Source organism: Bidens hawaiensis, unplaced genomic scaffold, assembly GCF_021521415.1.
Source record: "Bidens hawaiensis isolate Kalapana, Puna unplaced genomic scaffold, B.hawaiensis_p1.1 tig00016232_1, whole genome shotgun sequence".
In the NCBI taxonomy this organism is placed as follows: domain Eukaryota; kingdom Viridiplantae; phylum Streptophyta; class Magnoliopsida; order Asterales; family Asteraceae; genus Bidens; species Bidens hawaiensis.
Genome location: NW_027492481.1, coordinates 13,398 through 148,986, shown reverse-complemented (window position 1 = coordinate 148,986; position 135,589 = coordinate 13,398). Strand labels below are relative to the sequence as shown.

The 135,589-nt window shown below is 37.4% G+C and overlaps 14 protein-coding genes and 4 pseudogenes across 15 annotated transcripts; all 18 read left to right on the top strand.

Annotated features, from left to right (window-relative positions):
- Positions 1 to 639: 639 nt before the first annotated feature.
- Positions 640 to 2,629, top strand: LOC143551008 (2-alkenal reductase (NADP(+)-dependent)-like). The gene is made up of 4 exons (XM_077041548.1): positions 640 to 903; positions 1,222 to 1,399; positions 1,703 to 1,952; positions 2,238 to 2,629. Exons 1-4 carry the CDS (start codon positions 679 to 681, stop codon positions 2,614 to 2,616), a joined length of 1,032 nt encoding a protein of 343 aa, XP_076897663.1. The 5' UTR covers positions 640 to 678; the 3' UTR covers positions 2,617 to 2,629.
- A 1,780-nt stretch (positions 2,630 to 4,409) lies between these two features.
- Positions 4,410 to 12,143, top strand: LOC143551034 (putative UDP-N-acetylglucosamine--peptide N-acetylglucosaminyltransferase SEC). The gene is made up of 28 exons (XM_077041565.1): positions 4,410 to 4,939; positions 5,023 to 5,168; positions 5,246 to 5,344; positions 5,433 to 5,483; positions 5,998 to 6,114; positions 6,208 to 6,264; positions 6,648 to 6,767; positions 6,860 to 6,922; positions 7,007 to 7,085; positions 7,168 to 7,277; positions 7,350 to 7,403; positions 7,483 to 7,550; positions 7,661 to 7,763; positions 7,846 to 8,048; positions 8,131 to 8,227; positions 8,324 to 8,395; positions 9,121 to 9,197; positions 9,286 to 9,402; positions 9,488 to 9,572; positions 9,644 to 9,811; positions 9,886 to 9,996; positions 10,082 to 10,168; positions 10,250 to 10,377; positions 10,455 to 10,537; positions 10,643 to 10,748; positions 11,495 to 11,641; positions 11,741 to 11,861; positions 11,941 to 12,143. Exons 1-28 carry the CDS (start codon positions 4,774 to 4,776, stop codon positions 12,052 to 12,054), a joined length of 2,949 nt encoding a protein of 982 aa, XP_076897680.1. The 5' UTR covers positions 4,410 to 4,773; the 3' UTR covers positions 12,055 to 12,143.
- Positions 12,144 to 29,623: 17,480 nt separating this feature from the next.
- On the top strand, positions 29,624 to 35,862 carry LOC143551033 (kinesin-like protein KIN-12A; annotated as a pseudogene). The gene is made up of 15 exons (XR_013138430.1): positions 29,624 to 30,026; positions 30,277 to 30,411; positions 30,509 to 30,592; positions 30,698 to 30,823; positions 30,906 to 30,965; positions 31,048 to 31,194; positions 31,314 to 31,409; positions 31,489 to 31,631; positions 31,725 to 31,874; positions 32,193 to 32,322; positions 32,625 to 33,375; positions 33,469 to 33,567; positions 33,767 to 33,919; positions 34,665 to 35,402; positions 35,482 to 35,862. The product of XR_013138430.1 is annotated as a kinesin-like protein KIN-12A (transcript).
- Positions 35,863 to 37,609: 1,747 nt separating this feature from the next.
- On the top strand, positions 37,610 to 42,515 carry LOC143551022 (2-isopropylmalate synthase A-like). Its single transcript, XM_077041557.1, has 11 exons — positions 37,610 to 37,695; positions 38,507 to 38,568; positions 39,491 to 40,022; positions 40,413 to 40,626; positions 40,719 to 40,799; positions 41,049 to 41,138; positions 41,427 to 41,513; positions 41,611 to 41,711; positions 42,142 to 42,175; positions 42,271 to 42,345; positions 42,474 to 42,515. The coding sequence occupies exons 1-11, from the start codon at positions 37,610 to 37,612 to the stop codon at positions 42,513 to 42,515; spliced, it is 1,404 nt and encodes a 467-aa protein (XP_076897672.1).
- A 6,269-nt stretch (positions 42,516 to 48,784) lies between these two features.
- On the top strand, positions 48,785 to 50,475 carry LOC143551021 (kinesin-like protein KIN-12A; annotated as a pseudogene).
- Positions 50,476 to 50,861: 386 nt separating this feature from the next.
- LOC143551020 (F-box/kelch-repeat protein At1g57790-like) lies at positions 50,862 to 56,540 on the top strand. Its single transcript, XM_077041556.1, has 5 exons — positions 50,862 to 51,002; positions 51,101 to 51,177; positions 51,287 to 51,404; positions 55,184 to 55,353; positions 55,430 to 56,540. Exons 1-5 carry the CDS (start codon positions 50,862 to 50,864, stop codon positions 56,538 to 56,540), a joined length of 1,617 nt encoding a protein of 538 aa, XP_076897671.1.
- A 959-nt stretch (positions 56,541 to 57,499) lies between these two features.
- LOC143551032 (E3 ubiquitin-protein ligase RING1-like) lies at positions 57,500 to 58,477 on the top strand. Its single transcript, XM_077041563.1, has one exon. The coding sequence runs from the start codon at positions 57,515 to 57,517 to the stop codon at positions 58,343 to 58,345; it is 831 nt and encodes a 276-aa protein (XP_076897678.1). The 5' UTR covers positions 57,500 to 57,514; the 3' UTR covers positions 58,346 to 58,477.
- Positions 58,478 to 59,466: 989 nt separating this feature from the next.
- LOC143551019 (uncharacterized) lies at positions 59,467 to 60,596 on the top strand. Its single transcript, XM_077041555.1, has 4 exons — positions 59,467 to 59,631; positions 59,992 to 60,180; positions 60,268 to 60,429; positions 60,510 to 60,596. The coding sequence occupies exons 1-4, from the start codon at positions 59,506 to 59,508 to the stop codon at positions 60,594 to 60,596; spliced, it is 564 nt and encodes a 187-aa protein (XP_076897670.1). The 5' UTR covers positions 59,467 to 59,505.
- A 971-nt stretch (positions 60,597 to 61,567) lies between these two features.
- Positions 61,568 to 71,112, top strand: LOC143551031 (2-isopropylmalate synthase A-like). Its single transcript, XM_077041562.1, has 10 exons — positions 61,568 to 62,152; positions 65,360 to 65,378; positions 65,441 to 65,654; positions 65,730 to 65,810; positions 65,960 to 66,049; positions 69,886 to 69,972; positions 70,070 to 70,170; positions 70,601 to 70,634; positions 70,730 to 70,804; positions 70,933 to 71,112. Exons 1-10 carry the CDS (start codon positions 61,591 to 61,593, stop codon positions 70,972 to 70,974), a joined length of 1,305 nt encoding a protein of 434 aa, XP_076897677.1. The 5' UTR covers positions 61,568 to 61,590; the 3' UTR covers positions 70,975 to 71,112.
- A 6,127-nt stretch (positions 71,113 to 77,239) lies between these two features.
- On the top strand, positions 77,240 to 78,930 carry LOC143551018 (kinesin-like protein KIN-12A; annotated as a pseudogene).
- A 386-nt stretch (positions 78,931 to 79,316) lies between these two features.
- Positions 79,317 to 85,020, top strand: LOC143551017 (F-box/kelch-repeat protein At1g57790-like). Its single transcript, XM_077041554.1, has 5 exons — positions 79,317 to 79,457; positions 79,556 to 79,632; positions 79,742 to 79,859; positions 83,654 to 83,820; positions 83,897 to 85,020. The coding sequence occupies exons 1-5, from the start codon at positions 79,317 to 79,319 to the stop codon at positions 85,005 to 85,007; spliced, it is 1,614 nt and encodes a 537-aa protein (XP_076897669.1). The 3' UTR covers positions 85,008 to 85,020.
- Positions 85,021 to 85,966: 946 nt separating this feature from the next.
- LOC143551030 (E3 ubiquitin-protein ligase RING1-like) lies at positions 85,967 to 86,965 on the top strand. Its single transcript, XM_077041561.1, has one exon. The coding sequence runs from the start codon at positions 85,982 to 85,984 to the stop codon at positions 86,810 to 86,812; it is 831 nt and encodes a 276-aa protein (XP_076897676.1). The 5' UTR covers positions 85,967 to 85,981; the 3' UTR covers positions 86,813 to 86,965.
- Positions 86,966 to 87,933: 968 nt separating this feature from the next.
- On the top strand, positions 87,934 to 89,063 carry LOC143551016 (uncharacterized). The gene is made up of 4 exons (XM_077041552.1): positions 87,934 to 88,098; positions 88,459 to 88,647; positions 88,735 to 88,896; positions 88,977 to 89,063. Exons 1-4 carry the CDS (start codon positions 87,973 to 87,975, stop codon positions 89,061 to 89,063), a joined length of 564 nt encoding a protein of 187 aa, XP_076897667.1. The 5' UTR covers positions 87,934 to 87,972.
- Positions 89,064 to 90,082: 1,019 nt separating this feature from the next.
- On the top strand, positions 90,083 to 105,536 carry LOC143551028 (2-isopropylmalate synthase A-like). Its single transcript, XM_077041560.1, has 10 exons — positions 90,083 to 90,641; positions 90,706 to 90,859; positions 100,154 to 100,216; positions 100,292 to 100,372; positions 100,522 to 100,611; positions 104,448 to 104,534; positions 104,632 to 104,732; positions 105,163 to 105,196; positions 105,292 to 105,366; positions 105,495 to 105,536. Exons 1-10 carry the CDS (start codon positions 90,118 to 90,120, stop codon positions 105,534 to 105,536), a joined length of 1,251 nt encoding a protein of 416 aa, XP_076897675.1. The 5' UTR covers positions 90,083 to 90,117.
- Positions 105,537 to 111,801: 6,265 nt separating this feature from the next.
- LOC143551015 (kinesin-like protein KIN-12A) lies at positions 111,802 to 113,249 on the top strand (annotated as a pseudogene).
- A 629-nt stretch (positions 113,250 to 113,878) lies between these two features.
- On the top strand, positions 113,879 to 119,570 carry LOC143551044 (F-box/kelch-repeat protein At1g57790-like). Its single transcript, XM_077041573.1, has 5 exons — positions 113,879 to 114,019; positions 114,118 to 114,194; positions 114,304 to 114,421; positions 118,217 to 118,383; positions 118,460 to 119,570. Exons 1-5 carry the CDS (start codon positions 113,879 to 113,881, stop codon positions 119,568 to 119,570), a joined length of 1,614 nt encoding a protein of 537 aa, XP_076897688.1.
- Positions 119,571 to 120,529: 959 nt separating this feature from the next.
- Positions 120,530 to 121,518, top strand: LOC143551007 (E3 ubiquitin-protein ligase RING1-like). Its single transcript, XM_077041547.1, has one exon. It carries the CDS (start codon positions 120,545 to 120,547, stop codon positions 121,373 to 121,375), a length of 831 nt encoding a protein of 276 aa, XP_076897662.1. The 5' UTR covers positions 120,530 to 120,544; the 3' UTR covers positions 121,376 to 121,518.
- Positions 121,519 to 121,956: 438 nt separating this feature from the next.
- LOC143551006 (putative glucan 1,3-beta-glucosidase A) lies at positions 121,957 to 125,470 on the top strand. The gene is made up of 10 exons (XM_077041546.1): positions 121,957 to 122,209; positions 122,360 to 122,475; positions 122,542 to 122,661; positions 123,022 to 123,210; positions 123,298 to 123,459; positions 123,540 to 123,709; positions 123,856 to 124,002; positions 124,484 to 124,836; positions 124,909 to 125,088; positions 125,296 to 125,470. Exons 1-10 carry the CDS (start codon positions 122,134 to 122,136, stop codon positions 125,376 to 125,378), a joined length of 1,596 nt encoding a protein of 531 aa, XP_076897661.1. The 5' UTR covers positions 121,957 to 122,133; the 3' UTR covers positions 125,379 to 125,470.
- Positions 125,471 to 135,589: the final 10,119 nt, after the last annotated feature.

Genomic DNA, 135,589 nt, shown 5'->3' with positions numbered 1-135,589 from the left:
CGATATTCATTTTGTGGTTTCCAGTATCGGTATGCGTCGGTTTCGCTATTGATATCAACAGGTTTCCATTGTTTCATCAGTATTTTAGCATTTTATTATTTTTTTTTCGTTCAAAATTTTTTTATTTACATATGTTTACGTAGGACACCAAAAATAGTGCTGCTTGTGTGGCCACAACTAGTTACTGAATGATGAAACAATTGCTACCAAATTAATTTCAAATGTAAATGGTATTTACTCCGATATGGTACGTGAATATTGGAGAAGATTAAAGCTAGGTATTTAATTAAATATTAATTAGTTTTAATCAACGCAAAGTAGCTTTGACTTATGACGCCTAAGGTTAGTATGTTTGGTGAATGTGCCTTTCAAAAAAAAAGTACAAAAATATATGTATGTTAGATGAATGTGCTTTCAAACAAAATATATATTAGATGAATGTACCTTTCAAAAAATTAAAATAGAAATACATGTTACAGGAATGAAGACTAATGAAGACGGGTTGTTGCACCTACAAAAGTTGATTATAAAATAATCCTTATTATAAAGTAATCATGTTTTAAGAAATGATTTAACATGTTACCGGCAAACTTTGGGTTTACATAACATTGCTATGTGCTCATTGTAGATACGTACATTACATTTGCCATTCATCTTCAACAACATTTTCGCACGCAAATGGAAGAAGTGAAGAACAAGCAGATTGTATTGAACAGTTACGTTAATGGCTTCCCGAAGGAATCCGACATGCTCCTCAATGCTTCCGCCACCATCAACCTCAAGCTTCCAGAAGGTTCGAATGCAGTTCTCGTGAAGAACCTTTATCTCTCTTGCGATCCTTACTTGCGAATTCAGATGACCAAAGCTCAAGACAGTTACTTTCCACCCTTTGCTCTTGGTTCGGTCGGTAACTTCATCTTCATCATGCATTTGCATCGTATATTTTCCTTTCGTAGTTCTTTTCTAGTTATTCGGCATCTCTATAATTTCAAGTTTTTAACAACTTCAAAATGTTGTATATATTTTTTTAATATTATATAGTATATTAACATATTCAATTTCAATGCGGGTATACATGTATGGATAACAATCCCATCCCAATCTCACGAAAATTTTTATAATTAAGCATATAACTGAATACACGCCCCAAATATTTCCGGTTTTTCTCTTGGGTTCGGGTTTTTCTGCTTGCGTTTTGATGTAATTTGTATCATCTTGCAGCCTATAGTGGGACTTGGAGTAGCTAAAGTTATTGATTTCGGGCATTCAAACTTCAAGAAAGGTGACATTGTTTCGGGATTGACTGGATGGGAGGAATATAGCATTATCACGTCGACTGACTTTTTACGCAAGATTGAAGATATTGATGTGCCTCTTTCTTATTATACAGGAATTCTTGGTATGTTATCATGTTCAATTTGATTTTGGTTGTACTATACCCTTATGAATTAGACTATGTACAACCAAATAAACTTCATGTACAACCATAAGTTGTTTCTCTCTCATTGATCATTTCATATTAAACCTTTCTTATCAAGGAAATCTTCAATAATTTCTTCATCATATGAATTTCTTTACATATGAGCCACCAAAAAATCTAGTTTCGGAGAATCCTGACTCGTTTTTCATTCAGGTATCGGATGATTGTATTATAGTGTTTAATTTATTTTCCGATTTTATTTTCCTTTCGGGGTGTTATTAGGGATTGCTGGTATCACTGCTTATGTTGGCTTCTATGAGATTTGTGCTCCCAAGAAAGGCGAGTATGTCTTTGTTTCAGCAGCTGCGGGTGCAGTTGGTCAGCTCGTTGGGCAGTTTGCAAAGTTGTCGGGATGTTATGTCGTTGGGAGTGCGGGTACAAAAGAAAAGGTCGATTTGTTGAAGAATAAATATGGATTTGATGAAGCTTTTAATTACAAAGAAGAGCAAGATCTAAAAGCAACACTAAAGAGGTTAGCATGAGAATCCATAACTATATGTGGCAAAATAGTCGGGTCAAATTATTAATATTTGGTCAATTTATTTATTTGATATTTTGGAAAAAAAAAGTATCAGTTTTAAAGTATTATCTAGTTTTTTGTTTGGAAAGTGTTATTCCTTAAACTTATGTTTATATCGGCTAATTTGAAGAAACTTATTTGATATGGTTTTTTAGCTTACTTATGTAATGATATAAGTATAATGGGCCACTTTTAATCCGTTTGACCTACCAACATTCTTTTGTATAATAATGTCAGGTACTTTCCAAATGGCATTGATATTTACTTTGAGAACGTTGGGGGAAAGATATTGGAGGCGGTACTCTCAAATATGAGATTGAAAGGTCGGATTTCAGTTTGCGGGATGATTTCACAATACAATCTAGAGCAAGAGGAGGGAGTACGCAACATGTTTTTGCTGGTCACGAAAAGTCTACGCGTGCAAAGTTTCCTAGTGGGTGATTACTATCACATGTATCCAAAGTATATGGAAATGATCATGCCTTTGATCAAACAAGGAAATATATGTTACACTGAAGACATTGTAGAAGGGCTTGAGAGTGCACCAGCGGCTTTCATTGGAATGTTTTATGGCAAAAATGTTGGGAAGCAAGTGGTTGTTGTGGCTCACGAATGAGTTGGCTTTGGCTATAGTCATATCTATATGATATATGATTGGTGTTGTGCTGTTGTTTTTAATAATTAACAAGCATGATGTGTTGAATATTCATTGAACTTACACATTGAGTATGTTTTCAAATTCAAGCTAGTTTGGTTTATTTATTATCTATTAAATTTTTTGTTATATACATGCAACTATTTTTATAATGATTTATAACATACTGTATTATTTAGTTAATTTCATAATAATTATATATAATAATACTTAGTATGTAATTGTATATTTAATATATTAATTTAAATTTTTTTGTACTTGTGCAAATATTATTCTTGTTTAGGCTCGTAAACTTTATCAAGTTTAGTATATAAAACTTGGGAACATTTATTTATATGAACAATCTTACAATACAATAACATGAATAAGTAATTACATAAAGGACACAAACTATCTATTTAGGTTTAATATTACATATAGAAAAAAATTCAATAATACTACGATAATTGTGATAATGATAAACAAAACAAAACTATTATAGCAAAATAATGTATTTTAAACAGTTAAACGAATTGTGACTTTCCTAACATTGTTTGATTGCTCGATGGGCCTAGCATGATTCGAGGGTTTGGTGCAGTATCTATTTATCAAAAATGGAGAGAGAGAGTAATGGCATAAGAGGCGAATGCCTTTATACATGGAAGTACATAGGAGATTCCGCGACGTTTACTATGGGGAAATGGTTTGAGGTAAATCTTGGGTTTCAGTTATATTAAAGATAAATATCACACAAGTTCCTTTTAGGTCAACTAAAATTACAAATTATATCTTTTAATTTGATTTAAATTTTAAATAGTCTTAAGTAAAACATTTAGGTATTGATCATTACTAATAAAATTGAGTGTACACGTAACATGCTATGTTGTTGTGTTAGTCAACTGATTTTACAATTTTTGGTGTTGATATTATAATTTTTTTTATCTACGTACGGTAGGTTGAGTCTTACCGAGAGATGTTACCAAATTCATTGTATTATTAAGCAAGTAAGTATATAATTTATAATATCCTTAAGTAAATGAGTAATTTTTTTTATTCGACTCATTAGTCTTGACTTGTTTTGACCTTGTGTTATTTTCTCGTCCCAGTCATAACTTTATGAACACAACTACTTACTGTTCATGAGACACAATATTAGCATATTAAGAGATGAATTTGGATTCAGGACGATTCCAGGTCGAACACACCATTTGGGGCAAGAAATACCCAGATCGTTGGACTGAAAACGACAAGGGAGAAGCCCGCAGGCACATCCTCAACAGACCTACCCGAATACGTCACATGTATAAAAAGCACACATGAGGACAATCAATCGTGATAGTACCTAATAACTGTACATGGAAAGATAACCCAACCGTGAGATTCCGACTGTACAAACGGTACACACAGAGACCACCGTATCAAACACAAACAACTATGCAAATAGGAGACAACTAACCTGCACAACGGGTCCTGCCAAATCTACATCCACGTTCTCCACTACGCTAGTCATACATCTGACAACGACGTCTTGTCAAATTACATTCCATATATTCGACTATAAATATGAGACATCTCCAAAAGATTTAGATATTCTTCACTTTCATAATTACTCATCTAGACTCTTATTTGTTGGAGGCGTCGGGCGGCCCACATCCAAACTCTCCAAGATGGCCCGTGAGCGTTCCCGAGGCTTCACGGGCGTTTTAAATAGGAAAATCGTCCAATTACGAACGATCTTGTATGGAAATACTTATGGAATACAGTGGAATTATCCCGACTGAACAATCAAGATTGTTTACCAAACTCCACCGTAATCACAACCTTGACTTCCACCAGTTGAATAAACTACGTGTCACGTAACGACTGAATAACACACACCATCCATATGTCATTCCACCAAATCATCTAATCAATCAAACTTAATTTCATTCATCTTCATTCAATCACGCCTGTGACTCATAACCAAACCCTAACAATAAACACGCTCTCAAATTCATCATCTTCTTCTCTCTAATTATCAATCACCTCGCCGATAATTCTATGAGCCGTTATTTCCACCACCGTTCCGTCAAATTCCGCCGTTAATTAACGGAATCTCAACAACCGCCACACGACGGTTACCGTAATAATTCATCAGTTATGCTGTCGTTACAGACCGATCCACGTCAGCAGCATCAGTTGCAGGCTGCTGCTAGGGTTTCGTATAACAACGAGCGTGATTCTTCGTATTTACTGTCAACGGAGATCGTTCCGGCTTCGGAGAGTGGTAATTATAAGCTCTCACATGGATTGGACTCACGTGAAGGTTTGAATTCTGTTTTTGATATTTGTTGACTTGTTTCTACGTGATTTGAGCTTAATTAGGGTTTTGGTGGTGGTTTATCATAGGTACTGAAGAGATGCTGATGTCTGTGGCTCATCAGAGTTATAAGTCTGGGGATTTTAGACAGGCGTTGGATCATAGTAAGGCGGTTTATGATCGGAATCCTTTGAGATTGGATAATTTGCTTCTGCTAGGTGCTATTTATTATCAGGTTAGGTTATTGTTTGCTGCATAGTTTATTATTATTAGTTTCTGCATTTAGGGATTGACATAACTCGGTTTTTTCAGCTGCATGAGTTTGATTTATGCATTGCGAAAAACGAAGAAGCTTTGCGGATTGATCGGAAGTTTGCTGAGTGCTATGGGAATATGGCTAATGCGTGGAAGGTGATTTATATTATTAGGTTTTATGATGTGTTCATTGTTTATGTGGTTTGAGCGTGGTCAAACTTAGCGAGGTGTTTTGGTTTTACAGGAAAAGGGGAATATTGATGTTGCTATCCGTTACTATTTGGTTGCTATTGAGGTATGTTATGTTATAACTGTATTTGAATTTGTAAGTTTTACATGGGATTTAATGGCTACCAATATTACTTGCATTTCAAATGAATCCAGAAGGAACCTCTAATAATATACATGGGGAGAAGTAAATCATGAAAGTTTTACGTTATTTTAGTTATAATATGTGCCCTTAAAGAGGAATTTTAATAAATGATTCATAATGATATTTTAATCACTACCAAACGCTTACAAAATCAGAAGAATGAAGCATTTAAAGGAAAATGCGAAAAACAAGCACTTTGTATACAAAATCTTCGTGCATCAACCCATAATAGTTTTACATACTATGTATTGCTACTTGAAGTACAACGCACCGGTTATGAATCAGTGAACGGTGGCATGTATGGATATGATGATGTGTCATCATGCTCTTTAATTCATAACATTTGTTAAAACCACATTTCATTTTGTTTCTATGTGTTTTTTTTAACCTGTTTTGTTGCTTCAACTCACATCAATTATGATTGATGCATATGCAGCTTCGTCCAAATTTTGCGGATGCATGGTCGAACCTGGGAAGTGCATACATGAGGAAAGGAAGACTTACTGAAGCTGCTCAATGCTGTCGGCAGGCTCTTTCATTAAACCCTCATTTGGTAGATTTTTGGCCTTCGCTTTTCTATGTATGTATAAACACACAATTACTCGAAAGGGTATGTGAGGTTTCGTCTATTATTATGCTTCTGTAGGTTGATGCTCACAGCAACCTTGGGAACTTAATGAAAGCTCAAGGATTGGTGCAAGAAGTAAGAAATATTTAATTTCATTCCATTGGCTATTATATCACAAGTCATAACTTGGAGGAGTTAAAACACTTACTTGAAACCGTTCATGTCATCCATTTTCAGTCACCTATATTTATTCACCGACTCACAACCTGACAACATTCCACCATTTTTATTCATACCCTAGAAATGTTACATCATCATGTAGTGTCAACTGTTGTTTAGACTTTAGAGCTTCTAGAGAACTGAGCATTTTGTTCATAGCTGAGTTATAGGTTGTTGTGTTTGTCTATTCACAGCATCTTTGTGTGTAGAAATAAAGACCAATTGGGATTTTGTTATCATCATTATGGTGCGTTCCTTTGTTGCTCCGTGCAATATACCTAGAAGTATTTTTTGAACAGGCATTCAATTGCTATGTGGAGGCACTGCGTATACAACCAACTTTTGCCATTGCCTGGTCTAATCTTGCTGGCCTTTTCATGGAGTCTGGCGATCTTAGTAGGGCACTTCAGTATTACAAGGTTTGCACTTCTTTGTTTACCTACACATTTTATCATATGTAACTTTTTATAGTAATATTTGAATCTACTTTTAATGTTGTTGACCCTTTCAGGAGGCGGTCAAACTGAAACCAACATTTGCTGACGCCTATTTGAATTTGGGGAATGTATACAAGGTGAAGTTTCTGTGGTTTCCATTATAACATTTCCAGTTCTGAATTCTGATGAAGCTAAATTAACTGTCACATTGCACTTCACAGGCTTTGGGAATGGCTGCTGAAGCTATTGTCTGTTATCAACGAGCGCTTCAGTCCAAACCAGATTATGCTATGGCTTTTGGTGAGCACCGGTCTTCTATTTTGTCTCTACTTTCTATATTCACTAAATATTTATCTTTATTTGTATTTTCATGCTATTTCAGGGAATCTAGCAAGCATATATTATGAGCAAGGCAACTTGGACATAGCAATTAGCCACTACAGACAGGCAATCACTTGTGATACTGGATTTTTGGAGGCTTATAACAATCTGGTTAGTTTGTTTTCTTCTCCAACTTTTACTCATATTTATCTAAGAATGCAACATTTTTTTTTTGTTAAATAGGGTAATGCACTTAAGGATGCTGGCAAAGTTGAAGAAGCCATTCATTGCTATCGTGTAGGTTATGCTTTTCATTGGCTTCAAGTATCATACTTCTTTTTTCTTACACTGATTTGATTTTTTTTTTAAATTTCAGCAATGCCTCTCTCTGCAACCTAGCCATCCTCAGGCACTCACTAACCTTGGGAATATATACATGGAATGGTACATTGTGACTATTCATATCTGTTAGTTATATCATAGATGTGATTCTTAAGTAGAAATTTTATGAAAGTGGCGATAAGGGTTCACAAGAGTAATTATTTGGTATTCAGGAACATGATGAGTGCAGCTGCTCAATGTTACAAGGCAACTTTGTCTGTAACCACAGGGTTGTCTGCTCCCTTCAACAATCTTGCAATAATATACAAGCAGCAGGTAGTTTTAGATTATTGTCTGTTAATATGTGCATATAAAGTGTTACCTGAAACCTGATATGGCATATGGAATTGAGCAACAGGGTAATCATGCTGATGCCATATCTTGCTACAATGAAGTTCTCCGGATTGACCCGTTGGCAGCTGATGGTCTTGTTAACCGTGGAAACACTTACAAAGAGATAGGGAGAGTGAATGAAGCAATTCAAGATTATTCACATGCTATTGCTATCTGTCCAAACATGGCAGAAGCTCATGTGAATCTGGCTTCAGCTTACAAAGACAGGTATTTAGAATGTTGAGACATATATCAGCTAGGTTATGTTAATGTATGATCACATTTTAACCTGTGATTGTGGAAATTCTAGTGGGCTTGTGGAAGCAGCTATTAAAAGCTACAGGCAAGCATTGGCTATACGCCCTGATTTCCCTGAGGCCACTTGTAATCTGTTGCACACATTACAGGTACGGGCTTAAATTTTCCAATATTTTTTGACTCATGTCTCTACCGATGTATCTCATTCTATTCCATTTTCTGAATTTTCTGTTACATTTCCCTAGTGTGTGTGTGACTGGGATGACAGAAAGAGAATGTTTATTGAAGTAGACAGTATTCTTCGAAGGCAGATCAAGGTATGTTACAAAATTTTCTTGAAGTTATCATGTATACATAGTCTTGTAAACGAATCGGACGAACACTAACAGAGTATGTACGTGTTCATTCACTTTAACTGAAAAAATGATACATGAAGAATTAAACAAACATGGTTTTCTTGTTTATGTTCGCTCAGAAAATGTGCGTGTTCGTTTGTTAATCATATAAACAAACGGTTCACAAACGTAAACAAACACAAACAAAACATACTTGAACATAAAATATCGAACATAACCGAGCAAATATCAAGTAAAAGTAAATGTGCACATCAATATGTTGGGCCTAAATATTTACTAAAACTAGACTAAATTGTGAGAGGTGTTATTTTAATTTCATGAAATTATTAAAAATTTACTAAAACTAGAGTAAACTGTGAGAGGTGATATTTTTAATTTCATAAAACTAAACTAAGCTGTAATGGGCGTAAACAATTTAAATGAGTATATAAACGAACGAACTTGAACATACATAAACTAACGAACGTTAATGAATGTAAATGAATGTAAACGAACGCTCATGAACATTAGTGATTAATAAACGAGACATGTGCTTATGTCAGTTCTGTTAAATGAACGAAAAAAGTTTATGTTTCTTCGTTATTAAATAAATGAATTTTCTGCCAAACGGTTCACTGCACATTTATTCAGAAAGTTCACTGTTCTTTGCATGTTGGTGAATAAAAGTGATTGTTATTTTCTTTCAGACATCAGTTATTCCAAGTGTGCAACCTTTCCATGCAATCGCATACCCGCTTGATCCACTTCTTGCACTTGAAATCAGGTACATACTTGGTTTATATGGGCTAATATGTGTAACATTTCTGGTTCGAATTTATTGTTTTGATCATCATTTTATTTTTCCTTTGTAGCCGGAAGTATGCAGCACACTGTTCTGTTATAGCAAGTCGGTTTTCTCTTCCTGCTTTCAACCATCCTCCGCCTTTAAAAATAAAGAGTACAGGGGGTAACAAGCGCCTTAGAATCGGGTAAATGTATTGACATGAATAAATATCTTGTTATGCTAAGAACATGTTTGTTAACTAGAGCATTAATACATCAATTTTGTTGTAGATATGTGAGCAGCGATTTTGGAAACCACCCTCTGTCTCATCTAATGGGCTCAGTATTTGGCATGCACGACAGACAAAACATGGAGGTTTTTGTTGATTTCGATGTTATATTGATTAATGTTCTGGTTTGCCAGATGTTACAAACTATAGTATTTAGGTCTTTTGCTATGCTTTGAGTCCAAATGATGGTAGCGAATGGCGGATCCGTATCCAATCCGAAGCAGAGCACTTTATTGATGTGTCAGCAATGACGTCTGATATGATTGCTCGCCTAATAAATGAAGATCAGATACAGATCCTTATCAACCTTAATGGTTATACCAAGGTTTGCATACCATATTTAAAAAGATATTATTATGGACAATGTAAAAACCATGGTGTTCATATTTGTTGCTACAGGGGGCTAGAAATGAAATTTTTGCCATGCAACCTGCACCTATCCAGGTGTCATACATGGGATTTCCCGGGACAACTGGGGCCAACTATATACAGTATCTGGTCACTGATGAGGTCAGCAAGTTTCTCTTTTAGTACCATGTAATATGCATAGATCATCTTTTTGTTAATACTAAGATGTTGCAACATCTATTGACAGTTTGTCTCGCCACTCAAGTATGCCCATATTTACTCAGAGAAACTTGTGCATGTTCCTCATTGCTACTTTGTGAATGACTACAAGCAGGTAATTTGAATTTTACATTGACACATTGATTACTGCGAGACACTTGTCACCACTAATTTTGTGAACTTAAAAACTTTTTAGAAAAATCTTGATGTACTCGATCCAAACTGTCGGCCGAAGCGGTCTGCATACGGGTTGCCAGAAGATAAGTTCATATTTGGTTGTTTCAATCAGCTTTACAAGATGGACCCTGAAATCTTTACAACATGGTAACTTGTGTACCTTTTGTTTTTATTATTTAAGGAAGTTTGTTTTTCAAGCAACTTATAGAATATGTTTGTTTTAGGTGCAATATTCTGAAGCGTGTTCCAAATAGTGCACTTTGGCTGCTCAGATTCCCAGCTGCTGGCGAGATGAGACTTCGTGCTTGTATGTGTTATCTCGTACAATTCATTTCCTTCTATGAGGCTTCTAAATGGGTTTGGGTTTAAACCAGTAACATTCTTCTAACCTGTATCATGTTTGTCCATGTAGATGCTGCTGCACAAGGTGTTAAGCCAGACCAGATTATTTTCACAGATGTTGCTACGAAAAATGAACACATCAGACGCTGTGCTCTTGCCGATCTCTGTCTTGACACGTAAAGTCCTTCGCGCCTTTATATATATATAATCTTTCCTTTCCACACACACACACACACACCCCACACGACACACTTATGAACCACCAATATATGACACGTTTGTGTGGTCTCCAACTTCATTCTTGACAAGAATGCATATAGTTTTTTATATTTAAGATTTATCTTAGATTTATTCTAAAACGATAGAACAGTACAGGTGCATATAGATTGTATAAATATACATAGATTGTATGGAAATGTGAATTTCTATGTCTAAATATACATGTGCATATAGATTGTATGGGGCATGATATACCTAAAAAAAATATTTTGAAGGAGATAAATCAAAGAGTGGAAAAAGGAAATATACCATTTTTTTCAGTTTTACCACTTTTATTGAAGCGTTATGTATGCATGTTTATCTGGTTTTCACGGTTCTAAACATATATATGGAAGCGTTATGTATGTGTGTTCATTTTGGAGGAGACATTCAATGTAGAATAGTTGCAAAGTTATTAGACCAGCTTTAGAACTAGTTGTAATTTGTAAAGGACTTTGGAGCACATATAAGTTTTTATATGATTCCCGTCTTAATACAAGTGTTTATACGATTCTCACCTTACATGGTTCTCGTACGATTCTCACCTTACATGGTTCTCGTAGTCGTTTGCTTGCTAAAAGAAAATTTTTCTATTTTTTTTTGAGTGAACATTTTGTTATATACAACAGTTGGTGAGTTTATCTGTGTGTTTGTGGTGAAACAGGCCACTATGCAATGCACATACAACAGGAACAGATGTTCTCTGGGCTGGCCTGCCAATGGTGACTCTTCCCCTGGAGAAAATGGCTACTAGAGTTGCTGGTTCACTATGTCTGGCTACTGGACTTGGGGAGGAGATGATTGTCAACAGGTCAGCATTTCATCTATGTTATTAACTTATTATCATTACTGTCATTATTAAATTCTTTTTCAAATTTGATTAATTTTGACTTTGACTGTTGACATGAAGCATGCAAGAGTATGAAGACAGGGCGGTAAACTTAGCTTTAAATCCAGCCAAACTTCAAGATCTTACAAACAGACTCAAGAAGACTCGACTCACCTGCCCTCTATTTGATACATCACGATGGGTAAGTAAACTTAAGTTTCTCCATGGTCAACTCTTTGACATCTCATGGTCGTACTTAAATTTTGGTGATGAATGTACAGGTTAGAAATCTAGAACGAGCTTACCGTAAGATGTGGAATCTGTACTGTGGTGGTCAACAAGCACAGCACTTTAAAGTCAAAGAAAACAACTCCGAATACCCATATGATCATTAATGTATTTACTATTGAGACGTTGAAGTATTATGCCTGGTATGATAATTTTATATTATTATGGATCATTGATGTATGTTGGTTTTGTTTTCAAATATGTGATATGTTTATGTGCATGTTTGTTAAGCATTGTACTCCTTTCACATATCACATTCCCAAGGAACAAAATGAACGGATCCAAATGAATTATCCGACCGATGATCGAATTAAGGATGATACTGAGCTGATACTAAACAAAAAACCAAGGGGATTGTTAAATCATTGTTTATTGTTGAATCGTTGATTAATCCCCGCTTAAATCAGTTAATCCCGATTAAATGGGAGCTCCTTCCCTATCAGGCGACTAAGGATTACTACAGCCGACTAGCGATTACTACAGCACTACTACAGCCGACTAGCGATTACTACAGCACTGGAATTACTGCACCCGATTACTACAAAACTGGAATTACTGCACCCGACTAGCGATTACTACAACACGGTACATAACCGGCAAAACAGACCCGACTTCAAGTCATGCTAAATATATGTAGTAACAATTTATTTAGTGGTCAAAATTTTCTCAGAGACCCTACTTTACTTTCAGGTTCAGTAACATTATTTTCGGGGCATTTTACAGTCCCAAACATCTCAACACCTAATTACTACAACCGACTTAACCAAAAGTCAGATTATGATTATAGGCCAAAACCGACTCATGCACACTCCTACTGAACGCGCAGTGGCACACCATTCGTCGGTGTGAATTTCAGCAACTGTTTGGAGTGAAGCCACGGCTTCACTTCCACAACCGCCTGAAACACCTTCGGATCATCGCTATTACCCGAAATCGTTTCGACTTTCAAGTAATACTTCATCCCAGCCACCACTTGCTTCTCGGCCTCCACGACCCGAGAAAACTTCAAATCACCGTCAACATTACTCCTCGCCTCGCTCCGTCTCTGGCGATTATACTCCTCCACTGAATACCGCCCCATCGCTTGAATCTCCTTGTTCGTTTCGACATCGGGTATCTTCGTCCTCCCGCCTAACCTTCCGTTGAAATCGATACTAGAATCACAATTGAGAATATTGTAACCATTGAGAGGCTTGCCATAGTGATTGATATGTGAAGTGTTTTTCACTTTTTTGTGAAGTGAAGTGCATGGCTATATATATATGTACACATGTATAGATGAAGAATTAGGTGATGGACACGTGGCTTGTAATGAAGAAGTGGCAAGGTATATGGCTACCACGTTTTGAAGGCATTTTGGAGAACTCGACAAACAATGTCAGTAGGTTTTGTCAATTGTCATAGGAGTTTTATTGGGTTTATTTGTTCGATGGTTTATGTATATCCAATCGAATAGATCAAGCATGGGTGGTAATTACTGTCACTGCATGAAGAAACACTAATTGACCCCGGGCAGATTACGGATAATCTGGGGATTAAATAGATGTTTCTCACGAGGGGTTAGACCCGGCAAAGATGGTTCTTCTGATAACCTGCAAAACAGACACCGTGAGCTCGTCACTGAGAAGGGGGTACCTCCTTGTGACCACCCTCCGGCGTGAGAATCAGACTAGATTGCTCTTGAATATAAGTGTATATTAAGAGATTGCTAGAGCAGATATCAGGTATAAGATACAAGATATAAGATAAGATGAGATGATCATACCATTTGGGGTATTTATAGCCGAAGGTAGGCTTCCAAGAAGGTGTAGCCGGCTGAATAGTATTCCTGTTCTACCAACTGTGGCCTACGCACGTGCCATGCTGGTAGTTAGTGGGTAGGCAGCGGCTGACAGTGACCAGGCCTGCTGTGTACTATTCCTTTTCCACCAACTGCAGGCTATGCACGTGGTATGACAGGAGTTGGTGAGTAGGCAGCGGCTAATAGTGACATACAGTACAAGAGCATGCTGCTCGCCATACTGTTGTCAATGAGCTGTCGTATTTCTGGTCAGATCTTTTGCCCATACCTCGTCAGGTACAGTACAAAAGATCTTCCAGTATCGTACGGACTGGCTCATTTGGGCGGGAGTATTCCCCCTCCCGCCTTTGTGCGGGATTGTTCCCGGCTTTGCTCATTCCTTCAGGTGACTACTGAATTAATTTGAGAGCTAAGTGCCTTGTGCGTGTAGCCTTGCTGCGCGAGTGGCCTTCCCTGATGGCTTGTATCCGCAGCTGCGGGAACAGGCGGAGTACTTCGCCATTGGGAGGCATTTCCTGCGGGAACAGCTTGCGTACTGCGCGTAAGGACATCACGTCTCTGAGCATGGTGGGTCCTGCGGATCCAGTTGGTTTCTGCGCAGACGTCTCTCTTCAAGGTGAGTCCTGCGGGTCCAACTGGGCTCTGCTGGGACCTACCTTTTCACTACATAAGAATAAACACGTGTTGGATCGGTTAGACTCATTTATTTTTCCCAATAGTGTTTGGAATTACGGAATTATTCTTTTATTTTTTAAGATGGGATGTCGATCATCTATATTGAATTTAATGTTGCAGGCTGCACTCATCAAGAACATTATTAATGAGGAACCGTATAACTGTCAAAAACCCTACTGCGCCCAGTTTTGAATGTACCTTAAAGATTCCAAAATTTAACCATTACCCATTCAATTAGATTAGATAGTCAATTGCATTTATTTTTCTGTTAAAATGGTTAAAGGTGATAGAATGCATGGTTGTCTTTATCACAATCCGCATTCTTGGAACACTATAAAATGTTGGATGGTCTTCTAACCGCCAACCAACTAATTTCTTGAACAAAAGAATTTAAAAGCAACTTGGAATTTTCTTTTTAGGTTGATTTTGAGAAAGCATACAATACCGTATACATAATAAATTGGGATCTTATTTATCACGATATGAAACATATGGTTTTTCTGAAAATTCGGCCGACAGAATGTTTAAAATCCGTTTGTCCCATTTGTACTAACCTTGATCCATTCTTTAACACCAGATTTTTCTAGTGTTTCAAGTATTTATTGGATAAATGCTAAAAATCACAAAGTTTGAATTATTGTAAGGCTATTTTGTGCGATAGCTAGCAAGAGCTGGGCATCGTATCATGTCACTGTCACGTAAGATAACCAGCTATTTGTTAATTTAATCGTTTTAGGTTTTAACTAGGGGTATAAATATATTAAAAGAAAAGAAAAAACAAAAAATAATAATAATGATATGGTTGTTAGATTATTCACATGCTCATATAGTAGAAAAAATAAAGATAAAAATAAATATAAAATCGGTTAATATATACACCCCTTATACCAAAGATCCCTAAATATTTTATTATATAAGGAAGGAAAATGGAATTGTTTAAATTCTCTTGGTTTCCAAAACCATCCATGGCTTCAAACTTGAATAACACGTTTTAAAACCATCAATTCTTGTCGAAATATACGCACGATCATATAATTTTCTTACAAAAACACCTACGTACCATCCAGAAGCTTCTAATACCAAAAGACAACCTAACTTGGAGAAAAAGAATAACAGTTTATTTATAGTAACAAATAAAGCATGCAATACAACCAAACTTATTACCCCAACAATCAACCCTCATTCTATTTGAAGAGGTAGGTCCCAGCAGAGACCAGTTGGTCCCGCAAGACTCACCTTGAATAGGGACGTCTGCGCAAAAGCCTTCTGCTCCCACAGGACCCACCATGCTCATAGAATCTTACGCGCAGTACGCAAGCTGTACACGCATGGAAAGCCTCCCAATGGTGAAGTACCCCGCCTGTTCCCGCAGTTGCGGATACAAGCCATCAGGGAAGGCTACCCGCAGACAGCAGGGCTACACGCACAAGGCAATAGCTACTTCAGTAGTCACATGAAGGAATGAGCAAGGCGGGAACAATCCCGCCAAAATGAGCCAGTCCGTATGATTCTGAAAGATCTTTTGTACTATACCTACCAAGGTATGGATAGGACAGACGATCTGACCAGAACAACCCATGAGCCAATCACAGGGTGACAGCTCACCGACAACAGTACGAGGAGGAGCACCCTCTAGTACTGTTTGTCACTATTAGCCGCTGCCTACTCACCAACTCTTACTGAGGGGCGTGCGTAGCCTACAGTTGGTAGAATAGTGTTACTGTTGGCCGTAACCTATTCACCAACCAGCATGGCCTGCGTATAATCCACAGTAGGTGGGACGTGCATAACCTACAGTTGGTGGAATAGTGCAGCCGACTTTGTTACTGTTGGCCGTAACTTATCCACCAACTGTAGGTTATGCACGTCCCACCAACTGAAGAGGTAGGTCCCAGCAGAGACCAGTTGGTCCCGCAAGACTCACCTTGAATAGGGACGTCTGCGCAAAAGCCTTCTGCTCCCGCAGGACCCACCATGCTCATAGAATCTTACGCGCAGTACGCAAGCTGTACACGCATGGAAAGCCTCCCAATGGCCCTGTACCTCGCCCAGGCAAAAACCCTTATGCGTGATTTTAGTGATTGTAAAGTCATACACGTCAAGCGCAGCGAAAACAAATCTGCGGATGCGTTAAGCAAGCTTGCGTCACTAGCCTTCACCCACTTGGGAAAGGACATCCGCATTGAACTCCTCGAAGCACCATCAGTCCCGCACAAGGAAATTTGTGTCATCCAAACCGGTACAGAAACGTGGATGACACCAATAATAAATTACCTTGCAGCAGGGACACTACCAGAGTCAAAAACACAGGCAAGAAAACTACGCTGTAAAGCACTGAATTATCAGCTCGTCAACGACATCCTTTACAGACGTAACTTTCTTGGCCCACTCTTGAGATGCGTGGACAACCAAGATGCCGACTACCTCCTAAGGGAAGTACACGAAGGCATCTGTGGAGTACACGCAGGTCCTCGCGCTGTTGTAGCCAAGCTAAACAACGCGGGATACTTTTGGCCGGGGATGCATACGGATGCACTGGCATACATCAGAAAATGCAGGTCTTGCCAACTTTACGCACCCAACACGCACCGCCCGAAGAATGAACTGGTTCCAGTCACTTCTTCATGGCCATTTCAGAAGTGGGCCATCGATGTGACAGGCCCATTTCCTACAGCAGCAGGAAATGTTCAGTTCCTAGTGGTAGCCATCGACTACTTCACCAAGTAGATAGAAGCAAAACCTTTAGCCCAAACTACCGCGAAGCATATCAAAAAATTTATTTGGGAATTTATTATTTGTCGTTTTGGACTTCCACAGAATTTGGTGAGCGATAACGGCACCAACTTTGCTGACAAGAAGCTACAACAGTGGCTAAAAGAACTTCAAATTACCCATACCTTTACCTCAGTGGCACACCCGCAAGGTAATGGTGAGGTGGAAAGAGCAAACAAGAGCATCGTCGATGGCATAAAGAAAAGACTCTTGGAACACAGATCCGGCTGGGTGGACGAGCTTCCGCACGTCCTTTGGGCAAACAGAACGCTGAAGAAGGCCAGTACGGGAGAAACCCCGTTCAGCCTCACTTATGGCACTGAAGCCATGGTCCCGGTCGAAATTGGTCTACCCTCGCCAAGGGTCTTGATTCAGCCAGAAGACAATGATGCGGAAAGACGGTTGGATCTTATGCTAACCGAGGAACGCAGAGACTTAGCCGCAGTGCGTGAAGAGAACTACAAACGACAAATGCAAAAGTACTACAACACGCGGGTAAAACTCTGCAACTTCAAGATAGGAGACTACATACTGCGTAACAACGAGGCTTCAAACCAAGAGCGCCCGGGAAAGCTGGCCCCGGTTTGGGAAGGGCCATACATTATCAAAGAAGTCCTGGGAAAGGGCGCATACCGGCTCGAAAGGCTCGATGGCACCCCCATCCCAAGAACATGGAATGGAGCTCAATTACGCAAATGTTATATGTAGATCAATTCCAAAACTTGTAAAGGCCTAGAGCCACTTCTAATGGAAATGATTCTCCTTTCATAATGTGTTTACCTTTATCCTTATGAACTTCCCACTGGTGCCGGTATTTACCGCATAAACGGGGAGAAGTAAGTCGTTACGTGTGGAAGGCGGCAAAACCCGCATAAACACAACGTTAAAAATAAGGGAAACCTACACGCAGGTATGATGTAAGTAAAGTTTAGCCATCCTTGTAAGTGCAAGTGACGGTCTTACCCGCACAATCACAAACAACGAAGCAAAACTTCAACCTATCATCTACCACGTTCAAAGGTTATCCTAAAAAAAAAAAAAAAAAAAAAAAAAAAGATAAGGAAAACCTACACGCAGGTCAGATAAGGGTAAAGTTTTGCCATCCTACTAAGTGCAAGTGACGGTACTACCCGCACAATCACGAAAGAGGAAGCAAAACTTCACACCTATTATCAACCACGTTCAAAGGTTAACTTATCCTCAAAAGATGAGGAAAACCTACACGCAGGTCAGATGAAGGTTAAAGTTTAGCCATCCTACTAAGTGCAAGTGACGGTTCTACCCGCACAATCACGAAAGAGGAAGCAAAACTTTAACCCATTATCAACCACGTTCAACAGGTTAACTTATTCTAAACACTTGGAAAATTGCTAATTTAAACTAAGTATGCAAGTCATAAGTTTATAAAGCAAGGAACCCAAAGAAAGAAATAACAATCTTATACGCAAAAAGATTTATATTTCACAAATAAATTATTACAAGAATGGCCGGGTAACTACCCGCCTACGAAAAGAAAAATAAATACATCCGTACAAGACTATCCTAGCAATGGGAAGGGATCTTCGGGATCAAGCTTCAGGGCCGCTTCCACTTGGACCCGCTCCATCAGAGGAACGGGGCGGTTCAAGGAAAGCTTTAAGGATAGCTAACCCATCATCAGCAGCAGCTACTTGGTTCACCTTCTCCACCACCGGATGCGGGAAGGCGGCGTATTGATTTACTGCTTGGTCATATATGGCTTCGGTATCTACATTGTACAAAGGGAAGTTGGATGGCGGGACGCCTTTCTCAACAAACCCTAGACCAAGCAGGAAACCGACCCGTTCCCCATCCTCGTGAGAAGCGTTGAGGGCTGCGCTCATTGCATCATCGTAAGATGTCTCTGAGAAGACCCGATGCACAACCTACATAAGAAAATATATACAAGTGTCAACACCCTAATTACAAAGATAAGCGTGAAGACATGAAGATAGACATACCTGAGACAACGCTTCTCGAAGAAGCCATTCCTTGGCAACCAGAGCTTCTTTAAGGGCGGCTTGAGCTTGGGTGCAGGCGCGTTCGGCTTCGCTTTTGTTAAGTTTGGCAAGTAGCACTTCCTTTGCGGCAGCCTCTTCGACGCCCTTAAGCTTCCGCTCGGTGTGATCAAGCACGCCCCTCTGGTCCAGGATCTCTTGAAGTTTCTTGGCATCCTCCATCGCCAAGGCATCATGAGCACGTTGGAGAGCCTCCAATTTGGCCTTGAGCTCCTCGTTCTCCACGCGTAAAGGCTCAGCAACGGCTTCAGCCTTGGTGGCCCTCTCGGTTGCGTTCCTCGCAGTCTCCTTAGCCAGCCGAAGCTGTTCGTTAACAGCTTGGGCAGCCTTGGAGCGGGCCTCGAGTCGCGCTTGAACCTCAACCTCGAGGGCCTTGAAGGCCTTCTCCTTCTCCGCAGCAGCTGCGGCCAACTTTTGGTTCTCCTCCCGAAGAGCCCGCGCTTGAGATACTTCCTTGGCGCGAGCTGCTTTTAACTTGTCGTTTTCACGACAAAGCAGCTCGACGCGCGGCTGCATCCGGGCTTGGAGAACCCGAAGCTCATTGGTTAGCCTACCCTCCTGGTAGCTAGCCATGGCTTCCCCCAACGCACCATGGGGAGCAGCGTGGCGAGCCCATTCCACGCACTCCACAGGGGTACGAAGGGTTGTTCCTCGGCGTATGTTCCATCGCGGAACATACACTTCATTGGAATCCGAAACTGCAGAAAACAAAAAGCAGTTAGGAAAAGATGAAAAAATATATAAGTGAAAAAGGGCCAAAGGAACCCTACGCACCTGTAGGGTCAATTACAGGCCGATAGCCGCCGAACCCATCACCTGAACCCAATGGAAATCCATCCAAGAGGTCAGGCAGATGGGAAGGTGGCGGAAAGATGCGAGAAGCCCCACGCGTACCTGAGGGACCGGCCGTCGTTGCTGGGGGCATAGTAGCAGCCGCCGTGGTCGCCGCCGCGGTCGCTGCCGCAGAATCCGCGGCAAAAGTAACCGCCGGCTCTGTGAAGGATGCTGTAAAAATTGCACTCACAGCCGGCGGTGACGTCATCTCGGCTGGAACAGTCGGCTCAGAATGAGCAACTGAACCAGCGGAAGCAGGCGCAGGCGCCTGGGTCGACGCCTCAGGTAGGCTGACCAAGCCTACCGTCATTGGCGGAGAGGTAGTACTCGGCCCCTCACCCTGGAATGCGCCAACATCCACACCTGCGTAAAGAAGAAAAGTGTTAAAAGACTTGGAAGATTAAACTACGAAGATAAAAGCCAAGAGTTGTACTTACGGGTTTTCTTGAGCTTGAACGTACGGACGGGCGGGGACGAACCCGATGGAGCCGGTCTCTTGATGCCGGTCACCGTCGTCGTCATTGGTTCTCCGGAGGTAACAGTCGTAGCCTCCGGAACAGTGGTCTTCTCACCACCGGGGTTCCCCGCCACCTCTTCACTATCTGACTCAGTGTCAGATAGGAGCACCGGATCGGCTGTAGAGGCCGCCTTCTCCTTCCCTTTCCCGCCGGCAGCCCTCTTCTTCCGCACTAACGGAGGACCATCTGCGGATTCCTCAGAAGAAGACAGGATGTAAGGAATTCCAGCAGCGGGTACAGCACTGAGGGGTGGAGGAGAGAATAACGCCTTACCTGGCCGCCGGTGGCTCAGGATCTCGTGGCCCAGCGGGTAGACCTCCACAAACCGATCCGCTGTTTGCTCCAGGATGGGCAACTCGTTCTCGTCAAGAGCACGAGTACCCACCCGCACGGGACCGTCAGCTTCCCGCGGGTACAGGAGCGACTCCAAATTGTTCCCCTCTGAAAGAAAAGAAACAGTTAGAAGACAAACTCATATCAGCAAGAAAGACAAGACATACCATAAGGAGTAGAGTTCAAACCGTATTCGAGAAGGATGGGAACCTGAGACGCCTCCTTCCATACCCGGCTCATCCCCAGCATCACCATCCCGGACTCCGCAAACCGGTAAACCGGAGATTGGACCCGGGATATCTTTGCAAACCATTCCGCCTCCTGGTAGTTGGTGGCGTGGTGGCTCGGAATGGCTTGGCCATTTTTAAACTTCATGGCAATGGGGACGGCGCGGGCAGAAATGTAGAAGAACTCCCGCTTCCACGATCGGAGACTGCGCTCGGTCGCGCAAATCTTCAAACCCTTGATCCGGGTTGTCAGGGTGTACCACCCCTGGATGCACCTCCAAGTATAGAAGGTCATCAGGCGGTCCACATAGGGCTCAACACCCAATATCCGGCACACCCACTCGAAGTGGCGAATCTTCGCGATCGCCATTGGGTGCAGCTCGGTCAGATGAACACCGTGCCTTTCGAGGACACGGTAAACAAACTTTGTCAATGGGAACCTAAGGTTCCCATAAACAAAGAATGCAGCATATACCCCGATCTTGCCACTGGGGGCATCGTACACGGTCTGATGGGGTTCAGGAAACTCAGGCTCGAGAGGATCGAGCATGAACTTCCTAACAACATACCGGTACTGATCGCCGGGCAGAGCACACTGGCACTCGCCAGCAGTACTCCTGTCATCGGTGGTAGACTCGAGATCATGTGAAGACATCTTGCAGAAAGAAAGCGATTTTGGGAAAATGCTTGCCTGAAAAGGGGAGTATTTGCCGGAAATCGCTAAGAAGAAGAAGAGAAGGGTGAAGGTGTGAATTAAAAAGGACCCTCTCCCCCTTTATATATTAATCGCAATTAATGCGGTGAATTTAATGCGGAGGAGAGAGAAATCGAGGGTGCAATGAAACTATGACGCGTGGCAAAAAGCAAGCTGGCAACAGCTGTAAAAAGGACGCGTGCCAGTAATTTCGCGGCCACGCGCCCGAAAAAACGCGCCCACGCGCCTGAAAAAGCGTCTGGAATGACCATGTACTGTCACGTCACCATAACTTCCTGCACGTCCTGACACAGTCAGAAGAAACCGTCGCACGACGTTTCAGATGTTTGGACTGTTCTTATCCTCACCAACCTTTCGAATTTCAAAATTCAAAATTAAAAAAGATTCAAAAGTAAGCGGGAAAATACCCCTTACCTTGGCAACCAAGTAACCATAAGACGGATGCGGGTACAGTGTTAAGGCAAAACCCTTCACATACCTAGCACCCGCAGGGAATTGAAGCCAAGAATACCCCGGAAACAAAGAAACTATAAGACGGGTGCGGGTACAGTGTTAAGGCAAAACCCTTCACATACCTAGCACCCGCAGGGAATTGACGCCAGGGGTACCTTGAAAGTAAAGTAACCGTAAGACGAGCGCGGGTACAGTGTTAAGGCAAAACCCTTCACATACCTAGCGCTCCGCAGGGAATTGAAACCAAGAAGGATCTTCTGGGCAATGCTTGCGGAAACGGAAATAACATCCCCGTATAGCGGGAACGTCGAGAACTACATTGTTTGAGGCTCCATGATGGAATTGGTGGTTTAAACATAATTGATCACTATGTTCAAAACCACTAAAACCTCAAGGAGAATCCACACAAGTGAGACTCAACGCTCCTGACTTGCGAGAAGGTTACATACCTACCCGCATCATACCCAAAGATCAAGCAAAAAAATCGGGAATTTTTGCATGTGACATTAGGAAACCCGCGGGAAGAATCCCCACGGAGAACCTTAAAACTAAAAACCCTTTTCAAAACCCCTTGCTTAAAGTCCAAAAGTTCACCTCACTATTAAACATTCATGAGAAGAACATTGGACTGGGGGGACTTGAAGAGGTAGGTCCCAGCAGAGACCAGTTGGTCCCGCAAGACTCACCTTGAATAGGGACGTCTGCGCAAAAGCCTTCTGCTCCCGCAGGACCCACCATGCTCATAGAATCTTACGCGCAGTACGCAAGCTGTACACGCATGGAAAGCCTCCCAATGGTGAAGTACCCCGCCTGTTCCCGCAGTTGCGGATACAAGCCATCAGGGAAGGCTACCCGCAGACAGCAGGGCTACACGCACAAGGCAATAGCTACTTCAGTAGTCACATGAAGGAATGAGCAAGGCGGGAACAATCCCGCCAAAATGAGCCAGTCCGTATGATTCTGAAAGATCTTTTGTACTATACCTACCAAGGTATGGATAGGACAGACGATCTGACCAGAACAACCCATGAGCCAATCACAGGGTGACAGCTCACCGACAACAGTACGAGAAGGAGCACCCTCTAGTACTGTTTGTCACTATTAGCCGCTGCCTACTCACCAACTCTTACTGACGGGCGTGCGTAGCCTACAGTTGGTAGAATAGTGTTACTGTTGGCCGTAACCTATTCACCAACCAGCATGGCCTGCGTATAATCCACAGTAGGTGGGACGTGCATAACCTACAGTTGGTGGAATAGTGCAGCCGACTTTGTTACTGTTGGCCGTAACTTATCCACCAACCAGTATGGCCGGTGCATAATCCACTGTTGGTAGAACAGGAATACTATTCAGCCGGCTGTACCTGCTTGGAAACCTATCTTCGGCTATAAATACTCCAACATCTTGGAATGGTAAGATCATCTGCTATCCAGTTATCTAGCAATCTCTTAATATACACTTATATTCAGAGCAATCTAGTCTGATTCTCACGCCGGAGGGTGGTCACAAGGAGGAACCCCCCCTTCTCAGTGACGAGCTTACGGTGTTTGTTTTGCAGGTCTCCTGAAGAACAGTCTTCTCAGCTAGATCTCATCCGTGGGAAACATTACTTAACCCCCAGATTATCTATAATCTGTCCAGGGTTCACTTAGTGTTTCTTCACTATTATTCTCAAACAACCACCATCGTCCGTCCAATTGTTCATAATGAATCACATGAAACTTGATCTGAGCCTTGAAGTCTTCGGCACGAAGAAGCCTAACACGAAAATCGTGTGCACTTTGGGACCGGCTTCTCGCTCGGTTGAGATGGTTGAGAAGCTGTTGAAGGCTGGGATGAATGTGGCTTGGTTCAATTTCTCACATGGCTCATTCGAGTATCATCAAGAGACGCTTGATAATCTTCGAACTGCCATGCAGAATACTGGCATTCTCTGTGCCGTCATGCTCGACACCAAAGTAAGTTTATTATTATTATTATTAATTGGAATGCTAATTGTTTTAATTAATTACTTTAGGGTCCTGAGATTCGAACCGGGTTTCTAAAAGACAACAAACCGGTTCAACTAACACAAGGTCAAGAAATCACAATCTCAACCGACTACACTCTAAAAGGCGACAACAAGACAATATGTATGAGTTACAAAAAGTTAGCTCACGATGTAAAACCACAAAGTGTCATCCTATGCTCCGACGGGACCATCTCGTTCACCGTCCTGTCTTGTGACACTGAAAACGGGTTGAAGTATGCTAAAGAGAACGGGTTGTGTAAGGTTGGTGATTCGGTTGTGGCTTTGCATCGTGTTGGAATGTCGTCTATTATCAAGATTGTTATGGTTAATTAGTGATAATTGTTTATGGTTTTTTTCTAGAGTTTTGGTATTTGTTTCAAGGCATTTTTGTTTATGGATATTATTGTTAAAAGAGATATGTTAAGAGATGATAATTTGAAATGGATGTATTGTTGACGTAACACAATGAACCCGAATATAATTTTCGATAGTTTGGTTGCGGGTGCATGTTGTAATCACACAAACAAAAGTAACAAAATACGGTGACTTACCCGAATGCCAACACAAATTCGATCGGCAACGTGTTATGTAACCGGAACTAAGCAAATTATTATTAATTCGTCAACACCTAAATACATCAAATTAACATATTTAAAGAAAAAAATACGCATCGAGGCGGGGGACAACGTGAATATGATATACTAGCGGCCCTCGTATAGTTTATGATACGAAAAATAACATCCGTAAAACATGGACGCTGCGACAGCGAATTGACACGAATTCGATGAATATCGAATAAGTTCGTTACGGTACCAAAAATAAACAAAAAAAAAACAAATAAAATAATAATACTAAAAAACCAAAAAGATTTTCAAATAGAGTCTTTCACTGGCAAAAAAAAAAAATTGTGAAAAAAGCCTTTTATAATAGGGACTAGAACTTAGGCACTCATTTTCCAATTTCCTTTCAAGCTTTTATTAAACATATCAACAACCAACATCCCAAGTTATCACAATTGGTAAAGAGAATGGGTTGTGTAAGGCTGGTGATTCGGTTGTGGCTTTGCATCGTGTTGGGATGGCGTCTATTGTCAAGATTGCTACGGTTAATTAGTGATAACAGTTTATGGGTTTTTTCTAGAGTTTTGGTATTGTTTCAAGGCATTTTTGTTTATGAATATTATTACTGAGAGATATGTTGAGTTGATAATTTGATATGGATGTATTGTTGCCATTGAAGGCCCATTTTTCCGGTTCGGTGATGGTTGGTTTAGCCTTTTTCGGTTTGGGTTTAGATGAGACAGATGCGATGCATACCTGGGGAATGCCAGTGATCATCGCTACACCCTCAGCTGTTGGCCATCCCATCATGCCGTGGACTGAAGATACCACGGCGTTGAATCTTGCCATCCCGTCTCTTCCGAATAGGATGTCGTACGTGTGGTGTGGCTTTTTCATCACGACAAAATCCACGTCTTCTGTGCGTGAATGATTCCCATCAGTAAGAGTAACGGGGAAAGATAGGATACCCATGGGGGTTTCTGTACTGCCGTCAAACCCTTCCATTGAAGCGTAGACCGTTTCCAAGCGTTCTTTGTCTTCATCATCCAGCTTATCAAAGAACTGCCTGTACATCACTGTCGACGAAGCGCCGTTGTCAGCAAGAGTGCGGGAAGTGATGTAATGCCCCAGCTGGCTTCTGATGACGATGGGGCCTTCTTTGCTGGGGCCTCCTGGCACTCGCGGGAAGCGCACCTCAGCTTCCTTCCACACGCATGGTTCTGTCACTCGTCTTTTTCTTCCTCTGACCTTGCCATGAACCATGTTGATGCTGATGTCGACGGGCTTTCGTCCGTTACCTCTGTACCGGTTGTCATTCCTTCCTCCCTTCCTGATTGATGCCACGAGATGTGCAAGTCTTCCATCCTTGACAAATGTCTCAATAATATCCTTCAAGGATGTGCACTCTTCAGTACCATGACCCTTTGTCCCGTGGAAATCACAGGATTTGCTTTGATCCGCATTAGGTTTCTGCCGGATCAATGGGGCTTTTGGCCATGGCAATTTTTCCGTGGCAAATATCTCCGTGACGCTCTTCGTGAGTGGCGTCCACCGGTGTTTTCGGTTTGAAGGGTGTGTGTTGTCCCTTCCGCCAACAAGAGGGCGAGAGCTGGATGAGGTGTCAAAGTTTACCCTTGACTGCCAAATACCTAGCCTCCTCTTTTTGTTCTGCCGGGCGATCCGGACATTGTTTTCTCTTGTCCTCTGCGTGTAGAGGTGTGTACTCTGGGGAAGATCCCTTCCCAGTTGCTTTTCCGTCTCGGCAAAGCGCTTTGCCGCCGTCATGATGGCATCCCATGTTGATGGCATGCCATCCTTACCCGTCAATGTGCGGATAAGTTCTGGGTATTCGGCGCCTTGGATGAAGGCGGCGCGAACCAGGTCCTCACTTATGTTGCCGAGACTTAGCTTTTTGGAGTTGAAGCGAGTGATGAAGTCTAGTAAAGATTCATCCTCCTCTCTCACGCAGTTGAGGATCGTCCACTGCTCTTCAGTGTACTTCCTCTGTTGGCTGAAGTGCTGGCTGAACTTGTTCTGAAAGTCCGCCCAGTCATATATGTGGTGGATCGGTAAACGATCGAACCATGCCCTGGCCGCTCCGACCAGAGTCATCTGGAACATGTAGCACCACGTAGGTTCCGTCCAGTTGCTGACGGTAGCCCCCGCAATGAACCTGTTCAAATGGTCGTCTGGGTCGGATAGACCATCATAAGTGCCAATGTTGGACATTTGTTTGGCACTTCTCGGGGCGATTGCTTCCGCAATGTCCCTTGCGAATTTTGACTTTCCTGCATTTGTAGCAGTTGGTCTAAAGGTTTTGGAGAAGTCACGCGGGTTTCTCTCCGCGATTGGTTTAAAAGCTTCACCAAAATTCCTTTTTGGTTGGACGTCCGTTTCCTTACGCTTCCCTTTCGCCTTATGGCGAGGGTTTGCGTCGGTATCGGACTCCAACTCGTCGTCTGAGTACTCGCAGTCACTGCTCATATTGAGGTGTTGGCGAGTACTGGCGAATTCGTCAGCCTGTTGAACTGAACGCAAGCGTTCATCCAATTCGGCTTGGAATTCTCTTTGCCGTGCTTCGGCCCACGCCTTCACTTGATCTAGTGTTTGGCGAGGGACCTTCGTTCGTTTTTCCAGCTGGGTATCGGTGAACCCCAGTGGAATATTTACTGCACTTGCCCCGGCTTGGGTAGTCGGGGTAGTGTTCGTAAGGATTGTATAACCGCCGGTGTTCCCCCCAGTTGCTGGGGTTGTTACCGGGGTTTCTTGGTCGGTTACTGGCCTTTGGACCGGAGTAACGTTAACCATTTCTTCAGAAATTGTGAAAAAACTAAAATAGTTCTAGCTTTTATGCACGGATGGCGCCAATGAAGAAACACTAAGTGAACCCTGGACAGATTATAGATAATCTGGGGGTTAAGTAATGTTTCCCACGGATGAGATCTAGCTGAGAAGGCTGTTCTTCAGGAGACCTGCAAAACAAACACCGTAAGCTCGTCACTGAGAAGGGGGGGGGGGGTTCCTCCTTGTGACCACCCTCCGGCGTGAGAATCAGACTAGATTGCTCTGAATATAAGTGTATATTAAGAGATTGCTAGATAACTGGATAGCAGATGATCTTACCATTCCAAGATGTTGGAGTATTTATAGCCGAAGGTAGGTTTCCTAGAAGGTACAGCCGGCTGAATAGTATTCCTGTTCTACCAACAGTGGATTATGCACAGGCCATACTGGTTGGTGGATAGGTTACGGCCAACAGTAACAAAGTCGGCTGCACTATTCCACCAACTGTAGATTATGCACGTCCCACCTACTGTGGATTAAACGCAGGCCATGCTGGTTGGTGAATAGGTTACGGCCAACAGTAACACTATTCTACCAACTGTAGGCTACGCACGCCCCTCAGTAAGAGTTGGTGAGTAGGCAGCGGCTAATAGTGACAAACAGTACTAGAGGGTGCTCCTCCTCGTACTGTTGTCGGTGAGCTGTCACCCTGTGATTGGCTCATGGGTTGTTCTGGTCAGATCGTCTGTCCTATCCATACCTTGGTAGGTATAGTACAAAATATCTTTCAGAATCATACGGACTGGCTCATTTTGGCGGGATTGTTCCCGCCTTGCTCATTCCTTCATGTGACTACTGAAGTAGCTATTGCCTTGTGCGTGTAGCCCTGCTGTCTGCGGGTAGCCTTCCCTGATGGCTTGTATCCGCAACTGCGGGAACAGGCGGGGTACTTCACCATTGGGAGGCTTTCCCTGCGTGTACAGCTTGCGTACTGCGCGTAAGATTCTATGAGCATGGTGGGTCCTGCGGGAGCAGATGGCCTTTGCGCATACGTCCCTATTCAAGGTGAGTCTTGCGGGACCAACTGGTCTCTGCTGGGACCTACCTCTTCAGAATCCGAATATAATTTACTAAAGTTTGGTTGCGGGTGCATGTGTGTAGCGTGTGACATACAAACACATACAAGAAGTAACAAAATACGCAAGCTTGACAATAAAGGATACCACTTATCGAGCTTGGCTTTCATGCGTGGTTCACCAAAAATATCACAAACTAGTCATTGTAATTGAATAGATAAGAGGTTTAAACACCAAACATAACCAAAAAAAAAATGTTACAAACTTAAAACAAAACTTTCATAGAACATAGAACGCCCACATTCGATTAATGGCTCTAAGATCGTGTACAGTGGATGAAATATTTATAGAGGCGTTTTACGTCATGTGGCTCCAATCATTACCTCATTATTATTATGGAAGTCATTCGTAGGCGGAAGAAGACACAAAGCATACCGTTAGGCAAAATGCGCGTTAATAACCAAAATATTCTTGATAGAGACGTTCAGTTTACCTGCGCAAGGGGAGCACGTCAGAGCCTGACCGGTGAGAGGACGTCAGCGCGACGTTTTCTAACAGCCTCACACATGGCCACCGATTGCAGTGCCGATATTGAATGATCCAGACCGAGTTGACTGATTCTAAGGCCAGTGTTGCCCTATTCTGACCAAGTTAATCGAAGTATAAGTATGAGTTAACCAATTTTAACAAGCTGTAAATCCTTTTACTAAATTCTAAAAAATAACTCTAGAATCAAAAGCTTAAATACATTCTCATACCTATAGGGCTATAGATACACATAAAATTTGGTCAAACCCATAAACACCATCCATTTACTTTTTTTCACATATTATTTTAATATCTTCATATAAATTAATAACAATAATAATAATAATAATCTGAATTCAAAATAGAAATAACGTTAAAGAGCAAGCAAAGCAAGCTCCTTCCATTTCAAAACTCACTTCCAACGGCTACATTTCTAAACTCTCTCTCTGCACAATCATGAAGCATTTTATGCAACCCAGAACCGCCGGCATTCTGCGAGACCAACATTCACCCGATACGCACTCCCCGAACCCTCATTCAATGAAGCCCACCAGATCGGGCACTCGGAAACACAAACCCAGCAAAGAAAACGCTCCCCCGCCTTCCGATAACATTACCCCGGATTCAAAACCTTCTAGTTTCGGTAAACTTAAAGCCCCGCTCCCTCCGAGACCGCCGAACCCTCTCAAACGGAAGATTGGGACGGATTTTGGGTCTGAAAATGCCGGGTCTGGGTCCGCTGATTCGGGTGTTAAGGTACATTGTCTAAAAGATTTTAATTGAATTGAATTGATTTGGGGGGTTTTTGCTTAAATTGGGTTTTTACTCAAACCCTAACCCTAAAAACTGTTTTTTTTTTTAATTTGAATGTGGTGAGTTTAAAGTGGGTTTTTAGTTAAAATGCATATACTCAAACCCTAACTCTAAAAATTGTTTTTTTTATTTTCATTGTTTTATTTATTTATTTATTTTTTTAAGTTTAATTTGAATGTGGTAAGTTTATCAGGTTATAGTGAGGATGAGACCATTGAATAATAATGAAGAAGGAGGAACCATAATCCAGAAGACTACGGGTGATTCGTTGACGATGCTAGGGCACCAGTTTACCTTTGACCATGTTGCAGATGTGTCGTCGACTCAGGCAAGTTAATCTTTAATCATTGTTAGCTTTCATGTTACAGATTTTATGAAGTTTTCGTATAGTTTGTTAATGTTTGGTGTTCAAACGTGTGTTTCAGATTGATATATTCCAGCTTGTGGGAGCTCCTCTTGTTGAAAACTGTCTTGCGGGATTTAACAGCTCAATATTCGCGTATGGGCAGGTATAAATAAACGCACCTTTTAGTTTTACCGTCATTTTATATGGTTTTTGACTTCTTTTTGTTGCTATTTGTGTTTAATTAATATTTTTAATTTGATTTGTCTAGACTGGGAGTGGAAAGACCTACACAATATGGGGACCGGCGAATACAATGTTAGAAGAAACCTCAAATAGTAATGAACAAGGATTGACTTCCCGTGTATTTTCAAGATTATTTTCTCGCATGAATGAGGTGTCTTTTTAGTTTTTTAATATCTTTTTTGTTATTGTTTTAATTGTGAATTTGTCTCATGAGTTACTTATTTTTCTTGTAGGAGCAAAATAAACATGCTGACAAACAACTTACATATCACTGCCGGTGTTCTTTTCTTGAGGTAACAAGGATGGTCTTTTATAATCAATAACTGAACTTTATGCTGTCATTGTTGTATTGATACCAAAACGTATTATATACAGATCTATAATGAACAAATCACTGACTTGCTGAATCCATCTCAAAGAAATCTTCATCTAAGAGAGGATAATAAAACCGGGGTGTACGTTGAAAATTTGACTGAGGAAACTATTTGCAGTATGAAAGATGTGACTCAGCTCCTCAAAAAGGTATTGAATTGGTCAGCCAGATTCATATGTTTGACTATCACTTGCATTTGACTAATAGTCAAACAGAAGTATTGAACTCCGGTATAATATTTTTTTGATGATTCTTAACAAATATGCAGGGTTTATCAAACCGGAAGACTGGATCAACAAGTTTAAACTCTGAGAGTTCCCGCTCACATAGTGTGTTTACATGTGTTGTGGAGTCAAGTTGCAAGGTAATATATATTACAGAAGCTAATAAATATTATGGTTACCAAAATAATCTGACATTAGTTGAGTTTTCAATGCCATTAGAGTCTAGATGGTCTGAGATGCTTTAAAACGAGTAGAATGAATCTTGTTGACCTTGCGGGGTCAGAACGACAAAAGTCTACGGGTGCAGCAGGAGAGCGTTTGAAAGAAGCTGGTAATATTAACCGTTCACTTTCACAACTAGGGTAAGTCATTTTATTTTGTTACATATAAAAATGTTTTTTTTCCCTTTTTTTGTACATTTATAAAATATTTCTTTTTTGTTATTGGATTTGCAGAAACTTGATTAACATTTTAGCTGAAGTCTCGCAAACTGGAAAGCCAAGGCACATTCCTTACAGAGATTCCAAGTTGACATTTTTGTTGCAGGAATCCCTTGGTGGAAACGCCAAGCTGGCAATGATTTGTGCCATTTCTCCGGCTCAAAGGTAACTTTTTTTTGTAATGGGTTACATGGGTAAAAAAAGAACTAAAAAGGATCAAACGGTTTGACGAGCTAAAAGCTTAATACATAAAATCTCCTAAATCATTTTATTCATATATACAGATTGTTATTGTAATGTTATAATTTTTCATAATCATATATGGCATACTAAGTGTTTATAAACAGTTTAGGCGAAAACTTTTGGGGTCAAAGTCAAACCGGCCCCACCCGGCCTGTTCTAAAAGCTACCCATTTTGACCTGTTAACCTGCCCCTCCATTTTGCCCCACTTTTTTAACATGACTGTAAATTCTATGTTTCAGTTGTAAAAATGAGACGTTTAGCACGTTACGATTTGCCCAGAGAGCCAAGGCTATAAAAAACAAAGCAATCGTGAATGAGAAATTACAAAATGATGTCAACACATTGCGTGAAGTGATACGCCAACTAAAGGTACATTTTCTTAAATTTGAGATTTTCTTTTTTGCGCTTCAGCTACTAACTTTTGTGGACCAACTTTAGGCAATAAGATAGTAATTGATATTTTAAAGGTGAATATTATTGATTGTGAGGTTACAATATATACTAGAAATACAGGCAGAAATCAAGGATGTGATTTTGTACAATTAAATGAAATAATACTAATGCCTATAATAGAAACATGATTCTCTGCATAAGATATGCTTTAATATTAATTCAAATATTTAAATTAATAAATTTTTATCTTAAGTGTTAACACCAACAACATTTCACAGGATGAATTACAGCGAATGAAGTCAACTGGAAACCAAGTTGACCCGAACGCCGGGTGGAATGCCAGTAGAAGTATACATCTTTTGAAATTCAGTCTCAACCGTCCATTAATTCTACCTCATGTGGATGATGACGGGGATGCAGAAATGGAAATAGTTGAAGAAAGTGAACAAATTCAAGATGTGAATATGCAAGAAGATATATCAGATCAGAATCTTGAAAACAATGAAGATAATAAAGAATCTGTTAAGGAATGTGTTATTACTAATTTACCCCTGGAATCATCAGAACCATCCGCAGTCCTTAAGTCACCACCTTTAAGCGTTTCGCCTATACCTACTAACAGCAGCAGAAAAAGTTTAAAGACTTCTTCAATGTTAACCGCTTCTCAGAAGGACCATTTGGAGAAATCTCCTCCTAAATCGTTTAATGGCTGTTTGACTACCAGTCTTCAACGCGGTCTTGAAGTAATTAAAAAGAATAGAAAAAGTTCTGCTTTTACACAACCTTCATTCAGGTTTTCGTACAAGCCGTTAGACAGTAAGGCATTGGTGGTTAAAAAAAGATGTTGGTGTACAAGCTGTTAACGAGAATGAGTTAGAAGAAGAAAAGCATGTTGTGTATTTGTGTAGTAAATGCAACGGTTCGAGTTCTCAAGATGTGAAAGATGGAACCGATAGTTCAAACTTGCAGCTGGTTCCTGTTGGTGGCTCACAATTGGCTGATAATAATAATAAGCAATTGGTTCCCAAAGTATGTGTTTTTATTAACATAAAGTACTGGTTATGCTCGTTTGTTATATATGTTCGTTTTAACTAAAAGGTTAAAAATCTAATTATTCTGCAGGCAGTTGAGAAGGTGTTGACAGGAGCAATAAGGAGAGAGATGGCATTAGAAGAGCTCTGCACCCGACAAGACTCGGAAATAAACCAACTTAATCGCTTGGTATGTTTGTTTTCATATCCAAAAGGGGGTTGCGGCGCAGCTTGTTGCCCGCTTACCTGCCACTTCATTGTAAATCGTTTGGATGTTTCTATATGCTAATTATTCTAAAAAAAATAAAAAATTCATGTCTAAATACAAAAATAGTAATATATTTGAATTTTACTTTTCTGAATTCTAATCACACTAATTGTTACAACAGCTGCAACAATACAAACATGAACGAGAGTGCAATTTAATAATTGGGCAAATTCGGGATGATAAAATTGCTCGTCTTGAGAGCTTGATGGATGGTATTTTGACTGCCGAGGAGTTCAAAGATGATGAATTGGTTTCTTTGAAAAACGAGATTAAGGTACGGATTCCTTTTCTGTTTAGCTGTTTTGACAATGAACGTTGCATTAATGATCTGTAAAAGATGATTACAATAACAACTTAATTAATATAATAATAAAAACTCTTTTGTCGTGTAAATGAACTGAATGAATGTTGTTTATGTTCGTTTATATAAATGAATGAACATGAACTAAAAATTTGTTCATTTAGTAGAACGAACGAACAATAATAGCTGTTTTGACAATGAACGTTGCATTAATGATCTGTAAAAGATGATTACAATAACAACTTAATTAATATAATAATAAAAACTCTTTTGTCGTGTAAATGAACTGAATGAATGTTGTTTATGTTCGTTTATATAAATGAATGAACATGAACTAAAAATTTGTTCATTTAGTAGAACGAACGAACAATAATAACACATGTCTCATTCATTCATTTATGCCTGTGAATGTTCGTTTATGTTTGTTTATTTAAATTTGTTCGTTTACATTCATTTATGTTTGTTTAAGTTCGTTCGTTAATGTTCATTAAAGTTTCTTCACATTACTTTGAACTGGTTTTAGCTCGGTTATATGCTCAGTCATATTTGTAGTAAAATTCTTTTATGTACGGATATAACTAAACATGAACATGCTCGATTAATCATTTTCTTAAAGAACAATCACAAACATGCTCTGTTCATGTTTGTCAGTTTCGCTTACTTGTAAGTTTATGTGCCTTAAAAGTAAACTTTGGTTTGAAACTGTCTATTTTTACAGATTTTGAAGGAAAATTATGTGAACCATCCGGAAGTTTTAAGGACGGAAATAGAGTTTCAAAGATTTCAAGACGAATTAGAACGATACCAAAACTTCTTTGATTTAGGGGAAAGAGATGTGTTATTAGAAGAAATCCAAGATCTGAAAACTCAACTACAATTTTATATCGACTCTTCGTCCAAAAAAACCAATGTCTTGCAAATAACCTATCCATCTGACCCGAGCATGGGTCAACCTGAGTCAGCCGATCACAGATTTGAAGCCGAGAGCAAATGGGTCACTCTTGTACAAGATTTGGAACATCAACTACAAGAAAGTCAATATCTTATTGAAAAACAAAAACACGAACTTGAAACCGAGAGAAAATGTGCCAAAGAGTTAAAAGATGCAATGCAAATGGCCATGGAAGGACATGCAAAGATGCTTGAACAATATGCTGATTTGGAAGAAAAACATATTAATCTGCTTACAACGCAAAGGCGAATCGAAGACGGGATTATCGATGTTAAAAAAACAGCTGTTAAAGCTGGTGTTAAGGGGCCTGAATCTAAATTTATTAATGCACTTGCTGAAGAAATTTCGATTTTGAAGGCAGAAAATGAGAAAGAGAGACGTTATTATAGAGACGAGAGTAACGGGCTTAAAGCACAGTTAAAGGATACTGATGAAGCGGTTGTGGCTGCTGGTGAGCTACTTGTTAGACTTAAAGAAGCTGAAGACGCGGTTGCTGTTGCTGAGGTATTATAGTTATAGAAATTTTGAATTTATTTAAAAGATAGATCATTATTAAACTAACAATATACGCTTTAATATGTAGGCACGCGCAAGAGAAGCCGAACAAGAAAAGGAGAAAGCTTGCAAGGAGATAGAAATTTTGAAGAAAAAACACGAGAATCCGGTTTCTAACCAGTCACATGGTGACCTGCAATGGAAAAGTGGAAGTTACAATTTTTACAATGAAGATGGAGAGTTGAAAAAATTATCAGAACCATCTTCTTGGTTATCTGGCTATGATACATGCAACATATAATAAGGTGACAAGTTAGAGTTTTATGTGTTGTATTATTATTAATTGAATACTAGCAGTCTTGTATAGCCTTCAGGGTTGAGTCTTTTGGGGTGTTCTCACCATTTGTGAGGACAAAATCTATTGTGGTTAAGTTGTCCAACCTTTGTATTCCTAGTGAACTTTATGCATTAATCCAGTTCCTTTTCATTTGATCTCTTGCATGTTTATTGTATGCAAGAAATTAGACATCTTTTGACATATTACTTGCCCAAATTCTCTTTTACAAAGTATTACATGTGTCACACATATCCTTTTTTTATTTTAAAAAATGGATATATTGTCATCTTAAAAAACTAACCCACTTGAAAAATTTTGTTAATGTGAGTCAATCAAAATTAAACATGTTAATAATTATTTATGAGCATCTGCCCTACTTCTATTAATTACTGCTGATACCATCAAACCTGCACGCTACAAGATTCAAACTTTTTAAGTTAGGGGATTTCACAATTACCACCAAAATAGCCCATGGGGACATAGTAATAAATAAGTATATTACATAAACGGATAAACCATTCATGTAATTTACCTTCACATGTATATATGCAATTTACGTTTATGGCTTTTAGAACTCCTTTCATGTTAACATATAAAATCTAACAATGTGTTACTAAAACCTGTGCATTGTGATGGGGACGTAGTGGGAAGAACGTTGATACGTTATGATAGAAAACTCAAAATTAAAGTCATAATATTGTCAAAATAATATTTAAAAGAATCATGATTACTTTTTTTGTTCTTATAATAAAATAGAAAAAATCATATTTTTTTAAAAGAACCTTGGATAAAATTTTTTATTGGAATGATGCTAATTATTATTCTTATTAAAATATGTTATTATTAGTTTATTTAATAATCAAAGTTAATTATTCTTATTAAATACTTAATTCAACTTTTTAAATAATTTAACCAAATTGTATAATTTAGGGGACTTAATAAACGCGACGACATTAAAATGCAAACTTCAAAAATAAGTTGCATAGAACAAGAATTGAACTCATGTAGCTTTCTCTAAGGCTTTAACAACATCACACCTAACTTTTTCACCAACTTAATTTTAAGTTATTATTCAGTTTTCACATGTATATTATATGGTTGATTATGAGATTAATAAAAGCGCTGCTATTTAAATGTTATCAACTTATTTATAACAATGTGTCTAAACCAATTAAAACAGTGCACGTAACGCACACCAATGCATTAAGTTACGTATGTCTACGTATGAACGAATTGTGTAATTATAATGGTGCATCTCATATGAAGCTGAAAACTATTTTTATTTCACGAACGTATTTACACTAGCATTAAATTACATGTGTAGAAAAATGAATATGAATATTATCAGGAAAATCATTTTTTATGGCTTTTATTGTTATAAAATAACAACATATATATTATACTTCTATTTATAACTTTAGCAACATATTAAATGTGTCGTGTACTACCTGACTTTATGCTTGCGTAATTATATATATTTGGAGTACTACAATTTTCAACATATGCTTTGCTATACTTTTTTTAGCTGCGAATTTTATCATTCGGAAGATTTGAATTCAAGACCTCTTAATCATTTAGCATTTTAAATACTTTGTCATTGTCATAGGCCATCAACTTCATTGGTTGCTTTATCGTACTTAATCACACATATATGTTTTTCACCGAAAGTAATATATCAAGAGTGCTCAACTCAGACATAAATAAGATATAAATGGTCTATGAACTTGGATATAATTGAAAGTATTAAAAGGGCTACCTAATACCATTAGATGTCTGGATTTTAAGATTTATGAATACAATATGAACACAAGACTAACGCTCTCGTCTCAGTATTCCATCAATTAAGACATTATGACGGGATCAATATTTCTCAATTAGAATGGCATCATATTCTTCACCAAAGATTTCAATTCTTACAAGTATTCCTAGCTTAATTTCTAATTTTATGATTGTGATTGATTCTGTGTAATTAGAGTTTATGTAATTGTTTATTTTATAGATATAATGAACAAAAAGATATTAAATCTAAAAGACCCGTAATTTTCTCTCTCTATTCTTAAAATAAAAACTAAGGTTTGAATCCAATAACTCTATGTTTCATATTATGAACTCGAATGTTGGTACTTTTGAGGATAGTCGGGGAAATAGGTGGGCAAATAAACCGGTTAATTAAGCCGCCATGAAAATTTAACCGAAGCTAAACTGGTTTGAAATTGATTATGTAAATTCGGCTTGGAACCGACTAAAACCGTAGGTCCGGAACCGATTTGTAATTTTCTCCACAAAAACTGGTTAACCCGCTAAAAACAGGTCAAAACCCGAACCGAAACCGATCATAACCCAAACCGATCGTAACCTGGTCAAGAAATCGATTTCAACATAAACCGAAACCGATTATAAAATGGTTTTCGCTTTTGTTGACTAAACTGAACCGGTTTAAACCTAAACCGGTTTTAAGTTTTAAACCGGTTTGTACACCTTTATTCGGGTATGTAGTATGTTCTTTAGTTGGGGCCCACGCTTTCTATAAAATCAACCTACCTTCGGCTTTCCTCAAAGTCTTTCTTAATTCTTTTTCCTACTTTTTGCATTAAAGCCTCTTTTATATTTTTTAACTTTTTTTTCCACGTCATTAACGTTACTTTCCATCTATTTGCTTGTGTGTTGTCTTGACTCGTTTGGTTAAGTTATTTTCTTTTTTACGATAACTTCTTATAATTTTTGGCCTATTCAATTTTTACTGACTTATATTTTTCTAATGACGATGTATATGAAGTACAATATCGTGTTTTATATCTGGCCCAATCCAACTAAGGCAACACAAAAGTTCAAACTTTTGTTTGTTAGCGATCTAAGCACCGGAAAATAACCCATAATTAAGAAAAAAAAATCCTGGCTCCGACATGGTTACAAGAACGAAAGTAGATACATTAATTACATGAAGCGATCCTTTCAGTCACCTACATTTTAAAAGCCTTTTGAGAATTAAAGGTACGATAAAGGACAACGTAAATGTGATAAACATGATGAATAGAAGTTGTGGAGACGTTTTAAGATGTTATATGCATCATGTGGACTGAAATCATTGAGAGACTCTTAACAGAAATATATTGCTACTTTCGAAAATTAAAGTTCGATCCTTTATGACTCCTTCGAAGATTTATTTTATATCTATCTGGACTTAGATGTTTTCTTGGCAAACTGTTTCATGTTGGGACGGGGTGTTACACGTTATGCAGAGTCTCATTGTATGGTTTTACGCGTTGTGTTGTCATTTCATGTAACACTTAAAGTGTTTGTTTAAAGTTCTTGCTTTGCTTTTCCTCACTTGTCCTAGTCATGCAATCGTACGTTGTTTGTTTGGAAGTCATGAGCTTTTCCAAAGGACAAACGTAGCTAGGTTTAACGTGACATTAAGGTGTGTTAATGTGAGCAATGACGGATCTAGAAGAAAATTCAGTAGTATCCCAAAAAAATTATTTCTTTGAACATAGGGATCTCCTAATTTTTGCTCATGGAATACATAACATGGAAAAGAAAAAAAAATACACTAATATTGCACTTCGTAGTGAAAGTTGAGGGCTAGAGGATATCCTGAGTACCACATGGATATATACCCTCTAGATCCGTCTTGTGAGAAAATATAAAAGTGTTTGTATATATATAATCATGCCCCCTCTCATTAAACCTCATCCCTCTCCTAGAATCATGGCTAGTCATTGTGGCATGCCCCTAATCTCCTCACGTCGACCGCCACCACCGATTAATATGGTTTTCAATTCGGCTCGTCGTCCTAACTACATCCCTAACCGCATCTCTGACCCTAAATACATTCGCATTCTCGATACAACTCTTCGTGATGGGGAACAATCATCAGGGGTTGCATTAACACCAAAAGAAAAACTAGATATCGCTCGTCAACTTGCCAAATTGGGTGTAGATGTTATTGAAGCAGGGTTCCCCGTAGCATCCAAATCCGAGGCAGAAGCGGTTAAGTTGATAGCACAAGAAGTTGGAAATACGAGCATTACCGACAACAACTTCGGTGATCATGTGCCTGTGATTTACTGTGTAGCAAGGTGCACCAAGAAGGACATAGACATTGCATGGGGGGCTGTGAAATATGCAAAGTATCCAAGAATAATGATGTTTATAGCAACAAGTGAAATTCATATGAAGTATAAGCTCAATATGACCAAAGTTGAAGTGCTTGAAAAGGCTAAATGTATGGTGCAATATGCCAAGAGTTTAGGGTGTCATGACATTCAATTTTGCATTGAAGATGCTACAAGGTACGCACATTATTATTTTTAACTTCACTTATTTTTATTTTCATTTACTATAGTAATTCGTACTGAGATTCAATTAAATTTACTTAATAATTTAAATTGTGTTTCATTTATCAATAATAATTCATACTGACAATTTAATCAGTCACTCTTAGCTTTCAGTTTCGTTGAATTATACAACTCACGCAATAATCATAGATTTACACTTCATTTACGCAATAATCATAGATTTACACTTCACTTACACTTGATTTCAACACAATTTTGCTCATAAGAATGATTACAAACGAATCTAAGTGGGTTAGCCTTGACAACGAAAGTGAAAGTTTAGTGTGTCATTGGTTAGCTTATGCATGAGATTCATGAGATTCTTGGCTAAACTTTTATTGGCAGATCTGAAAAAGAATTTTTGTATGAGGTCCTTGGCGAGGTTATTAATGCAGGTGCAACAACTGTTGCCATTGGGGACACTGTCGGCTACAACTTGCCAGACGAGTTTGGGCAACTCATTGCTAACATAAGAGCCAATACCCCTAGGATTGAGGATGTTATTGTTTCTACTCACTGTCATAACGATCTTGGACTTGCTACCGCGAATACTTTACTCGTAATATATTGCTTGCGTGCATGCATCTGTGTTATTAATTTTCTAGCCATTAATTGTGTTCTAGTAACGTATGTGCCTCTTATCAATTCCAGGGGGCTTCTTGTGGTGCAAGGCAATTAGAAGTAACAATCAACGGAATCGGAGAGAGAGCCGGTAATGCTTCTTTGGAAGAGGTGGGTCGATCGGTCTAGCTAAGTAATATTCTTGTTCTTCATTGATAATTTAAAACTATTAGATATAATATATAAGCTAATGTTTATTTAACAATCTTTAGCCTAACTAGAAGATATGATTCAGTTAATTAGGTAAAACTATAATTATCCTCATTGTGATTAATTAAATAGTTAACAAATAATAAGCAATATTAAACCATACATTATTTTATAAAAACTATACTAACCTTGTTAAGTGTATATGTATAGGTAGTGATGGCTGTAAAATGTAAAAGAGAGTTATTGGATCACCTCTACACGGGAATAAACACAAAACACATCAACATAGCTAGCAAAATGGTATGTGTGTGGTGACGAATTTATAAGAAAAATTCAGGGGTATCCTAAAAGGTTTTTTGGACCTCAGGGTATCACAACATATTCTCATGAGGGTATATATCCGAATACATAAAATGAAGAAGAAAAAAATCTGCAACAATTTTACACTTAGTCATTAAAGTTGAGAGGTATCCGGACATACCCTGGGCACCCCCTAGATCCGCCCCAATGTGTATATATTGTCTAGTTGTGTATGTGTCAACATTAATAAACTATATCTTTGTGCCTTTGGTTATTATAATTACTTAGGTGGAAGAGTACACTGGGATGCAGGTGCAACCACATAAGGCTATTGTCGGTGCTAATGCTTTTGCTCATCAAAGTGGGATCCATCAGGTGTTTTTCTTTGGTCATTCACAATTCAAATAAGCCTCAAGCCCTCAATTATTTGTATAACTAATCACCCATGCATCATGATTTACAGTGTATATAGGATGGTGTCTTAAAGAACAAAAGCACCTATGAATTCATTTCTCCTGAAGATATTGGACTTCACCGGTCTAACGAGTTCGGACTTACACTCGGAAAACTTAGGTTATAATTTGAACATTGCATTTTAACATATTTATGTAGTTCCAAACTTTCTTAAACTGAAAAAACTAATATATATTTATTTCTTTTTTCTCTTTCACACTAAAACCTTCTCATTTGATGCCTCCCATAGGGTATACATGTATGAAATACATACACATAGGTGTTTGTTCATTGGCGAACCACAAACGAGTACAGAAAACCGGAAGCTTTACTTTACATAAAAAATCATAAAACTAAAATTATCTATACATGTACAAGACTCATTTTTACACGATTTTCTCAATGCTTCTGCATAAAGAAACATAGAAGCCATTTTGATACAACTAATATGAATTTGTATTATGATCCTATTCTTAATGCTAGCACTTGCCTTAATTTATTTAATATTCTAAATTTCTAATTTCACACATATATTGTTATATGCATGCAGTGGAAGCCATGCTTTAAAAATGAAACTCTTTGAGGTAGTATGCAATGCTCGACTCATTTTGATCCATCAGCTACACCTACATTAAGTTTTAATGTTTCTTTTATTTTATTTATTTGTTTTTGGCTGTAGCTTGGTTATAACTATGACGGGAAGGAACTTAGCGATATCTTTGTACGCTTTAAATTATTAGCCGAAACAAACAAGGTAATCACAATTTTTTTATAGTGGTCAATATTGCTTGTTTAACCATGTATAACTAACTACCTTTAACATCCATGCAAGAGTTTAAGGCATCCACTTATTGGGTCCTTAATTTATACATGTCTTTGCAGGTTATCACTGATGATGATCTAAAAGCGTTGGTGTCAAGCTAAGATAATCGGGGGTAAGAAATGTACGTCTCTCTAAGCCTAGAAGAATAGATGCCTAAGTAAGCCGGTCGAGTTCTTTGACATTTTTGTTCTTTTTTTATAAATTTGTATTTGATATTGAGACCACTAGCAAACCATCTTTATTTAACATTTTTATCTAATTGTCTTCATGGATCATAAAGGCCCGTTCAATCTCTCCTCCGGGTTAAGCATGCGACCACACTTCCTTATTAATTATATCGAATGTAATTAGTCGGCAACTTAATTAAGTTAACAAGGGCAAAATGGTTTTGTTGATGCTTCTGTTTACTCAAATGGTTTTTTTTCAGCCAATGAGCTTTAAGCTCTAACTAACGTTGGATGAAACATGAATATTTAGATTGGAGTCTGCAAAGTCTAAAGTTTGAATCTGATCCTAACATGATTTTACTATAGTGGGGCTTGAGTTGGGGTGGAAAAAAAGGGGGGGGGGGGGGGGAGGTCAAGAGATGGTGGGCTTACGCTAGTTACACCACACTAACTCCCTTCACGGACGTATGAGGTTGCTTTTTGTCATTAACATATAAAAAGGGTGGAGGTGTTCTCACCATTTGTGAGGACCAGTCTATAGTGGTTAACTTGTCCAACCTTTGTATTCCTAGTGAACTTTATGCATTATTCCCAATTCCTTTTTATATTTTCTCTCTTACATGGTTAATTGGTTATTGTATGTAATAAATCTTTTACAAATGTGTCACGTATATCCTTTTTTCTTTAAATAAATGTAAATATTGTCATCTTAAAAATTTATCCACTTGATAAGTTTTTTTCAACATGAGTTGATCAATCATGTCACTATTTTTTTATGAACGACATCCACTATACTCCTATTAAATACTGCTATTATCACCAAACCTGAACACTACAGGATTCGAACACTTGTTTAAGTCAGGAAGTTTTACCATTACCACTAAAATATCCCCATGGGACACAAGTATACAAAACGGACCATGCATATTAGAGAAATGATAATACTTAGTACTATAAGTATAGCGCTGACCACATTCATGTCATTCACCTTTACATTTATATGCAATTTGCTATGGCTTTTAGAACTCATAACATTTTAACATATTAATTATCTAACAAGGTGTTATTAAAAACCCGTGTTGTGGTCGGGAGGCGTTGAGAATTTGGCCGGTAATGGTTTGATTCGTTATGTATGATCGGTAGAGTACCTATGTACACAATAGCAACCGAAAAAGAAAGCTTAAAACATAAAGGCGTGATATATAATCAAAATGATATTAAAATAAATTGTGATATAAAACCTTGACAAACACTGTATTTATTTATTTTTTTGTCCTTTTTAATAAATAGAAAAGAAAATCATACATTTTTTTTAAAAGAATCACGGATAAAAATATTTTGAAGGCCTAAAGCAAAGTAAGCTCCACGGGCCCTTGTCAAAAAAGTGACTAGCATTGTCGCCTTTTATATCTGACATGATGGAACTTATAAACACCTAATAAATTATAAACTAGATGGTTGTTTCTAGTAAAAAAAATTGGTTCTCACATAAATCATGGCCATATTGTGTATGAACAAAATTTAAAAAATAGAGAAAAAAAGCGTAACTTGGCACCCAATAAAATCATCCAAAATATAATAACATCGCATTTATAATAGATGAAGAGTACGATAAAGTTGTGAATATTTATTTGCTCAATATTATCATGTACGAGGAAACTTGATATACAAGGACTTTTACTTTTCCTTATTTAAATCACCCAACCTAAATATGTCATAGTTCAAGATTTTATAATTGAGTGTGCTGTATGTGGGTATTCTCCAACGATAGATACATTTTATTACTTACTATTTTTCATAAAGACTGAGAATCGTAAAAATATTGACCGATAACAAACTTTAATACTTGAGTAAAATTTAATAACTATAATATGATATAATAATAAAATTATTATCTAGCGAGACCACTTAAAAAGGAAAAAAAGGATTGGAGTTCGGAACGACTAAGTTATTTGGTGTAGAGATTCATCGGGTGTATTTACGGTCCGGAACGCTAAAGATTATTGTAATATATATTAAAGGAAACCTATATGCTACAGTTTAATGTTAACTTTTATATTTTTCATCCCTTAGGATTTGAGCAATGCATTTTTTGTTCTTTCCAAAGCATAGAAAGAGAAATGATGTATTAGGTCCATGCAGTTTTAGGTAAGTTTTTTTTTTCTTTTTGCTTTACGATATGTTTGCTTTTTTAACAACTTTGGATAGAAATTTTTTTTTCCTTTGTAGTTAATAATTGCTAATTTGTTAAAAAATTAAGTTGTTTGATAATATATAATAAACAAAGCATTATCTACAAGTCATAATAAAGACGTTAAAATATCAGAATTATAATATAAGAAAATTATCATAAGCAGGGTGTCGCAAATGAGCTTTTAGAATACTTTCTTTTATTTTTTTTAAAATGTGCTTTTTATATATTTATTTTTTGGATTAAGTTTTGATATTATTACGAACCTTACCGACACCGATCAAATTGATGTTGACTAGGGACACAATGCCGGTGTTTTACCGATTTATATTGTTTTAAATATGTTCATATACGAATTTAACTTTTGACGTTAGTTATGCTACCGTAACAAACCTAATCGATACCTACATCAACTAACCATCGCAACGTTCAGATTTTACCAACGCATGTTAACCTAATCGATACCTACATCAACTACCATAACCAAGGGTTTTACACTTTTACCTAGTTATTATAATAAACAAAATTCATATTTTGCCAGGTGTCCTTTTATATACCTTCTTCCCGCCTAACCTATAGTCTTCTTCTTCTTCCAGTTGTAAACTTGTAATTGCTAACCCACTTCCTCTTCATATCACTCGCAACCACCACACACACCATCAATTAGGGTTTTGAGAGTTGTTTACCGTTCAACTGCTCAGGGTTTTCAAATCGCACAATCAACTTCTTTTATCTTGATTCTCAACGAGGTATATCTTTGATTTATCATCAATTAGGGTTTTAAATTGCGAATCAAGAAACTAAACAATGTGTTTGTCGATTCTTTGTTGTTGATTATTCACAATTCTTGTTCGATATTGAAGAGGTAGGTTCCTTAATCTGTCGGGGTCACTTAGTGTTTCTTCAGATATATTGTTCACCTGTCATGTGTTGATGATTATTTATTATAATTGCTTATTGTTTAGGATTCAATCAAAGATATTAATTCCAAAATTGAAATCTTGACTGGAATTAATCTTGATTTTGACTGTGTTTGACCATTGGTGTGGAATTACTGTTTATTGTTTAGGTCTATCAATTAAAGATATTAATTCCAAAATATGAAACTTTGACTGGAATTAATTTTGACTTTGACTGTATGATATGGTATTATAATCAAATTCTGAATTAACTATTCATTGTTTAAGATTTATCAATTACAGATCCTAATTCTAAAATATGAAAACTTGACTGGATTTTACTTTGACTGTGTTTGACTATTCCTAATTCCAAAATATGAAAATTTGACTGGAATTAACTTTGACTTTGACTGTGTTTGACTATTGGTGTGGAATGAATTGTTTATTGTGTAAGATTTATTAATCACAGATCCTAATTCCAAAAATGGGTTTGACTGCTTGATTATATGATTTATGCCTTAACTGTATTTGACTATTGGTGTGAAATTAACTGTTTATTATTTAAGTTTTAATCATAGATCATCCTGAACTACTGTTAGTTATATTTAGATCGAATTTTCTATTTCAATAGTTTCCTAAAATGTTGTAACTAGTTTCTATTTGACAGTATTGTGATCTGTAAATCATTTTGTTGCCTTTTCACACCTAAATTCAAAAATTAATTTGATTGGAATGCTTTGTTTTAGCAGATGGAAGAGGACCTACCAGATACGTATGAATCCATTCTCTTAAAAAATCAACAATCCCTTAGAGATCTCCAAATATACAGAAAACAACTTTGCGCGAAATTAATTCGGGGAAGCTTTTATGGATATATCATTCTTTCAAGTCATTTTAACAAGGAAAGATGGTATCTGTGGAATCCTAACACGTTACAGATGACTACTCTTCCTGAACAATATCACAAAGGAGAGTACAGCGACTGTTGTATGTCGGGTCCGCCTAATAAACCAGGAGCGGTTATTATGCTGTTTAGGCACGATTTTCCGGCCCTAGTATTTTGTAAGCTGGATAGGCAGGTAACATGGGTCGAGGTGAAGTATGGGGCACAACTTAGGCTACTTGGCTATGGAACAAATGCTATCCTAGAACGCCCCGCTTCCTGCAATGTTAACAAAGTATTTGCCTTGTGTGTTGATTCTGTTGTGGACGTTAATATTCGTGTTAGGGATGACAAGATTGAGATAAATATTCTACCTTTTGAGAAACTACCTCACCTAGTTGGTTATGATAGTCCAAGTTCAACATGGTACACCTTTCTAAAAGGATCTGGTATGGATCTTTTTTGTATTGGCGTGTGTTTTGTTAATCGCAACCCCCATATTAGAAAGCCAAGTTTGCACAAGCTTGATACAAGTTGGGGAGGTGGGGGGTGGGAGGAATTGGGAGATACTAACGATTCTCTGTTTTCTATTGAATTTGCTCCTGATCATCTCAAGCCTGAAGCGAACTGGGAGGATAGGGTAGATCTAGACTTAGTTCTTAAAGAATATACCCCAGATCCAATTCCTTTTACCGTGTTCCTCTACAAGGCCCCGGTTCCCAAACTCGAGGGTTCTGTGCATGTTATGCTTCAACAGCTGTGCCAGATGTTATATTCTTACAAGCTTGATGATAGATCCTTGTCTGGTAAGCGTTGTGATGTTTTAAGAAATTGGCAACAGTTGGCGGATGCATTATTTGAATGCAACTGTAGTGCAGAAAAGATTGCTGGTATATTTAAGATACACTTTCTTCATTTTAGCTGCAATTTTTTTACATATCATAATGCTTTGTGTATCGTGAAGGGAGACAGAGTGCTTTATCGTCGTCATCATCCGGAGGGGTGTTTTTGCTATAGACTGCTTACTGGTATTTATTTCTTTTTTTTTATTTTAGCTGCAATTTTTTTTACTTATTATAATATGCTTTGTGTAGGTTACCAGGAGGGAGGGGAGGCTGCTTAATTTTTACTGATGTGGAGAAATTGACCCCTCGTCAATTCTGTTTTGACTTTAACAAGTCTTTTCTGTTTGACCTACATATCATATAAAACTGCTGTATTCACTCTAGCCTACTATTTTGACCTACTACATTTTGGATTGTTGTGTTTTGACTTGGTTAAAACCAGTGTACTATATTTGACTGTAACTTTGAAGAATCATCTATGTGTGTTTTGACTTGGTTAAAGCTTGTACATGATGTAATCACTTACATAAATATCTTTTGCCATTTATCGCGTGCTTCAGAAATACTCAAAAATTACAAGAATGTAACAAGTTAGATGGGTGGATAGGTTATCTTGAATTTTATGATCACTTGAATGTGGTGAGTTTATTTATTATCCATTGAATAAGAATGAAGGAGGAGGAACAATAATCCAGAAGACTTCTGGTGATTATGCCAGGGCACCAATTAGCTTTGATCATGCAGCTCTGTAGCAGATGTAACATCAACTCAGGCAAGTTGATCATTGTTACCTTTCAGTTTCTGTCTCTGTAAAATGTTTCAGATTTTATGATTATTGCTCAAATTCGTGTTTCAGATTGATATATTCCAGCTTGTGGGAGCTCTTCTTGTTGAAAATTGTCTTGCTGGATTTTGCAGCTCATTATTCGCGTATGAGCGGGCAGGTATAAATAAATGCAATCTTATCGCCATTATTTTATATGGTTTTTGACTTTTTCTGTTAATTTAATACTTACTGGGAATGGAAAGACCTACAGGATATGGGGACAGGCCAATAAATTGTTAGAAATAGTAATTAACAAGGATTGATGTCTCGTGCTTTTGCAACATTATTTTCCCGCATAACGAGGTGTTTTTTTTTGTTTTCTATATCCTATGTCTCATAGTTTCAGTTGTGAACTTGTCTCATGAATTACTTGAGGTTTGCTTATTTTTTGTAGGAACAGAATGCGCATGCTGGTTGGCTGACAAACAACTCACATAGTTACATATGAGCGTCGATGTTCTTTTCTCGAGGTAACATCATGGGCTTTTATCATCAATAGCTGAACTTTAGGTTGTCCCTTTTTTTATTGATACCAAAACATATTACACACATTTTTCTAATGAACAAATCACCGAATCCATTTCAAAGAAATTTTCATTTAAGAGAGGATAGTAGTACCGGGGTGTATGTTGAAAGTTTGACTGAGGAGATTGTTTGCAGTAAGAAAAATGTGACTCAAAATGGTATTAAATTGGTCCCCAAGATTCTTTTGTATGATTATCTCTTGCACTTGACTAATAGTTAAACAGATGTATTAAACTCTGGGATTATATTATTTGATAGGTTTTTAACAAATATGCACGGTTCATCAAATCGGAGGACCGGATCTAGACGTTTAAACTTTGAGAGTTCCCGCTCGCACAACGTCTTTACATGTGTTGTGGAGTCAAGTTGTAAGGACACATATTTTTACAGAAGCTAATAAATATTATGGTTGAATTTACAATTCTATAAAGTGTTGACGGTCTGAGATGCTTTAAAAAAGGAGTCAAATGAATCTTGTTGACCTTGCGGGGTCAGAACGACAAGAGTCAACTGGTGCAGCTGGAGAGCGTTTGAAAGAAGCTGGTAATATTAACCTTTCACTTTAACAGCTAGGGTAAGCCATTTCATTTTATTATATATTTATTATTTGATCACATTTAAAAAATGTTACTTTTATTGTTATTGGATTTGCAGAAACTTGATTAACATTTTAGCTGAAGTCTTGCAAACCGGAAAGCCAAGGCATATTCCCTACAGAGATTCCAAATTGACATTTTGTTGAAGGAATCCCTTGGAGGAATCACTTGGTGGAAATGCCAAGCTGGCAATGATTTGTGCCATTTCTCCCTCTCAAAGGTATTGCCTTTTTATGTAACGGGTCAAATGGTTAAAAAAGAGCAAATAAAAAAGGAAATAAACGGTCCGACGAGTTAAAAGTTGGCTAAAGCGTATCTTCACTGCGTCATAGCTCCAAAATTATTTTATTCAAATACATGGATTATTATTGGACTATTATAACTTTCAAAATCATATATGGCATGCTAATTGTTTAATAAACAGTTTAGGCAAAAAACTTCTTGTGTCAAATTCAAACCGGCCCCACCAACCCATTTAAAAAAATTGCCCTTTTTGGCCCTAACTGCTTTTCTTTTTTATCTTTTTCAAGTTTTCTAACATGACATTATATTCTGTGATTCAGTTGTAAAAAAACGAGAAGTTTAGCACGTTACGATTTGCCCCTCGAGTCGAAGCTATGAAAAACAGAGCTATCGTTAATGTGAATTAAAAAACGATGTTTATGCATTGCCTGAAGTTATACGCCAACTAAAGGTACATTTTTCTTAATTTCAAGATTTTCTTATTTCTTTTTTTTTTGTGCTTCAGCTACCAACTTTTGTGGACTACAACATTTGACAGGAATTACACCGAATGAAGTCAACTGGAATTCAAGTTGACCCGAACGCCGGGTGGAATGCTAGTAGAAGCATACATCTTTTAAAAACAATGAAGAAATGGAAATAGTCGAAGAAAGTGAACAGATTCAAGATGTTAATATGTAAGAAGATATATCAGATCAGAATCTTGAAAACAATGAAGATAACAAAAGAATCTGTTAGAGAATGTATTATTACTAATATACCCCTGGATACATCTTCAGTCCTAAAGTCACCAACTTTAAGTGTTTCACCTGTACCTACTAACAGCAGCAGGAAAAGTTTAAAATCTTCGTCTATGTTAACCGCTTCTCAGAAGGACAACATGTAAGAATGTCCTCGTAAGTCATTCAATGATCATCGTTTATCTGCTAGTCTGCAACACGGTCTTGAAGTAAGGGGGTGGGGGGTGAGCTATTAAATTTTGCTTATTTGATTAGTGAAATTCAAAAAACACATTTGTAAAAGTTCCATTTTGAAGCTTTTGGGGGAGGTTTGCCAAAAACTTTCTGCTTTTCAAGAATCAAATAAGCGAGTTTGAAAAGCTCACCTAAACACCCCCTAAATAAGAAAAATAGAAAATGTTCTGCTATTACACAATTTCGTATAGGTTTTCATACAAACAGTTAGGACAGTAAGCCATTGTTGATTAAAAAAGACATTGGTGTGCAACCTGTTAACAAGAATGAGTTGGAAGAGGAAAAGCCTGTTGTATATATGTGTAGTAGCTGCAAGGCTACGAGTTCTGAAGATGTGAAAGATGGAACGGACTGTTCAAACTTGCAGCTGGTTCCTGTTGGTGGGCCACAATGGGCTGATAGTAATAATAATAATGATAATAAGCAGTTGGTTCGCAAAGTATGCATTTTATTTAATATCAAGTATTGTTATGTTTATGTATTGTTTGTTGATGTGGCATAATGGTCAAAAGGATTGAAATTTTGTTTGATCTGCAGGGCTGCAGGCAATTGAGAAGGTGCTATAAGGAGAGAGACAGCACTAGAAGAGCTCTGCACCCGACAAGACTTGGAAAGTAACCAACATAACCGTCTGGTATGTTTGTTTCTGTTTTTAAATTCATATAAACATAGAAATATGCTTGAATTTTAGTTTTCTGAATTCTAATCACTTACATGAACGAGAGTGCAATACTGCAATTTAATCATTGGCCAAATTTGGGACGAGAGCTTGATAGATGGTATTTTGTTTGCTGAGGAGTTCAAAGATAATGAATTGGTTTATTTGAAGAACGAGAATAAGGTATTGTTTTGATTGTAAACTTTGTTATGTTTTAGTCTGTTTACTGTCTTCTTACATTTAACTAAAGGCGGCAAACGTGGCAATCTTGGGTGGGTAGGGTAACGGGTTGAAACAGACCACGTTCAAAACCAATGGGCTAGGCTAGGTTTCCAAACACTATTTTTTTTTGTCTATTTTGGAAATTCTATGAATTAATGATCTGTTAATGATGATTACAATAACTTAAGTGATATAGTAATAAAAACTCTTTTGTGAACATGGACATGCTTTGGCCGTGTTCGTTCAGTTCTTATGAGAACCAACTGGAAGTTTTAAGGACTAGAATTAAACTGTTAAAGCATATTGTGCACAACTCTTTATTGTATTTGAAAGAAAAAAAAGCAAATAACTACCTTTAACCTACCTTGGGCGTGCGTTTCCTGGGAAATGCGATGCCAAGTCAGCCCAGATGCAAGGTAAATAACTACCTTGTGTTGGACTTGGCACTTTAATAAGTGCAAAGAATGACATAGTGAGAAAGCACTATGAGCTAGATCCTATAGCTTCGAATAGATGACTGAGACGAAGTTTTATTGGTTCCTGTAAGTTTTAAGCTGAGTTTTAAAAAGTTGCATGTTTTTGTCGAACTAATTTAGGCAACTTAGGTAACTAGGGTGTCTATTTGTAGAGGCTCCTAGAGTGAGTGGATGTTCATGTAAGCATCAAGAAGAGTTTTGACCATAGGTGAGAGTTAGAATGTTAGGATGATAAGTGAAATTTCACTATTCAATTTATTATTGATGTGTTGGGAGAATTTGTTAAATTCCAAGTAAAGTAATTAAGTCAAAGCATGACTAAAATGAAGAAAATCTGAAAACTGTAAAGGAATATTTGCTGTGTGTTTTAGACATCATTGTAAGACCATGTAAAGGCGCTGTGTGTTGCTTTCATACTGTCCAAGAAGTAGCTTTAACTTCTTCCAAAATTCAGTGTAATCACGGTAGAAGTAAGGTTTCAAGCAATCGACGGGATGGTTTCTAAGGGGTTTGGAAGCATTATTTGTTTGAGCAGAAATCGTGAAGTTAGAAACTTAGAATTAATAGCGTGAAACAAAAAGAAATGGATTACTCTAAACAAGTTCATAACTACTCTCTCATTAGTCATTAGCGTTCATAGTGTTACAAATACACGTTATCATATTTACACCTAGACCTCTATGATGTGACGTAATTACAATAAAGCCACTGGACTCGAATCTACCGTATCATTGTTGTTCAAGGTAATATTTAATGAAAACTTGTTCGAAAGTGTATATTTGACCAAACTCCAAAGTGGTAGAAATTTGAAGTTTTACCATAATCCATGCTTCTAATATTTTAGGTATGAGTACATATGAAGTTTGATGTCGTTTCGAAACAGTGTTTACAACATCAATAGTTGGTTAAAACCGATTAGAATCGCCACTAACAATATTGTATAGAAATTGGAAACACTTTCATGGCATTTTTGGTAGCGATCTGTTCTATTTGAAATGAGTGATTTTGTTAAATTGTTGTTTAAACTTATTATTAGTGTATAGAAGATCGAAATGTAATATATATTATTTTATTATTATGATTGAAGTATTAAAAAGTTACTAATTAAATGATCATAAATTCACAACTATATCTCTATGTCTAAAGCTCATTGTTGATTGAAGACGTGGTTTAACAAGTCATTTTACACTCACACAATTTTATACAACACAACTATTATAAAAGCCGGCTTCATTGGCAAGTTTGTTATGGATTAGCAAGTAGTCGGTTCATGGGTTGAATGGTTAATTATAGCCGTTTAATGTTCGTTTATTTTATGAATGAAAATTATGAATTGAGTCTTTCCTAAATCTCTAAATTCGATGCTTCCTTCTATTTTCTTGGAAAATCCAGTTGGTACATAACAATATACCATTGAACTTCAATCTTTCAAGCCATTTAGTAAATTGAGATATGCTAAAATGTTACTTGATAAAGTCTTGTGATCTCATAAAAAAAAGTCATTCAACAATTTTGGCAAACAAAAGTCACTGTACATGTTAATTTTGAAAAGAAGCATGACAACAACCAAAAAAAAAAACTTTTTTAACAACTATGGCCTTGATTTACTTAATATTTTTTGTCATGGTGTTTGGACATGGGCGTTTTGACAAAAATGGTGTTGATTTACTTGATATTTTCTGTCATGGTGTTTGGACATGGGCGTTTTGACAAAAATGGTGTTGATTTATTTGATTATTTCAAATTCTACTTATATTTAATGCACAAGGTTTGACTTTAAACGTGTGCTATATTGGAACTTAATTTTTTAAATAACTTTTATTTTACTTCAGATCTATGTGATCTTTTCTTTAGTATTCAAAGTAAAAAATGTATTGACATTTTATTTCAAGAAAGTACCATTTTTCATTTCAAAAAGTAAAAACCAACACACAGTCATTTTTCATTTTCGGGGTTGTATAACCCATTGCAACTACCTAAATTCAAACTAATAAAAAGTAAATAAAAGGGTGACGCGTTCCCGAATTACCTGAGGTACCTGCATGGGTTTACCCAAGACCACCCACGCCTCCCTTATAATTACAGGTGATATAGTTTATTACATCAAAATAATTATAGACCTTATAGACTATTTATTTCATTGATAGCTAGAATCAAGCAAGTAAGTTGAGAAAGTAATTTGTATAGCTTATGAAATGTAATAAGCAATTGTAAGCACAGAAGCATAAAACCTGGTTCTTGATTTGGTTTTACCTGACCACGTGTACAAACTAGGTTTCAGTTTCTTCTCTGTATCGTATCTGGACCTAGAACCGAATCCACCTCTACCTGGACCCAATCGGCCAAAACTTGATAAAAATCCGGCAAAACATTGTCAAAAACCTGACTTTACCTGGAACTAGTTCCTACCTATTTCTGGTTCCTGAAAAACCCGATTTGTCCACCTCTATGGTGGACTGGGATGAAGGTACAAGTTCAACTCAGATCGGGGCGATGTTCAGGTAGTGGTGGTGTTTGTTATATGATATTGTCGAGAGAGTAAGGTGAAAGAAGAATGAACTAAGTAATAGATGATTCCATTTCATTAACTAATCAAACATATATATATTTTCTTTCTGAAGTTAGGAAAAGGCGCGTGTTATTACTCGTAGACACATTTGAAAAAGCATAAAACATATACACACAAATCATGTACACTTAACACACATGGAGAAAATTTTTTAACACAAGTGTTAAAAAGCAAAAAGCAAATCAACTTCAACCATCACACTATAAAAGTTAGTTGTTAAGCAAGGGAAATATTTACTTAAAAAAGCTCAAGATATTGTACTTAAAATATTTTATGGCATCGACAAAGCCATTTTTAATCTAAAGTATAATAACAATAATAATAATAATAATAACAATAATTATTATTATTATTATTATTTGATTGCAATTTGTTATGAAATCGAGAATTGTGGGCCAAGTTTGATGGGCTTTGACATCCTTATTATTATCTTGGCAGTTGGACTTACATTACAAATACTCAGGAATGAGGTTTTTCTTTAATTATTTGATCTATCGACTACATCCATCTCAATCAACGAAATTGCTTCTGTGCTGCTGACAATTAAAAAAGAAAAACCGCCGGAGGATCTTAGTCTTCGATAGGTTTGGTTTTCTATTCTTTATCTCGTAGTTATTGTTTCAGTTATATGTATAAGTTAATGTAAAAGGGGCTGGCTTTTAATGAATTTTGGGTATTATTAATGATCATCTTAGATGGAGCCAAAGCAGATATCTGCATACCAATCGTTTATTGCCGAGGAACTGCAATCTTATAATAATACCAATCGTTTATTGCCGAGTGCCTCACAGATTGAGGGTTGTGCTCATATTCTTGGTGGGATGGACGATAGAACCATGTCTATATCTCCAATGCTTGACTGCAGGTATATAAGTTATATTGTTTGTGTTTATTTAAGTTGCAGGGATATGTTTACTTATTGTGATATTTTGTACGTGTAGGTTAGAAGCTGATTATCTTATAGCTAAACATGACAAGGACGTTGAGATAATCACGAGATCAACTGACAGTACTGATGAGGTGCACCTGCTCAGTATTCCGTTTCATATTTTGGAAACGATTATGGAGAATTGTTTTGGTGTTGAATACATGAATTTCCGTGCTACATGCAAACGTTGTTATTTAGCAGCACCCTTAACGAGATGGCAAACTTATTCACCATGGTTTATGGTGTTAAACACATACCCAGGAGGCAACATCACTTTTATAGATCCGATATGCGGTGACAAATATTTTATGAAAACACCTCAAGAACTCAACGGTGATTGCGAGGTATTATGTTCGAGGTTTGGTTGGTTGATGTTTGATGTTAATGGACACGGGCTGTTGTTGTTTTTTAACCCATTTACAAGTAATATCTATAAGCTTCCAAAGGCACCTTATTACTTTGAAAGCCTTTGTTTTTCAGCACCGCCTACTTCCCCCGATTGTATGGTTGTTGGATTTACATCACATATTGTGTGTGTCCACTTTGTGTCTCAGGAAGCATCATCATGGCGTACTTATCGTTTCGGCGGACCATCAGATTGTTTTCGCTTTCCAGCATTTTGTGGCCGAGATATTTGGGCTTTGTGCAACAATGATGAGATTCTTAATCTTAGAGACACTGGTGAAGGCTATTCTCTGGATGTTGTTACAGACAAAGTCCCTAGAGGTTGCGGATCTCACATCGAGTACTTTATGTCAAAATGCGGTGAACATCTTTTACTTATTATCGTGAATGATCTTGGAGAATCTGTTGAGGTGTTGAAACTAAACGAGTCAACAAAAGAGTGGGAGAAAATAGATGATTTAGGAAAACATATGATATGTATTTCAGCATCAGAAGGTTCATGCATCTGCCTTGAAGCCAAAGCACCACAAATGGGAAACAAGATCTTTTTTCCAAGGTTATTACAGAGCAAGGACACCAAGATAGTGTTCTATTCTCTCGAAACACGCAAGCTTCACACATTTGATGACAAACATATCCAAGAAAGTTTTGGTTTTGATTTATCTCGAACTTATAGGTATTGCTTCCCCAACACATGGATTGAACCAAATTGTTCCTAAGAAACTAGTATATAGCAGGTTTGTTATTTAAACTTTTATTTGTACTAAATTATAATAGTAAATTACGTGTAAGTTTTTGTTCTATTGTGTTTTTATTCCTTGGCAATGCATCATTTTGTAGTAAATTACAATAATAGATTACACAGTCTCCTTTTAGTAAATTACATGTTGCCCCATGCTCGTTAAAAGATACCCTGAATTATTAATATAGATCCTATAGCTAGTATCTACCATATAATGGTGTGTTCTTTCTATGTATCTGATTGTTTTCATTTTGTATTCAAAATTTATGTCCACAATCTTTCGACATCTGATGAAAATTAGGCCTCTTTGCGTTGTCATCTATCTTATTTGACTTGAACTTGTACCTTCAACCCAAACATCCCGGTTATTTCAGGAACCATAACGGGTAGGAACCGGTTTCGAGTATGGTCAACAAAGGCAGGAACCGGTTTTAGGTATGGTTGAGTTTTGGCCGGGTCGGGTGCGGCAAGAGGTGGAACCGGTTCCGGTGAGTGCGGGTACGGTTTTGGGGAGAAAATGAAACATGGTTTGTACCTGCGGTAGGGCTGTCACTTTTACCCGAAAAAACCCATACCCGAACTAACCCGACTCGAAGAACCCGAACCCGAACCGAGTTGGTTCTCGGGTTTGATTTTGAAGATTTGGGTCAACCAGAAAAACCCGAATAAACTTTTAGTTTTGAAATTAAATATATTTTTATGTATAATAGGCTAAGTCTTAGTCACTAAAGCTATCAGAATCTGGCTCTAATCGACTGTTGTCATTCTAACTACTATGGATCGATTGCTTATTAATAATTTATGAATTCCGTTTATTACTAATAGCAACCATAATCAAACAACCAAATCACGCCCGATTGCAACTACATCCGAAACTTCCTTCCTTAAAGTCACCAAAATACTTTTTGTTCTCAAACTCTTAACATTAACAATCTCCTGTATCATCTTACAATGTCAAATCTCCATAGAAAGACTCTGCGCATCACAATTCATGACCTCTGTAAGCCTAAAGACGACTGCCATGATGATGATCATCAACACAACTCCTTTTCGCCGCGAAAACTCGTCATGATATGTGCTCTTGTTGCAACTTTCGGGTTCGTTTGCTACATCATCGTGACCAAACTATGCAGTGCCAGACGCCATAGGACTAGGAGAATGATTATTATTAACACCAACCCGAATGCGAATGTGAATGCTAATGAAACTCCTCATGATCAAGATTTGATCAACGAGGACCATGAACCGGAAGTGTTTCACCCGATTTGGTTGATCAATACGGTCGGTCTGGAGCGGTCCGTGATCGATTCGATTAAGGTATTTAAATACAGAAAAGAAGACGGGGTGATCGACTCTGACTGCCCTGTTTGTTTGGGTGTCTTTCAAGACGACGATCGCCTTCGCCTTTTGCCTAAGTGTAGTCACGCTTTTCACGTTGAATGTATCGATACCTGGCTGCGATCGCATAAAAACTGCCCTTTGTGTCGAGCACCTGTTGTGGTCAGTGTCGGTCAGAGTGATCGAAATTCGGTCGAATTAAGCGTGGAGGAAGGAATTCGCATTCGAGAAATCGATACGAATGGTGGGGTTAGGGTCCAGAGTGATTTGACTAACAGTTGTAGCCGAAAACTAGAACCAATGAGGAGATCGGTTTCAATGGGGCTGGCTTGCTTTGTGGATCCGAGTGTTGAGCGTAGAGGATCGGGATCGAGTGCTAGCGTATATGGTCGAGGAACGAAGAGCTCTTCGTTTGGGCCGAGAATCGAACTAGAGGGAATTTGAAGTATAGATCTTTATGTTAGCTATAGATTGATCAAAACAAATTAAGTGTGTCATTGTGTTTGTTTGTTTGTTTCCTATGATATTTGGTCTCAACTATGAGTTGGCGTATACAAACAAAATGATTTTGTAAGCTTTTCAGCTAAGTGTTTTCTCAAGAAGGAACAGTGCAAACATAGGTATATGAGTATGGGGCTTTCTTAGAATAATTAACAATGGTTTTGTTTAATTACGACTTATGATCATATCAAATGGTACTTGAATTAGATGTGAATTCAAATTAGCACACTAGAGCAAATGTTTCTGTTCGTTACTAAAAGCAATTCCGGCCAGTCTAACAGAAAAGTAGTTTCGTCTGCCCTAATGAACAGTTGAATGGGATTGCCATACACCAGTCAGAATTTTATAAATTATTTTGAAAGTTAGTTTCACAATGAATTCAAAAGTGCAAGTGTTATTGGTGAAACAACATAGATGAAAGCTAGTAAAGTTACTTATATGTCAAAATGAAATTGCATAAAGTACAAGTGTTATTGGTTGCATTAAAAATAAGTTATAATTTGTTCTTTGCTTCTTCTTGTCTACTTTTTGGATTCAAAAAAATGCAATTGTTTAATTAGGAAATGGAGGTTGCTTCATGGTTGGATTTCAATTTCATGGCGTTTTTCGGATTAACTAAGATTTAAGCAAAGAACTAACAAGAGATTCTTCTCCATCTTTAAGGTACCAAAATTCTTGAAATTTTGTCACCATCAACTTTCATGGAATTCATTTTCTGCAAATCAGTATTTGCTTTCCTACTCTCATTCTGGTTGATCGTCTCCATTGCTTACTCAGGTTTGCTCCCGTCTGCTCTTGTTTCATCAATTTTCTGGCTCGTGAGCAGTTTTTCAAACTCAGTCTTGATTTGTTTATTATTTATTAATTATTTTACTTGTAATAAATTATACTTATTTTTGTATTTTTGTATATATTAATCCTGTGAAGTTGAAGGATTACGCGGCAACTCAAAGGTACGAGGAGTGAATTTGGGAGGATGGTTGCTGGTAGAAGGTTGGATTAAGCCCTCACTATTTGATGAAATGCCTAACAAAGATATGATTGTAAGTTCCACATAGGATTTCATTTCATGTAATTTTTTAGAAAATACATTATAACTATTTATGCAGGATGGTACAGAGGTCCAATTTAAATCAGTGACATTGCACAACTACATTTCTGCGGAAAATGGCGGTGGCACGAAGCTTACAGTCGACAGAGATTCTCCGTCTTCATGGGAAACCTTTCGGGTATATTTGCACTCATTACATACACGAATAATAAATTTAGACAAAATTATAGAAAGCGCCATTTACGTATATATAAAGTTTCAGGCTTCATTCTTTATCTTTAATCGTCACGCTAAACATCCTTTATGTTAAGCTTTTGTAACATATTACGTTCTATACACTAATTGTCATTTTCAAAAAAAGTGACCGACTTTTTAATGACAGTTAGTGTAAAGGAGGTAATCTGTTAGAAAAAGTTAACATAAAGGATGTTAAGTGTGATTTTTAAAGGTAAAACATAACGGACATTTTTTGCAAATGTGTCAAAATTTTATGAAATAATCTCAACATATGTTAATATCGATTTATTTGTTTGTGTAGTTATGGAGAGTTTCTAGTACAGAGTTTCATCTCCGAACATCTCAAGGAAACTTCATTACCTACGACACCAAAAACAACATTGTCTCCGCAACTGCAAGTACACCATCATTAACCGAAACATTCTACATAGAAAGAAATGAAAGAAAACGAGTTCATATAAAACATGTAACAAGTGGAAGCTATCTACAGGTTCATTCTCATCCTCATACAGCATACATTTCTTTGGTTTAAATATTTATCAGTATTTTCTTTTATTTATATTGTATTTGTGTTTAGGTTTCAACAACAAATGATATCACTGCAGACTATGATCATGGGGTTCCAGGGTGGGATGACAATGCAGCCACATTTGAGATGACAATTGTATCTAATGTAATCCATGGAGATTACCAGCTTGCTAATGGACTCGGCCACGATAAAGCCAAACAAGTTCTTACGGTAACAAACGTATATTTTTACAACCTTTTCATATCATTAAACAACATGATCAGTATATTATTGGTTTGTGATAACTTTAGAGGCATAGAAACAGTTTTGTCACTTCACAAGACTTCAAGTTTCTGAACAAACATGGATTTTACGAGTTTCACACCGAATTAGACTAGAAATAGGTCGCCACAACATTGTGCGAGTTTTCAACTAGTCAAGTATAGCACAAATTGAAATTATCACAAGAAAATTCAGCAAATTAAGAAAAACAACACAATTAATGTAGTTAAGGTTTACACCATTCACATCTCATCCCCTATTTTAAATTTTTATTCTTAAATTTTGAGGAAAATAACCGGAAAACGAAGACACCTCTACATCATATCCCCAATCCTCATACTAATATGGAAAAACCATCCAAACCCCAAAATTGTTCTCATTGTCTAGCCAACTTAGCCAACTTGATTTTTGTTTAATGTCCCAAAAGAAAATTATAAAACCTTTAATACACACATGAAAAAGGTATTTGATGTGTTATCGTTAGAGATGAGATCGGTATTGTCACAGTATTGGAAATACTGATACCGAGTTTCTAGAAAAGTGGGTGCCGAATCAGTCAGTGCGGTATCGGTTTGTTACAATGCAAATATTCGTTACAAAATGTCTCCCTATATGGTATCGGTACCGCTGCTGATATCGTATTCAGTACCAAATGCCTATACGCACTAGTCTACCGGTTAGATACGTATATTACCGGCCATACCTATACCGAACTCAGTACATACGGTACTGGTTAGATATGGTACCAAATACTACCTTGCTATTCATCCTTTCTGTTTGTTATATGTATAATACTATGTTTCTTTAAGAAAGAAGAAATAACTAGACTTTCATATTACATAATGAATTATCATTGTATGTGTGCTAGATATCAATCTAAAACCAAACTGTCATATAATGTATATTTTATTCTTAGGATAACCTTTAGATGTCTCATACATAAATTGTCTGGCCTTGAAATTAAAGAGCTTATCAAATTAGATAAAATATTGCATCTTCAATTAGCTAGGTTGTGCTGTACAAAGAAACAAAACATATGTTGTCAATTAATATTAGATTTAAGTATTTAAATCAAATATCAGGTTTGGGTTTTGGTAGTGAGGTTAAGTTATGTTGCCGATGCTAATGTCCTCAATTCGGTCACCAACAAGCCCCCAACACCCGACCAGTATGGTTTTGAAGTCGTCCCATCGTCCAACCTACATCCCTAACCACATATCCGACCCTAAGTACATTCGCATCCTCGATACCACTCTTCGTGATGGGGAACAATCATCAGGGGTCACATTGACACCAAAAGAAAAACTTGATATCGCTCACCAACTTGCCAAATTGGGTGTAGATGTCATTGAAGCAGGGTTCCCAGCATCATCCGAATCCGAGGCAGAAGTGGTGAAGTTGATAGCGCAAGAGGTTGGAAATGCGACCACTGAAACAGAAGTAGGTGATCATGTGCCGGTGATTTGTTGTCTAGCAAGGTGCACCAAGAAGGACATAGACATGGCATGGGAAGCTGTAAAATATGCAAAATATCCAAGAATACTTATGTTTATAGCTACAAGTGAGATTCATATGAAGTATAAGCTCAATATGACCAAAGTTGAAGTGCTTGAAAAGGCTAAATGTATGGTGCTATATGCCAAGAGTTTAGGGTGTCATGACATTCAATTTGCATTGAAGATGCTAAAAGGTACGTACATTATTATTATTATTATTATTATTATTATTATTATTATCCTAAAAGATAAAGTTTATTAATAGATCCGAAAAAGAATTTTTATATGAGATCCTAGGCGAGGTTATAAAAGTAGGTGCGACGACTGTCGGTCTTGGTGATACCGTCGGCTACAACTTGCCTAGTGAGTATGGGCAGCTCATTGCTGACATAAGAGGCAATACCCCTGGGATTGAGGATGTGAAGAGGTAGGTCCCAGCAGAGCCCAGTTGGACCCGCAAGACTCACCTTAAACAGGGACGTCTGCGCAGAGACCAACTGGATCCGCAGGACCAACCATGCTCAGAGACGTGACGTCCTTACGCGCAGTATGCAAGCTGGTCCCGCAGGAAATGCCTCCCAATGGTGAAGGACTCCGCCTGTCCCCGCAGCCTCGGGTACAAGCCATTAGGGACTGGCCACCCGCGCAGCATGGCTACACGCACAAGGCACTTAGCTCTCGTTCAGTGTCACCTGAAGGAATGAGCAAAGCCGGGAACAATCCCGCACAGAGGCGGGAGGGGGAATACTCCCGCCCAAATGAGCCAGTCCGTACACTGAAGGATCTTTTACTGTACCTGACGAGGTATAGACAAAAGATCTGACCAAGAATGCGACAGCTCACTGACAGCAGCGTGGCAGACAGCACGCCACAGCACTGTGACCAATAGCCGCCGCCTGCCCACCAACTCCTGCCATACCACGTGCCTAGCCTGTAGTTGGTAGAAGAGGAAGAGTGCACGACACGCCTGCTCTGTGTCAGCCGCTACCTATCCACCACTCACAGGCAGGGCACGTGCGTAGGTTACAGATGGTAGCGTGTTGGGCCGGCTAAACCCCTTGGAAACCCACCTTCGGCTATAAAAGACAGCAAATGGTATTATCATTTCATCATCTGATATCTTAATAATATACCTGATATCTGCTCTAGCAATCTCTTAATATACTTTTATATTTAAAGAGCAATCTAGTCTGATTCTCACGCCGGAGGGTGGTCACAAGGAGGAACCCCCCCCTTCTCAGTGACGAGCTCACGGTGTCTGTTTTGCAGGTTATCAGAAGAACCATCTTCTCAGGGTCTAACCCCTCGTGGGAAACGTCTATCTAACCCCCAGGTTACCGGTAACCTGCCCAGGGTCTGGCTAGTGTTTCTTCATTGGCGCCATCCGTGCATAAAGCTAGAACTACAATTTTCTCCAGTTTTTTCAAACTTCTACAAAGATGGTTAGAGAAATCCCGGTAACCACAACCCCAGCTACTGGGGGGAATACCGGCAACACAGTTTTTACAAACACTACCCCGGCTACAGAAGCCGGGGCAAGTGAAGTACATTTTACGAACACTACCCCAATCACTCATGCAGGGGCAAGTGCAGTAAATATTCCACTGGGATTCACTGATGCCCAGCTGGAAAGAAGAACTCGAGCTCCTCGCCAAACACTAGATCAAGTGAAGGCATGGGCCGAGGCACGTCAAAGAGAGTTTCAGGCTGAGTTGGACGAACGCTTGCGTTCAGTCCAACAAGCTGAGGAATTCGGCAGTACTCGCCAGTACCTCAACATGAGTAGTGAGTGCGAGTACTCAGACGACGAAGAGGAAGACTCCGATACCGACGCGAACCCTCGCCATAGGGCGAAAGGGAAGCGTAAGGAAACGGACCCCAGCCAAAAAGGAATTTTGGGGAAGCATTCCAACCGGCCACGGAGAAAAACTCGCGTGACTTCTCCAAGACCTTTAGACCAACTGCCACAAACGCAGGAAGGTCAAAATTCGCAAGGGACATTGCAGAAGCAATTGCCCCGAGGAGTGCCAAACACATGTCCAACATTGGCACATACGATGGTCTATCCGACCCAGATGACCATCTGAACAGGTTCATTGCGGGGGCAACCGTCAGTAACTGGACGGAACCCACGTGGTGCTACATGTTCCAGATGACTCTGGCTGGAGCGGCCAGAGCTTGGTTTGACCGTCTACCGGTCAACCACATTTACGACTGGGCAGACTTCCAACAGAAGTTTAGCCAACACTTCAGCCAGCAACGAAAGTATACCGAGGAGCAATGGACAATCCTCAAATGCATACGAGAGGAAGATGAATCTCTGCCAAACTTCATCACTCGCTTCAACTCAAAGAAGCTAAGTTTGGGCAATATCAGCGAGGATCTTGTTCGTGCAGCCTTCATCCAGGGCGCGCATGACCCAGAGCTCATCCGCACCCTAACGGGTAAAGATGGAATGCCATCCACATGGGATGGCATCATGACGGCAGCAAAACGCTATGCGGAAACGGAGAAGCAACTGGGTAGAGACCTCCCGCAGAATACAAACATTTACACCCAGAGGACAAGAGAAGACAACGTCTTCACCGCCCGACTGAACAAAAAACGGAAGCTAGGCATTTGGCAGTCAAGGGTAAACTTTGACACGCCATCCGGCTTGCAACATCGATTGGGTGAAAGGGTTAATATACAGCCGCACCGGAACTCCAGATGGACGCTACTCACAAAAAGCGTCACTGACATATTTGCCACTGAAGAGCTCCCGTGGCCAAAACCCCCAGAAATCCGACATCGTCACGATGCTGATCGGAGCAAATACTGTGACTATCACAGGACAAAAGGCCACAACACTGAAGAATGCATAGACGTAAAAGACATGATCGAAGCATTCGTCAGAGATGGGACGCTCGCGCACCTCGTGGCGAAGTAAAGGCTGAGCAGGCGGGTGCTTGTGGAACCCCAGCTGGGGAAAACAAAAAATTCCAGCTTCAATGTGGAGACTACATGCTGCGTAAAGAACGAGATCCCGAACCAGGTGCGTATCGGCTCGATGGCACTCCCATCCCAACAACACGGAAGGGAGTTCATTTACACAGTTTGCATGTAATCAATTCCAATTTACACAGGTTGGAAATGCGACCACTGAAACAGAAGTAGGTGATCATGTGCCGGTGATTTGTTGTCTAGCAAGGTGCACCAAGAAGGACATAGACATGGCATGGGAAGCTGTAAAATATGCAAAATATCCAAGAATACTTATGTTTATAGCTACAAGTGAGATTCATATGAAGTATAAGCTCAATATGACCAAAGTTGAAGTGCTTGAAAAGGCTAAATGTATGGTGCTATATGCCAAGAGTTTAGGGTGTCATGACATTCAATTTGCATTGAAGATGCTAAAAGGTACGTACATTATTATTATTATTATTATTATTATTATCCTAAAAGATAAAGTTTATTAATAGATCCGAAAAAGAATTTTTATATGAGATCCTAGGCGAGGTTATAAAAGTAGGTGCGACGACTGTCGGTCTTGGTGATACCGTCGGCTACAACTTGCCTAGTGAGTATGGGCAGCTCATTGCTGACATAAGAGGCAATACCCCTGGGATTGAGGATGCTATTGTTTCAACCCACTGTCATAACGATCTAGGACTTGCTACTGCCAATACTTTAATGGTAATTGCGTTTTTTACCTTTGTGTATGTTTTGCTTGATTAATTAACTGGCTAAATTATGTGCTTGATTTCCAAGGGGGCTTCTTGTGGTGCAAGACAATTAGAAGTAACGATTAATGGAATCGGCGAGAGAGCTGGTAATGCTTCTTTGGAAGAGGTGGGTCGATTGATAAGTAATAATATTATTGTTCTTGACCAAAAATTTAACAAAATTCATGCATGATTATAATTAATAGTTGATTAATAATATAAATGATATTGATGTATAAAATTTATTCTAATCGTAAATTTGTTGAACAATTACAGGTGGTAATGGCTATAAAATGTAAAAGAGAGTTATTGGATCATCTTTACACAGGAATTAATACAAGACACATCATGATAGCTAGCAAGATGGTATGTGTGTGTTTATATATCGGAAAATTGGATCTAAATAATCCAAACTATTAACAACCAATCAATATATCTTTATTAACAATCTAACCGGTTACAATCCCAACTTTCAACTTGTTACCTATATATAACAATCTCAGACTAACACAGGTCGTTATCTCCGTTTACTTTTGATGACATGGCGTATGAACAATTACTTAGGTGGAAGAACACACCGGGATGCACGTGCAGCCACACAAGGCTATCGTTGGTGCTAATGTTTTTGCTCATCAAAGCGGAATACATCAGGTGTTTGGTCATTCACACTTCCAACAAGCTTCAATTATATATATAATTACCAATATGCATGCATGCTTAATGCTTTCTGATATATATATTTATAGGATGGTGTCCTAAAGAACAGACGCACATATGAAATCATGTCTCCTGAAGATATTGGACTTCATCGATCTAACGAGTTTGGACTTACATTTGGAAAGCTTAGGTCATTTGATCTATTAATCAACGTAAATTGTTTTTATCCAAATGTAATGCATTTAATTTGTTTGTCACTTAGTTAGCCATTGCCCTTTAATAGAAAATGTATTTCTATTTATTTGATATTGTTATACATGCAGTGGAAGTCATGCTTTGAAAGTGATCGAAGCTTTTTGAGGTAACCAACTCATTGATCCACAAGTGATAAGGCTACCAATATTTAATGTTTCTTCTTTTTCTTTGTGCACGCATGCAGCTTGGTTATGACTATGATGGGAAGGAACTTAACGATCTCTTTTCACGCTTTAAATCCTTAGCCGAAACAAAGAAGGTGTCGAGTGTTTAATCTTATTCACGCAAGAATTATGTACATCCTTAATTAATTAATATTTGTCCCTGCAGGTTATCACCGACGATGATCTAATAGCGTTGGTTTCAAACTAAGATATCACATATGTGTATTTCCTTGGTTGTTAAGTCTGTTTATGTTCATACTAATGACGTACGTTTGGTACTTTTAATCCGTGGAGCCAATAAACATGCAAATAACTAATGGTGTGCAAGGGTAAGTAACGATTGTATGGGATGTTTGGTTGCAAACGGTTTAGAACTTAAAAGTAAATTGTTTCAAAGAGTCTTTTCGGTATAATTTAGAGAACTTAAAATTAAATGGAAACCTAGAGAACATTTTGAGGCATCGAATAAACTCACATGCTAGATTTCTGGCCATGACTCAAGAATCGTTAAGGCTGTGCAACGGTTCAGAATCGCGAGAACCGAACCGGAATCGAAAATAAGTGAAAAATAGAACTGGAACCTATTATAGTAAACCGGTTCGGTTCCAAAACCGCTAAAGCCGGTTTTCGCTAATCGGTTCTGGCTAGAACCGGTTCGATAATTTATTTATCTAATGAGTTATGCAAACTTTGCAAATTGTAAAACAAGTTTATACAATTGTATGTCTTCTTTCACGGTAAAACTAATTTAGATTACAACATGAACATCCGTTATATTTTTTATTAAAACTAAGTGTTGATGTTAAATAAATCATTAGCAACGATATATTAATGAAAGATCATATCATTTTATATTAAATTACATTGATAGCATAAATCATAATTGATCATGGTTGCTAGTTCTTGAACATAAATAAAGAAGATTTGAATTAAAAAATGATTGAATGGATGGCGGTTAATAAGTTACTCTATATAAATTGGGGATTGGTAAATTTATTTAAAACGTTTTGAATATTCCGGTTCTTCGGTTCCAAGTCTAGAACCGCCGGTTTTACCTGGAACCGAACTGGGAACCGTTTAATGCAAATTATGAGAACCGAGAAATGAACCGGTATACACATTAGCGGTTATGAGGCACCGGTTCGGTTCCGGTTTCTCGGTTCTGGCGGTTCCGAACCGTTTTTTGCTCACCCTTAAGAATCGTATTTTGTTTCCTGGTGTCCCCCCCCCCCCTTTTCTTTTCGCGACTACAAAGAATTAGGTCCATAGTATATATTCTTTTAAAGATGCTCAGCAACTGTGGCGGCTTGGGCATAGGACAATGTGGTCGACCGGTCGGGGCACTTAATTTTGGGGGCACAAATTATTATTATTATATATATATATATATATATATAGGGTTGAGTTATAATAAGAAAATTAGTTTTCCTAAGAAGTATGGGAAATAATCTTGTTCATTCATTTTAAAATTGAATGGTTGAGATTAGATTAGAGAGATGATAAAGTGTAAAACAAGGGTAAGGGCATAATAAGGATAACACATTTTTTGACTTTCTCTCTCCACATGGAAGGCACATGTTAAATTCTCCCGTCATTTTAAAACGCCCACAACTTTTTTATACGACATTTTTTTTTCAAAACAATTTCACCATAATAACGAGTGTTTTTTTATCTTTTATATAAGTACCATATTGCTATATAAAAATAAAAAAAATTCGTGGGTTTTTAACAAAGTGTGTTTTACCAAAATTGTGTTTTACAAAATTGTGTTATACAAGTGTGTTTTATTTTTTCATAGTGTTTTTTTCATTGTGTTTTTTACATTGTGTAATTTAATTGTGTTTTTCATTGTTTTTTGTCATTGTTTTTATTTTCATAGTGTTTATTTCATTGTGTTTTTTACATTGTGTCTTTTTCATAGAGTTTTCTTTTCCGACGAAATTTCTGAAGACTTTTCCGGCAAGGTAGTGGCGGTGGGCGGTGTTGGTTGTAAGAGATAAGTGAAAATTTAAGTGGGTTTTAATTAAGTGGAATTTTGAAATTAAATTAAGTGGGTTTTCAATATTAATGTATTAGACAAAAATACCCTCCTTCCTAGCCTTCTTAGGATAATCAAACTTCTTATTTGATCTTTTCTCTCTCTCTCTCTGTATATATATATATATATATATATATTTAGGAAAAAGAAATATGTATATTTAATGTTTTACTCAAATTATACAATAACTAGGTTGATCTACTGGTAAAAGGGTATTACTCCAATCAAAATGTTGCAAGTTCTAGTCTCACTTGAGACCTTTTTAAGGTTTATTTTATATACAAAGTTTTTCACATGACCTAAATGGCTAAATCATAACCAAGTAAGCTTATTTTTAAAATTTAATTGTTTAAACCAAACAAAAAATCTATTTACGTAAGGCCTAATTTTTTTATTTTTTTTTGCTTATAATATTTCGTTATTCGCTAGAGTATACGGCCGTTTTTATTTCTTTGGAAGAGGTGGGTCGATCGGTCTAGCTAAGTAATATTCTTGTTCTTCATTGATAATTTAAAACTATTAGATATAATATATTAGTTAATGTTTATTTAACAATCTTTAGCCTAACTAGAAGATATGATTCAGTTAATTAGGTAAAACTATAATTATCCTCATTGTGATTAATTAAATAGTTAACAAATAATAAGCAATATTAAACCTTACATTATTTTATAAAAACTATACTAACCTTGTTAAGTGTATATGTATAGGTAGTGATGGCTGTAAAATGTAAAAGAGAGTTATTGGATCACCTCTACACGGGAATAAACACAAAACACATCAACATAGCTAGCAAAATGGTATGTGTGTGGTGACGAATTTATAAGAAAAATTCAGGGGTATCCTAAAAGGTTTTTTGGACCTCAGGGTATCACAACATATTCTCACGAGGGTATATATCCGAATACATAAAATGAAGAAGAAAAAAATCTGCAACAATTTTACACTTAGTCATTAAAGTTGAGAGGTATCCGGACATACCCTGGGCACCCCCTAGATCCGCCCCAATGTGTATATATTGTCTAGTTGTGTATGTGTCAACATTAATAAACTATATCTTTGTGCCTTTGGTTATTATAATTACTTAGGTGGAAGAGTACACTGGGATGCAGGTGCAACCACATAAGGCTATTGTCGGTGCTAATGCTTTTGCTCATCAAAGTGGGATCCATCAGGTGTTTTTCTTTGGTCATTCACAATTCAAATAAGCCTCAAGCCCTCAATTATTTGTATAACTAATCACCCATGCATCATGATTTTTGGTGTATATAGGATGGTGTCTTAAAGAACAAAAGCACCTATGAATTCATTTCTCCTGAAGATATTGGACTTCACCGGTCTAACGAGTTCGGACTTACACTCGGAAAACTTAGGTTATAATTTGAACATTGCATTTTAACATATTTATGTAGTTCCAAACTTTCTTAAACTGAAAAAACTAATATATATTTATTTCTTTTTTCTCTTTCACACTAAAACCTTCTCATTTGATGCCTCCCATAGGGTATACATGTATGAAATACATACACATAGGTGTTTGTTCATTGGCGAACCACAAACGAGTACAGAAAACCGGAAGCTTTACTTTACATAAAAAATCATAAAACTAAAATTATCTATACATGTACAAGACTCATTTTTACACGATTTTCTCAATGCTTCTGCATAAAGAAACATAGAAGCCATTTTGATAAAACTAATATGAATTTGTATTATGATCCTAGTCTTAATGCTACCGCTTGCCTTAATTTATTTAATATTCTAAATTTCTAATTTCACACATATATTGTTATATGCATGCAGTGGAAGCCATGCTTTAAAAATGAAACTCTTTGAGGTAGTATGCAATGCTCGACTCATTTTGATCCATCAGCTACACCTACATTAAGTTTTAATGTTTCTTTTATTTTATTTATTTATTTTTGGCTGTAGCTTGGTTATAACTATGACGGGAAGGAACTTAGCGATATCTTTGCACGCTTTAAATTATTAGCCGAAACAAACAAGGTAATCACAATTTTTTTATAGTGGTCAATATTGCTTGTTTAACCATGTATAACTAACTACCTTTAACATCCATGCAAGAGTTTAAGGCATCCACTTATTGGGTCCTTAATTTATACATGTCTTTGCAGGTTATCACTGATGATGATCTAAAAGCGTTGGTGTCAAGCTAAGATAATCGGGGGTAAGAAACGTACGTCTCTCTAAGCCTAGAAGAATAGATGCCTAAGTAAGCCGGTCGAGTTCTTTGACATTTTTGTTCTTCTTTTATTAATTTGTATTTGATATTGAGACCACTAGCAAACCATCTTTATTTAACATTTTTATCTAATTGTCTTCATGGATCATAAAGGCCCGTTCAATCTCTCCTCCGGGTTAAGCATGCGACCACACTTCCTTATTAATTATATCGAATGTAATTAGTCGGCAACTTAATTAAGTTAACAAGGGCAAAATGGTTTTGTTGATGCTTCTGTTTACTCAAATGGTTTTTTTTCAGCCAATGAGCTTTAAGCTCTAACTAACGTTGGATGAAACATGAATATTTAGATTGGAGTCTGCAAAGTCTAAAGTTTGAATCTGATCCTAACATGATTTTACTATAGTGGGGCTTGAGTTGGGGTGGAAAAAAGGGGGGGGGGGGGGGAGGTCAAGAGATGGTGGGCTTACGCTAGTTACACCACACTAACTCCCTTCACGGACGTATGAGGTTGCTTTTTGTCATTAACATATAAAAAGGGTGGAGGTGTTCTCACCATTTGTGAGGACCAGTCTATAGTGGTTAACTTGTCCAACCTTTGTATTCCTAGTGAACTTTATGCATTATTCCCAATTCCTTTTTATATTTTCTCTCTTACATGGTTAATTGGTTATTGTATGTAATAAATCTTTTACAAATGTGTCACGTATATCCTTTTTTCTTTAAATAAATGTAAATATTGTCATCTTAAAAATTTATCCACTTGATAAGTTTTTTTCAACATGAGTTGATCAATCATGTCACTATTTTTTTATGAACGACATCCACTATACTCCTATTAAATACTGCTATTATCACCAAACCTGTACACTACAGGATTCGAACACTTGTTTAAGTCAGGAAGTTTTACCATTACCACTAAAATATCCCCATGGGACACAAGTATACAAAACGGACCATGCATATTAGAGAAATGATAATACTTAGTACTATAAGTATAGCGCTGACCACATTCATGTCATTCACCTTTACATTTATATGCAATTTGCTATGGCTTTTAGAACTCATAACATTTTAACATATTAATTATCTAACAAGGTGTTATTAAAAACCCGTGTTGTGGTCGGGAGGCGTTGAGAATTTGGCCGGTAATGGTTTGATTCGTTATGTATGATCGGTAGAGTACCTATGTACACAATAGCAACCGAAAAAGAAAGCTTAAAACATAAAGGCGTGATATATAATCAAAATGATATTAAAATAAATTGTGATATAAAACCTTGACAAACACTGTATTTATTTATTTTTTTGTCCTTTTTAATAAATAGAAAAGAAAATCATACATTTTTTTAAAAGAATCACGGATAAAAATATTTTGAAGGCCTAAAGCAAAGTAAGCTCCACGGGCCCTTGTCAAAAAAGTGACTAGCATTGTCGCCTTTTATATCTGACATGATGGAACTTATAAACACCTAATAAATTATAAACTAGATGGTTGTTTCTAGTAAAAAAAATTGGTTCTCACATAAATCATGGCCATATTGTGTATGAACAAAATTTAAAAAATAGAGAAAAAAAGCGTAACTTGGCACCCAATAAAATCATCCAAAATATAATAACATCGCATTTATAATAGATGAAGAGTACGATAAAGTTGTGAATATTTATTTGCTCAATATTATCATGTACGAGGAAACTTGATATACAAGGACTTTTACTTTTCCTTATTTAAATCACCCAACCTAAATATGTCATAGTTCAAGATTTTATAATTGAGTGTGCTGTATGTGGGTATTCTCCAACGACAGATACATTTTATTACTTACTCTTTTTCATAAAGACTGAGAATCGTAAAAATATTGACCGATAACAAACTTTAATACTTGAGTAAAATTTAATAACTATAATATGATATAATAATAAAATTATTATCTAGCGAGACCACTTAAAAAGGAAAAAAAGGATTGGAGTTCGGAACGACTAAGTTATTTGGTGTAGAGATTCATCGGGTGTATTTACGGTCCGGAACGCTAAAGATTATTGTAATATATATTAAAGGAAACCTATATGCTACAGTTTAATGTTAACTTTTATATTTTTCATCCCTTAGGATTTGAGCAATGCATTTTTTGTTCTTTCCAAAGCATAGAAAGAGAAATGAAGTATTAGGTCCATGCAGTTTTAGATAAGTTTTTTTTTTTCTTTTTGCTTTACGATATGTTTGCTTTTTTAACAACTTTGGATAGAAATTTTTTTTCCTTTGTAGTTAATACTTGCTAATTTGTTAAAAAATTAAGTTGTTTGATAATATATAATAAACAAAGCATTATCTACAAGTCATAATAAAGACGTTAAAATATCAGAATTATAATATAAGAAAATTATCATAAGCAGGGTGTCGCAAATGAGCTTTTAGAATACTTTCTTTTATTTTTTTTAAAATGTGCTTTTTATATATTTATTTTTTGGATTAAGTTTTGATATTATTACGAACCTTACCGACACCGATCAAATTGATGTTGACTAGGGACACAATGCCGGTGTTTTACCGATTTATATTGTTTTAAATATGTTCATATACGAATTTAACTTTTGACGTTAGTTATGCTACCGTAACAAACCTAATCGATACCTACATCAACTAACCATCGCAACGTTCAGATTTTACCAACGCATGTTAACCTAATCGATACCTACATCAACTACCATAACCAAGGGTTTTACACTTTTACCTAGTTATTATAATAAACAAAATTCATATTTTGCCAGGTGTCCTTTTATATACCTTCTTCCCGCCTAACCTATAGTCTTCTTCTTCTTCCAGTTGTAAACTTGTAATTGCTAACCCACTTCCTCTTCATATCACTCGCAACCACCACACACACCATCAATTAGGGTTTTGAGAGTTGTTTACCGTTCAACTGCTCAGGGTTTTCAAATCGCACAATCAACTTCTTTTATCTTGATTCTCAACGAGGTATATCTTTGATTTATCATCAATTAGGGTTTTAAATTGCGAATCAAGAAACTAAACAATGTGTTTGTCGATTCTTTGTTGTTGATTATTCACAATTCTTGTTCGATATTGAAGAGGTAGGTTCCTTAATCTGTCGGGGTCACTTAGTGTTTCTTCAGATATATTGTTCACCTGTCATGTGTTGATGATTATTTATTATAATTGCTTATTGTTTAGGATTCAATCAAAGATATTAATTCCAAAATTGAAATCTTGACTGGAATTAATCTTGATTTTGACTGTGTTTGACCATTGGTGTGGAATTACTGTTTATTGTTTAGGTCTATCAATTAAAGATATTAATTCCAAAATATGAAACTTTGACTGGAATTAATTTTGACTTTGACTGTATGATATGGTATTATAATCAAATTCTGAATTAACTATTCATTGTTTAAGATTTATCAATTACAGATCCTAATTCTAAAATATGAAAACTTGACTGGATTTTACTTTGACTGTGTTTGACTATTCCTAATTCCAAAATATGAAAATTTGACTGGAATTAACTTTGACTTTGACTGTGTTTGACTATTGGTGTGGAATGAATTGTTTATTGTGTAAGATTTATTAATCACAGATCCTAATTCCAAAAATGGGTTTGACTGCTTGATTATATGATTTATGCCTTAACTGTATTTGACTATTGGTGTGAAATTAACTGTTTATTATTTAAGTTTTAATCATAGATCATCCTGAACTACTGTTAGTTATATTTAGATCGAATTTTCTATTTCAATAGTTTCCTAAAATGTTGTAACTAGTTTCTATTTGACAGTATTGTGATCTGTAAATCATTTTGTTGCCTTTTCACACCTAAATTCAAAAATTAATTTGATTGGAATGCTTTGTTTTAGCAGATGGAAGAGGACCTACCAGATACGTATGAATCCATTCTCTTAAAAAATCAACAATCCCTTAGAGATCTCCAAATATACAGAAAACAACTTTGCGCGAAATTAATTCGGGGAAGCTTTTATGGATATATCATTCTTTCAAGTCATTTTAACAAGGAAAGATGGTATCTGTGGAATCCTAACACGTTACAGATGACTACTCTTCCTGAACAATATCACAAAGGAGAGTACAGCGACTGTTGTATGTCGGGTCCGCCTAATAAACCAGGAGCGGTTATTATGCTGTTTAGGCACGATTTTCCGGCCCTAGTATTTTGTAAGCTGGATAGGCAGGTAACATGGGTCGAGGTGAAGTATGGGGCACAACTTAGGCTACTTGGCTATGGAACAAATGCTATCCTAGAACGCCCCGCTTCCTGCAATGTTAACAAAGTATTTGCCTTGTGTGTTGATTCTGTTGTGGACGTTAATATTCGTGTTAGGGATGACAAGATTGAGATAAATATTCTACCTTTTGAGAAACTACCTCACCTAGTTGGTTATGATAGTCCAAGTTCAACATGGTACACCTTTCTAAAAGGATCTGGTATGGATCTTTTTTGTATTGGCGTGTGTTTTGTTAATCGCAACCCCCATATTAGAAAGCCAAGTTTGCACAAGCTTGATACAAGTTGGGGAGGTGGGGGGTGGGAGGAATTGGGAGATACTAACGATTCTCTGTTTTCTATTGAATTTGCTCCTGATCATCTCAAGCCTGAAGCGAACTGGGAGGATAGGGTAGATCTAGACTTAGTTCTTAAAGAATATACCCCAGATCCAATTCCTTTTACCGTGTTCCTCTACAAGGCCCCGGTTCCCAAACTCGAGGGTTCTGTGCATGTTATGCTTCAACAGCTGTGCCAGATGTTATATTCTTACAAGCTTGATGATAGATCCTTGTCTGGTAAGCGTTGTGATGTTTTAAGAAATTGGCAACAGTTGGCGGATGCATTATTTGAATGCAACTGTAGTGCAGAAAAGATTGCTGGTATATTTAAGATACACTTTCTTCATTTTAGCTGCAATTTTTTTACATATCATAATGCTTTGTGTATCGTGAAGGGAGACAGAGTGCTTTATCGTCGTCATCATCCGGAGGGGTGTTTTTGCTATAGACTGCTTACTGGTATTTATTTCTTTTTTTTTATTTTAGCTGCAATTTTTTTTACTTATTATAATATGCTTTGTGTAGGTTACCAGGAGGGAGGGGAGGCTGCTTAATTTTTACTGATGTGGAGAAATTGACCCCTCGTCAATTCTGTTTTGACTTTAACAAGTCTTTTCTGTTTGACCTACGTATCATATAAAACTGCTGTATTCACTCTAGCCTACTATTTTGACCTACTACATTTTGGATTGTTGTGTTTTGACTTGGTTAAAACCAGTGTACTATATTTGACTGTAACTTTGAAGAATCATCTATGTGTGTTTTGACTTGGTTAAAGCTTGTACATGATGTAATCACTTACATAAATATCTTTTGCCATTTATCGCGTGCTTCAGAAATACTCAAAAATTACAAGAATGTAACAAGTTAGATGGGTGGATAGGTTATCTTGAATTTTATGATCACTTGAATGTGGTGAGTTTATTTATTATCCATTGAATAAGAATGAAGGAGGAGGAACAATAATCCAGAAGACTTCTGGTGATTATGCCAGGGCACCAATTAGCTTTGATCATGCAGCTCTGTAGCAGATGTAACATCAACTCAGGCAAGTTGATCATTGTTACCTTTCAGTTTCTGTCTCTGTAAAATGTTTCAGATTTTATGATTATTGCTCAAATTCGTGTTTCAGATTGATATATTCCAGCTTGTGGGAGCTCTTCTTGTTGAAAATTGTCTTGCTGGATTTTGCAGCTCATTATTCGCGTATGAGCGGGCAGGTATAAATAAATGCAATCTTATCGCCATTATTTTATATGGTTTTTGACTTTTTCTGTTAATTTAATACTTACTGGGAATGGAAAGACCTACAGGATATGGGGACAGGCCAATAAATTGTTAGAAATAGTAATTAACAAGGATTGATGTCTCGTGCTTTTGCAACATTATTTTCCCGCATAACGAGGTGTTTTTTTTGTTTTCTATATCCTATGTCTCATAGTTTCAGTTGTGAACTTGTCTCATGAATTACTTGAGGTTTGCTTATTTTTTGTAGGAACAGAATGCGCATGCTGGTTGGCTGACAAACAACTCACATAGTTACATATGAGCGTCGATGTTCTTTTCTCGAGGTAACATCATGGGCTTTTATCATCAATAGCTGAACTTTAGGTTGTCCCTTTTTTTATTGATACCAAAACATATTACACACATTTTTCTAATGAACAAATCACCGAATCCATTTCAAAGAAATTTTCATTTAAGAGAGGATAGTAGTACCGGGGTGTATGTTGAAAGTTTGACTGAGGAGATTGTTTGCAGTAAGAAAAATGTGACTCAAAATGGTATTAAATTGGTCCCCAAGATTCTTTTGTATGATTATCTCTTGCACTTGACTAATAGTTAAACAGATGTATTAAACTCTGGGATTATATTATTTGATAGGTTTTTAACAAATATGCACGGTTCATCAAATCGGAGGACCGGATCTAGACGTTTAAACTTTGAGAGTTCCCGCTCGCACAACGTCTTTACATGTGTTGTGGAGTCAAGTTGTAAGGACACATATTTTTACAGAAGCTAATAAATATTATGGTTGAATTTACAATTCTATAAAGTGTTGACGGTCTGAGATGCTTTAAAAAAGGAGTCAAATGAATCTTGTTGACCTTGCGGGGTCAGAACGACAAGAGTCAACTGGTGCAGCTGGAGAGCGTTTGAAAGAAGCTGGTAATATTAACCTTTCACTTTAACAGCTAGGGTAAGCCATTTCATTTTATTATATATTTATTATTTGATCACATTTAAAAAATGTTACTTTTATTGTTATTGGATTTGCAGAAACTTGATTAACATTTTAGCTGAAGTCTTACAAACCGGAAAGCCAAGGCATATTCCCTACAGAGATTCCAAATTGACATTTTGTTGAAGGAATCCCTTGGAGGAATCACTTGGTGGAAATGCCAAGCTGGCAATGATTTGTGCCATTTCTCCCTCTCAAAGGTATTGCCTTTTTATGTAACGGGTCAAATGGTTAAAAAAGAGCAAATAAAAAAGGAAATAAACGGTCCGACGAGTTAAAAGTTGGCTAAAGCGTATCTTCACTGCGTCATAGCTCCAAAATTATTTTATTCAAATACATGGATTATTATTGGACTATTATAACTTTCAAAATCATATATGGCATGCTAATTGTTTAATAAACAGTTTAGGCAAAAAACTTCTTGTGTCAAATTCAAACCGGCCCCACCAACCCATTTAAAAAAATTGCCCTTTTTGGCCCTAACTGCTTTTCTTTTTTATCTTTTTCAAGTTTTCTAACATGACATTATATTCTGTGATTCAGTTGTAAAAAAACGAGAAGTTTAGCACGTTACGATTTGCCCCTCGAGTCGAAGCTATGAAAAACAGAGCTATCGTTAATGTGAATTAAAAAACGATGTTTATGCATTGCCTGAAGTTATACGCCAACTAAAGGTACATTTTTCTTAATTTCAAGATTTTCTTATTTCTTTTTTTTTTGTGCTTCAGCTACCAACTTTTGTGGACTACAACATTTGACAGGAATTACACCGAATGAAGTCAACTGGAATTCAAGTTGACCCGAACGCCGGGTGGAATGCTAGTAGAAGCATACATCTTTTAAAAACAATGAAGAAATGGAAATAGTCGAAGAAAGTGAACAGATTCAAGATGTTAATATGTAAGAAGATATATCAGATCAGAATCTTGAAAACAATGAAGATAACAAAAGAATCTGTTAGAGAATGTATTATTACTAATATACCCCTGGATACATCTTCAGTCCTAAAGTCACCAACTTTAAGTGTTTCACCTGTACCTACTAACAGCAGCAGGAAAAGTTTAAAAACTTCGTCTATGTTAACCGCTTCTCAGAAGGACAACATGTAAGAATGTCCTCGTAAGTCATTCAATGATCATCGTTTATCTGCTAGTCTGCAACACGGTCTTGAAGTAAGGGGGTGGGGGGTGAGCTATTAAATTTTGCTTATTTGATTAGTGAAATTCAAAAAACACATTTGTAAAAGTTCCATTTTGAAGCTTTTGGGGGAGGTTTGCCAAAAACTTTCTGCTTTTCAAGAATCAAATAAGCGAGTTTGAAAAGCTCACCTAAACACCCCCTAAATAAGAAAAATAGAAAATGTTCTGCTATTACACAATTTCGTATAGGTTTTCATACAAACAGTTAGGACAGTAAGCCATTGTTGATTAAAAAAGACATTGGTGTGCAACCTGTTAACAAGAATGAGTTGGAAGAGGAAAAGCCTGTTGTATATATGTGTAGTAGCTGCAAGGCTACGAGTTCTGAAGATGTGAAAGATGGAACGGACTGTTCAAACTTGCAGCTGGTTCCTGTTGGTGGGCCACAATGGGCTGATAGTAATAATAATAATGATAATAAGCAGTTGGTTCGCAAAGTATGCATTTTATTTAATATCAAGTATTGTTATGTTTATGTATTGTTTGTTGATGTGGCATAATGGTCAAAAGGATTGAAATTTTGTTTGATCTGCAGGGCTGCAGGCAATTGAGAAGGTGCTATAAGGAGAGAGACAGCACTAGAAGAGCTCTGCACCCGACAAGACTTGGAAAGTAACCAACATAACCGTCTGGTATGTTTGTTTCTGTTTTTAAATTCATATAAACATAGAAATATGCTTGAATTTTAGTTTTCTGAATTCTAATCACTTACATGAACGAGAGTGCAATACTGCAATTTAATCATTGGCCAAATTTGGGACGAGAGCTTGATAGATGGTATTTTGTTTGCTGAGGAGTTCAAAGATAATGAATTGGTTTATTTGAAGAACGAGAATAAGGTATTGTTTTGATTGTAAACTTTGTTATGTTTTAGTCTGTTTACTGTCTTCTTACATTTAACTAAAGGCGGCAAACGTGGCAATCTTGGGTGGGTAGGGTAACGGGTTGAAACAGACCACGTTCAAAACCAATGGGCTAGGCTAGGTTTCCAAACACTATTTTTTTTTGTCTATTTTGGAAATTCTATGAATTAATGATCTGTTAATGATGATTACAATAACTTAAGTGATATAGTAATAAAAACTCTTTTGTGAACATGGACATGCTTTGGCCGTGTTCGTTCAGTTCTTATGAGAACCAACTGGAAGTTTTAAGGACTAGAATTAAACTGTTAAAGCATATTGTGCACAACTCTTTATTGTATTTGAAAGAAAAAAAAGCAAATAACTACCTTTAACCTACCTTGGGCGTGCGTTTCCTGGGAAATGCGATGCCAAGTCAGCCCAGATGCAAGGTAAATAACTACCTTGTGTTGGACTTGGCACTTTAATAAGTGCAAAGAATGACATAGTGAGAAAGCACTATGAGCTAGATCCTATAGCTTCGAATAGATGACTGAGACGAAGTTTTATTGGTTCCTGTAAGTTTTAAGCTGAGTTTTAAAAAGTTGCATGTTTTTGTCGAACTAATTTAGGCAACTTAGGTAACTAGGGTGTCTATTTGTAGAGGCTCCTAGAGTGAGTGGATGTTCATGTAAGCATCAAGAAGAGTTTTGACCATAGGTGAGAGTTAGAATGTTAGGATGATAAGTGAAATTTCACTATTCAATTTATTATTGATGTGTTGGGAGAATTTGTTAAATTCCAAGTAAAGTAATTAAGTCAAAGCATGACTAAAATGAAGAAAATCTGAAAACTGTAAAGGAATATTTGCTGTGTGTTTTAGACATCATTGTAAGACCATGTAAAGGCGCTGTGTGTTGCTTTCATACTGTCCAAGAAGTAGCTTTAACTTCTTCCAAAATTCAGTGTAATCACGGTAGAAGTAAGGTTTCAAGCAATCGACGGGATGGTTTCTAAGGGGTTTGGAAGCATTATTTGTTTGAGCAGAAATCGTGAAGTTAGAAACTTAGAATTAATAGCGTGAAACAAAAAGAAATGGATTACTCTAAACAAGTTCATAACTACTCTCTCATTAGTCATTAGCGTTCATAGTGTTACAAATACACGTTATCATATTTACACCTAGACCTCTATGATGTGACGTAATTACAATAAAGCCACTGGACTCGAATCTACCGTATCATTGTTGTTCAAGGTAATATTTAATGAAAACTTGTTCGAAAGTGTATATTTGACCAAACTCCAAAGTGGTAGAAATTTGAAGTTTTACCATAATCCATGCTTCTAATATTTTAGGTATGAGTACATATGAAGTTTGATGTCGTTTCGAAACAGTGTTTACAACATCAATAGTTGGTTAAAACCGATTAGAATCGCCACTAACAATATTGTATAGAAATTGGAAACACTTTCATGGCATTTTTGGTAGCGATCTGTTCTATTTGAAATGAGTGATTTTGTTAAATTGTTGTTTAAACTTATTATTAGTGTATAGAAGATCGAAATGTAATATATATTATTTTATTATTATGATTGAAGTATTAAAAAGTTACTAATTAAATGATCATAAATTCACAACTATATCTCTATGTCTAAAGCTCATTGTTGATTGAAGACGTGGTTTAACAAGTCATTTTACACTCACACAATTTTATACAACACAACTATTATAAAAGCCGGCTTCATTGGCAAGTTTGTTATGGATTAGCAAGTAGTCGGTTCATGGGTTGAATGGTTAATTATAGCCGTTTAATGTTCGTTTATTTTATGAATGAAAATTATGAATTGAGTCTTTCCTAAATCTCTAAATTCGATGCTTCCTTCTATTTTCTTGGAAAATCCAGTTGGTACATAACAATATACCATTGAACTTCAATCTTTCAAGCCATTTAGTAAATTGAGATATGCTAAAATGTTACTTGATAAAGTCTTGTGATCTCATAAAAAAAAGTCATTCAACAATTTTGGCAAACAAAAGTCACTGTACATGTTAATTTTGAAAAGAAGCATGACAACAACCAAAAAAAAAAAAAAAAAAAAAAACTTTTTTAACAACTATGGCCTTGATTTACTTGATATTTTTTGTCATGGTGTTTGGACATGGGCGTTTTGACAAAAATGGTGTTGATTTACTTGATATTTTCTGTCATGGTGTTTGGACATGGGCGTTTTGACAAAAATGGTGTTGATTTATTTGATTATTTCAAATTCTACTTATATTTAATGCACAAGGTTTGACTTTAAACGTGTGCTATATTGGAACTTAATTTTTTAAATAACTTTTATTTTACTTCAGATCTATGTGATCTTTTCTTTAGTATTCAAAGTAAAAAATGTATTGACATTTTATTTCAAGAAAGTACCATTTTTCATTTCAAAAAGTAAAAACCAACACACAGTCATTTTTCATTTTCGGGGTTGTATAACCCATTGCAACTACCTAAATTCAAACTAATAAAAAGTAAATAAAAGGGTGACGCGTTCCCGAATTACCTGAGGTACCTGCATGGGTTTACCCAAGACCACCCACGCCTCCCTTATAATTACAGGTGATATAGTTTATTACATCAAAATAATTATAGACCTTATAGACTATTTATTTCATTGATAGCTAGAATCAAGCAAGTAAGTTGAGAAAGTAATTTGTATAGCTTATGAAATGTAATAAGCAATTGTAAGCACAGAAGCATAAAACCTGGTTCTTGATTTGGTTTTACCTGACCACGTGTACAAACTAGGTTTCAGTTTCTTCTCTGTATCGTATCTGGACCTAGAACCGAATCCACCTCTACCTGGACCCAATCGGCCAAAACTTGATAAAAATCCGGCAAAACATTGTCAAAAACCTGACTTTACCTGGAACTAGTTCCTACCTATTTCTGGTTCCTGAAAAACCCGATTTGTCCACCTCTATGGTGGACTGGGATGAAGGTACAAGTTCAACTCAGATCGGGGCGATGTTCAGGTAGTGGTGGTGTTTGTTATATGATATTGTCGAGAGAGTAAGGTGAAAGAAGAATGAACTAAGTAATAGATGATTCCATTTCATTAACTAATCAAACATATATATATTTTCTTTCTGAAGTTAGGAAAAGGCGCGTGTTATTACTCGTAGACACATTTGAAAAAGCATAAAACATATACACACAAATCATGTACACTTAACACACATGGAGAAAATTTTTTAACACAAGTGTTAAAAAGCAAAAAGCAAATCAACTTCAACCATCACACTATAAAAGTTAGTTGTTAAGCAAGGGAAATATTTACTTAAAAAAGCTCAAGATATTGTACTTAAAATATTTTATGGCATCGACAAAGCCATTTTTAATCTAAAGTATAATAACAATAATAATAATAATAATAACAATAATTATTATTATTATTATTATTATTTGATTGCAATTTGTTATGAAATCGAGAATTGTGGGCCAAGTTTGATGGGCTTTGACATCCTTATTATTATCTTGGCAGTTGGACTTACATTACAAATACTCAGGAATGAGGTTTTTCTTTAATTATTTGATCTATCGACTACATCCATCTCAATCAACGAAATTGCTTCTGTGCTGCTGACAATTAAAAAAGAAAAACCGCCGGAGGATCTTAGTCTTCGATAGGTTTGGTTTTCTATTCTTTATCTCGTAGTTATTGTTTCAGTTATATGTATAAGTTAATGTAAAAGGGGCTGGCTTTTAATGAATTTTGGGTATTATTAATGATCATCTTAGATGGAGCCAAAGCAGATATCTGCATACCAATCGTTTATTGCCGAGGAACTGCAATCTTATAATACCAATCGTTTATTGCCGAGTGCCTCACAGATTGAGGGTTGTGCTCATATTCTTGGTGGGATGGACGATAGAACCATGTCTATATCTCCAATGCTTGACTGCAGGTATATAAGTTATATTGTTTGTGTTTATTTAAGTTGCAGGGATATGTTTACTTATTGTGATATTTTGTACGTGTAGGTTAGAAGCTGATTATCTTATAGCTAAACATGACAAGGACGTTGAGATAATCACGAGATCAACTGACAGTACTGATGAGGTGCACCTGCTCAGTATTCCGTTTCATATTTTGGAAACGATTATGGAGAATTGTTTTGGTGTTGAATACATGAATTTCCGTGCTACATGCAAACGTTGTTATTTAGCAGCACCCTTAACGAGATGGCAAACTTATTCACCATGGTTTATGGTGTTAAACACATACCCAGGAGGCAACATCACTTTTATAGATCCGATATGCGGTGACAAATATTTTATGAAAACACCTCAAGAACTCAACGGTGATTGCGAGGTATTATGTTCGAGGTTTGGTTGGTTGATGTTTGATGTTAATGGACACGGGCTGTTGTTGTTTTTTAACCCATTTACAAGTAATATCTATAAGCTTCCAAAGGCACCTTATTACTTTGAAAGCCTTTGTTTTTCAGCACCGCCTACTTCCCCCGATTGTATGGTTGTTGGATTTACATCACATATTGTGTGTGTCCACTTTGTGTCTCAGGAAGCATCATCATGGCGTACTTATCGTTTCGGCGGACCATCAGATTGTTTTCGCTTTCCAGCATTTTGTGGCCGAGATATTTGGGCTTTGTGCAACAATGATGAGATTCTTAATCTTAGAGACACTGGTGAAGGCTATTCTCTGGATGTTGTTACAGACAAAGTCCCTAGAGGTTGCGGATCTCACATCGAGTACTTTATGTCAAAATGCGGTGAACATCTTTTACTTATTATCGTGAATGATCTTGGAGAATCTGTTGAGGTGTTGAAACTAAACGAGTCAACAAAAGAGTGGGAGAAAATAGATGATTTAGGAAAACATATGATATGTATTTCAGAATCAGAAGGTTCATGCATCTGCCTTGAAGCCAAAGCACCACAAATGGGAAACAAGATCTTTTTTCCAAGGTTATTACAGAGCAAGGACACCAAGATAGTGTTCTATTCTCTCGAAACACGCAAGCTTCACACATTTGATGACAAACATATCCAAGAAAGTTTTGGTTTTGATTTATCTCGAACTTATGGGTATTGCTTCCCCAACACATGGATTGAACCAAATTGTTCCTAAGAAACTAGTATATAGCAGGTTTGTTATTTAAACTTTTATTTGTACTAAATTATAATAGTAAATTACGTGTAAGTTTTTGTTCTATTGTGTTTTTATTCCTTGGCAATGCATCATTTTGTAGTAAATTACAATAATAGATTACACAGTCTCCTTTTAGTAAATTACATGTTGCCCCATGCTCGTTATAAGATACCCTGAATTATTAATATAGATCCTATAGCTAGTATCTACCATATAATGGTGTGTTCTTTCTATGTATCTGATTGTTTTCATTTTGTATTCAAAATTTATGTCCACAATCTTTCGACATCTGATGAAAATTAGGCCTCTTTGCGTTGTCATCTATCTTATTTGACTTGAACTTGTACCTTCAACCCAAACATCCCGGTTATTTCAGGAACCATAACGGGTAGGAACCGGTTTCGAGTATGGTCAACAAAGGCAGGAACCGGTTTTAGGTATGGTTGAGTTTTGGCCGGGTCGGGTGCGGCAAGAGGTGGAACCGGTTCCGGTGAGTGCGGGTACGGTTTTGGGGAGAAAATGAAACATGGTTTGTACCTGCGGTAGGGCTGTCACTTTTACCCAAAAAAACCCATACCCGAACTAACCCGACTCGAAGAACCCGAACCCGAACCGAGTTGGTTCTCGGGTTTGATTTTGAAGATTTGGGTCAACCAGAAAAACCCGAATAAACTTTTAGTTTTGAAATTAAATATATTTTTATGTATAATAGGCTAAGTCTTAGTCACTAAAGCTATCAGAATCTGGCTCTAATCGACTGTTGTCATTCTAACTACTATGGATCGATTGCTTATTAATAATTTATGAATTCCGTTTATTACTAATAGCAACCATAATCAAACAACCAAATCACGCCCGATTGCAACTACATCCGAAACTTCCTTCCTTAAAGTCACCAAAATACTTTTTGTTCTCAAACTCTTAACATTAACAATCTCCTGTATCATCTTACAATGTCAAATCTCCATAGAAAGACTCTGCGCATCACAATTCATGACCTCTGTAAGCCTAAAGACGACTGCCATGATGATGATCATCAACACAACTCCTTTTCGCCGCGAAAACTCGTCATGATATGTGCTCTTGTTGCAACTTTCGGGTTCGTTTGCTACATCATCGTGACCAAACTATGCAGTGCCAGACGCCATAGGACTAGGAGAATGATTATTATTAACACCAACCCGAATGCGAATGTGAATGCTAATGAAACTCCTCATGATCAAGATTTGATCAACGAGGACCATGAACCGGAAGTGTTTCACCCGATTTGGTTGATCAATACGGTCGGTCTGGAGCGGTCCGTGATCGATTCGATTAAGGTATTTAAATACAGAAAAGAAGACGGGGTGATCGACTCTGACTGCCCTGTTTGTTTGGGTGTCTTTCAAGACGACGATCGCCTTCGCCTTTTGCCTAAGTGTAGTCACGCTTTTCACGTTGAATGTATCGATACCTGGCTGCGATCGCATAAAAACTGCCCTTTGTGTCGAGCACCTGTTGTGGTCAGTGTCGGTCAGAGTGATCGAAATTCGGTCGAATTAAGCGTGGAGGAAGGAATTCGCATTCGAGAAATCGATACGAATGGTGGGGTTAGGGTCCAGAGTGATTTGACTAACAGTTGTAGCCGAAAACTAGAACCAATGAGGAGATCGGTTTCAATGGGGCTGGCTTGCTTTGTGGATCCGAGTGTTGAGCGTAGAGGATCGGGATCGAGTGCTAGCGTATATGGTCGAGGAACGAAGAGCTCTTCGTTTGGGCCGAGAATCGAACTAGAGGGAATTTGAAGTATAGATCTTTATGTTAGCTATAGATTGATCAAAACAAATTAAGTGTGTCATTGTGTTTGTTTGTTTGTTTCCTATGATATTTGGTCTCAACTATGAGTTGGCGTATACAAACAAAATGATTTTGTAAGCTTTTCAGCTAAGTGTTTTCTCAAGAAGGAACAGTGCAAACATGGGTATATGAGTATGGGGCTTTCTTAGAATAATTAACAATGGTTTTGTTTAATTACGACTTATGATCATATCAAATGGTACTTGAATTAGATGTGAATTCAAATTAGCACACTAGAGCAAATGTTTCTGTTCGTTACTAAAAGCAATTCCGGCCAGTCTAACAGAAAAGTAGTTTCGTCTGCCCTAATGAACAGTTGAATGGGATTGCCATACACCAGTCAGAATTTTATAAATTATTTTGAAAGTTAGTTTCACAATGAATTCAAAAGTGCAAGTGTTATTGGTGAAACAACATAGATGAAAGCTAGTAAAGTTACTTATATGTCAAAATGAAATTGCATAAAGTACAAGTGTTATTGGTTGCATTAAAAATAAGTTATAATTTGTTCTTTGCTTCTTCTTGTCTACTTTTTGGATTCAAAAAAATGCAATTGTTTAATTGGGAAATGGAGGTTGCTTCATGGTTGGATTTCAATTTCATGGCGTTTTTCGGATTAACTAAGATTTAAGCAAAGAACTAACAAGAGATTCTTCTCCATCTTTAAGGTACCAAAATTCTTGAAATTTTGTCACCATCAACTTTCATGGAATTCATTTTCTGCAAATCAGTATTTGCTTTCCTACTCTCATTCTGGTTGATCGTCTCCATTGCTTACTCAGGTTTGCTCCCGTCTGCTCTTGTTTCATCAATTTTCTGGCTCGTGAGCAGTTTTTCAAACTCAGTCTTGATTTGTTTATTATTTATTAATTATTTTACTTGTAATAAATTATACTTATTTTTGTATTTTTGTATATATTAATCCTGTGAAGTTGAAGGATTACGCGGCAACTCAAAGGTACGAGGAGTGAATTTGGGAGGATGGTTGCTGGTAGAAGGTTGGATTAAGCCCTCACTATTTGATGAAATGCCTAACAAAGATATGATTGTAAGTTCCACATAGGATTTCATTTCATGTAATTTTTTAGAAAATACATTATAACTATTTATGCAGGATGGTACAGAGGTCCAATTTAAATCAGTGACATTGCACAACTACATTTCTGCGGAAAATGGCGGTGGCACGAAGCTTACAGTCGACAGAGATTCTCCGTCTTCATGGGAAACCTTTCGGGTATATTTGCACTCATTACATACACGAATAATAAATTTAGACAAAATTATAGAAAGCGCCATTTACGTATATATAAAGTTTCAGGCTTCATTCTTTATCTTTAATCGTCACGCTAAACATCCTTTATGTTAAGCTTTTGTAACATATTACGTTCTATACACTAATTGTCATTTTCAAAAAAAGTGACCGACTTTTTAATGACAGTTAGTGTAAAGGAGGTAATCTGTTAGAAAAAGTTAACATAAAGGATGTTAAGTGTGATTTTTAAAGGTAAAACATAACGGACATTTTTTGCAAATGTGTCAAAATTTTATGAAATAATCTCAACATATGTTAATATCGATTTATTTGTTTGTGTAGTTATGGAGAGTTTCTAGTACAGAGTTTCATCTCCGAACATCTCAAGGAAACTTCATTACCTACGACACCAAAAACAACATTGTCTCCGCAACTGCAAGTACACCATCATTAACCGAAACATTCTACATAGAAAGAAATGAAAGAAAACGAGTTCATATAAAACATGTAACAAGTGGAAGCTATCTACAGGTTCATTCTCATCCTCATACAGCATACATTTCTTTGGTTTAAATATTTATCAGTATTTTCTTTTATTTATATTGTATTTGTGTTTAGGTTTCAACAACAAATGATATCACTGCAGACTATGATCATGGGGTTCCAGGGTGGGATGACAATGCAGCCACATTTGAGATGACAATTGTATCTAATGTAATCCATGGAGATTACCAGCTTGCTAATGGACTCGGCCACGATAAAGCCAAACAAGTTCTTACGGTAACAAACGTATATTTTTACAACCTTTTCATATCATTAAACAACATGATCAGTATATTATTGGTTTGTGATAACTTTAGAGGCATAGAAACAGTTTTGTCACTTCACAAGACTTCAAGTTTCTGAACAAACATGGATTTTACGAGTTTCACACCGAATTAGACTAGAAATAGGTCGCCACAACATTGTGCGAGTTTTCAACTAGTCAAGTATAGCACAAATTGAAATTATCACAAGAAAATTCAGCAAATTAAGAAAAACAACACAATTAATGTAGTTAAGGTTTACACCATTCACATCTCATCCCCTATTTTAAATTTTTATTCTTAAATTTTGAGGAAAATAACCGGAAAACGAAGACACCTCTACATCATATCCCCAATCCTCATACTAATATGGAAAAACCATCCAAACCCCAAAATTGTTCTCATTGTCTAGCCAACTTAGCCAACTTGATTTTTGTTTAATGTCCCAAAAGAAAATTATAAAACCTTTAATACACACATGAAAAAGGTATTTGATGTGTTATCGTTAGAGATGAGATCGGTATTGTCACAGTATTGGAAATACTGATACCGAGTTTCTAGAAAAGTGGGTGCCGAATCAGTCAGTGCGGTATCGGTTTGTTACAATGCAAATATTCGTTACAAAATGTCTCTCTATATGGTATCGGTACCGCTGCTGATATCGTATTCAGTACCAAATGCCTATACGCACTAGTCTACCGGTTAGATACGTATATTACCGGCCATACCTATACCGAACTCAGTACATACGGTACTGGTTAGATATGGTACCAAATACTACCTTGCTATTCATCCTTTCTGTTTGTTATATGTATAATACTATGTTTCTTTAAGAAAGAAGAAATAACTAGACTTTCATATTACATAATGAATTATCATTGTATGTGTGCTAGATATCAATCTAAAACCAAACTGTCATATAATGTATATTTTATTCTTAGGATAACCTTTAGATGTCTCATACATAAATTGTCTGGCCTTGAAATTAAAGAGCTTATCAAATTAGATAAAATATTGCATCTTCAATTAGCTAGGTTGTGCTGTACAAAGAAACAAAACATATGTTGTCAATTAATATTAGATTTAAGTATTTAAATCAAATATCAGGTTTGGGTTTTGGTAGTGAGGTTAAGTTATGTTGTCGATGCTAATGTCCTCAATTCGGTCACCAACAAGCCCCCAACACCCGACCAGTATGGTTTTGAAGTCGTCCCATCGTCCAACCTACATCCCTAACCACATATCCGACCCTAAGTACATTCGCATCCTCGATACCACTCTTCGTGATGGGGAACAATCATCAGGGGTCACATTGACACCAAAAGAAAAACTTGATATCGCTCACCAACTTGCCAAATTGGGTGTAGATGTCATTGAAGCAGGGTTCCCAGCATCATCCGAATCCGAGGCAGAAGTGGTGAAGTTGATAGCGCAAGAGGTTGGAAATGCGACCACTGAAACAGAAGTAGGTGATCATGTGCCGGTGATTTGTTGTCTAGCAAGGTGCACCAAGAAGGACATAGACATGGCATGGGAAGCTGTAAAATATGCAAAATATCCAAGAATACTTATGTTTATAGCTACAAGTGAGATTCATATGAAGTATAAGCTCAATATGACCAAAGTTGAAGTGCTTGAAAAGGCTAAATGTATGGTGCTATATGCCAAGAGTTTAGGGTGTCATGACATTCAATTTGCATTGAAGATGTTAAAAGGTACGTACATTATTATTATTATTATTATTATTATTATTATTATCCTAAAAGATAAAGTTTATTAATAGATCCGAAAAAGAATTTTTATATGAGATCCTAGGCGAGGTTATAAAAGTAGGTGCGACGACTGTCGGTCTTGGTGATACCGTCGGCTACAACTTGCCTAGTGAGTATGGGCAGCTCATTGCTGACATAAGAGGCAATACCCCTGGGATTGAGGATGTGAAGAGGTAGGTCCCAGCAGAGCCCAGTTGGACCCGCAAGACTCACCTTAAACAGGGACGTCTGCGCAGAGACCAACTGGATCCGCAGGACCAACCATGCTCAGAGACGTGACGTCCTTACGCGCAGTATGCAAGCTGGTCCCGCAGGAAATGCCTCCCAATGGTGAAGGACTCCGCCTGTCCCCGCAGCCTCGGGTACAAGCCATTAGGGACTGGCCACCCGCGCAGCATGGCTACACGCACAAGGCACTTAGCTCTCGTTCAGTGTCACCTGAAGGAATGAGCAAAGCCGGGAACAATCCCGCACAGAGGCGGGAGGGGGAATACTCCCGCCCAAATGAGCCAGTCCGTACACTGAAGGATCTTTTACTGTACCTGACGAGGTATAGACAAAAGATCTGACCAAGAATGCGACAGCTCACTGACAGCAGCGTGGCAGACAGCACGCCACAGCACTGTGACCAATAGCCGCCGCCTGCCCACCAACTCCTGCCATACCACGTGCCTAGCCTGTAGTTGGTAGAAGAGGAAGAGTGCACGACACGCCTGCTCTGTGTCAGCCGCTACCTATCCACCACTCACAGGCAGGGCACGTGCGTAGGTTACAGATGGTAGCGTGTTGGGCCGGCTAAACCCCTTGGAAACCCACCTTCGGCTATAAAAGACAGCAAATGGTATTATCATTTCATCATCTGATATCTTAATAATATACCTGATATCTGCTCTAGCAATCTCTTAATATACTTTTATATTTAAAGAGCAATCTAGTCTGATTCTCACGCCGGAGGGTGGTCACAAGGAGGAACCCCCCCCCTTCTCAGTGACGAGCTCACGGTGTCTGTTTTGCAGGTTATCAGAAGAACCATCTTCTCAGGGTCTAACCCCTCGTGGGAAACGTCTATCTAACCCCCAGGTTACCGGTAACCTGCCCAGGGTCTGGCTAGTGTTTCTTCATTGGCGCCATCCGTGCATAAAGCTAGAACTACAATTTTCTCCAGTTTTTTCAAACTTCTACAAAGATGGTTAGAGAAATCCCGGTAACCACAACCCCAGCTACTGGGGGGAATACCGGCAACACAGTTTTTACAAACACTACCCCCGGCTACAGAAGCCGGGGCAAGTGAAGTACATTTTACGAACACTACCCCAATCACTCATGCAGGGGCAAGTGCAGTAAATATTCCACTGGGATTCACTGATGCCCAGCTGGAAAGAAGAACTCGAGCTCCTCGCCAAACACTAGATCAAGTGAAGGCATGGGCCGAGGCACGTCAAAGAGAGTTTCAGGCTGAGTTGGACGAACGCTTGCGTTCAGTCCAACAAGCTGAGGAATTCGGCAGTACTCGCCAGTACCTCAACATGAGTAGTGAGTGCGAGTACTCAGACGACGAAGAGGAAGACTCCGATACCGACGCGAACCCTCGCCATAGGGCGAAAGGGAAGCGTAAGGAAACGGACCCCAGCCAAAAAGGAATTTTGGGGAAGCATTCCAACCGGCCACGGAGAAAAACTCGCGTGACTTCTCCAAGACCTTTAGACCAACTGCCACAAACGCAGGAAGGTCAAAATTCGCAAGGGACATTGCAGAAGCAATTGCCCCGAGGAGTGCCAAACACATGTCCAACATTGGCACATACGATGGTCTATCCGACCCAGATGACCATCTGAACAGGTTCATTGCGGGGGCAACCGTCAGTAACTGGACGGAACCCACGTGGTGCTACATGTTCCAGATGACTCTGGCTGGAGCGGCCAGAGCTTGGTTTGACCGTCTACCGGTCAACCACATTTACGACTGGGCAGACTTCCAACAGAAGTTTAGCCAACACTTCAGCCAGCAACGAAAGTATACCGAGGAGCAATGGACAATCCTCAAATGCATACGAGAGGAAGATGAATCTCTGCCAAACTTCATCACTCGCTTCAACTCAAAGAAGCTAAGTTTGGGCAATATCAGCGAGGATCTTGTTCGTGCAGCCTTCATCCAGGGCGCGCATGACCCAGAGCTCATCCGCACCCTAACGGGTAAAGATGGAATGCCATCCACATGGGATGGCATCATGACGGCAGCAAAACGCTATGCGGAAACGGAGAAGCAACTGGGTAGAGACCTCCCGCAGAATACAAACATTTACACCCAGAGGACAAGAGAAGACAACGTCTTCACCGCCCGACTGAACAAAAAACGGAAGCAAGGCATTTGGCAGTCAAGGGTAAACTTTGACACGCCATCCGGCTTGCAACATCGATTGGGTGAAAGGGTTAATATACAGCCGCACCGGAACTCCAGATGGACGCCACTCACAAAAAGCGTCACTGACATATTTGCCACTGAAGAGCTCCCGTGGCCAAAACCCCCAGAAATCCGACATCGTCACGATGCTGATCGGAGCAAATACTGTGACTATCACAGGACAAAAGGCCACAACACTGAAGAATGCATAGACGTAAAAGACATGATCGAAGCATTCGTCAGAGATGGGACGCTCGCGCACCTCGTGGCGAAGTAAAGGCTGAGCAGGCGGGTGCTTGTGGAACCCCAGCTGGGGAAAACAAAAAATTCCAGCTTCAATGTGGAGACTACATGCTGCGTAAAGAACGAGATCCCGAACCAGGTGCGTATCGGCTCGATGGCACTCCCATCCCAACAACACGGAAGGGAGTTCATTTACACAGTTTGCATGTAATCAATTCCAATTTGTACAGAAAAGGCCAAGAGCCACTTCTAATGGAAATGATTCTCTTTAGAACATCGAAGCTGATGATTTTACATTTATACTTTTGTGCACACTAAATATGCCGGTTTTCACCGCATAATTACAATCATTGCATGGGAAGGCGGTCCTACCCGCACGAACCCAAAAGCATGATAAACCTTCACGCAGGTCAGTTGAAGGGGAAAAGTTCAGTTATCCCATTAAATGAAAGTGCCGGTCTATCCGCATGAATCATGAAAGGAAACTGCACTAACCTATCAACAACCGCGCGTCGAACGGTTAAACTACAATAGTACCGGCATTCACATTGCGTGAAGTCGTTGCGTGGGAAGGAGGTACTACCCGCACGAACCCAAAAGCATGATAAACCTTCACGCAGGTCAGTTGAAAGGGAAAAGTTCAGTTATCCCGTCAAATGAAAGTGCCGGTCTATCCGCATGAATCATGAAAGGAAACTGCACTAACCTATTGACAACCGCGCGTCGAACGGTTCAAAATTCTTAAAAGGATGAGGGAAACCTACACGCAGGTCAGATATGGGTAAAGTTTTGCCATCCTACTAAGTGCAAGTGACGGGTCTACCCGCACAATCACGAAAGAGGAAGCAAAACTTCACACCTAATATCAACCACGTTCAAAGGTTAACTTATCCTCAAAAGGAAAACCTACACGCAGGTCAGATATGGGTAAAGTTTTGCCATCCTACTAAGTGCAAGTGACGGGTCTACCCGCACAATCACGAAAGAGGAAGCAAAACTTCACACCTAATATCAACCACGTTCAAAGGTTAACTTATCCTCAAAAGGAAAACCTACACGCAGGTCAGATATGGGTAAAGTTTTGCCATCCTACTAAGTGCAAGTGAAGGGTCTACCCGCACAATCACGAAAGAGGAAGCAAAACTTCACACCTAATATCAACCACGTTCAAAGGTTAACTTATCCTCAAAAGGAAAACCTACACGCAGGTCAGATATGGGTAAAGTTTTGCCATCCTACTAAGTGCAAGTGACGGGTCTACCCGCACAATCACGAAAGAGGAAGCAAAACTTTAACCCATCATCAACCACGTTCAACAGGTTAACTTATTCTAAACAATTGGAAAATTGCTAATTTAAACTAAGTATGCAAGTCATATAAGGTTATAAAGCAAGGAACCCAAAGAAGGAAATAACAAATCTTATATCTCAACGATATGTTACAACAATGGCTGGGTAACTACCCGCCTAAAAGAACAAATCTGTACAAAGCTAAGTCTATCCTAGCAGTGGGAAGGGATCTTCAGGATCAGGCTTCAGGGCCACCTCCACTTGGACCAGCACCATCAGAGCGTGGCAGTTCAAGGAAAGTCTTGAGGATAGCTAGCCCGTCATCAGCAGCAGCAACTTCATTCACCTTCTCCACCACTGGATGCGGGAAGGCGGCATACTGGTTCACTGCTTGGTCATAAGCAGCTTCAGTATTAACATTGAATAAAGGGAAGTTGGAGGGCGGAAAGCCTCTCTCAGCAAACCCTAGACCAAGCAGGAAGCCAGTCTTCTCCCCATCCTCATGAGAAGCGTTGAGGGCTGCGCTCATTGCATCGTCGTAAGAGGTCTCTGACAGGACCCGACGCACAACCTACAAAAGAAAATACAAGTGTTAGAACATTTTCTAATTACAACCGGAAAGCGTAAAGAAAAAGATAAAGATACCTGAGGCAACGCTTCTCGAAGAAGCCATTGGAGGGTAGCTTGACTTTCTTTGTAAGCGCGTTCGGCTCCGCTTTTATCAAGGTTGGCAAGTTGAACTTCCTTGGCGGCAGCCTCTTCGACGCTTTTGAGTTTCCTTTCAGTCCGGTCAAGCACCCCCCTCTGGTCAAGAATCTCCTGCAGCTTCTTGGCATCTTCCATTGCCAAGGCGTCATGAGCATGCTGAAGAGCCTTTAATTTGCATTTAAGCTGCTCATTCTCTTCGCGAAGAGGCTCAGCAACAGCTTCAGCCTTGGCAGCCCTCTCAGTTGAGTTTCGCGCAGTCTCCTTGGCCAGCCGAAGCTGTTCATTAACAGCTTGGGCAGCCTTGGAGCGGGCCTCAAGTCGCGCCTGGACTTCAACCTCGAGGGCCTTGAAAGCCTTCTCCTTTTCGGCGGCAGCAGCGGCCAACTGCCGGTTCTCCTCCCGAAGAGCCCGCGCTTCAGATACGTCTTTGGCGCGAGCTGCTTTTAATTTATCGTTTTCACGACAAAGCAGCTCGACGCGGGGCTGCGTCCGGGCCTGGAGAACCCGAAGCTCATTGGTTAGCCTACCCTCCTGGTAGCTAGCCATGGCTTCCCCCAACGCACCATGAGGAGCAGCGTGGCGAGCCCAGTCCACGCACTCCCCAGGGGTGCGAAGGGTTGTTCCTCGGCGGATGTTCCATCGTGGAACATACACTTCATTGGAATCCGACACTGCAAAAGAAACGAAGGCAGTTAGGAAAAGATGATAAAAAATATAAGGGAAAATGAACCCTACGCACCTGAAGGGTCAATAACAGGCCGATAGCCGCCAAACCCATCACCTGAACCTAAAGGAAATCCATCCAACAGGTCAGGCAGACGGGAAGGTGGCAAAGATCGGCGTGAAGCCCCGCGCGTACCTGATGGTCCGGCCGTCGGTGCCGGTGGCGCGGGCATAGCGGCAGCCGCCGTAGTCACTGCCGCGGTTGCCGCCTCAGCAGCAGCAGTAACCGCCGGCTCCGTGAAGGATGCCGTAAAAATGGCACTCACGGCCGGCGGTGACGTCATCTCAACTGGAACAGTCGGCTCAAGGGATTGAGCAACTGAACCAGTGGACGCAGGCGCAGAAGCAGGCGCCTGGGTCGACGCCTCAGGTAGGCTGACCGAGCCTACCGTCATTGGCGGGGAGATACTTGCTCCAGCTCCACCCTGGAATGCGTCAACATCCACGCCTGCACAAACAAGAAAGTGTTAGAAATTTATTTGAAGCAGTCAATTTGTAGACAATTGTACTTACGGGTTTTCTTGAGCCTGAACGAACGGACGAGCGGGGGCGAACCCGATGGAGCCGGCCTCTTGACACCGGTAACCGTCGTCGTCGCTGCTTCCCCAGAGGTAACAGCTGTAGCCTTCGGAGCAGTGGTCTCCTCACCACCGGGTCTCCCCGCCACCTCTTCACTATCTGACTCGGAGTCAGATAGGACTACCGGGCCGGTCGTGGACGCCTTCTCCTTGCCCTTCCCGACGGCAGCCTTTTTCTTCCGCACCAACGGAGGACCTTCTGCGGATTCCTCAGAGGAAGAAATGTCAAGAACTCCAGCAGCAGGCACAGCATTGAGGGGTTCAGGGTAGAAGATAGGCTTACCTGGCCGTCGGTGGCTCAGGATCTCTTGGCCCGGCGGGTAGACCTCCACGAACCGACCCGCAGTTTGCTCCAGGATGGGCAACTCGTTCTCGTCCAGAGCACGAGTACCCATCCGTGCGGGACCATCCTCCTCCCGCGGGTGCAGAAGCGACTGAAGATCGTTCCCCTCTGAAATAAACAAGAAAGTTAGAATAAATCGAAGTCAACAAAAAGAAACAAGACATACCATAAGGGACAGAGTTCGAACCATATTTGAGGACGATCGGAACCTTCTCCGCATTCGCCGCCTTCCACACTCGGCTCATCCCTAGCATTACCATCGCCGACTCCGGAAAACGGAAAACCGGGGATTGGACCCGGGATATCTTCGAGAACCACTCCGCCTCTTCGTAGTTGAGGGCGTGAAGGCTCGGAAGTGCCTGGCCATTCTTGAACTTCATGGCAATGGGGATGGCGCGAGCGGATATGAAGAAGAACTCTCTTCTCCATGAGCGAAGACTCCGCTCGGTGGTACAAATCTTTAAACCCTTGATCCGGGTTGTAAGAGTGTACCACCCCTGGATGCACCTCCAAGTGTAAAAGGTCATCAGGCGGTCAACGTGGGGCTCAATGCCCAGTATCCGGCACACCCACTCAAAGTGCCGGACCTTGGCAATGGCCATGGGGTGCACCTCTGTCAGGTGCACACCGTGCCTCTCAAGGACACGGTAAACAAACTTTGTCAACGGGAACCTAAGGTTCCCGTAGACAAAGAATGCAGCATAAACCCCGATCTTGCCACTAGGGGCATCGTACACAGTATGGTGGGGCTCAGGAAACTCAGGCTCGAGAGACTCGAGCATGAACTTCCTGACGATATACTGGTACAGATCGACAGGAAGGGAACACTGGCACTCGCCAGCAGTCCTCTGATCATCGGCATCATGAGAAGACATTGCAGAAGGAAGAAGAAAGTGATTTCAAGGGAATGCTTGACTGAATAGAGAAGTATTCACCGGAAATCACCAAAGATGAAGAGAAATTGTGAAAGTGTGAATTGGAAAGGAACCTCCACCCCCTTTATATACTAATCGCAATTAATGCGGTGAATTTAATGCGGAAGAGAGAGAAATCAAAGGTGCAATGAAACTATGACACGTGGCAAAGAACAGGCTGGCAACAGCTGTTGAAAGGACGTGTGCCAGTATTTTCGCGGCCACGCGCCCGAAAAATCGCGCCCACGCGCCTGAAAAAGGAACTGGAATGACCACATAATGTCACGTCGCCATAACTTCTTGCAAGTCCTGACAGTCTGAGGAAGCCGTCGCACGACGTTTCAGAGGTTTGGACTGTTCCTATCTTTCCACCAACCTTTCGAATTTCAAAATTCAAAATTATTAAGTAAGCGGGAAAATACCCCTTACCCCTTGGCAAACAAGTAACCATAAGCCGGGTGCGGGTACAGTGTAAAGGCAAAACCCTTCACGTACCTAGCACCCGCAGGGAATTGAAGCCAAGTAAGACCTTGGCAAACAAGTAACCGTTAGACGGGTGCGGGTACAGTATAAAGGCAAAACCCTTCACATACCTAGCACCCGCAGGGAATTGAAGCCAAATAAAACCTTGGCGAACAAGTAACCGTAAGACGGATGCGGGTACAGTGTAAAGGAAAAAACCCTTCACATACCTAGCACCCGCAGGGAATTGAAGCCAAGTATTCCTCGGCAACCAAGTAACTATAAGACGGGTGCGGATACAGTGTAAAGGCAAAACCCTTCACATACCTAGCACCCGCAGGGAATTGACGCCAGGAATACCTTGGGAGTAAAGTAACCGTAAGACGAGCGCTGGTACAGTGTTAAGGCAAAACCCTTCACATACCTAGCGCTCCGCTGGGAATTGAAACCAGGAAGGATCTTCTGGGCAATGACAGCGGAAACGGAAATAACATCCCCGCATAGCGGGAACGTTGAGAACTATGTTGTCTGAAGCTCCAGGATGGAATTGGTGGTTTTAACATAATTGATCACTATGTTCAAAACTACCAAAACCTCATGGAGAATCCACACAACTGGGACTCAATGCTCCTGACTTGCGAGGAGGTTACAGACCTGCCCGCATCATACCCAAAGACCAAGCAGGAAACTCGGGAATTTCTGCAAGTGACAAGGACTTCCGCGGGAAGAATCCCCATGGAAAACCTTACAAAAACCCTTTTCAAAACCCTCTGCTTAAGTCCAAAAGTTCACCTCAATTTATTAAACACGCATGAGAAGAACATTGGACTGGGGGGACTTGAAGAGGTAGGTCCCAGCAGAGCCCAGTTGGACCCGCAAGACTCACCTTAAACAGGGACGTCTGCGCAGAGACCAACTGGATCCGCAGGACCAACCATGCTCAGAGACGTGACGTCCTTACGCGCAGTATGCAAGCTGGTCCCGCAGGAAATGCCTCCCAATGGTGAAGGACTCCGCCTGTCCCCGCAGCCTCGGGTACAAGCCATTAGGGACTGGCCACCCGCGCAGCATGGCTACACGCACAAGGCACTTAGCTCTCGTTCAGTGTCACCTGAAGGAATGAGCAAAGCCGGGAACAATCCCGCACAGAGGCGGGAGGGGGAATACTCCCGCCCAAATGAGCCAGTCCGTACACTGAAGGATCTTTTACTGTACCTGACGAGGTATAGACAAAAGATCTGACCAAGAATGCGACAGCTCACTGACAGCAGCGTGGCAGACAGCACGCCACAGCACTGTGACCAATAGCCGCCGCCTGCCCACCAACTCCTGCCATACCACGTGCCTAGCCTGTAGTTGGTAGAAGAGGAAGAGTGCACGACACGCCTGCTCTGTGTCAGCCGCTACCTATCCACCACTCACAGGCAGGGCACGTGCGTAGGTTACAGATGGTAGCGTGTTGGGCCGGCTAAACCCCTTGGAAACCCACCTTCGGCTATAAAAGACAGCAAATGGTATTATCATTTCATCATCTGATATCTTAATAATATACCTGATATCTGCTCTAGCAATCTCTTAATATACTTTTATATTTAAAGAGCAATCTAGTCTGATTCTCACGCCGGAGGGTGGTCACAAGGAGGAACCCCCCCCCCCCCTTCTCAGTGACGAGCTCACGGTGTCTGTTTTGCAGGTTATCAGAAGAACCATCTTCTCAGGGTCTAACCCCTCGTGGGAAACGTCTATCTAACCCCCAGGTTACCGGTAACCTGCCCAGGGTCTGGCTAGTGTTTCTTCAGGATGCTATTGTTTCAACCCACTGTCATAACGATCTAGGACTTGCTACTGCCAATACTTTAATGGTAATTGCGTTTTTTACCTTTGTGTATGTTTTGCTTGATTAATTAACTGGCTAAATTATGTGCTTGATTTCCAAGGGGGCTTCTTGTGGTGCAAGACAATTAGAAGTAACGATTAATGGAATCGGCGAGAGAGCTGGTAATGCTTCTTTGGAAGAGGTGGGTCGATTGATAAGTAATAATATTATTGTTCTTGACCAAAAATTTAACAAAATTCATGCATGATTATAATTAATAGTTGATTAATAATATAAATGATATTGATGTATAAAATTTATTCTAATCGTAAATTTGTTGAACAATTACAGGTGGTAATGGCTATAAAATGTAAAAGAGAGTTATTGGATCATCTTTACACAGGAATTAATACAAGACACATCATGATAGCTAGCAAGATGGTATGTGTGTGTTTATATATCGGAAAATTGGATCTAAATAATCCAAACTATTAACAACCAATCAATATATCTTTATTAACAATCTAACCGGTTACAATCCCAACTTTCAACTTGTTACCTATATATAACAATCTCAGACTAACACAGGTCGTTATCTCCGTTTACTTTTGATGACATGGCGTATGAACAATTACTTAGGTGGAAGAACACACCGGGATGCACGTGCAGCCACACAAGGCTATCGTTGGTGCTAATGTTTTTGCTCATCAAAGCGGAATACATCAGGTGTTTGGTCATTCACACTTCCAACAAGCTTCAATTATATATATAATTACCAATATGCATGCATGCTTAATGCTTTCTGATATATATATTTATAGGATGGTGTCCTAAAGAACAGACGCACATATGAAATCATGTCTCCTGAAGATATTGGACTTCATCGATCTAACGAGTTTGGACTTACATTTGGAAAGCTTAGGTCATTTGATCTATTAATCAACGTAAATTGTTTTTATCCAAATGTAATGCATTTAATTTGTTTGTCACTTAGTTAGCCATTGCCCTTTAATAGAAAATGTATTTCTATTTATTTGATATTGTTATACATGCAGTGGAAGTCATGCTTTGAAAGTGATCGAAGCTTTTTGAGGTAACCAACTCATTGATCCACAAGTGATAAGGCTACCAATATTTAATGTTTCTTCTTTTTCTTTGTGCACGCATGCAGCTTGGTTATGACTATGATGGGAAGGAACTTAACGATCTCTTTTCACGCTTTAAATCCTTAGCCGAAACAAAGAAGGTGTCGAGTGTTTAATCTTATTCACGCAAGAATTATGTACATCCTTAATTAATTAATATTTGTCCCTGCAGGTTATCACCGACGATGATCTAATAGCGTTGGTTTCAAACTAAGATATCACATATGTGTATTTCCTTGGTTGTTAAGTCTGTTTATGTTCATACTAATGACGTACGTTTGGTACTTTTAATCCGTGGAGCCAATAAACATGCAAATAACTAATGGTGTGCAAGGGTAAGTAACGATTGTATGGGATGTTTGGTTGCAAACGGTTTAGAACTTAAAAGTAAATTGTTTCAAAGAGTCTTTTCGGTATAATTTAGAGAACTTAAAATTAAATGGAAACCTAGAGAACATTTTGAGGCATCGAATAAACTCACATGCTAGATTTCTGGCCATGACTCAAGAATCGTTAAGGCTGTGCAACGGTTCAGAATCGCGAGAACCGAACCGGAATCGAAAATAAGTGAAAAATAGAACTGGAACCTATTATAGTAAACCGGTTCGGTTCCAAAACCGCTAAAGCCGGTTTTCGCTAATCGGTTCTGGCTAGAACCGGTTCGATAATTTATTTATCTAATGAGTTATGCAAACTTTGCAAATTGTAAAACAAGTTTATACAATTGTATGTCTTCTTTCACGGTAAAACTAATTTAGATTACAACATGAACATCCGTTATATTTTTTATTAAAACTAAGTGTTGATGTTAAATAAATCATTAGCAACGATATATTAATGAAAGATCATATCATTTTATATTAAATTACATTGATAGCATAAATCATAATTGATCATGGTTGCTAGTTCTTGAACATAAATAAAGAAGATTTGAATTAAAAAATGATTGAATGGATGGCGGTTAATAAGTTACTCTATATAAATTGGGGATTGGTAAATTTATTTAAAACGTTTTGAATATTCCGGTTCTTCGGTTCCAAGTCTAGAACCGCCGGTTTTACCTGGAACCGAACTGGGAACCGTTTAATGCAAATTATGAGAACCGAGAAATGAACCGGTATACACATTAGCGGTTATGAGGCACCGGTTCGGTTCCGGTTTCTCGGTTCTGGCGGTTCCGAACCGTTTTTTGCTCACCCTTAAGAATCGTATTTTGTTTCCTGGTGTTCCCCCCCCCCCTTTTTCTTTTCGCGACTATAAAGAATTAGGTCCATAGTATATATTCTTTTAAAGATGCTCAGCAACTGTGGCGGCTTGGGCATAGGACAATGTGGTCGACCGGTCGGGGCACTTAATTTTGGGGGCACAAATTATTATTATTATTATATATATATATATATATAGGGTTGAGTTATAATAAGAAAATTAGTTTTCCTAAGAAGTATGAGAAATAATCTTGTTCATTCATTTTAAAATTGAATGGTTGAGATTAGATTAGAGAGATGATAAAGTGTAAAACAAGGGTAAGGGCATAATAAGGATAACGCATTTTTTGACTTTCTCTCTCCACATGCAAGGCACATGTTAAATTCTCCCGTCATTTTAAAACGCCCACAACTTTTTTATACGACATTTTTTTTTCAAAACAATTTCACCATAATAACGAGTGTTTTTTTATCTTTTATATAAGTACCATATTGCTATATAAAAATAAAAAAAATTCGTGGGTTTTTTACAAAGTGTGTTTTACCAAAATTGTGTTTTACAAAATTGTGTTATACAAGTGTGTTTTATTTTTTCATAGTGTTTTTTGCATTGTGTTTTTTACATTGTGTAATTTAATTGTGTTTTTCATTGTTTTTTGTCATTGTGTTTTTATTTTCATAGTGTTTATTTCATTGTGTTTTTTACATTGTGTCTTTTTCATAGAGTTTTCTTTTCCGACGAAATTTCTGAAGACTTTTCCGGCAAGGTAGTGGCGGTGGGCGGTGTTGGTTGTAAGAGATAAGTGAAAATTTAAGTGGGTTTTAATTAAGTGGAATTTTGAAATTAAATTAAGTGGGTTTTCAATATTAATGTATTAGACAAAAATACCCTCCTTCCTAGCCTTCTTAGGATAATCAAACTTCTTATTTGATCTTTTCTCTCTCTCTCTCTGTATATGTATATATATATATATATTTAGGAAAAAGAAATATGTATATTTAATGTTTTACTCAAATTATACAATAACTAGGTTGATCTACTGGTAAAAGGGTTTTACTCCAATCAAAATGTTGCAAGTTCTAGTCTCACTTGAGACCTTTTTAAGGTTTATTTTATATACAAAGTTTTTCACATGACCTAAATGGCTAAATCATAACCAAGTAAGCTTATTTTTAAAATTTAATTGTTTAAACCAAACAAAAAATCTATTTACGTAAGGCCTAATTTTTTTATTTATTTTTGCTTATAATATTTCGTTATTCGCTAGAGTATACGGTCGTTTTTATTTCTTTGGAAGAGGTGGGTCGATCGGTCTAGCTAAGTAATATTCTTGTTCTTCATTGATAATTTAAAACTATTAGATATAATATATTAGTTAATGTTTATTTAACAATCTTTAGCCTAACTAGAAGATATGATTCAGTTAATTAGGTAAAACTATAATTATCCTCATTGTGATTAATTAAATAGTTAACAAATAATAAGCAATATTAAACCTTACATTATTTTATAAAAACTATACTAACCTTGTTAAGTGTATATGTATAGGTAGTGATGGCTGTAAAATGTAAAAGAGAGTTATTGGATCACCTCTACACGGGAATAAACACAAAACACATCAACATAGCTAGCAAAATGGTATGTGTGTGGTGACGAATTTATAAGAAAAATTCAGGGGTATCCTAAAAGGTTTTTTGGACCTCAGGGTATCACAACATATTCTCACGAGGGTATATATCCGAATACATAAAATGAAGAAGAAAAAAATCTGCAACAATTTTACACTTAGTCATTAAAGTTGAGAGGTATCCGGACATACCCTGGGCACCCCCTAGATCCGCCCCAATGTGTATATATTGTCTAGTTGTGTATGTGTCAACATTAATAAACTATATCCTTGTGCCTTTGGTTATTATAATTACTTAGGTGGAAGAGTACACTGGGATGCAGGTGCAACCACATAAGGCTATTGTCGGTGCTAATGCTTTTGCTCATCAAAGTGGGATCCATCAGGTGTTTTTCTTTGGTCATTCACAATTCAAATAAGCCTCAAGCCCTCAATTATTTGTATAACTAATCACCCATGCATCATGATTTTTGGTGTATATAGGATGGTGTCTTAAAGAACAAAAGCACCTATGAATTCATTTCTCCTGAAGATATTGGACTTCACCGGTCTAACGAGTTCGGACTTACACTTGGAAAACTTAGGTTATAATTTGAACATTGCATTTTAACATATTTATGTAGTTCCAAACTTTCTTAAACTGAAAAAACTAATATATATTTATTTCTTTTTTCTCTTTCACACTAAAACCTTCTCATTTGATGCCTCCCATAGGGTATACATGTATGAAATACATACACATAGGTGTTTGTTCATTGGCGAACCACAAACGAGTACAGAAAACCGGAAGCTTTACTTTACATAAAAAATCATAAAACTAAAATTATCTATACATGTACAAGACTCATTTTTACACGATTTTCTCAATGCTTCTGCATAAAGAAACATAGAAGCCATTTTGATAAAACTAATATGAATTTGTATTATGATCCTAGTCTTAATGCTACCACTTGCCTTAATTTATTTAATATTCTAAATTTCTAATTTCACACATATATTGTTATATGCATGCAGTGGAAGCCATGCTTTAAAAATGAAACTCTTTGAGGTAGTATGCAATGCTCGACTCATTTTGATCCATCAGCTACACCTACATTAAGTTTTAATGTTTCTTTTATTTTATTTATTTATTTTTGGCTGTAGCTTGGTTATAACTATGACGAGAAGGAACTTAGCGATATCTTTGCACGCTTTAAATTATTAGCCGAAACAAACAAGGTAATCACAATTTTTTTATAGTGGTCAATATTGCTTGTTTAACCATGTATAACTAACTACCTTTAACATCCATGCAAGAGTTTAAGGCATCCACTTATTGGGTCCTTAATTTATACATGTCTTTGCAGGTTATCACTGATGATGATCTAAAAGCGTTGGTGTCAAGCTAAGATAATCGGGGGTAAGAAACGTACGTCTCTCTAAGCCTAGAAGAATAGATGCCTAAGTAAGCCGGTCGAGTTCTTTGACATTTTTGTTCTTTTTTTATTAATTTGCATTTGATATTGAGACCACTAGCAAACCATCTTTATTTAACATTTTTATCTAATTGTCTTCATGGATCATAAAGGCCCGTTCAATCTCTCCTTCGGGTTAAGCATGCGACCACACTTCCTTATTAATTATATCGAATGTAATTAGTCGGCAACTTAATTAAGTTAACAAGGGCAAAATGGTTTTGTTGATGCTTCTGTTTACTCAAATGGTTTTTTTTCAGCCAATGAGCTTTAAGCTCTAACTAACGTTGGATGAAACATGAATATTTAGATTGGAGTCTGCAAAGTCTAAAGTTTGAATCTGATCCTAACATGATTTTACTATAGTGGGGCTTGAGTTGGGGTGGAAAAAAGGGGGGGGGGGGGGGAGGTCAAGAGATGGTGGGCTTACGCTAGTTACACCACACTAACTCCCTTCACGGACGTATGAGGTTGCTTTTTGTCATTAACATATAAAAAGGGTGGAGGTGTTCTCACCATTTGTGAGGACCAGTCTATAGTGGTTAACTTGTCCAACCTTTGTATTCCTAGTGAACTTTATGCATTATTCCCAATTCCTTTTTATATTTTCTCTCTTACATGGTTAATTGGTTATTGTATGTAATAAATCTTTTACAAATGTGTCACGTATATCCTTTTTTCTTTAAATAAATGTAAATATTGTCATCTTAAAAATTTATCCACTTGATAAGTTTTTTTCAACATGAGTTGATCAATCATGTCACTATTTTTTTATGAACGACATCCACTATACTCCTATTAAATACTGCTATTATCACCAAACCTGTACACTACAGGATTCGAACACTTGTTTAAGTCAGGAAGTTTTACCATTACCACTAAAATATCCCCATGGGACACAAGTATACAAAACGGACCATGCATATTAGAGAAATGATAATACTTAGTACTATAAGTATAGCGCTGACCACATTCATGTCATTCACCTTTACATTTATATGCAATTTGCTATGGCTTTTAGAACTCATAACATTTTAACATATTAATTATCTAACAAGGTGTTATTAAAAACCCGTGTTGTGGTCGGGAGGCGTTGAGAATTTGGCCGGTAATGGTTTGATTCGTTATGTATGATCGGTAGAGTACCTATGTACACAATAGCAACCGAAAAAGAAAGCTTAAAACATAAAGGCGTGATATATAATCAAAATGATATTAAAATAAATTGTGATATAAAACCTTGACAAACACTGTATTTATTTATTTTTTTGTCCTTTTTAATAAATAGAAAAGAAAATCATACATTTTTTTAAAAGAATCACGGATAAAAATATTTTGAAGGCCTAAAGCAAAGTAAGCTCCACGGGCCCTTGTCAAAAAAGTGACTAGCATTGTCGCCTTTTATATCTGACATGATGGAACTTATAAACACCTAATAAATTATAAACTAGATGGTTGTTTCTAGTAAAAAAAATTGGTTCTCACATAAATCATGGACATATTGTGTATGAACAAAATTTAAAAAATAGAGAAAAAAAGCATAACTTGGCACCCAATAAAATCATCCAAAATATAATAACATCGCATTTATAATAGATGAAGAGTACGATAAAGTTGTGAATATTTATTTGCTCAATATTATCATGTACGAGGAAACTTGATATACAAGGACTTTTACTTTTCCTTATTTAAATCACCCAACCTAAATATGTCATAGTTCAAGATTTTATAATTGAGTGTGCTGTATGTGGGTATTCTCCAACGACAGATACATTTTATTACTTACTCTTTTTCATAAAGACTGAGAATCGTAAAAATATTGACCGATAACAAACTTTAATACTTGAGTAAAATTTAATAACTATAATATGATATAATAATAAAATTATTATCTAGCGAGACCACTTAAAAAGGAAAAAAAGGATTGGAGTTCGGAACGACTAAGTTATTTGGTGTAGAGATTCATCGAGTGTATTTACGGTCCGGAACGCTAAAGATTATTGTAATATATATTAAAGGAAACCTATATGCTACAGTTTAATGTTAACTTTTATATTTTTCAACCCTTAGGATTTGAGCAATGCATTTTTTGTTCTTTCCAAAGCATAGAAAGAGAAATGAAGTATTAGGTCCATGCAGTTTTAGATAAGTTTTTTTTTTCTTTTTGCTTTACGATATGTTTGCTTTTTTAACAACTTTGGATAGAAATTTTTTTTCCTTTGTAGTTAATACTTGCTAATTTGTTAAAAAATTAAGTTGTTTGATAATATATAATAAACAAAGCATTATCTACAAGTCATAATAAAGACGTTAAAATATCAGAATTATAATATAAGAAAATTATCATAAGCAGGGTGTCGCAAATGAGCTTTTAGAATACTTTCTTTTATTTTTTTTAAAATGTGCTTTTTATATATTTATTTTTTGGATTAAGTTTTGATATTATTACGAACCTTACCGACACCGATCAAATTGATGTTGACTAGGGACACAATGCCGGTGTTTTACCGATTTATATTGTTTTAAATATGTTCATATACGAATTTAACTTTTGACGTTAGTTATGCTACCGTAACAAACCTAATCGATACCTACATCAACTAACCATCGCAACGTTCAGATTTTACCAACGCATGTTAACCTAATCGATACCTACATCAACTACCATAACCAAGGGTTTTACACTTTTACCTAGTTATTATAATAAACAAAATTCATATTTTGCCAGGTGTCCTTTTATATACCTTCTTCCCGCCTAACCTATAGTCTTCTTCTTCTTCCAGTTGTAAACTTGTAATTGCTAACCCACTTCCTCTTCATATCACTCGCAACCACCACACACACCATCAATTAGGGTTTTGAGAGTTGTTTACCGTTCAACTGCTCAGGGTTTTCAAATCGCACAATCAACTTCTTTTATCTTGATTCTCAACGAGGTATATCTTTGATTTATCATCAATTAGGGTTTTAAATTGCGAATCAAGAAACTAAACAATGTGTTTGTCGATTCTTTGTTGTTGATTATTCACAATTCTTGTTCGATATTGAAGAGGTAGGTTCCTTAATCTGTCGGGGTCACTTAGTGTTTCTTCAGATATATTGTTCACCTGTCATGTGTTGATGATTATTTATTATAATTGCTTATTGTTTAGGATTCAATCAAAGATATTAATTCCAAAATTGAAATCTTGACTGGAATTAATCTTGATTTTGACTGTGTTTGACCATTGGTGTGGAATTACTGTTTATTGTTTAGGTCTATCAATTAAAGATATTAATTCCAAAATATGAAACTTTGACTGGAATTAATTTTGACTTTGACTGTATGATATGGTATTATAATCAAATTCTGAATTAACTATTCATTGTTTAAGATTTATCAATTACAGATCCTAATTCTAAAATATGAAAACTTGACTGGATTTTACTTTGACTGTGTTTGACTATTCCTAATTCCAAAATATGAAAATTTGACTGGAATTAACTTTGACTTTGACTGTGTTTGACTATTGGTGTGGAATGAATTGTTTATTGTGTAAGATTTATTAATCACAGATCCTAATTCCAAAAATGGGTTTGACTGCTTGATTATATGATTTATGCCTTAACTGTATTTGACTATTGGTGTGAAATTAACTGTTTATTATTTAAGTTTTAATCATAGATCATCCTGAACTACTGTTAGTTATATTTAGATCGAATTTTCTATTTCAATAGTTTCCTAAAATGTTGTAACTAGTTTCTATTTGACAGTATTGTGATCTGTAAATCATTTTGTTGCCTTTTCACACCTAAATTCAAAAATTAATTTGATTGGAATGCTTTGTTTTAGCAGATGGAAGAGGACCTACCAGATACGTATGAATCCATTCTCTTAAAAAATCAACAATCCCTTAGAGATCTCCAAATATACAGAAAACAACTTTGCGCGAAATTAATTCGGGGAAGCTTTTATGGATATATCATTCTTTCAAGTCATTTTAACAAGGAAAGATGGTATCTGTGGAATCCTAACACGTTACAGATGACTACTCTTCCTGAACAATATCACAAAGGAGAGTACAGCGACTGTTGTATGTCGGGTCCGCCTAATAAACCAGGAGCGGTTATTATGCTGTTTAGGCACGATTTTCCGGCCCTAGTATTTTGTAAGCTGGATAGGCAGGTAACATGGGTCGAGGTGAAGTATGGGGCACAACTTAGGCTACTTGGCTATGGAACAAATGCTATCCTAGAACGCCCCGCTTCCTGCAATGTTAACAAAGTATTTGCCTTGTGTGTTGATTCTGTTGTGGACGTTAATATTCGTGTTAGGGATGACAAGATTGAGATAAATATTCTACCTTTTGAGAAACTACCTCACCTAGTTGGTTATGATAGTCCAAGTTCAACATGGTACACCTTTCTAAAAGGATCTGGTATGGATCTTTTTTGTATTGGCGTGTGTTTTGTTAATCGCAACCCCCATATTAGAAAGCCAAGTTTGCACAAGCTTGATACAAGTTGGGGAGGTGGGGGGTGGGAGGAATTGGGAGATACTAACGATTCTCTGTTTTCTATTGAATTTGCTCCTGATCATCTCAAGCCTGAAGCGAACTGGGAGGATAGGGTAGATCTAGACTTAGTTCTTAAAGAATATACCCCAGATCCAATTCCTTTTACCGTGTTCCTCTACAAGGCCCCGGTTCCCAAACTCGAGGGTTCTGTGCATGTTATGCTTCAACAGCTGTGCCAGATGTTATATTCTTACAAGCTTGATGATAGATCCTTGTCTGGTAAGCGTTGTGATGTTTTAAGAAATTGGCAACAGTTGGCGGATGCATTATTTGAATGCAACTGTAGTGCAGAAAAGATTGCTGGTATATTTAAGATACACTTTCTTCATTTTAGCTGCAATTTTTTTACATATCATAATGCTTTGTGTATCGTGAAGGGAGACAGAGTGCTTTATCGTCGTCATCATCCGGAGGGGTGTTTTTGCTATAGACTGCTTACTGGTATTTATTTCTTTTTTTTTATTTTAGCTGCAATTTTTTTTACTTATTATAATATGCTTTGTGTAGGTTACCAGGAGGGAGGGGAGGCTGCTTAATTTTTACTGATGTGGAGAAATTGACCCCTCGTCAATTCTGTTTTGACTTTAACAAGTCTTTTCTGTTTGACCTACATATCATATAAAACTGCTGTATTCACTCTAGCCTACTATTTTGACCTACTACATTTTGGATTGTTGTGTTTTGACTTGGTTAAAACCAGTGTACTATATTTGACTGTAACTTTGAAGAATCATCTATGTGTGTTTTGACTTGGTTAAAGCTTGTACATGATGTAATCACTTACATAAATATCTTTTGCCATTTATCGCGTGCTTCAGAAATACTCAAAAATTACAAGAATGTAACAAGTTAGATGGGTGGATAGGTTATCTTGAATTTTATGATCACTTGAATGTGGTGAGTTTATTTATTATCCATTGAATAAGAATGAAGGAGGAGGAACAATAATCCAGAAGACTTCTGGTGATTATGCCAGGGCACCAATTAGCTTTGATCATGCAGCTCTGTAGCAGATGTAACATCAACTCAGGCAAGTTGATCATTGTTACCTTTCAGTTTCTGTCTCTGTAAAATGTTTCAGATTTTATGATTATTGCTCAAATTCGTGTTTCAGATTGATATATTCCAGCTTGTGGGAGCTCTTCTTGTTGAAAATTGTCTTGCTGGATTTTGCAGCTCATTATTCGCGTATGAGCGGGCAGGTATAAATAAATGCAATCTTATCGCCATTATTTTATATGGTTTTTGACTTTTTCTGTTAATTTAATACTTACTGGGAATGGAAAGACCTACAGGATATGGGGACAGGCCAATAAATTGTTAGAAATAGTAATTAACAAGGATTGATGTCTCGTGCTTTTGCAACATTATTTTCCCGCATAACGAGGTGTTTTTTTTTGTTTTCTATATCCTATGTCTCATAGTTTCAGTTGTGAACTTGTCTCATGAATTACTTGAGGTTTGCTTATTTTTTGTAGGAACAGAATGCGCATGCTGGTTGGCTGACAAACAACTCACATAGTTACATATGAGCGTCGATGTTCTTTTCTCGAGGTAACATCATGGGCTTTTATCATCAATAGCTGAACTTTAGGTTGTCCCTTTTTTTATTGATACCAAAACATATTACACACATTTTTCTAATGAACAAATCACCGAATCCATTTCAAAGAAATTTTCATTTAAGAGAGGATAGTAGTACCGGGGTGTATGTTGAAAGTTTGACTGAGGAGATTGTTTGCAGTAAGAAAAATGTGACTCAAAATGGTATTAAATTGGTCCCCAAGATTCTTTTGTATGATTATCTCTTGCACTTGACTAATAGTTAAACAGATGTATTAAACTCTGGGATTATATTATTTGATAGGTTTTTAACAAATATGCACGGTTCATCAAATCGGAGGACCGGATCTAGACGTTTAAACTTTGAGAGTTCCCGCTCGCACAACGTCTTTACATGTGTTGTGGAGTCAAGTTGTAAGGACACATATTTTTACAGAAGCTAATAAATATTATGGTTGAATTTACAATTCTATAAAGTGTTGACGGTCTGAGATGCTTTAAAAAAGGAGTCAAATGAATCTTGTTGACCTTGCGGGGTCAGAACGACAAGAGTCAACTGGTGCAGCTGGAGAGCGTTTGAAAGAAGCTGGTAATATTAACCTTTCACTTTAACAGCTAGGGTAAGCCATTTCATTTTATTATATATTTATTATTTGATCACATTTAAAAAATGTTACTTTTATTGTTATTGGATTTGCAGAAACTTGATTAACATTTTAGCTGAAGTCTTGCAAACCGGAAAGCCAAGGCATATTCCCTACAGAGATTCCAAATTGACATTTTGTTGAAGGAATCCCTTGGAGGAATCACTTGGTGGAAATGCCAAGCTGGCAATGATTTGTGCCATTTCTCCCTCTCAAAGGTATTGCCTTTTTATGTAACGGGTCAAATGGTTAAAAAAGAGCAAATAAAAAAGGAAATAAACGGTCCGACGAGTTAAAAGTTGGCTAAAGCGTATCTTCACTGCGTCATAGCTCCAAAATTATTTTATTCAAATACATGGATTATTATTGGACTATTATAACTTTCAAAATCATATATGGCATGCTAATTGTTTAATAAACAGTTTAGGCAAAAAACTTCTTGTGTCAAATTCAAACCGGCCCCACCAACCCATTTAAAAAAATTGCCCTTTTTGGCCCTAACTGCTTTTCTTTTTTATCTTTTTCAAGTTTTCTAACATGACATTATATTCTGTGATTCAGTTGTAAAAAAACGAGAAGTTTAGCACGTTACGATTTGCCCCTCGAGTCGAAGCTATGAAAAACAGAGCTATCGTTAATGTGAATTAAAAAACGATGTTTATGCATTGCCTGAAGTTATACGCCAACTAAAGGTACATTTTTCTTAATTTCAAGATTTTCTTATTTCTTTTTTTTTTGTGCTTCAGCTACCAACTTTTGTGGACTACAACATTTGACAGGAATTACACCAAATGAAGTCAACTGGAATTCAAGTTGACCCGAACGCCGGGTGGAATGCTAGTAGAAGCATACATCTTTTAAAAACAATGAAGAAATGGAAATAGTCGAAGAAAGCGAACAGATTCAAGATGTTAATATGTAAGAAGATATATCAGATCAGAATCTTGAAAACAATGAAGATAACAAAAGAATCTGTTAGAGAATGTATTATTACTAATTTACCCCTGGATACATCTTCAGTCCTAAAGTCACCAACTTTAAGTGTTTCACCTGTACCTACTAACAGCAGCAGGAAAAGTTTAAAAACTTCGTCTATGTTAACCGCTTCTCAGAAGGACAACATGTAAGAATGTCCTCGTAAGTCATTCAATGATCATCGTTTATCTGCTAGTCTGCAACACGGTCTTGAAGTAAGGGGGTGGGGGGTGAGCTATTAAATTTTGCTTATTTGATTAGTGAAATTCAAAAAACACATTTGTAAAAGTTCCATTTTGAAGCTTTTGGGGGAGGTTTGCCAAAAACTTTCTGCTTTTCAAGAATCAAATAAGCGAGTTTGAAAAGCTCACCTAAACACCCCCTAAATAAGAAAAATAGAAAATGTTCTGCTATTACACAATTTCGTATAGGTTTTCATACAAACAGTTAGGACAGTAAGCCATTGTTGATTAAAAAAGACATTGGTGTGCAACCTGTTAACAAGAATGAGTTGGAAGAGGAAAAGCCTGTTGTATATATGTGTAGTAGCTGCAAGGCTACGAGTTCTGAAGATGTGAAAGATGGAACGGACTGTTCAAACTTGCAGCTGGTTCCTGTTGGTGGGCCACAATGGGCTGATAGTAATAATAATAATGATAATAAGCAGTTGGTTCGCAAAGTATGCATTTTATTTAATATCAAGTATTGTTATGTTTATGTATTGTTTGTTGATGTGGCATAATGGTCAAAAGGATTGAAATTTTGTTTGATCTGCAGGGCTGCAGGCAATTGAGAAGGTGCTATAAGGAGAGAGACAGCACTAGAAGAGCTCTGCACCCGACAAGACTTGGAAAGTAACCAACATAACCGTCTGGTATGTTTGTTTCTGTTTTTAAATTCATATAAACATAGAAATATGCTTGAATTTTAGTTTTCTGAATTCTAATCACTTACATGAACGAGAGTGCAATACTGCAATTTAATCATTGGCCAAATTTGGGACGAGAGCTTGATAGATGGTATTTTGTTTGCTGAGGAGTTCAAAGATAATGAATTGGTTTATTTGAAGAACGAGAATAAGGTATTGTTTTGATTGTAAACTTTGTTATGTTTTAGTCTGTTTACTGTCTTCTTACATTTAACTAAAGGCGGCAAACGTGGCAATCTTGGGTGGGTAGGGTAACGGGTTGAAACAGACCACGTTCAAAACCAATGGGCTAGGCTAGGTTTCCAAACACTATTTTTTTTTGTCTATTTTGGAAATTCTATGAATTAATGATCTGTTAATGATGATTACAATAACTTAAGTGATATAGTAATAAAAACTCTTTTGTGAACATGGACATGCTTTGGCCGTGTTCGTTCAGTTCTTATGAGAACCAACTGGAAGTTTTAAGGACTAGAATTAAACTGTTAAAGCATATTGTGCACAACTCTTTATTGTATTTGAAAGAAAAAAAAGCAAATAACTACCTTTAACCTACCTTGGGCGTGCGTTTCCTGGGAAATGCGATGCCAAGTCAGCCCAGATGCAAGGTAAATAACTACCTTGTGTTGGACTTGGCACTTTAATAAGTGCAAAGAATGACATAGTGAGAAAGCACTATGAGCTAGATCCTATAGCTTCGAATAGATGACTGAGACGAAGTTTTATTGGTTCCTGTAAGTTTTAAGCTGAGTTTTAAAAAGTTGCATGTTTTTGTCGAACTAATTTAGGCAACTTAGGTAACTAGGGTGTCTATTTGTAGAGGCTCCTAGAGTGAGTGGATGTTCATGTAAGCATCAAGAAGAGTTTTGACCATAGGTGAGAGTTAGAATGTTAGGATGATAAGTGAAATTTCACTATTCAATTTATTATTGATGTGTTGGGAGAATTTGTTAAATTCCAAGTAAAGTAATTAAGTCAAAGCATGACTAAAATGAAGAAAATCTGAAAACTGTAAAGGAATATTTGCTGTGTGTTTTAGACATCATTGTAAGACCATGTAAAGGCGCTGTGTGTTGCTTTCATACTGTCCAAGAAGTAGCTTTAACTTCTTCCAAAATTCAGTGTAATCACGGTAGAAGTAAGGTTTCAAGCAATCGACGGGATGGTTTCTAAGGGGTTTGGAAGCATTATTTGTTTGAGCAGAAATCGTGAAGTTAGAAACTTAGAATTAATAGCGTGAAACAAAAAGAAATGGATTACTCTAAACAAGTTCATAACTACTCTCTCATTAGTCATTAGCGTTCATAGTGTTACAAATACACGTTATCATATTTACACCTAGACCTCTATGATGTGACGTAATTACAATAAAGCCACTGGACTCGAATCTACCGTATCATTGTTGTTCAAGGTAATATTTAATGAAAACTTGTTCGAAAGTGTATATTTGACCAAACTCCAAAGTGGTAGAAATTTGAAGTTTTACCATAATCCATGCTTCTAATATTTTAGGTATGAGTACATATGAAGTTTGATGTCGTTTCGAAACAGTGTTTACAACATCAATAGTTGGTTAAAACCGATTAGAATCGCCACTAACAATATTGTATAGAAATTGGAAACACTTTCATGGCATTTTTGGTAGCGATCTGTTCTATTTGAAATGAGTGATTTTGTTAAATTGTTGTTTAAACTTATTATTAGTGTATAGAAGATCGAAATGTAATATATATTATTTTATTATTATGATTGAAGTATTAAAAAGTTACTAATTAAATGATCATAAATTCACAACTATATCTCTATGTCTAAAGCTCATTGTTGATTGAAGACGTGGTTTAACAAGTCATTTTACACTCACACAATTTTATACAACACAACTATTATAAAAGCCGGCTTCATTGGCAAGTTTGTTATGGATTAGCAAGTAGTCGGTTCATGGGTTGAATGGTTAATTATAGCCGTTTAATGTTCGTTTATTTTATGAATGAAAATTATGAATTGAGTCTTTCCTAAATCTCTAAATTCGATGCTTCCTTCTATTTTCTTGGAAAATCCAGTTGGTACATAACAATATACCATTGAACTTCAATCTTTCAAGCCATTTAGTAAATTGAGATATGCTAAAATGTTACTTGATAAAGTCTTGTGATCTCATAAAAAAAAGTCATTCAACAATTTTGGCAAACAAAAGTCACTGTACATGTTAATTTTGAAAAGAAGCATGACAACAACCAAAAAAAAAAAAAAAAAAAAAAAACTTTTTTAACAACTATGGCCTTGATTTACTTGATATTTTTTGTCATGGTGTTTGGACATGGGCGTTTTGACAAAAATGGTGTTGATTTACTTGATATTTTCTGTCATGGTGTTTGGACATGGGCGTTTTGACAAAAATGGTGTTGATTTATTTGATTATTTCAAATTCTACTTATATTTAATGCACAAGGTTTGACTTTAAACGTGTGCTATATTGGAACTTAATTTTTTAAATAACTTTTATTTTACTTCAGATCTATGTGATCTTTTCTTTAGTATTCAAAGTAAAAAATGTATTGACATTTTATTTCAAGAAAGTACCATTTTTCATTTCAAAAAGTAAAAACCAACACACAGTCATTTTTCATTTTCGGGGTTGTATAACCCATTGCAACTACCTAAATTCAAACTAATAAAAAGTAAATAAAAGGGTGACGCGTTCCCGAATTACCTGAGGTACCTGCATGGGTTTACCCAAGACCACCCACGCCTCCCTTATAATTACAGGTGATATAGTTTATTACATCAAAATAATTATAGACCTTATAGACTATTTATTTCATTGATAGCTAGAATCAAGCAAGTAAGTTGAGAAAGTAATTTGTATAGCTTATGAAATGTAATAAGCAATTGTAAGCACAGAAGCATAAAACCTGGTTCTTGATTTGGTTTTACCTGACCACGTGTACAAACTAGGTTTCAGTTTCTTCTCTGTATCGTATCTGGACCTAGAACCGAATCCACCTCTACCTGGACCCAATCGGCCAAAACTTGATAAAAATCCGGCAAAACATTGTCAAAAACCTGACTTTACCTGGAACTAGTTCCTACCTATTTCTGGTTCCTGAAAAACCCGATTTGTCCACCTCTATGGTGGACTGGGATGAAGGTACAAGTTCAACTCAGATCGGGGCGATGTTCAGGTAGTGGTGGTGTTTGTTATATGATATTGTCGAGAGAGTAAGGTGAAAGAAGAATGAACTAAGTAATAGATGATTCCATTTCATTAACTAATCAAACATATATATATTTTCTTTCTGAAGTTAGGAAAAGGCGCGTGTTATTACTCGTAGACACATTTGAAAAAGCATAAAACATATACACACAAATCATGTACACTTAACACACATGGAGAAAATTTTTTAACACAAGTGTTAAAAAGCAAAAAGCAAATCAACTTCAACCATCACACTATAAAAGTTAGTTGTTAAGCAAGGGAAATATTTACTTAAAAAAGCTCAAGATATTGTACTTAAAATATTTTATGGCATCGACAAAGCCATTTTTAATCTAAAGTATAATAACAATAATAATAATAATAATAACAATAATTATTATTATTATTATTATTATTTGATTGCAATTTGTTATGAAATCGAGAATTGTGGGCCAAGTTTGATGGGCTTTGACATCCTTATTATTATCTTGGCAGTTGGACTTACATTACAAATACTCAGGAATGAGGTTTTTCTTTAATTATTTGATCTATCGACTACATCCATCTCAATCAACGAAATTGCTTCTGTGCTGCTGACAATTAAAAAAGAAAAACCGCCGGAGGATCTTAGTCTTCGATAGGTTTGGTTTTCTATTCTTTATCTCGTAGTTATTGTTTCAGTTATATGTATAAGTTAATGTAAAAGGGGCTGGCTTTTAATGAATTTTGGGTATTATTAATGATCATCTTAGATGGAGCCAAAGCAGATATCTGCATACCAATCGTTTATTGCCGAGGAACTGCAATCTTATAATACCAATCGTTTATTGCCGAGTGCCTCACAGATTGAGGGTTGTGCTCATATTCTTGGTGGGATGGACGATAGAACCATGTCTATATCTCCAATGCTTGACTGCAGGTATATAAGTTATATTGTTTGTGTTTATTTAAGTTGCAGGGATATGTTTACTTATTGTGATATTTTGTACGTGTAGGTTAGAAGCTGATTATCTTATAGCTAAACATGACAAGGACGTTGAGATAATCACGAGATCAACTGACAGTACTGATGAGGTGCACCTGCTCAGTATTCCGTTTCATATTTTGGAAACGATTATGGAGAATTGTTTTGGTGTTGAATACATGAATTTCCGTGCTACATGCAAACGTTGTTATTTAGCAGCACCCTTAACGAGATGGCAAACTTATTCACCATGGTTTATGGTGTTAAACACATACCCAGGAGGCAACATCACTTTTATAGATCCGATATGCGGTGACAAATATTTTATGAAAACACCTCAAGAACTCAACGGTGATTGCGAGGTATTATGTTCGAGGTTTGGTTGGTTGATGTTTGATGTTAATGGACACGGGCTGTTGTTGTTTTTTAACCCATTTACAAGTAATATCTATAAGCTTCCAAAGGCACCTTATTACTTTGAAAGCCTTTGTTTTTCAGCACCGCCTACTTCCCCCGATTGTATGGTTGTTGGATTTACATCACATATTGTGTGTGTCCACTTTGTGTCTCAGGAAGCATCATCATGGCGTACTTATCGTTTCGGCGGACCATCAGATTGTTTTCGCTTTCCAGCATTTTGTGGCCGAGATATTTGGGCTTTGTGCAACAATGATGAGATTCTTAATCTTAGAGACACTGGTGAAGGCTATTCTCTGGATGTTGTTACAGACAAAGTCCCTAGAGGTTGCGGATCTCACATCGAGTACTTTATGTCAAAATGCGGTGAACATCTTTTACTTATTATCGTGAATGATCTTGGAGAATCTGTTGAGGTGTTGAAACTAAACGAGTCAACAAAAGAGTGGGAGAAAATAGATGATTTAGGAAAACATATGATATGTATTTCAGCATCAGAAGGTTCATGCATCTGCCTTGAAGCCAAAGCACCACAAATGGGAAACAAGATCTTTTTTCCAAGGTTATTACAGAGCAAGGACACCAAGATAGTGTTCTATTCTCTCGAAACACGCAAGCTTCACACATTTGATGACAAACATATCCAAGAAAGTTTTGGTTTTGATTTATCTCGAACTTATAGGTATTGCTTCCCCAACACATGGATTGAACCAAATTGTTCCTAAGAAACTAGTATATAGCAGGTTTGTTATTTAAACTTTTATTTGTACTAAATTATAATAGTAAATTACGTGTAAGTTTTTGTTCTATTGTGTTTTTATTCCTTGGCAATGCATCATTTTGTAGTAAATTACAATAATAGATTACACAGTCTCCTTTTAGTAAATTACATGTTGCCCCATGCTCGTTAAAAGATACCCTGAATTATTAATATAGATCCTATAGCTAGTATCTACCATATAATGGTGTGTTCTTTCTATGTATCTGATTGTTTTCATTTTGTATTCAAAATTTATGTCCACAATCTTTCGACATCTGATGAAAATTAGGCCTCTTTGCGTTGTCATCTATCTTATTTGACTTGAACTTGTACCTTCAACCCAAACATCCCGGTTATTTCAGGAACCATAACGGGTAGGAACCGGTTTCGAGTATGGTCAACAAAGGCAGGAACCGGTTTTAGGTATGGTTGAGTTTTGGCCGGGTCGGGTGCGGCAAGAGGTGGAACCGGTTCCGGTGAGTGCGGGTACGGTTTTGGGGAGAAAATGAAACATGGTTTGTACCTGCGGTAGGGCTGTCACTTTTACCCGAAAAAACCCATACCCGAACTAACCCGACTCGAAGAACCCGAACCCGAACCGAGTTGGTTCTCGGGTTTGATTTAGAAGATTTGGGTCAACCAGAAAAACCCGAATAAACTTTTAGTTTTGAAATTAAATATATTTTTATGTATAATAGGCTAAGTCTTAGTCACTAAAGCTATCAGAATCTGGCTCTAATCGACTGTTGTCATTCTAACTACTATGGATCGATTGCTTATTAATAATTTATGAATTCCGTTTATTACTAATAGCAACCATAATCAAACAACCAAATCACGCCCGATTGCAACTACATCCGAAACTTCCTTCCTTAAAGTCACCAAAATACTTTTTGTTCTCAAACTCTTAACATTAACAATCTCCTGTATCATCTTACAATGTCAAATCTCCATAGAAAGACTCTGCGCATCACAATTCATGACCTCTGTAAGCCTAAAGACGACTGCCATGATGATGATCATCAACACAACTCCTTTAGGCCGCGAAAACTCGTCATGATATGTGCTCTTGTTGCAACTTTCGGGTTCGTTTGCTACATCATCGTGACCAAACTATGCAGTGCCAGACGCCATAGGACTAGGAGAATGATTATTATTAACACCAACCCGAATGCGAATGTGAATGCTAATGAAACTCCTCATGATCAAGATTTGATCAACGAGGACCATGAACCGGAAGTGTTTCACCCGATTTGGTTGATCAATACGGTCGGTCTGGAGCGGTCCGTGATCGATTCGATTAAGGTATTTAAATACAGAAAAGAAGACGGGGTGATCGACTCTGACTGCCCTGTTTGTTTGGGTGTCTTTCAAGACGACGATCGCCTTCGCCTTTTGCCTAAGTGTAGTCACGCTTTTCACGTTGAATGTATCGATACCTGGCTGCGATCGCATAAAAACTGCCCTTTGTGTCGAGCACCTGTTGTGGTCAGTGTCGGTCAGAGTGATCGAAATTCGGTCGAATTAAGCGTGGAGGAAGGAATTCGCATTCGAGAAATCGATACGAATGGTGGGGTTAGGGTCCAGAGTGATTTGACTAACAGTTGTAGCCGAAAACTAGAACCAATGAGGAGATCGGTTTCAATGGGGCTGGCTTGCTTTGTGGATCCGAGTGTTGAGCGTAGAGGATCGGGATCGAGAGCTAGCGTATATGGTCGAGGAACGAAGAGCTCTTCGTTTGGGCCGAGAATCGAACTAGAGGGAATTTGAAGTATAGATCTTTATGTTAGCTATAGATTGATCAAAACAAATTAAGTGTGTCATTGTGTTTGTTTGTTTGTTTCCTATGATATTTGGTCTCAACTATGAGTTGGCGTATACAAACAAAATGATTTTGTAAGCTTTTCAGCTAAGTGTTTTCTCAAGAAGGAACAGTGCAAACATGGGTATATGAGTATGGGGCTTTCTTAGAATAATTAACAATGGTTTTGTTTAATTACGATTTATGATCATATCAAATGGTACTTGAATTAGATGTGAATTCAAATTAGCACACTAGAGCAAATGTTTCTGTTCATTACTAAAAGCAATTCCGGCCAATCTAACAGAAAAGTAGTTTCGTCTGCCCTAATGAACAGTTGAATGGGATTGCCATACACCAGTCAGAATTTTATAAGTTATTTTGAAAGCTAGTTTCACAATGAATTCAAAAGTGCAAGTGTTATTGGTGAAACAACATAGATGAAAGCTAGTAAAGTTACTTATATGTCAAAATGAAATTGCATAAAGTACAAGTGTTATTGGTTGCATTAAAAATAAGTTATAATTTGTTCTTTGCTTCTTCTTGTCTACTTTTTGGATTCAAAAAAATGCAATTGTTTAATTAGGAAATGGAGGTTGCTTCATGGTTGGATTTCAATTTCATGGCCTTTTTCGGATTAACTAAGATTTAAGCAAAGAACTAATAAGAGATTCTTCTCCATCTTTAAGGTACCAAAATTCTTGAAATTTTGTCACCATCAACTTTCATGGAATTCATTTTCTGCAAATCAGTATTTGCTTTCCTACTCTCATTCTGGTTGATCGTCTCCATTGCTTACTCAGGTTTGCTCCCGTCTGCTCTTGTTTCATCAATTTTCTGGCTCGTGAGCAGTTTTTCAAACTCAGTCTTGATTTGTTTATTATTTATTAATTATTTTACTTGTAATAAATTATACTTATTTTTGTATTTTTGTATATATTAATCCTGTGAAGTTGAAGGATTACGCTGCAACTCAAAGGTACGAGGAGTGAATTTGGGAGGATGGTTGCTGGTAGAAGGTTGGATTAAGCCCTCACTATTTGATGAAATGCCTAACAAAGATATGATTGTAAGTTCCACATAGGATTTCATTTCATGTAATTTTTTAGAAAATACATTATAACTATTTATGCAGGATGGTACAGAGGTCCAATTTAAATCAGTGACATTGCACAAGTACATTTCTGCGGAAAATGGCGGTGGCACGAAGCTTACAGTCGACAGAGATTCTCCGTCTTCATGGGAAACCTTTCGGGTATATTTGCACTCATTACATACACGAATAATAAATTTAGACAAAATTATAGAAAACGCCATTTACGTATATATAAAGTTTCAGGCTTCATTCTTTATCTTTAATCGTCACGCTAAACATCCTTTATGTTAAGCTTTTGTAACATATTACGTTCTATACACTAATTGTCATTTTCAAAAAAAGTGACCGACTTTTTAATGACAGTTAGTGTAAAGGAGGTAATCTGTTAGAAAAAGTTAACATAAAGGATGTTAAGTGTGATTTTTAAAGGTAAAACATAACGGACATTTTTTGCAAATGTGTCAAAATTTTATGAAATAATCTCAACATATGTTAATATCGATTTATTTGTTTGTGTAGTTATGGAGAGTTTCTAGTACAGAGTTTCATCTCCGAACATCTCAAGGAAACTTCATTACCTACGACACCAAAAACAACATTGTCTCCGCAACTGCAAGTACACCATCATTAACCGAAACATTCTACATAGAAAGAAATGAAAGAAAACGAGTTCATATAAAACATGTAACAAGTGGAAGCTATCTACAGGTTCATTCTCATCCTCATACAGCATACATTTCTTTGGTTTAAATATTTATCAGTATTTTCTTTTATTTATATTGTATTTGTGTTTAGGTTTCAACAACAAATGATATCACTGCAGACTATGATCATGGGGTTCCAGGGTGGGATGACAATGCAGCCACATTTGAGATGACAATTGTATCTAATGTAATCCATGGAGATTACCAGCTTGCTAATGGACTCGGCCACGATAAAGCCAAACAAGTTCTTACGGTAACAAACGTATATTTTTACAACCTTTTCATATCATTAAACAACATGATCAGTATATTATTGGTTTGTGATAACTTCAGAGGCATAGAAACAGTTTTGTCACTTCACAAGACTTCAAGTTTCTGAACAAACATGGAATAAATACGGTTAGAATCCCGGTTGGATGGTGGATAGCCTTTGATCCCGATCCTCCCGCCCCTTTCATTGGTGGGAGTTTAGAAGCTTTGGATAACGCGTTCTCGTGGGCTCAGTAGGTCTTATTTTCACTTTTTCCTTTGTAATCGTTTTAGACATTCAAAATTTAATCAACTTCTTTTTATTTGAGAATTATTTCCATGTTCTTTGTTTCTTGCTTACGCTCTCCGTCAGGTTCATATTGGGCTTGTGTTAGTGTAGGTTATATGATATTAAGTGCATCATTGACCTACATGCGGCTCCAGGGTCTCAAAATGGCATGGAACATAGTGCTAGTAGAGATGGTTCCACATCATGGCCATTGTATATTTCACAGACGTTGTACGTCATCGATTTTTTAGCTTCCAGGTGCGTGTGCTTATTTAATAAGTGAACGACCATGTACATAAATTTTAGTTCATCGATTTTTTTTGTGTTCGTGAAGCATCTGTTTATACTATTAACAAGCGAACATAAAAAAACACGAACACACTCATTTTTTTAACAAGTGAGCACGGACAAGAAAACCGCGCTTGTTTAATTGTTCATGTTCAACTTTGTTCGTTAAAGTTAAATGAACGAACAAGAATATGCCCCATTCATTTTTGTTGGTTCATTTACAAGCGTACGCTAATCAACAAATCCAAACTGGTCCAAATGAGCTAAATCTAAGAAACTACATGCGAATCTGAGTAGCTCATAACGGGTTGTGTTGACCCCTTTAGGACTTTACTCCCTTTGTTTAAAACTTTGAATCTTGTTTATGATTAAAGCATTGAATATGATTACAAAAACTATACAAATGAAGATAATAATGCAAAAATAAATAAAAAAGCATGTGTTTGCACAGGTATGCCAGACATCCAGCCATGCTAGGAATCGAGCTTCTAAACGAGCCATCAGCTGCAACTGTTCCACTCGATACCTTAATATCATATTACAAACAAGGCTACCAAATCATCAGAAACCATTCATCAACCGCTTACGTCATCATTTGCCAAAGAATCGGCAATGCAGATCCTCTTGAACTTTACAAAGCCAACATTGGCCCATCAAACCTAGTACTAGATTTGCATTACTATAATCTTTTTGATAACTACTTTGTTAACAAAACCGCTACCGAAAACATCCAGTTTATTTTCAAGAACAGACAACCGCAGTTGCAGGCTTTCAATGATTCAAACGGGCCTCTCATTTTCATTGGTAAGTTTGTTCTCTCGCTCGTTATTATTATGAATCTTAACTTTAATTATTACATATTTGAATGGGTTGTAGGCGAGTGGGTAAATGAATGGAATGCAACCAACAGTACGCAGTCGGATTATCAGGAGTTTGGTGAAGCACAGTTACAAGTATATGATGATGCTTCATTCGGATGGGCTTATTGGACCCTTAAAAATGCTGAGCTTCATTGGGATTTCGAGTGGAATATCCGCAACAACTACTTAAAACTAAGTAAATGATTTAAGATATTTTATGCATTAATAATGATACAACTTTAACTTTTTCCTATTTAGTATTTATGCATAAGTAAATGAGTCGAAATTGTCACTGAAACTGAATGTCTTGTCATGTTAAACAATGTAACATGGATACAAAGTTTATAATATTGGGACCTCATGCAACATGTTTGAAGATTTTAATGTTGTTTGATATATGTAGGTTACTCTCAGAAGACACCGTTATCTATGGGCGTATTGTGGCTCGGATTCGCTTGTAGCGTCTACCTTTGTAGCATGTTATAGCCTTGGGCCACATGAGTAATTTTGTCAGTTATATGGCTACGTTCCATCATGAGTAATTTTTTAGCATGTTAAATATTTACAGAAAAGTAAAAGTTTAAACAATCTAAAGTATAAAGTTACAATAAGGTGTTGAGACCCAATGGATTTTTAAGATAAAGTTACAATACGGTGTTGGGTACACATTCTAATACTTTCAATTAGAATTGGTGTTTATATACGAGCTATTTATATTCTGCCTGAGATCAAAATTAAATTTAATGTTTGCAAAACCAAGTTATGATTAACTTAAGCTTAGAGATCAGTTTTTACCATCTATGTTAATTCAGCTTTAGATCTGATCACCAAGTGTTGATAAGCACTAGTTTGTGTTAGCATCTTTACTGTTTATAATGTAATTTTAGGGTGATCAATACAAAATAGCAAAATCATAGATTTAAAAAATGATTCAATTAAAGTAAAGTGTAAAACGATTAAAAACATCTAAATTACCATGGATTCAATTAAAAAAAAAAACGAAAACAACATATACATAACATATTTAGAACTAGGGGATAATTACTCTGAAAACTCATTAGAGTTAGTGATAACTCGAAAGAACCCCATTCGACAAAAAAATAATAATTAAGTTTCATATGTATTATATGTAGGTTAATTAATCTACGAAAAAATATTTAATTTTCTTTTCACATGATTCGACTTTTAGCATAGGTATAATGAATGTTTACCTTTATACGCAAGTATTTGCAAATTTTACTATTCATGAGGCAATGTAAACGTTCGCTACGCCTATTATAAAAGTCAAACGACTGTTGCCATTGCGGACACTGATTGGCTACAACTTGCCCAAGGAGTTTGTGCAACTTATTGCTGCCATATATAAGAGCCTATACATGCACCTAGGATTGGGGATGTTATCTTTTCTGGCTTTCAGCCCGCTATCATAATGATTTTGGACTTGCTACTGTGAATACTTTGCATGTAATATATATTGCATGCATGCATTTGTGTTATGTTGGTTATTTTAGTGTTATTGGATTAACTTGTCACGGAGGAAATAACGTTAGAGATTAAACGAGTTAGGTGACGCGGGAGTGCGGGCTTGTTTAACAATAATTTTATTTGGGCGTTGTTATTTGGTTTTATACGTGGGCTTAAGTATAATGATAAGTGGGCTTATGATTAATTATTTGGACTCATGTGAGATGGAATTTGGTTTATATATGCCGATGTTTTCATTCTCTAAAAATCTCCTCCATCAATCGACACACATAGAACAGAGAGATGACGGTTACTTCTTCTCTTGTTCTTCATCAGAATCATCAAAATCCAATTCCAACTACAGAAAATCTCTGTCTTATCCGATAAATCATTGCGTGTAACCCGCAAATAGGTTTATCTGAAAGTGATTCACGATTCAGAGATTAATCCAGGCAATTGTTCAATAAACCAAGATTGAAATCATGATTACAGGTTTGCATCATTGATCGAATTCATCTTCCAGGTACGTAACTATACAACAAAGATAAACCTATTTGGGTTTGATTTGGTTACAATTGAAGAATTCTGGGTTAACATAATTTGCATATATCTTGAAAAAATGGTTGAAACCCTAATTCGTAAATTATGGTATTATGTTTTCATATTATCGGTTTATAGATAAAAAATAGTCATCACAATTCTTTAGAATAAAAGAATTGTTTTGATAAACTGCTTTGGTATTAAAAACAAATAGTCATCGAAATTATATTTTTGTTTGGTACTTGACTTTGAAATATTGGTTTATGATGATGGTGTGGGTTTTAATTACACAGAAGGATGTTCTATATTACAAAACCCACATGATCAACAATTCTTATTTGGAAAGTAAACAAGAATACTTAATGAAAAATTCTATTTGTTTTTTCTACCCTAGATATGATCATTTCAGACTTCTCATTATATTGGTTATAGTTCTCATGATAGAACTTGCTATTATTATCTGAAAATTTCATATGATTACAATATGTGTTGATCTTTACAATAGTTACAATAAAGTTTCGAGAATGCAGTTATATTGCTATGTGATGATAATGATAATGTTAATGTTAGATGGTAACTTAAAGATTTATGTGCCATGGATGTGATATATAATATTATATACTATTCAAATAGTTATATCATGTTAAAGAAGATATAATGTGTGAATTGTTTTGGACTAACTTTAGTGATGGAAAGAAACACGGCCTGGGTAATAATTAACTCATTAGAAGTATACAAGTTGGAAAACCCTTTGAGGTGTGAAATAAATGAAACTCGATCTTCGGGTTTGTTATTAGACTCGAAAAGTCTAATGGTTATAAAATAATTCGGTGAAGAATTATTTGTGGTTTATTTCTTATTCCTAATATGTACAGGATGACATGCTTGCATGGTGGGTAGACTTGGGTCATACGAGTAATATATGCAAGGATCTGAAATGGTTTGAAGAATTTGAACCGGTTGAAGACTTGTATTTATATGTGGAAAACATTTGTTTTGAATTATGTGTTGTATGTTTCATGGATTAAAAAGAACCTCTTGTCTGGGTTGTTTTAAATAATTTATGGTTTAAGCAGGTTATTAAGTCAGATAAATTTATTTTATCTTGACATAAAACTTTGTTGGATTCGGATATTTGTGTAATGGAGTATTTAAACCAAATATTAATGTCCCATTTGCTATTGAATCTGTTTGTATGGCATCTTCATCTCAAAGCATGTGAATTATTTTGGAGTGAAAAGAAATATAGAATCTTGAAGGAAAGGATTAATTCCTTGTTATCTTAGTTGAGTTTGAGTGATTAATAAGAAAGAAATTATTATTTATAATTATTATTATAAATGGGAGTAAAAATGGTATAGCCATGACTCAATTTCATTATATTGAGAAAGTATTGAAGAAATTCAATCCGTTTGATTATTCTTCAGTTAGCACTCCTATAGATCCTATTATCAAGTTTATATCTAATCAAGGTGATTCTATTTCACAATTAGAGTATTCAAAGTAAATTATGATGTATGCTATGATTAGCATAAAGACTTACATAATTTACGTTATGGGTAATTTGAGCAGATAGACTAGTAATCCTAGTGCTCAACATTGGCAAGCAGTAAACAAACTACTTAACAATGGAGGTGTATTCTCTTTTGGAGAATGATTCATTTCTTAGGTAATTAAGGAATGAATTTGCATCACTTGACAATGGAATTCGAGTTTCTAGCATTTGCAATAACCGCTAAAAGTGGTTGAATGGCTAAGAAACTGGATTTATAACATTCTATTGTGGTCAAACCGATATCACCAAAATCTATCAAGTGGGATAGTGCTGGCTATGGGTTAGAGTCAGATGTATAATGGAAAGTCTAGATGGTTATATGTTATACAATACAATGTGTGATATCAGTTGGTTTATAATATATGAGTATAATTTGGCTGATGATCTAACTAAAAGGTTAGGAAGAGATCTCGTGAACATATCAGTCATGGGGATGGTGGTAAAGTCCATACTTTAATATCCTATGTCAAGACACCCAATTCCCATCTAATACAATGTTAGATGCTGAATTCAATGTGGAAAGCTTGTCATAGAGATATTGGAACACAATATCATAAACATCCCAAGGTTTGTGTTCGTACCGCGAGATAAAGTAGGATGAAGTATAGCTTCTTAATAGTTCATTGATAAATTGCATTGCAGGTGCGAGAATAATGAACTACCTATAAGAATATGAAGTTTAACCGCTTCAAGAAGCTTTGGACTTGAGCTTTGATATATTCTTTAAAGGATTAGGACACAGGCTAGTAAAATATTGTATCGAGTGGAATTTGGATTTATAAACGTATGTGTATTTTGCCTTGAAGTATTCAAATGCATAGCAAGGGTTCAATCCATAGGACACCCCGATATTCGAATATTTTGATCGTGTAATTTACTAAGATGAAAATTCAATCTGTGGGACATTTTCATTTATGCATACGTTTGTGTTTCTGTGACGATGGTTAAGTTATCATGGATATCACTAAAATAGGGGAGGATTGTTGGTTATTTTAGTGTTATTGGATTAACTTGTCGATGAAGGAAATAACGTTAGAGATTAAACGAGTTAGGTGACGCGGGAGTGCGGACTTGTTTAACAATAATTTTATTTGGGCTTTGTTATTTGGTTTTATACTTGGGATTAAGTATAATGATAAGTGGGATTATAACTAATTATTTGGGCTCATGTGAGATATGGAATTTGGTTTATATATGCCGATGTTTTCATTCTCTAAAAATCTCCTCCATCAATCGACACACATAGAACAGAGAGATCACGGTTACTTCTTCTCTTGTTCTTCATCACATTCACAGAATCATCAAAATCCAATTCCAACTACAGAAAATCTCTGTCTTATCCGATAATCATTGCGTGTAACCCGCAAATAGGTTTATCTGAAAGTGATTCACGATTCAGAGATTAATCCATGCAATTGTTCAATAAACCAAGATTGAAATCATGATTACAGGTTTGCATCATTGATCGAATTCATCTTCCAGGTACGTAATTATACAACATGTTATCTATTTTCTAGCCAAAATTGTATTAGTTTGTAACTTATGTGCCTTCTATCAATTCCATGGGGCTTCTTATGGTGCAAGAAAACTGGGAGAAACAATCAACGAAATCAGAGAGAGAGAGAGAGCCGGTCATGCTTCTTTAGAAGATGTGGGTCGATCGGTCTAGCTAAGTAATGTTCTTGTTCTTCATCGATAATTCAACCAGATCCATGCATGCATGCAACCTTTAAAACTATTAGATATAATCTACTAGTTAGTGTTTATTTAACAATATTTACTCTGACTAGAAGATATGATTTAATTAGGTTTCTATATAATTATCCTAGCTCTTCGCCTCATTGTATGAGAAAATGTTAATTGGGCCTTGTTTATTGAAACCCACAAATGAAGTAAAGCCCATGAAAGTTGGCCCACATATGTCGACTTCATAACAAGTTGCTATCAAATTAACAAATGTCCATGGCTATTTGAAATTTGAATCCAGAAATTTGTGGAATTATAGGTAGAGGTGTACAAAAACCGTTTTCACCTAAACCGGTTCATGAACCAACCCAAACCACCGATTTTATTACTGGTTTCCCTTTTGAACAACCAAGTCGGTTTTAAAACCGAACCAGTTTGAAAAAAAACCATTTCTAAATTGTACCGAACCGACCTGGACCAGGCGGGCCTATCTTGTACACCTCTAATTATAAGTAGTGATGTCAATCGTGTCGGGTTGATAGGTTGATGGATTTCGGGTTGGCGGGTTAGCGCGTTAAGATTCTTCAACCCTAACCCAACCCATATTTTTATTCGCGTCGTGTTGACTTATTTAAATTCGTGTCGTGTTTTGGGTTAACTCATTTTATGTTCATATACAAATATAAGTAATATGATATTTCAATATTTACTGACTTAGTAATAACAATTAAACAATTAATTACTCTTATTCATATAAAACTTGTTAATTTGTGATAAATCTAATTGTTTTTATGTATTTATCTTTCATTGATAACTAATTAACTTAGGTTCACATATTTAGCACAAGAAATAACAAATGAATGAAATAACCAGAGAATAGACAATTACAACTAATGAAACGAAAATGTTTGAAGTAAAAGGTAAACAAAAGTAGTGTAAAAAGAAATTAATACTACTTTTAAAAGTTAATTGATATATGAATTTTTTAAAAATCTAAGTATTTAACTTTAAATCAAAATATTAACTTCTCTAAAATTGTTAAACAGCTTAACAGGTCAACCCACTTTGTAACGGGTTGGGTTTAGATTGACCTATTTTTAAATGTGTCGGGTTCGTGTAAGGCCCCGTTACCGGTGCCTCACATTTGGACGTTGGATTTTACTCATAAACGCAGTTCTAAAATCAGAGTTAATTAAAACATTTGCGGAATATTATAAACTGTCAACCATCCGTAACAAACATCCATAACTTGTCTTTTAAAAGCATAACATACAACATAGTTTCAAAACAACACTACAAATCTTCAGATGCCCGCCTCTTCAGTGTTGCCATGTGTCTTCCTCAAGCCAGCTGTCTCAGTCGATTAGCCTGCGTGCGTACTAAAAGTCAGCTACGCTGAGTGAGTTCTAGTTAATCAGGCAACATACAATACATTCACATATTTACCTATGCACCCGTAGGTACATGCCTTCCTACTATCTTACATACTTACATACTTGCGTACTTTCATTCATTCTTTCATAATAACATGCGTACTTTCATTTCATACACATACGTTTCAAGAACCTTACGTCCTAAAACCTTCGCCGATATTATTAGGGTCGGTCCCCTACATTCGCCGATATTATTAGGGTCGGTTCCCTGCATTCGCCGATATTATTAGGGTCGGTTCCCTACATTCGCCGACATTATTAGGGTCGGTTCCCTCGTTCTATCTATAACTTTCGTACCTTTCTATACATTCATAATCATAACTTCCATACGTCCTTACATTATCTATACATCATATCTCTATACTATCCCTTAACGGCACATGCAATATCCGAAGATCGTTCATGCGTCGTCAAGCATTCATTTATACATAAATCATATAGGGCATACACTTACCACTTAAGGTAAGTGTATTAACTAATCACATCGAGTATGCACACAGCCCCGAAAACATAACAAGGAAATGGGGCTAGAAACTCACCTGTATGCGGTTACGTTCACCGTTAATGGTAATCCCTTTCTTCAGTTGTGCTCGGCTGACTGTATAATAATTACACGTATCAATTAACTATCACTATTCATATCATCTTTCTAGTCTTAGTTATTACCCACAACAAACTGGGGTCCGGGGGCAGCGCCCCTGGAAGCGGGGTCTAGGGGCGGCAGCCCCTAGCAGGGTCCAAGGGGCAGAGCCCCTGGCTGGGGTCGTTGTTAAGCCTATGATAATGGGCTTATTTTCTAAGTTGGGCTTATTTGTTAAGCCTATGATAATGGGCCAGTTTGCTTATATTAGCTACGGGCTTAGCCCAACTGTTCATTTTGGTATCAAGGTCCAACTGGATTTAGGCCCAAAACCCAATAGAATGGGGTGGCCGAAAACATGGCCGAGAACTCTTTGGCAGAGAACTCGTTGGCCGAGAACCATGCTTGACCGAAAACACATGTTTGGCCGAGAACTCTCATTGACCGAGAACTTGGGTTGACCGAGAACTCGTGTTGACCGAGTTCCCATTTTGGCCGAGAACCCTTGGTCACCAAAATTCTTGCTAACCGAGTTCACATGGTGGCCGAGAACACCCAGTTCATCCCATTTTCTATCTTATGATTCTGCTTTGCCCAGCTTACTTGTTTCATGGTTCAAATCATGAATTTTCAACCCTTTATCGTCATCATTCTTACCCGATTATACCCATTACTATCATGGCTTCAAGATCTATCCCGTTTTAGGCATAAAGTTTGGACCTTTATAAGTTTTGAAACGTTCTAGGCTAGATCTAGGGTTCATCTTGGGCCGTATACTATCATTAGACCATTAGGTTCCTTTTAAATCATCAAGTTTGCATTTTTATGAAGCATCTAGACCCAATCTACTCTAGGGTCAAGTTTCATAGCAAACCGTTCATAAAAACGTAACTTTTAAGGTTAAAGAACATACCTTAATACGGTTATTAGGTCGCGGCTAGCTTGATACGTGATCGAGGACTTGTTATCTTGCTTATATGATCAAAGATCTATTAATAAATGTTCGGTTTTGATCTTGGTTCCTTGATCTAAGTTGCGGCCGAAAAAGGAAAGGAGTGTGTGTGTTTTAAGGCGTAGTCAAGAGTGTAGAATGGATGGAAATGGAAAGATTTAGGGTTTAAGGGGTATTTATACTCCCTTAAGCCCATGGACCTAAGGCCCATCTTTCCTTTTTGGTCCATGATTAATTCCATTTAATTAGACTACTTATCTTTCCTCCTATTATTGTTATCTTATTTACCATCTTAAGTAAACTTGTCCATCATAAAAGATAATATATAAAATATTATTTATTGAAATTTCGGGATGTTACAGTTCGGGTTGACCTGTTTAAGAAAATGTGTCGTGTCAGCCGACCCAAAACATTTTTTTTTCGTGTCAGGTTTCGGATCGTGTCGGGAGTTAACACCCCTAATTATAGCTGTGAGTTATGAAATTTAGGTTTTGCTAGGTTCGATTTGTACCATTGGGAATAGTATTTCATCATTATGAACCAAAATCAAACTGTTAAAAGATCATACAATTATCATTAGGTTGTGCTTAATATGTGTATTGTATTTGTATGTTGTATTTCTAAACTTTGTTTTTGTGTTACATTATTTGAGATGTGCTATCTGTGTTGATTTGCGTTTACAGTTTTGCATGTGTAGTATTTTGACCCTGCTTCGTTTTCGGATCAGGGACGAAGCTTCTTTAGGGGGGGGGGGGGGGGAATTTGAGCCCCCCCTAGTTTATCATTTTTATAATACATTTTGAGCCACCCCCCCCCCCCCCGACGAACTCGCCCAAGCTTCGTCACTGTTTCGGATGTAATGCAAGTATCACGTTCCTTTTCCGTTTCCACAAATTCGACACATGAGACAAACAATCTGATATAATGCTAAATATATATGTTTCCCTCGTATATTTTATTTAATATTTAATTAGCTTTTGATCGTTTTTAGTTAAGATTTGTATACTACTAACACTATTATGTTTTGTAGGTTATGGGAGTTGATCGTGATCAAAAAGGGCGAAAACGAGCCAAAACGAGCCTAAACGAGAAGTCGAACGCGTCAGGAAGGAACCGGAAGGAGTACCGCCCAAACCATGCCGTTCGAACCGACACCCTACGTATAGCGTCGCGCGGCATGGGGTCGATCATGGACTTGTGGCGCCTAGACTAAGTTTTTCCAGAAAGTTTGTCGTTTTTGTTAGGTTTTTGGCCATGTTTCAGTATAAATACAACCTTAACCTTAATTTGAAGAATACCCTACGAACCAGTGCCGAACTTGGAGTTTATTGGAGCATATTTTGGAGTTATTTGGTGGTTTTGAAGGCAAGGAATCCCCCGATAAAGAGCTTTACGTTCAAGATCGAAGACTACGGGTTCTATCGCCTTTAATCTTTCGTTTCTACTGTTTTTCACCATGATTTCTTTTATCATTGTTTTGCTTGATTTTAAGATGCTAGGCTAAACATTATAGACTGCCTAGGATTATGATGAATCATCTTTGATGTTTTGATTTTAGTTGGATTGTTTCTTTTCGTTATGGTTTTATGATTCAGTAAACTATTTAATTTTACTTGATTGATGTGTATGTGTACTTGGTTTTGGTTGTTCTAGTTTTATTATTCCACATTTCCTTGGTGATTGTCTGTCATATAATAGGATTTTTTTAGGTCATTTACAGTGTGTTCTTGACTAATTTGTGGTTGATTTGCAATAAAACCATATGAATAATATTATTAGTCAAACGAATAAAAGTGTGATGCTAACCTAGAAAGCTGTAAGGTGATAGGTTATTGTTAGATATTTGTTGATTAAGATTGCTAGATTTAGTTCTTCGTAAGGAGTTCGTCTAGGTTTGATTAATTAAACTTATCTAGCGAGTCAATTGAGTTTATTAAATTACCTTTGATTTTCGCGCTGTAAGTTAGGATTTCACTATAAAGATACTCTTTCATAAATTAATTAGATAACCGTAAGAAAGTTTAATACATATAACTGGTGTGTCTTAAAACTTGTTAGAAACTCATAGGTGTCTACTTGAAGGGTCAAGGGTCCTGTTCGGGTTTTCTTTTAAATGTCTATTTTACGATCTCAGTTCCATAACTATTATTTTCCAGCTATTTGATAACTGAAACTTTAGGGATTCTAGCATATGTGGTTTTTCATTATCATCTGAATCAGTCAAACTTGTCTGTCTTGTGTTTCATTATTTATATTTTATTAATTAGTTTATTTTATTAGTTTAATATAATATAGTTTAACCCCCCCCCCCTTAATAATAATAAATAAATAGTCGTGTTAGTTAGTCGAGTCTAATTAATTAGTTAATATACGTAATTTAAAGAGTCTTGTGGGTTCGATATCCGGACTTACTTAGCTATACTACTGTCGATCAGTTCACTTTCCGGTCAGTAGTTTAGTCGAGTTTAAAGAGTCTAGAGTATTATC

Excerpts from the sequence above, each read along its gene's own strand:
- LOC143551008 (XM_077041548.1), top strand. The coding sequence starts at position 679 with ATGGAAGAAGTGAAGAACAAGCAGATTGTATTGAACAGTTACGTTAAT. Across the intron at positions 904-1,221 it reads CACCCTTTGCTCTTGGTTCG|CCTATAGTGGGACTTGGAGT; the intron begins GTCGGTAACTTC and ends ATCATCTTGCAG. Across the intron at positions 1,953-2,237 it reads CTAAAAGCAACACTAAAGAG|GTACTTTCCAAATGGCATTG; the intron begins GTTAGCATGAGA and ends TAATAATGTCAG.
- LOC143551022 (XM_077041557.1), top strand. The coding sequence starts at position 37,610 with ATGGCATCATATTCTTCACCAAAGATTTCAATTCTTACAAGTATTCCT. Across the intron at positions 38,569-39,490 it reads ACACAAAAGTTCAAACTTTT|CGATTAATATGGTTTTCAAT; the intron begins GTTTGTTAGCGA and ends GACCGCCACCAC. Across the intron at positions 41,712-42,141 it reads CTTACACTCGGAAAACTTAG|TGGAAGCCATGCTTTAAAAA; the intron begins GTTATAATTTGA and ends ATATGCATGCAG.
- LOC143551007 (XM_077041547.1), top strand. The coding sequence starts at position 120,545 with ATGTCAAATCTCCATAGAAAGACTCTGCGCATCACAATTCATGACCTC.
- LOC143551017 (XM_077041554.1), top strand. The coding sequence starts at position 79,317 with ATGTGTAGTAGCTGCAAGGCTACGAGTTCTGAAGATGTGAAAGATGGA. Across the intron at positions 79,458-79,555 it reads ATAAGCAGTTGGTTCGCAAA|GGCTGCAGGCAATTGAGAAG; the intron begins GTATGCATTTTA and ends TTTGATCTGCAG. Across the intron at positions 79,860-83,653 it reads ATTTGAAGAACGAGAATAAG|ATGGAGCCAAAGCAGATATC; the intron begins GTATTGTTTTGA and ends TGATCATCTTAG.
- LOC143551032 (XM_077041563.1), top strand. The coding sequence starts at position 57,515 with ATGTCAAATCTCCATAGAAAGACTCTGCGCATCACAATTCATGACCTC.
- LOC143551044 (XM_077041573.1), top strand. The coding sequence starts at position 113,879 with ATGTGTAGTAGCTGCAAGGCTACGAGTTCTGAAGATGTGAAAGATGGA. Across the intron at positions 114,195-114,303 it reads CACCCGACAAGACTTGGAAA|AGTGCAATACTGCAATTTAA; the intron begins GTAACCAACATA and ends TACATGAACGAG. Across the intron at positions 118,384-118,459 it reads TCTCCAATGCTTGACTGCAG|GTTAGAAGCTGATTATCTTA; the intron begins GTATATAAGTTA and ends TTGTACGTGTAG.
- LOC143551034 (XM_077041565.1), top strand. The coding sequence starts at position 4,774 with ATGCTGTCGTTACAGACCGATCCACGTCAGCAGCATCAGTTGCAGGCT. Across the intron at positions 7,086-7,167 it reads AGATTATGCTATGGCTTTTG|GGAATCTAGCAAGCATATAT; the intron begins GTGAGCACCGGT and ends ATGCTATTTCAG. Across the intron at positions 7,404-7,482 it reads AAGCCATTCATTGCTATCGT|CAATGCCTCTCTCTGCAACC; the intron begins GTAGGTTATGCT and ends TTTAAATTTCAG.
- LOC143551016 (XM_077041552.1), top strand. The coding sequence starts at position 87,973 with ATGCAGGATGGTACAGAGGTCCAATTTAAATCAGTGACATTGCACAAC. Across the intron at positions 88,099-88,458 it reads CTTCATGGGAAACCTTTCGG|TTATGGAGAGTTTCTAGTAC; the intron begins GTATATTTGCAC and ends TTGTTTGTGTAG. Across the intron at positions 88,897-88,976 it reads AAGCCAAACAAGTTCTTACG|AGGCATAGAAACAGTTTTGT; the intron begins GTAACAAACGTA and ends TGATAACTTTAG.
- LOC143551030 (XM_077041561.1), top strand. The coding sequence starts at position 85,982 with ATGTCAAATCTCCATAGAAAGACTCTGCGCATCACAATTCATGACCTC.
- LOC143551031 (XM_077041562.1), top strand. The coding sequence starts at position 61,591 with ATGTTGCCGATGCTAATGTCCTCAATTCGGTCACCAACAAGCCCCCAA. Across the intron at positions 70,171-70,600 it reads CTTACACTCGGAAAACTTAG|TGGAAGCCATGCTTTAAAAA; the intron begins GTTATAATTTGA and ends ATATGCATGCAG. Across the intron at positions 70,805-70,932 it reads TATTAGCCGAAACAAACAAG|GTTATCACTGATGATGATCT; the intron begins GTAATCACAATT and ends ATGTCTTTGCAG.
- LOC143551020 (XM_077041556.1), top strand. The coding sequence starts at position 50,862 with ATGTGTAGTAGCTGCAAGGCTACGAGTTCTGAAGATGTGAAAGATGGA. Across the intron at positions 51,178-51,286 it reads CACCCGACAAGACTTGGAAA|AGTGCAATACTGCAATTTAA; the intron begins GTAACCAACATA and ends TACATGAACGAG. Across the intron at positions 55,354-55,429 it reads TCTCCAATGCTTGACTGCAG|GTTAGAAGCTGATTATCTTA; the intron begins GTATATAAGTTA and ends TTGTACGTGTAG.
- LOC143551006 (XM_077041546.1), top strand. The coding sequence starts at position 122,134 with ATGGAATTCATTTTCTGCAAATCAGTATTTGCTTTCCTACTCTCATTC. Across the intron at positions 122,476-122,541 it reads TGCCTAACAAAGATATGATT|GATGGTACAGAGGTCCAATT; the intron begins GTAAGTTCCACA and ends CTATTTATGCAG. Across the intron at positions 123,710-123,855 it reads AACGCGTTCTCGTGGGCTCA|GTTATATGATATTAAGTGCA; the intron begins GTAGGTCTTATT and ends GTGTTAGTGTAG.
- LOC143551019 (XM_077041555.1), top strand. The coding sequence starts at position 59,506 with ATGCAGGATGGTACAGAGGTCCAATTTAAATCAGTGACATTGCACAAC. Across the intron at positions 59,632-59,991 it reads CTTCATGGGAAACCTTTCGG|TTATGGAGAGTTTCTAGTAC; the intron begins GTATATTTGCAC and ends TTGTTTGTGTAG. Across the intron at positions 60,430-60,509 it reads AAGCCAAACAAGTTCTTACG|AGGCATAGAAACAGTTTTGT; the intron begins GTAACAAACGTA and ends TGATAACTTTAG.
- LOC143551028 (XM_077041560.1), top strand. The coding sequence starts at position 90,118 with ATGGTTTTGAAGTCGTCCCATCGTCCAACCTACATCCCTAACCACATA. Across the intron at positions 90,642-90,705 it reads TTGAAGATGTTAAAAGGTAC|ATCCGAAAAAGAATTTTTAT; the intron begins GTACATTATTAT and ends GTTTATTAATAG. Across the intron at positions 100,612-104,447 it reads TCATGATAGCTAGCAAGATG|GTGGAAGAGTACACTGGGAT; the intron begins GTATGTGTGTGT and ends ATAATTACTTAG.